At 43.8% G+C, this 121,896-nt stretch overlaps 4 protein-coding genes across 67 annotated transcripts; 3 read left to right on the plus strand and 1 right to left on the minus strand.

Moving 5' to 3' along the window:
- Positions 1-20,254: 20,254 nt before the first annotated feature.
- On the minus strand, positions 20,255-47,252 carry SKA1 (spindle and kinetochore associated complex subunit 1). 11 transcript variants are annotated; one of them, XM_057313077.1, is made up of 11 exons: positions 46,878-47,252; positions 44,889-45,037; positions 42,363-42,392; positions 35,534-35,627; positions 34,155-34,220; positions 33,977-34,075; positions 30,565-30,689; positions 28,918-29,015; positions 26,245-26,382; positions 22,670-22,839; positions 20,255-21,843 (listed from the first exon to the last, which is right to left on the minus strand). In XM_057313077.1, the coding sequence occupies exons 6-11, from the start codon at positions 34,062-34,064 to the stop codon at positions 21,695-21,697; spliced, it is 768 nt and encodes a 255-aa protein (XP_057169060.1). In that variant the 5' UTR covers positions 34,065-34,075; positions 34,155-34,220; positions 35,534-35,627; positions 42,363-42,392; positions 44,889-45,037; positions 46,878-47,252; the 3' UTR covers positions 20,255-21,694. The 11 variants fall into 11 exon arrangements, with proteins under 11 accessions (XP_057169060.1, XP_057169061.1, XP_044238951.1 ...); XM_057313078.1 differs by lacking the exon at positions 34,155-34,220 and adding an exon at positions 39,644-39,807 and having other exon boundaries at positions 46,878-47,251; XM_044383016.3 differs by lacking the exon at positions 34,155-34,220 and having other exon boundaries at positions 47,003-47,251.
- A 15,486-nt stretch (positions 47,253-62,738) lies between these two features.
- CXXC1 (CXXC finger protein 1) lies at positions 62,739-69,326 on the plus strand. Of its 2 annotated transcripts, XM_026496319.4 has the most exons (15): positions 62,739-63,823; positions 64,677-64,795; positions 64,896-64,996; positions 65,286-65,521; positions 65,613-65,816; positions 66,231-66,257; positions 66,335-66,580; positions 66,750-66,857; positions 67,040-67,224; positions 67,509-67,716; positions 67,796-67,906; positions 68,035-68,084; positions 68,231-68,327; positions 68,649-68,801; positions 68,885-69,326. In XM_026496319.4, the coding sequence occupies exons 1-15, from the start codon at positions 63,821-63,823 to the stop codon at positions 69,029-69,031; spliced, it is 1,995 nt and encodes a 664-aa protein (XP_026352104.2). In that variant the 5' UTR covers positions 62,739-63,820; the 3' UTR covers positions 69,032-69,326. The 2 variants fall into 2 exon arrangements, with proteins under 2 accessions (XP_026352104.2, XP_026352107.2); XM_026496322.4 differs by lacking the exon at positions 66,231-66,257 and having other exon boundaries at positions 63,481-63,823.
- A 1,032-nt stretch (positions 69,327-70,358) lies between these two features.
- On the plus strand, positions 70,359-83,684 carry MBD1 (methyl-CpG binding domain protein 1). 50 transcript variants are annotated; one of them, XM_057313085.1, is made up of 17 exons: positions 70,391-70,552; positions 71,957-72,091; positions 74,506-74,620; positions 74,711-74,877; positions 74,962-75,044; positions 75,202-75,242; positions 75,602-75,748; positions 75,853-75,981; positions 76,159-76,233; positions 76,366-76,485; positions 76,569-76,637; positions 77,216-77,383; positions 77,743-78,042; positions 78,136-78,273; positions 78,614-78,748; positions 78,835-78,896; positions 81,826-83,684. In XM_057313085.1, exons 2-17 carry the CDS (start codon positions 71,982-71,984, stop codon positions 82,013-82,015), a joined length of 2,049 nt encoding a protein of 682 aa, XP_057169068.1. In that variant the 5' UTR covers positions 70,391-70,552; positions 71,957-71,981; the 3' UTR covers positions 82,016-83,684. The 50 variants fall into 50 exon arrangements, with proteins under 50 accessions (XP_048074457.1, XP_048074454.1, XP_048074461.1 ...); XM_057313088.1 differs by having other exon boundaries at positions 81,833-83,684; XM_057313091.1 differs by having other exon boundaries at positions 83,581-83,684.
- Positions 83,685-83,953: 269 nt separating this feature from the next.
- On the plus strand, positions 83,954-121,483 carry CFAP53 (cilia and flagella associated protein 53). 4 transcript variants are annotated; one of them, XR_007189902.2, is made up of 9 exons: positions 83,954-85,027; positions 88,784-89,013; positions 89,693-89,866; positions 99,476-99,779; positions 110,587-110,805; positions 115,579-115,795; positions 118,070-118,172; positions 118,921-119,400; positions 121,091-121,183. XR_007189902.2 is itself a non-coding variant. In XM_026496314.3 (8 exons), exons 1-8 carry the CDS (start codon positions 84,677-84,679, stop codon positions 121,317-121,319), a joined length of 1,827 nt encoding a protein of 608 aa, XP_026352099.1. In that variant the 5' UTR covers positions 83,954-84,676; the 3' UTR covers positions 121,320-121,483. The 4 variants fall into 4 exon arrangements, 3 of the variants coding, with proteins under 3 accessions (XP_026352099.1, XP_048074474.1, XP_048074475.1); XM_026496314.3 differs by lacking the exon at positions 118,921-119,400 and having other exon boundaries at positions 121,091-121,483; XM_048218518.2 differs by lacking the exons at positions 83,954-85,027; positions 118,921-119,400 and adding an exon at positions 85,618-87,340 and having other exon boundaries at positions 121,091-121,483.
- Positions 121,484-121,896: the final 413 nt, after the last annotated feature.

The raw sequence follows: 121,896 nt of genomic DNA on the forward strand, positions 1-121,896 counted from the left end.
TGTTCCAAAAGCTGTTTCTATCAAAACAAATCACCACAGTCTCCACAACCCAGTATGTAGCTCTGGATCTGGTGGTTTGTAAAAATCTATCCTAAGAAAGAAAGAAAGGAATACAGAAAGAAAATGCTAGAAGGAAATTGTTTATCTTGTGAGGGGCTGCAGTATACTTTCACAGTTTTATAGAATGGCCCACATTTTGGATTGTTTGTTTTCTTGTGGCTGTGTTGCTCTGATCCATTTATATGCTGCTGCTTTGGGGGGGCCCACACTGAGCAAAGCCCCATCAGCCAGTCCAGGCTGCCACATAACAGCTCTGCCATTTGGTCCTCTGGCCAAGGAGATCTAAGTGACCACGGCAGATCAGCAAGCTTGAAGGAGCCTACGGCAAGCCCAAGGGGACATTTTCAGCCACAGTCCTGAAGGGTTTTGAAATAAAATCATGCCCTCTTTAGAGGTAACTATTCTCCTTTTGAGCTACAGTTCCTGGATTGCTAACAGACACTGGTAAATACTGAGTGCCTGGTTGCCATGTGACATAGAATGTGAGTTTCTGCTCACTAACTGGGTGTTTTCTGAGATACCAAGTGTTAAGGACAGATGTGCCCACCAGCACTCCATTGGCAAGAAAGAACAATAGATGGTAAGTCAGCCTCTGTGATGACCTTCAGTGATTCCACCTCTGGTATTCATGCCTGGTGTAGTCCTCTCCCACACTGCATCAAGGTTGGCCTGTGGGGCCAATGGAATACAGCAGAAGTGATGACATGTAACTTCTGAAGCTAGGTTATCAAAAACATTGTGGTGTGTGCCTCGTTTTCTCTCTCACATCGATTGCTTTAGAACAAGCTACCTGTCACGTAATGAAGACACTCAAGCAGCCTCTGGAGAGGCTCACATGACAAGCAACAGAGGCCTCCTGCCAAAAGCAAGGGAGGAACTGAGACCTCTTGCCCTCGGCCATGTGAGGAGCCATGATGGAAGTGGGTCCTCCAGCCCCAGTGAAGCCTTCAGATGACTGCAGCCCCAGTGGGCACCTTGATTACAGCTTTGCAAGTAACCCTGAGCCAGAACCACTCACCTGAGCTGCTCCCACATTTCCTGACCCTCAAAAACTATGTGAGATAAGGAATGTTTGTTGCTTTAAGCTACGTTTTGGCGTCGATTGTTACGCGACAGGAACTAACACACACCACGGTGTATTAGAACAGGTCTTCAATCACACGTCATTGTGGCGAGGAAGATCCCATTCCCGTGGGCCTACACCTGTCACAGCGACACCCCTCCCTCAACTGATGTTAGGTAGGGACCAGTGGAATGACATAATGGGCTTTAAGGTCAATGCAGGAGGGAATTCCTGGTAACAGGCAGCGCTTGAAGCTATGTATCTCATTGTCTACTTGGCCTTCCAAGCCTGCCGCGTAGCAAGGGCACAGATGTGTCCATGAGGCTCTGCCCTTTAGAGCAAGCACCAGGGCAGCTATTACTCAGCAACTCATGACAGAGAAGCAGAAATCCGTCCTCACGCAGGTGGCGGCAACAGGAGGAGCTGTGTCCAGTTTCCAGCAGGTACGACAATGGCCAGTGCCCGGGAGTGATGGTGCCAGTGAGACCAGCGTAAGGGGTTTCCTTATGGAACAAGCTCCACGGAATCATTTTGGACATTGTTACTGGACTTGCTTGTATAACACTCTGGGATGTGCTGTAAACTACTCGATCTTTTAATAAGCTCCTTTTCAGCAAAAATTGGCCAGAATTGGTCTCTTTCCTTTTCATTTAAGAACCGTGTGGAATAGATTGGCTATTATTTCCTCGCATCACTCCAATTGTTGTCACAGGACCTTTTGAACAGGCTTTCTTCCACCTGCCTAGAACGTGCCTTATTCTCACTTCATTCAGTGATTTCCTATTCCTTCTTAGGATCTCAGCTAAATCGTACTTCTTAAGGAAGCCTTCTCTGGTTCGCCATCAAAAATTCGCAGAGAGCCATTTACCTCTCCTTCCCGTTATTTATCCCCTTTACATGGCTATTTGACTAATGTGCATATTCCCTTTAGCATATAAACTCCCGGAGAGTAAAGCCCATATCTGTTGGGTCCACATGTTATTGCCCAGGACAAGTCTTGTACCTGGAGCATAATAAGTGCACAGTAAGCATATGTTGCATGACTAAATGAAAGAAAGAAATAGAAATCGTTTCTCCAACTGGTCAAGGGATTTCCACGAGGAATAAATGAGCATATCGGTAAAGCAGACATCAGAATTCGCGGCATAGAGAAGTAGATAGGCAGATGTGTTCGCTGCACTCTTCCTGACTTTTCTTTTCTTTTCTTTTCTTTTCTTTTCTTTCTTTCTTTCTTTCTTTTTTTTTTTTTTAAGATTTTTAAAATTTATTTGACAGAGAAAGACTGCCAGCGAGAGAGGGAACACAAGCAGGGGGAGCGGGAGAGGAAGAAGCAGGTTCCCCGTGGAGGAGCCTGATGCGGGGCTCGATCCTAGGACTCCAGGATCACGCCCTGAGCCGAAGGCAGGTGCTTAACGACTGAGACACCCAGGCGCCCCCTTCCTGGCTTTTCTGCGTCCATTCCTTCCACTCATCTCCAATCCCTTCTCGGTCTCCAGCTACATTCTCTAAATAGGTCAAGGATATTTGAGGGCCTGCCTCCGGACACAGGTGCGAGCCCATACCGAAGCAACGAAGTCGCGAACACTTCAGTTACTCCGAACCCTCTGTCGTTAGCACTAAAACACTCAATTGGAAAAGACTTTTCAATTTTGCTCTACCTGCAGAAAGAATCCGAATTGCTCTCAAAGTCCTGGCTTGTTACAGCTCTCACCCTCCTTGATACCTCCGCATACATTACATGCCGGTAGCGCTGTCTAAGCTCAGAAGTGCCTTTTTGTTCTTCGGTTCATTCATACGGCGTAGGCTTGGGCGCACACTTTTCCGTCCCCCTCACTGATAAATGGATTCCGTTTCACTGCTTGTTCTTAGCTTCAAGTACCAATTAGACGCTGCTTTGGGGTGGCTGATAGAAGCATGTGTGACTATATATATACCGTTACGTGAGGACTTACAAGGGCGGCGGCTCCGTGCAACACGCGCGAGCACACGTAGGGTGAACTCGCAGATTGGCACGGCCGCTCCGCCCACACACAGCTTCGCAGGGATGTTGCCATGGCATCTCTTCGACAACGACAGAGACTCCCTGTCTGCGTGCTATTGTTCTTCAAGAGATTCTCCTGCACCTGCAAGTGCCGCTTACGTGCCAGGCCCCCGAACAAAGCCCTTAACTACTTCATGATTCACTTTGGCCCTAACGGAACACAAAGCCACCAGTTAGAGAGTAGAGCTCCTCCAAGGCCTCTTCCCATTCGGAGGATTCTGATGGCTGAGTTTTGTTCATTCACTGAATGTGGTTCGTTCAAACATGGCGAAAAGCTTTTTTGATGATCTGCTCATTTCTAGTCCTCCGTTCAGTTTCATTTTGAAGGCGAGGACGAGGCAGAAAGTCTAAGTTACCTTTGCAAGAAGGCAGCTCAGTCCAAATTGCATTTTATGTAACTCACCCTAATTAGACTGCAAAAGCACTCGGCAAGGAATCCAGCTGTTTTGCCAAGCGAACCTTCTGAAGTCTTCTCTCCTTGGCCTGCTGAAATTAGAGCTATCACCCATTTTTCTGTCACAAAAACCAGACATGTCACATTCTGTAAATTATTCTTCCTACCCGCGTAGGAGGAAAATATAATAAAAGGAAGTCATTTATGAAGTAAAGAACAATCTAGCAGCCCTGAGAATAACAGTCAGACTAATCCTAATTCAGTTTCTTTATTCTGGAAAATCAGTGAACAACATCAGGACCCCACCCCACACTCTTACGGGTCCGGGGAGCTCTTGGCAATAGATTGAGGGCCTGCCCCAATGATGGCATCATAAAATTGTTGGCTATCAGCCTGTCTGAGATGATATACTGAAGTTTTATGAGGTGTGTGGGTTTTTTTCTTTTTATATGCAGTTCATCTGTGAGATTTATTTGCTGCTGTCGGCCAAACCAGGACCTTCCTGAACTGAGACCTGAAAACAGCAATTTAATCAGCCTTGCTTCGAGGAACACAACACACTTTTCTTTCTTGAGGGGACAAGAATTTATTTTCCTTAAAACAGGAGAGTGGATTTACTTTGAATTGGTAAACGTGAGTGCTAGTCACAGTTGCACCCACGGTCTAGTTGGGGGCTTGAGCCGAATGACTTTTCGCCTCAGAGTTGGCAAAGTCAGAGTTGGCTTAGATAGCCTTCAAGTACTGGAGAATGGAGGTCCGTTCATGTCAAACCTGATAAACCTAACTTTCCTAGTAAAATAGGCACGGATCAGATGCCTGAATGCCCTATGCCCGCAGCACGTCAACAAATAGTGAGTGAAGAGCTGTTTTGTGCTCAGCACCCACATGAGTGGCTTGGTTCAGCTTGATTTCTTGGTCACCCCCAGAAAAGGGCTCTGAAGACTCCAGTTTTGTCCGTGGCACTTACTACTGTTAATCCCTGAAGGCCTGGCCTCTCTAGGAAGTCTTAGGAAGGAGTGGCTCTCGGTCCAGTGTATACTTTACAGATGCGACTCTCTGGGTTCCAGTGCCTCTCCTTTGGCTCTTGCTTCTAGTTGAGCTCAAATGAACGAAAACCTAACTGCCTGAGGTTAGTGGGCCTTAGAGCACATTCAGTGGGGACATTAAAAAAATGTTTAACAACTGGTAAAGCCCACACTGTCATCAGTCAGAATGAATACTGAGCATCTTGATGGTCTGACCATGGTAAACAGCTGAGTGTCAGCCCCGAATTCATGCTAACCTTGCATGATGACACACAATGTCACAGGGCCTTTGCACATGCTGTTCACCCTGTCTGGAATGATTTTTCTCCCCTCTTCACCAAACTGTTGCCCACTGACTCACTCTTATGAGATGAATCCGGTCAACCCATGCAAGAAAGTGCCCCCAGAAACATTCATTTCCTATGCAGACCCGATTGTCCTTGGTCTGGCTTTTCCGGCAGCAGGACTGATTAAACACTAGCAGTAGGCATGGCATGGTAACATTAATATTTGTAGTTCTCTATGTGGGCTGGGAATGAGAGTAGTTTAGCAGAAATCCCCATAGTAATTCCTTGGTTCCCTCACCTCCTCCCTCACCAAAAGAAAGTTATTAGTTTGGCTAGGCATGATCTCTCATGTCCATGAATTATGTGCATAGATCAACAGATGCTACTGAGTTCAGGTATGCTTCATGTAATAACACTGATATGCTTTTCAAAGTGGTTTGTAAGATAAGTGTTTCTAACAGCAATTACAATTTCCCGTTGGTTTTCATTAGAATTTCAAAGTTAATGTTGCCACTGAGAAAACACTTGTCTCAAAAAGCAATTGGGAATACCATTCAGCAATTATAAGCCCACAGAATATATGATTCCATTTAGATGATGTCATGGAAAAGACAAAACCTCAGGGACAGAAATCGATCAAAGGCGTGTCGGGACTGGGGATTGCCTGCAAAGGGGCAGGAGGAAAATTTTTGGGGTGGTAGGAATGTTTTATAACTCCATTATGGTGGAGGTTACAGGGCTGTATGTGTTCATTAAAAGTCAAAGCAACAGACACCTTAATTTACTAAGGTATTAAATTTATACCTCAGTAAACCTGACTTACAAAAATAGTGCAATTAGAAGTGAAATAACTCCAAAACTTAGCACATAAGAATATTTCGTGATTTTCTAGAGAGAGCGATAGCTGGTAGTGATGTGATTGCCCTTTTTTAATGGCACAAGTGTCCCTAAGTTTAAGAAGCAAGACATCTTATGTGACAGCCCCTGCCGGGACAGTGGCTGGGAAAGGGTAGGGGTCTGGGAATGAGGGGCTTCCCCCCAAGACCAAGTCAAAGGCTGCACTGCCTTGTGGTCAGGCCAAATGAGCAGGACAGAGATGTGGGACTAAATTCGGAGCTGAAGGGTGGTAAGTAAAGTAGTGGGCCCACCTGGACGGAAGCACAGAGAAATCCAGATGCCAAGCTGGAAATAGGGCAGAGCAAAAAGCACTGGGGGATAAACTGAGTGGTCAGGATGGAAGTGTGGCTCTAAAGACACAGAAACCAGGGAATCCAGTTGCGCGAAACAAATCCGAGCCCCGGTTACTCTCTACTTCATTAGATTCGTGCGAACACAGCCGAGAACGAAGGCAGGATCTTCTTCATTCACTGCTGTATTTTTGTCACTTAGAATAGTCGCTGGCATATGTTAGCAGCTCAATATATATTTCTTAATGGAACGAATCATCCATGCCACACGGTGGGTAATAAGTACAGAGTTAAAACCAGGGGTTTTGGAGTTAGCAAGAGTGAGTTCAAATCCCAGCCTTATGACCTTGGGCACGTGGTGTAACTTCTCTGTGTCTCTGTTTTTGATGTATCCAATGGGGCTAAGCCATCGTGGGGTTGTCCTGGGGACTGAGCTGGCAACCTGTACGTAAAGCTCTTCGTACAAGTGCCCAGCGGGCAGCAAGCACCAATAAAGGTCATAAGTGATCAGTTAGTGCAGTCCCAGTCTAGCCCACAGACATGGGTATAGCCCACACAAAATTGTATTTTTAAATAGTTCATGACCTATGCTTCTAAATCAGTAAGTTTTATATAAATGTCTGGCTCTGGGGCTTCCCTTTAACAATTGAGCCTGCCTTCCCCCAGGACAACCATGAACTAGAACTCACTCCCTTTAGATGGGTCAAGTGTTGTCTGCCTTTCGTGCTGTCCCAGCCCACGTTCTTGTGACCCCATCTGCCTGGATGCCGTGGACATGTGTGTTTGCACACCAGCGATAAATGGGAGTGGTATGGCTCATGTTGTTACGATTGTGCTTAATATGCAGCCGCTATTCCATTTTCGGTGGCTCGTCTTTAATTTTTGTGGCCACTAGAGGGCAATACAGATACAATTTATTTGTTATTTTTTTAAAAAAGAGTTTATTTCTTTATTTATCAGAAAGAGAGAGAGAGCACACACAAGCAGGGGGAGCAGCAGGCAGAGGGAGAAGCAGGCTCCCCGCTGAGCAAGGAGCCTGATGCGGGGCTCGATCCCAGGACCCTGGGATCATAACCTGAGTCAAAGGCAGACGCTTAACCTACTGAGCCACCCAGGCATCTGGATATAATTTTTAAAAAATAACCATTAATATTTTTTAAAGCATTACATATAAAAAAATTACACATATTTTTAAATATATGAATCATTTATATAACTACCTGTTATATGTTCACATACACACATACACAGAGAGAAAGTTTTTTAGTGAGGACAATGATGCTACACGACAGGCCATTTTTATTGTGACCATCATCGGCTGTAAAGAAGAGACCAGACACCAACCGGACACGTGAGGAACTCAGGCTCCCCACCTACGTGGTTAATATGGAGGAAAACCACAAAGAGATGGCTTCTTTCCTGTGGTTCCAACCTCCGAGAGTGGTGAATTCCGGCCTTTACTCCCACCGCACAGCAGGGTGGGCCAGCATAAAGGTTGAGAGCGGAGACTATGGGAGTGTCCTGCCCAAGTTCAAATCCCGCTGTCCGATATTTGGCTGGTTACTTAGCCTTTCAGGTCAGTGCCTTCGCATCGGTGAAATGAGGACCACATGAACTAATATATCCAGGGCCAGCTTTGTGGATGGGTGTGTGATCTCACATACGCCCTTCCCTCTCTTCAGAAAGGCCTCATGCTTGGGATTGAATGTCCCTACCTCATCACCATCTTGAAATTCTTAATAATGTTGTCTTTGAGTTTGTGTTTTGTAAGCGAAGGCTGACGGGACAATGCATCATGTGCCCGGGACTTGGAGCCTCAGCCCACACATGGTCCTGCCTCCCACTGCGACCCAAGGACGGACCCCCTGCCACCTGCTCCCCGTCCCCTGGCTCCCCCTGCGGCAATGGCGACAGTGAGACAGCAGGGATGTGTCCCGTACGAACACAAATACAGCAGCCCAGTCTTCAGGGTGAGGGAGGCAGCCTTCATGCTGAGCTCTGGACTGCACACAGAGGAGACTCAATGTGACTGGAGGAGAGCGAGCAAGAAGTCCCGAAAATCAGGCCAGGGAGGAAAGCGGGGTGGTGGGGGGGATCGATCTGTTCTAGGCCAGCTATTACTGCCCCAAAAGTACCATTAACTCTGGCAAGAAAAACTGGACGTAGATGGAATGACGAAAGGTTTAGCACTTCCCTCAAGACTAAGCTCCTAGAGGATCAAACAAGCTGCGCAAGAAACTATCTTTGCTCAAACTACCAATGATCTCAAGGTAGCATGTACCGTATCGGTTCTTGGGAAAATGGAGATTTAAGAGAAATTCAAAATCAGATCAACATTAAGAAGGTAATAATATTTCAGCTGTTCTTCATTGTCAGTTCAAAGAATTCATAAACTCTTCGGTCTCTACCGAGAGTCCTCTAGCATCTATAAACGCACAATATCATTGGGAGTATTAGGATAAGGAAAGCAGTAATGAGCTTATATAGCTTAAAATGTTCTAAATAACTAACCTGAACTGGGAAGAAATCTACCTCCCCCTGAAATTACATGAGATATTAGTTTTCTACCAAATTCAATTACAAGTTATTAAAGCAATTCCCTGTAATTACCCTCTTCTGTTTTGTGATGGTAAACATTCTAAGAAAACATTAGGATTTTAATTCTATAGTTAAATCTAATATCCATGACTTTTCATCTTATTTCTCAAAGTTCTACAGCACCTTGGTAAATGAATATCAATAAACGATAAAGCTGTGAAAATATAAATTGAAAGCCTTACCTAGATTTATAAAAAAATAAATTATCATGCTTCTTCCCACTCAGGCTACCTTCACAACCCAGTTTTGCTCAAAATCTCTCTTTTAAGAAGTTAGAGCAGATTCATATTTACCCCTCCAATGACGTTACTGTTAACCTTGAGTTCTATATGTTCTCTTAAGCAGGAAAGAAAAGGGTGGGTATAGGATAAACTTGGAGGTTGGTCATAACCCTGGATTCTCCCTGGGCGTGTGTTATACGTGGGGATCTAGAAACTGTCACTTCTGCTTGAATTCCCTCTTCTCCTAATCACCCTCAGGCCTTGGTCTACATACCACTTCCTCCGGGAAGCCCTCCTTGATCCCTATGCATTTGGTCAGGTGCTTCTGGCTGTCCCCACAATATCCTGTACACATGATCAAAGCATTCATCATGCTACCACTGAGCCCTAGCCCCTAACATACCTGAGTCAAAGTAGATGCTCAATAAATATTTGTCAAGTGGATAAGCAGATCCGTCTTGTCTATCAGAGTGGAAAATAGAGGGGGGACCGCTGTTTCTGCCACAGGCTTCCCCAGAAGCATAATGGCTGCTAGGGGAACAAGGGAGCACGTCTTGGGAGACTAAGGGTTCAGATCACAGGCAGTCAGGAGAGGCCAAAAATAGGGTTGGGTTTAGGAACAGATACAGGATGTGCCAAAGGATAGAGAAAACAAGATGATTCCCAGACAGCCAAATGAGGAGGTCCAATCAAATTAGGAAAAGAAATTAGTAGCTAAAAAACTGGGCCAGTGTCTCTCCATCCTTATAAATGATCCACGTGATCCCTTACAGCAGGCGATAGACATTTCACCGTCTAAAATTATAGCCACCTAGAGGCAGTCCTATCAACATACCACGAGATTTAACCCTTTTTAAGATCAACCCTTATACCTCATCAGAGTTCTTGGGGCCCCGTCTCTTCGTGTTGCCTACAAATACTTTAAAAACAAGAAGATCGTTTTAACCATCGTGTCTCTGCCCCAGGGGCATACACAAGCAGAAGAATCACATCTGGCACATGAATTCCCAGCCGGCGGGGATAGAATACTGCCGTTTACTGATCTCACGAGGGGGCCCTGGGCTCCAGAACCAGGAAATATGGCGGCTAACGTGGCATGGAGCCTCTTCTGACTCAGAGCCAGTCCAGCAGGCGTAAAGAGCAAATGCCCTTCTCACTCCTCCTCCAAGACAGAAGTCAGTGCAAACTCACAAAGGGCAGAGGTGTTTGTGAATCCATATCTCCAAGTCCAACCCCATCCAGGAGAACCCCAGAATAGGAGAGAACCACCCACCTCCGTGGCCAGCCCACACGGAACAGCAGAGGCTTGGGTGTTTCAATTTAGGGAAACCAATGATGGTATGACTTCTCATGGTATCTAACTTGGAAAGGATTTCCAGAAGTGAATCATTATTTCTAGCTTATTAATACCAACAGCTGCTTCTGCTAACACAAAGGACCAGAGAAGAAGAGAGATCTAGCAGAGGGACTTTTCTCAATTATTAGCTTCCATATTGAACGTATTAACGGAAGCACAATTCCCTCACTAGTCTCTCAAGCTCTGGAAGCAGGCCAGAGTGAAGTCTGGGTCTAGAGGTGTCCTGCTTCAAGAAAATCCTAAACCCCAAAATACAGATGTATAACACAGAAAACTAGTTCTCATTACCCTCTACTCTCAGAGGGAAGCTATCAGTGGGCCTGCAGAACATACAGCAGACATGTGACCCTTTGGATTACTAGCAATCAGGGAGATAAGGGGTACTATCTACATTCTAAAAGTCTACTTTGGGGTGCCTGGCTGGCTCAGTCGTAGAGCATGGGACTCTTAATCTTGGGGTTGTGAGTCTGAGCCCCATGTTGGGCATAGAGATTACTTTAAAAAAATAAGTAAAAGCCTACCTTGCTCTTCTCCTCAGAAAGATCCAGAGAGAGCTTCCTAGGTTTGGGTTCCAGTAATGGAGTAGGAAAATGGACTGACTCTCCCACAGATAGCAACTGTAAACTCTATTCAAAATCTTTTAAAACCTGGCTATTTGAAAAGTCTGGAAAATGGCCCAAAGCAGGCAGGACTAGAGAGAACATTCCCCTCAAAAAAGAGGGAATTGCACTGGGTAAGATCTGCATTCAGACAGGTGTTTCCGTAGGGCATTCCCTAGCCGTGTGCAGGTAAACTAAAATCCAGGTAGAGAGCTGTGGTCTTACTGGGCTGCGGTATCAGACAGAGGACTTGGGGCGTGCTGGAGCGGAGCGGGAGAGATCCTGGAAATGAAGAAGAAAGCCCAGAGGGAGAAGCCGCACATCTATTTACTCTATTTATGCACTCGGCTTACAGACTTGCTGCACCCTGGGGGTGGGGGGGAAGCGGGCTCCAAGAAGCCCCGTGGAGAGCAACCTCTGGGCGGAGGACCCAGCCAAGGAAAGCCATCAGCGGCTACCCACAAAAGGGGAGATGAAGTGTGGACATCAACTCCTGCTAGGTCGGCGGGGGGGGGGGGGGGGGGGGGCGGGCAGGGGAGTTGGGGTTGTTCATCAAACATCGTTAGCTTTCCATCAAACAGCATACGTTGCCTCTGTCCCAAGCCTGATAAGCGGGAAACACACACAGAAGTGGGAATACCAGAAGGAAAAGAAAGAAAGGAGGGTGAAGTGGCAACATTCACAGATTTTTCCTTCCCAAGCGGGGAAAAACCCGTTTCTTCCCTACTGGGTGTTTCTCTTCCCTGTGCGTCTTCTTCACCTTTACCGAGAGTGCTTCCCTTCTGATGTTCCTGGTCGTCGAATGTGTGAAGGTTTTCCCCCACACCAAGCAATTCTCTCTGACACCAGGGTGTCCTGCAATTTCACTAAATTCTGGTACTGTCTACACAGAGATGGCATCAGATTCCACAGGTTAAGGGCTCAGTCCTACAAGACTGCCCTCCCTAGACCACACACACACACACACACACACACACACACACACACCTGCAAGCTCAGGTTGTCACCTCAAAATCATAATAGCAACTATGGATTGGGGGATCATAGCTTATGGACAAATGAATGAAACGAACGACAGCGATGTTAGGAGACAGGAGGCAAAAATTGGGAATATTCTTTTATAAGGTACCTGCACCGCCTGTGAACAGCTCTCGTGTTATTTGAAAGTGGACTTCCATTCATTGTAAATGTATATTACAAATTCTAGTGCAACCACGAAAACTGTTTTTAAAAGAATATAATTTGTACGCTAAGAGAGGAGAGAAAATAGAATCATATAAAATGCTCGGTTAAAACCAGAGAAAGAGAGGCTTAGAAACTCAGAAGTGAAAGCAGATGCAGCAAAGAGAAAATGGTAACAAATAGGATAGATGTTAATCCAAACACATCAACAACCACCTTAAATGTGGTTAATTAGCTAATTAGCTACAAATGCCAGGTCAAAGGCAGAGTCGGCAGGCTTAAAAAAAAATATCCAATTATCGTTTGTTTATAAAAAACCCGCTTCAATACAAAGACAGATGAAACGTAAAGGGATTAAGATCTACTATTGCTAACACGAATCAGAACAGACCTTAGAGGAGCTGTATTCATTTCAGACGAAGACAACTTCAGAACAAGAAAAACGATCAGGGAAACAGAGAGGCGTGAAGGATAAGGAGGTCAATTCTCCAAGAAGACATAAACAATCTTTATTGTGTATGTGCCTAACAGAGCATCAAAATACACGAGGCAGAAACTGATGGGCCCGTAAGGAGAAACAGATGACACCAGGGTGGTATTTGGAGACTTGACCACCTCTCCACCAGTAATCGGCATATGCAGCAGCAGAAGAGCAGGAAGGACGTAGCTGAGCTAAACAGTGCCCCGGATCAACAGGATTTCATTGACACTTTCAGAATACTTCGCCAACAACGGCAGATTACACATTCTTCTCAAACTCACTTGGGATATTCACCGAGAGAGACCACAACCGAGGCCATAAATCACACCTTAGTAAAATATAAAATAGAAGTCACACCACATATGCTCTCAAGCCAACGTGGAATTACATTCCAAAATCAATAACAGAAAGGTAGCTGGAAAATCCCAAAATATTTGGAGATTAAACAACACACTTCTATACAACACAGCGGTGAAAAAAAAATTGCGGAGTCTCAAGAGAAATGTTTAAACATTTTGAAGGGAGGAAAGTGAAAATATAACTTATCAAAATTTGTGGCATGCAATGAAAGCTGTGCTTTGAGGCTTATAAATGGTGCAGCTACTCTGGGATGCAATTTGACAGGTTAAAAAAAACAAGTAAATAGGGGCGCCTAGGTGGCTCAGTGGGTTAAGCGTCTGCCTTCGGCTCAGGTCATGATCCCAGGGTGCTGGGATCGAGCCCTGCATCGGGCTCCTTGCTCAGCAGGGAGCTTGCTTCCCCCTCTGCCTGGCGCTCCCCCAGCTTGTGCTCTCTCTGTCTCTGGAAAATAAATAAATAAAATCTTAAAAGAAACAAACAAATATGCAACTTCCATGGGATCCAGCAATTGCAGTCCTGGGAATGGCACTCCCAAATAAATGAAGATTTATGTTCACACACAAAACTGTTCTTGCATCGGGCAGCTTGATTCATGATAGCCTCCACCGAGAAACTCTGCAGATATGCTTAAGCAGGTGGAATGATTCAAGTAAGGATGGTTCAGCCACATCACCCAGACCGTGGAAAACTACTCAACAGTAAAAAGGAGCGAACTGTTGACATGAACAACCACCCGGATGAATTTCCAGAGAATTATACTACGTGGGGAAAAAAGCCAATCTCCAAAGGTTTAATACTGTATCATTCTTTCATATAACATTCTTGAGATGACAAAATTATAGAGATGTCAAACAGATGAGGGATTGTCAGGGCTAAAGAGGGGGTGGTGCTGGGAGGGAAGCAGGTGTGGCCCCAAAGGGCAGTGTGAGGGATCTTTGCGGTGCTGGAAATATTTGTATTTGGCTGTATCAAAGCCAATATCCTGGTTGTGATCTTGTGCCATAGCTGTGCAAGATGTTACCACTGAGGCCAAGAGTGAAGGGTAAAAGGTCTCTCTCTGTGATTTCTTACAGCTGTATGTGAACCTATAGTTATCTCAAAATGAAAAGTCTAACTAAGAAAAGAAATGATAGGGGTGTAGGTTACACAGGTATATGCACTGGTCAATACTCGTTGATCTGTATTCTTAAGATCTGTGCATTATACTGTTTGTACATTTAATTGCAATTTTTAAAATGATGTAACCTCCCAGCCGCCTCATTTATGGCTTTTCAATACACCAGGCAGAAGCATGTTCATAAAAAAGAATCTGAGATACGAAGTTCTAATCTTACCATAATTTCTCATAAATACTTTGTGTGTGTGTTCCTTAGAGACTAATCTTTTGTAAAAAATTTTAATTCCATTGTAGTTAACATACAGTGTTATAGTTTTAGGCATACGATATAGTGATTCAACACTTCCATACATCACCCCGTGCTCATCACAACAAGAGTGCTCCTTAATCCCCATCCCTATCTCACCCTTCCCTCCACCTGCCTCCCCTCCAGTAACCCTCTGTTTGTTCTCTTTACTTAAGAATCTATTTTTTTTTGGCCTTAGGGACTTAGCTTGAGTCAGTCTAATTTCAACAGGGTTCGACTGACATTATATTAAATTATTTCTACTCTCTGATTATATGTATAGTCTTGGCTCCAGTTTGAGTAATAGTGTTTGAAACTTATCTAGGATTCCTTAATATATTAAGTAGCCCTTTTTTTTTTTGGCCACCTGTATTAATAGATACATTTTGGAACAATGGCAATGGTTTCTTAGGAGACGGGTGGTTTCATAAAAGAAATATTTAATATTATGAAACAAAACTGCAGGCTATAACACATAGTTCTATTCAACGCTCCGCCATAATTTCATTTATGATTACGCATAACATTTCTAAAGTGTGAAATCTTAAAACTATTATCTGACAAACAGAATAAATTAGAAAACAAGATTTGGGCTGAAAAAAATGTATAAAGGTGTTTAGTCAGTGAAAACTTCTTATTACTCAACTAGTAACTTAGAACTTCATTATTTCTTAAAGCTTAATACTCACAGGTTCTTTGCTTAAAAGATGAGATTTCCATGTAAGTATCAGCAAATACTTTTTATAATTTTTTATAATCCAGTCAGACAGAATATCCCTTAACTTCAAATGAACGTATTTCCCAGAAGTAACTGAGGATATTAGATTCATGGCTGTTAAAACTAGAAGGTCCGGAGAGAAATTTTCGCTCAACCACGTCACTATATTCAGGAAGAAACGGAGGCCTGAGAAGGTGAAATCCCTTGCCCAGGACACAAGCCGTTGCGGTGAATGTGCCCTCACGAGTATTTCTTTAGCGCCCTCTACTGTCGAGCCCTGTTAGATCGGCGGGGGGTGGGGGCAGCAGGAAATAAAAGAGGAAAAAACTCCTGGCCTCAGGAGTTAATATTCTTTTTTTTTTTTTAAAAGATTTTATTTATTTATTCGACAGAGATAGAGACAGCCAGCGAGAGAGGGAACACAAGCAGGGGGAGTGGGAGAGGAAGAAGCAGGCTCCCAGCAGAGCAGGGAGCCCAATGCGGGGTTCAATCCCAGGACCCTGGTATCGTGCTCTGAGCCGAAGGCAGACGCTTAACAACTGAGCCACCCAGGCGCCCCAGGAGTTAATATTCTAGCAGGGGGAGAAAGACAAATAAATTGCTCACATACACAGACCGTCAGAGGCACATACGTGCTATGAAGGAGAATAGCGCAGGGCAGGGGAAGGCTGCAGAAGGAGCTGTAATTTTAGATACAGTGTGGTCTGAGAAGGCCGCGATGAGCAAATAACATCAGAGCAGATTAAAGGAGGGAAGGAGGGGGTTCCTAGGGGTGAAGGATGAGGAGCTTTCAGGGCAGAGGCAACAGTCAGTGCGGAGGCCTGAGGCAGACTCCTGCTTGGCCTGTTCCAGAATCAGCATGGAGGTAGGAGTTGGGAATAGAGGTGAGAAATAGAGGAGCAGGAGGAGGGATGCATGAAGAGCCTTCCAGGCCTTTGTAAGGACTCAGCTTTTACACTCTAAGAAATGGGGAGCTACTGAAGGTTTTTGAGCGGGAGAGTGACCTATTCTAACATCGGTTCATTGGACAATAGACAGGAGGGAAGCAAGAACAAACACAGAGACCACTTAGGAAGCTCTGAATTAATCCAGAGGAGAGACGATGCTGTTTGGGACCAGGATAGTTGATATGGAGCTTGGGAGAAGGGGGTCAAAGTTTTGAAGGTAGGACCAAAAGGTAGTAAATGGCAGAGGGAGGACTAGAACCCAGGTTTCTGATGCTCAACTTCTCGATGCACCATGTTGCGGAATTGCTTTTTAAACTTGAAGAAAGTATTTCCAAGAAATAATTGGATTTCTGAGTCATGATAAGGATCAGAATTGTAAGTTTTCATATGCAACTGAGGCACAGCCCACAATCATTCTAGCAAGAAAATGCTTATAATCAGAAATAGCTCACATTTGTCATGTTGACCCATTGAAAGAAGAAAATTTTAATTACTTGAACTTTTTGAGTTGCCGCATTGACCCTAGACTTAAGTATTTGTCTGAAATTGCACTACAGTTGTTTAAAAGAAAAGGCAGCGAGTGGGCTTATAATAATTAAGTTAAGCCTGCATTAGAAATGAAAATCTGGGGCACCTGGGTGGCTCAGTCAGTTAAGCGTCTGCCTTCAGCTCAGGCATGATCCCAGGGTCCTGGGATCGAGCCCCACGTCGGGCTCCTGGCCCAGTGAGGAATCGGCTTCTCCCTCTGCCTCTTTCCCCTGCTCATGCTCACTCTCTCTCCCTCTGTATCAAATGAATAAATAAAAAATCTTAAAAAAAGAAAAGAAATGAAAATCTGTCCCCATTAGTCCCCTGTAGAGGGTGTGTCCTGCTCAAGCTTATTTGAAAACAGGATTCATTAAAAGCGCACATTTTTCAGATACCAAGCTTATACACATATATCATTTCTCCACGCATTAAGTCAGATGCCAAAAAATTGCTTTGTGTGCAAACATAACAATATTTACATCTAGCATAATTCAAGAAACTCATGTCTTTTTTTAAAATTTTTTTTAATTTTATTTATTTGACAGAGAGAGACACAGCGAGAGAGAGAACACAAGCAGGGGGAGTGGGAGAGGAAGAAGCAAGCTTCCCGCTGAGCGGGGAGCCCGATGTGGGGCTTGATCCCAGGACCCTGGGATCATGACCTGAGCGGAAGGCAGACGCTTAATGACTGAGCCACCCAGGCGCCCCAAGAAACTCGTGTCTTTAAACACACGAAAAGATGCTCCTCCCTAGTTATCAGGGAGATGCAAATCAAAACCACAATGAGGTATCACCTGACACCTGTCAGAATGGCTAGAATAAAAAAGACAAGAAGTTAAGTGTTGGTGAGGATGTGGAGAAAAGGAACCCTCATGCACTGTGGGTGGGAGTGTAAATTGGTGCAGCCACTGTGGAAAACAGTATGGAGGGTCCTCAAATTAAGCATAGGAATACCTGTGACCCAGTAATCCCACTACTGGGTATTTACCCAAAGAAAATAAAAACACTAATTTGAAAAGATACGTGTACCCCAATGTTTATTGCAGCATTATTTACGACAGCCAAGATATGGAAGCAACGTAAATGTCCATTAATGGATGAATAAAGATGTGAGATACCAGTCAAGGTTCATGTTTTGGGTTTGTTTTTTTTTTAAAGATTTTATTTATTTATTTGACAGAGCTAGAGACAGCCAGCGAGAGAGGGAACACAGCAGGGGAGTGGGAGAGGAAGAAGCAGGCTCATAGCGGAGGAGCCTGATGTGGGGCTCGATCCCAGAACACCGGGATCACGCCCTGAGCTGAAGGCAGACGCTTAACGACTGCGCCACCTAGGCGCCCCATGTTTTGCGTTTTTTAAGATTTTATTTATTGGGACACCTGGGTGGCTCAGTCGGTTAAGCATCTGCCTTCGGCTCAAGTCATGATCCTGGCGTCCTGGGTTGGAGCCCCACATCGGGCTCCCTGCTCAGCGGGGAGTCTGCTTCTCCCTCTCCCTCTGCCCCTCCCCCAACTCCTGTTCTCTCTTGGTCTCTCTAGTAAATAAATAAATAAATAATCTTTAAAAATTGTATTAGAGAGAGAAAGCGAGTGCACTAGTGGGGGGAGGGGCAGAGGGAGAGAATTCTCAAGCCGACTTCCTGTTGAGCAGGGAGCCCAGTGTGGGACTCGGATCCCACGACCCTGAGATCATGACCTGAGCCGAAATCAGGAGTCTGACGCTCAACCAACTGAGCCAGCCAGGTGCCTCCAGGTTCGTGGTTTATATTTGGTGAGGCTCTTAAGCCTTTTTAAAGCTAGAACAGGATGAACAGGATCCCACCCCCCCTTCTTTTTTCTGTTATTGACTTGTTTTTAAGAGACCAGATTATTTATATCTGGATGTTTGATCATTCCATCCTGATGACATTTAGCTTGTTTCTCTATCCCGTTTCCTATAAACTAGATGATAGAGCTTGTCTTTATTAGATTCACGTTTAATGTTTTTGACAATCACACTTCACAGGCAGTCCTACTTCCCACTGTGCTGCACCAGGAGGAACAGCACATCAGGACGTTCCGCGGTTGGTGAGGCTAGTGTTGAGTAGTTTCCATTATCTCTTGTTGCACAATACGTTGTGCAGAAACAGTGTCATTGAACCACTATAATCATTTCTTTTTCATGATTTCTGTGGGTCCTGATGCCGGGGACCTCAGCAAGAACCCTTGAATGTTGAGGGCTGGACTCATTTGTTCCCATGGCTGCTGGTGCTGGCAGGGATGTGGCCTCTCCTTGTAGCCTGGGCGTTCTCCCAACATGGTGACAAGGTTCCAAAGACAAGCGTCCCAAGAAAGAAACAGATGGAATTCATATTGTCTTTAATAGCTAGCTTGGAAATCATGCAGTGGCATTTCCTCTCCGTTCCACTGGCTGAAGCTACAAAGATATGCCCAGATTCAAAGGGAGCAAACAAGGATCCTGCCTCTTGATGGAAGAGTGTTGATAACACATTGGAGGAGTATGTGAGATGGAATATGGAATCATCCCCTCCGTCCATCTTCGTATAATACAATCTGCTACAAGTCGTGACAGCTAGATTCTCTTCCTGTCAAATTACATTTCCCTCTTTGTCTTAGCATGTAAGACAAACACAAGATCCACATGTAGACATACAAACTGGATGAGGGCAAAGGAGCCAAGGGGCAGCTCTAGTTAGGAAATGTATAGGGGGACAGAATATCCTAAGGGGAGGTAAAAAGGACAGTGGCTGTGATGTACCATGAACACTTTTAACTAGACTATGTTACTTAGAAAAAAATGTTTTATCTATGAATAACCAACTTAAAAAAACAAAAAAACCCAGAACCTTGAAAGAACAGATGAAAGACTTAACACATAAAAATTAGTATCTCAGTCTAGAAGCCTGAGTGGGGTTCTGGGCGTCTGCCGCCTAGCCCTCTCCTTCCAGGGCCCGTAGGCTGGTAGAACGAGGTGTGAAGCCAGGCCTCAGGCTCAGTGGCACCCAGCTGGTGACAGCCAGCCAGAATCCATCCCTGCCAGGCCACAGGACCTGCCACAGACAGCTGTGGCAGAAGGGGCAGTTCTCCCAATGTTCTGGAGAGAGCCATGCTGTGGGGACCGTGGACTGCAGACGAAGGGGGCTTAAGGCTGCCAGCTACTGGAGAGCAGCTGGAGAGCAAAGGGTGAGAGGTGCGTCTGAGGCCAGAGCCCCAGGACCACAAGAAGCATCTAAACTTAGATCTTTATAGGTTTTTTTTTTTAAGATTTATTTATTATTTATTTGACAGAGAGAGAGAGAGACAATGAGAGAGGGAACACAAGCAGGGAGAGCTGCAGAGGGAGAGGGAGAAGCAGGCTTCCCGCTGAGCAGGGAGCCCGACTCAGGGCTCAATCCCAGGACCCTGGGACCACAACCTAAGCTGAAGGCAGACGCTTAACACGGAGCCACGCAGGCGTTCCTAAAGGTGTTATTTTCAAAAATAAGTAAGTGGAACAAGCCTGTCATTTTGCTTGAAAATGAAATTCAAGTAACAGAGATTAGTTCTTGTTTGAAAATTAATGTCTTTACTATTCTTTATGCATACAAGTCTACCGGTACATGCCCAATTAATGTAACAAACTGATCATGTGCTAAAGATTAAAAGAGACGAACTGCTCACCTCAGTATCCATTCTACAAGAGTTAGACACATTTATCGACACTGTTGTTCACTGTGAGTTTCAAGAAGAAATATTTCAAGCAGACAAAATAGTCTTTTATAGAAAAAAACAATTTTTAGCGAAAAATCAAGCAAGACTTTAAAATAAAGGATAATGCCATTATCTTTATTGAAAGCAAGACATGAAAAATTAAACACATCGGCGTTTAAATTAGGGAGGAAGAAAGGATAACAATATGTGTAGTGCCCATAATATATTCTGTGCTCCTCACGGTGACAGTATTAACAAGGCCACCAGGCCTAGGGGATGATTTTTCCCTCGCTACAGGGATCGATCTACCAAGCAGATGGCACAGTGACTGTGACGGTTAACTTTATGTGTCACCTGGACTGGCCACGGGGCGCCCACATTAAACCTCATCTCTGGATGCATGTGTGAGGGTGTTTCCAGAAGGGATTAGCACTTGAATCAGTGGACTCGGTAGACTGCCCTCCCCAATGTGTGTGGCATCATCCAGTCCGTGGACGACCTGAATACAACAGGCGAAGGAAGGAGGAATGCGCTGTTATTCCTGCCTCACTGCTTGAGCCACACCGCGTCTTCTCTGCTTCTCAGGCCTTCAGACTCAGGACTGAATTATACACGGCTTTCCTGGGTCTCCAGCTTGCAGATGGCAGATCAAGGGACTTCCCAACCAATTTGTCATAATCTCTCTCTATATATATATCTATCTCCTACTGGTTCTATATCTCTGGAGAACACTGAGGGAAACACACACAGCCAGTCTCCCTAAGTGCACAAGAGAAACATCCTACAGTCTTGCAATCCAACCACCCATTTTCCATGACAGCTATCAAACTGCTTACATGTTATCTTATCATCTGTTTCATCTCAGTATATTTTTATTACAATTTCATTACAGCCTGATGTTTATAGATTGGTTTATACCGAATGCATTTCAGGTAAGCTGTTCCCTAACAACATATGGGAAAGCAGAATCATCACATGGAGGGGCTGCCTACGAATTCCACTTTTGCCTGTAGACTGGAATGCCACCGATAGAATTTTGACATTAATGACCTTTAACTCTAAAGAGCCTGGGTATCATTGGGCACCTGGGAGGCTCAGTCGGTTAAGTGTCCGACTCTTGATCTCAGCTCAGGTCTTGATATCAGGGTCATGAGTTCAAGCCTCATGCTGAGCTCCATGCTGAGTTTGGAGACTACTTTAAAAAAAAAAGAGCCTGGGAACCCTAGACCTTATCTTCTGGACCTTTTTCTTCCATTATCACATGTATATCTGTCTTATGGGATCTACAGCACTGTCACTAAACACAAAAACTAACCGTCAGTACTTTTTAGTTCCATCATACGCCTAGCACAGAGGCTCATATGGTAGGGGGTTAAATATGTGTGGAAAGAAAGTCAATTTTCAAATATATATGCTTCACTTACTAAAAAGTTTTACCTTTCTAGGAAACTAGAAAAGAAAATGAAAAAGCCAAAGAAATTATATACACAGAAGGGAACTGGGGGAGTGGCCTCTACGCCCCATTGTGGGCCAGTTCAAAAGATCCCAGGGGCTTCAGGTTATAACGTAGCGGGTCAGGCCGCCCCCTCGGACCTCCGAGAGCCTCCTGCAGTGCCGTAAGATATTCACTATCACGTGAAACCGCTTGTCGGCTTTCAAAGCTGTGAACTCCTTGATGTCAGCTTCCACTATGAAATAATGACCTGAAAATAAAGATATTAGTGCTACTTTTCATAAGGACAACTTTCAGGATGAGACTTTAAGGCGTGACGCTGTGAACATGAATAACATTGATCGTTTTTACTACCATTAGGCAAACAAGGTTGAGAACAGGTATTCTTGCTAAAATGATCAGTAGTCTCTCAAGTGAAGTCGCATAATGTTTACTGTGGCATTTTAGAAACGGAGCCCTGCTAATTATGTGACTAGCTATCTGTTGGTATCTTCCGAACAACTGCCTTTTGAAGAGGGAATATGGGCTAGTGGTTAAGAGAATGGAACCCCCAGGAGCTCTGTCCCTTAACTGGCTGACCTTGGGCAAGGAATGGATGCTCTCCTCGCCTCATCTGCAAAATGGGGGTAACCGTAGTACCTCGTAAGATGGGAGGACTAGAGCTCTCAGTACACTGTCTGGCACATGGTGAGTGCTATACAAGCATGACCAGCTGTTGTCATCACTACTCTAATTCTGAAAACACTGGCTATGGTTTCATAATAGACTCTAAAGCAGTGTTTCTCTGCCTCGGAACTACAGACATCGGGAGCTCGTTCTTTCTTCCTGCGGGAGCGGCCTTGTACATTGTACTCGGGTGTACTTTTAGTCTCCACATGCCAGTAGCACCCCCAGCCCTAGTTGTAACAACCAAAAATATCTCCAGAGATGGAGAAAATGTGCCCTGGTAGGAAAACCGCTCCTGGTTGAGAACTACCTCTCCAGATTCAGAATTTTCGAGAATTCATTTTGTTTCTCATGATTTAGTTATACTCCAAAGAGCTGACACGCACACATATATATGCTATCATTTTTACCTTTGGTATCCTTTGTTTCTTCGTCAATAAATCTGTGATAGAGATTTCTGGCCACGGAACTCATTGACTTTTTTGGCTGATGTAGGATCTTATATTTACTGACCACTGCCTTGTTGATTTCTTTAATAACATCATTAATTTGACAATAGGTTAAGCGAGACTTCATGTACCTGCAAATAAGTATATGATTAATTTTTAAAAGAATCATTATGCAAAATTATTTTCTTTGAAAAATGTGTATGTATGATGACTTTACACAGAAGCAAAGCTACTAGAACTCTTCATTAAAACAAAAATGTCGGGGGGCCTGGGTGGTTGGTTGAGCATCTGACTCGGTTTCAGCTCAGGTCATGATCTCCGGGTCGTGACAGGGAGCTCCATGTCCAGCTCTACGCTCAACATGGAGTCTGCTTGAGATTTTCTCTCCCTCTCCCTCTGCCCCCACCCCCTGCCAAAATAAGTCTTTTTAAAAAATGTATATCAACTTCCAAATACACCAGACAGATCTCAACAGCTGAAAAATTAAACAGAACCACAATGTATCAGTTGCTTAACTTCCCTATTTATATCTGGATGTATTCATCTCCATTCTCTGTGCACAGAATTAATACCACAATTTAAATAGGGTCTCAAACACTAGAATTTAAAATAGGGTCTCCTGCTGGTGAACTGCAAGACAGAAGTTTATTAAAACATTTTTAAATGTTTGTGAGAAAGGGAAACAAAAATTTAAATATTAAATAAATTACATAACTTATACTACTCTGCAAACTTATCTGTTCTGAGAAAGCAAGAAAAGAGGAGGAGGAGGAGGGAAGATGGACAACAAAGACCACAACAGATGGCAACTCCAATCAGGACAGAGAGCCAATTGCACAGGATGGCAGAGGAAAGGGTCTGGGAGCGAGCTGCAGGGCGGAGGGGAGCCAGTGCGCAGCTCTGGGCTGTACCCTCTGGAGCAATGGTCTCTCTCTAAATCCACTCTTCCAATCCCATTTGCCTCTTGCTATCCTCCCAGTCACCATACAGTCTTAGAATATAAAAACAGAAGACTCGATTTCTCTGTACACACCAAAAACAAAACTCAATCGTCTGGCTCAATTTTTCCCTTCAACAAACTATGTTTTTTGGTTTTTTTTTTAAGATTTTATTTATTTATTTGACAGAGAGAGAGAGACAGTGAGAGAGGGAACACAAGCAGGGGGAGTGGGAGAGGAAGAAGCAGGCTCCCAGCAGAGGAGCCTGATGTGGGGTTTGATCCCAAAACGCCAGGATCACGCCCTGAGCGGAAGGCAGATGCTTAACGACTGAGCCACCCAGGCGCCCCACCCTTCAACAAACTATGGATTCGGTATGTGAAACTCTGCCCTTTACCTCTCTTCAAGGGGCAGTTTCCTTACCAAAACTTCCATAATATGAAATAATATATGAATATGTTTAAAGGAAAGTGTTCATATTAACCAAAAACATTCACTTTCATTATTCTCTTCTTTAAGGATTTTATTTAACTGAGAGAGGGAGAGAGAGAGAGCACATGCACAAGCAAGGGGAGTGGCAGACAGAGGGAGAGTGAGAAGCAGATTCTCCACTGAGCAGGGAGCCCGACGCACAACTTGCGAGACTCGATCCCAGGACCCTGATATCATGACCTGAGCCAAATGCAAAGGCTTAACCGACTGAGCCACCCAGGTGCCCCTATTTTCTTCTTTTCTAAATTCATTTTTGCTGCTGTTATTTCTAACTACAATTCCCACAAACTGTATATCCCACAGCTCCCCACAAAGCGATTCCTTTAAATCCTCTGAACTATCACCTTAATTTCCTCAATACCCACCCCCGCCCTCTGCCAATGTTCTCTACTTTAACTCCAGCCTCAGTAGTAATTTTTTAAAGATAAATAAATAAAAGCCCTATGCTTGGAATACATTCTTCCTTAACCCAATCATTTAAGTTCTCTCATTCACTAAATAACCCCTTAGTTTAAAAATGAACACTCTACCATGACTATGCTAATTTCCTTCCTTTATCTCTTCATGGAAGCATTTTATAAAAGCCCATCTACTCCACTGTTCCTCAGACATTTGCTTTTCTCTTTAGCTTAGCCAATGAGCAACAAAAATAACAGTTTAAAAAACTGAATATCGTCAGAATTTTCATGAAAATAAAGCTATCATAAAAGAAATGACTGACAAAAAATAAAGATTACAGAGAAAGGTTGGTCTCATTTTGATGAAATAGAACACAACTAATAAACCCAAGTTTACAATAATAATTAACAATGGCAAAATGCTCATAATAAAAAAAGTAAGTAAACTGTATTGGCAGTATAACTACATTGTTGTAATAACAATCAGAAACAGCCTATTATATATGTGAAATTAAATAAAATCTGAAAGGAAATACTCCATTTTATCTGGGTGGTAGAATTACAGATGAGTTATTTTCTGACAACACTGTCCAACAATTATTACTTGTATAATAAAAACATAACAAGAAATGTAACAATGTAAAGCCCAAGAAGTTCAGCAAAGCCCTGGAATGATGAGAGTTTAAAAGTAATGAGTTTCCTGGGACGCCTGCGTGGTTCAGTTGGTTAAGCGTCTGACTCTTGATTTCAGCTCAGGTCTGATCTCAGGGTCACGAGATGAAGCTCCACGTGCAGCCTTGTGCTCAGTGGGGAGTCTGGTTCTCTCCTACTCTCTCACCCTCTCTCTGTGCCCCTCTCCCTGATCATGCTCTCGCTCTCTCTCTAAAATAAATAAATAAATCTTTAAACAAACAAACAAACATGAGTTTCCATAATGGCCTCTCCAATACTGTCTTCTGTAAAGAGCAAAGCAGATCTCCTTCCGGGGAAGGAATCTTGTCTTACTCAGCCCTGTACTGTTCCCAATGACCCACAGCCTGGAACAGAACACAGACTCAAACAATGTGTGGCATAAGTCGAGGAACAGATGGAAACCAAACAGACGCAACGCTTACCGTTCTAATTCTCAAAACTATACAGCACACTTTACTTAAAATTATAGCAAAACCGAGGCTACTTTTATTTTATTTTTTTTAAATAAAGCAATTTATAAAATTGCTTATTTATTTGAGAGAGAGCACTCAAGAGACTGCAAGCAGGAGGAGGGAGAGGGACAAGCAGACTCCAAGCTGAGTGTAGGAGCCTGATGCAGGGCTCGACCTCGTGACCCTGAGATCATGACCTCAGCCAAAATTAAGAGTTGGACACTAAAATGACTGAGCCACCCAGACGCCCCAAAACAGCTACTTTTAAAATGTACCTGGATAAATCTGTATCACAAAATGGTCCTGGAGATGACTCAAGCAATAAACTGACCTATCTCTAGATCATGCTATGAAAAGACCTTTAGAACCAAATAAAAAACAGGATTTTAAGCATCTTCAACAAAAGATTTCCTAAGTTTTTACTGTATAATGTAAGACTATTTGAGAAAAGATCAATATTTGAACACAGCATGCTATGAATATAATCAAGCTTTAGGATTTCAACAATCATGTATGTTGACCATTAAAGAGCTGAACGTTAAAATTGTATCTTAAATACTTACGCCGGAATGCCATTGAATTCATCAGAAGTTATAAATGGCATTTCTTTAATACTTCTTTGTTCTTTGGGGGGCTTCTTTGTGGGTGCAGTTTCCTCCACTTTGACTGGCTCTTCAGGGTCAAGATCTGTCACATTAGCGCTGCAGACAGAAATGCACAGATGAACAAGTGATCGTTGGGATTCCGCAGCCTACTAGAAAGTTTTCCCAACTAAAAACAATCTGTTAACAAATACAAGATTCATCTTATTATAATAATTTTATAGCCAACGTTTTTTGCTGCCCCCACTCCTATTGTTCAAGATCTGAACAGTGAAGAGAACACTGAAAAATTAAGTCCCCAAATCTTCAGTAATAGAATTATAATTTACAAGCCCCAAACCTAGGTGTATGCAGGACACCTAGTACAGATCTTCAGCAGTTATCCCACTGGCTCCTCAAAGTCAATACATTTGAGGTTGAACTTATCTTAACCTCTAAACAGCTTCTCTTCCTGACTCCCGAATTCCGGACACAGCAACATGAATCCTCTTATACTTCTATCTTTCTCTTTGTCCCACTGGTTGCTAGTGTCAGTCCCTGCCTGTGGCAGACTCATTTTAGTTGCCAGCAATGAGCATGAACTCTTGGATTCAGTCCGACTGAATTTTTGGAGTCAGTGAAGAGCCTAATATAGCTCCCACCCCACACCTAACAGCCCTAGAAATAGGCTGCAGCTTCTGGGTTATTTAGCTGCCAGGGAGGGAACAGATCCTTGCTGGCAGCAGCAAGTGAAGCCATACTGGCTGGACTGCTCCAAAAAAGAAATGGGGTACAGGAGACGGAGTAGATCCGATCCAAGAGTGAGCGAAGGGAGTCCCAAGAAAGACAGGGAGGTGAGATCCCAGGATGACAGCTGAGCACCAGACACAGGGCCACCAGGCCTGACTGAGGCGCTGTGACTGCGGATGGCCACGTTGTAGGGTGCCAAGATGAAGATGCCCGATGCTATGGTACCATCAACCCTCCATGAGTGTGACATGAGACTTCACGGTGAGCCTGGCTGACTCTTAGCTGTACCTGTTTGTCTTCACCGGATGCTACAGCAGCTCCGGATTTTTTCCTTCATGCCCTGCTATGCGTATCAGCTGAAAAGAAAGGTTCAACCTATAGAAAGGTTCTGCTTTGACCTTGGCTGAAAACTGAAACTAAGCCATAGTGAGGTCAGGAGAAGAAAATTCCTCCTATTCCCCAGGCCATATTCCTGCTGGATGTCCCATGTCCAGCCCACACTACAATCCTAGCAGATCTCCTGTGATGACCTCTGTTCCTAGCATTCATTCATGACCTTGCCCACCATTTTCTCTTCTTGCAGGGAAACTGTAGGGGACCCTGACCATGCTGGGCATTCTGCTGAGCTTATCTTCTTCTGGAGAACTTCAACCACCAGCAGTAATGTGGCTCTTCTCCTACTCAGCAAGCCTCGTGCCTTCCTTTCAGTTTTTCAAATTTAAGCAGCATATTGTTTACAGAAACACATACGCCAAGAGTGTGATTATCATACACAGCAGGATGACTACCTCTCTGATAAAGAAAGGGTCTGCAAGAGAAGAAGGGTTGTGAGGTATGGGTAATATTCTATTTCTTAATCTGACTGGTAGATACACCCATGTTTGTTTTATTCTTCTTCTTTAATTTGCACAAATAATGGTTAGTCACTTTTCTGTATATATATGATACATTTCAAAAGTTAAAAAATTTTAAGTTATGCATTGACTGTTTTTACACACTTTGGAACCCCCTTTTAGAAATGTAACTTTGGTGGCAGAAGCCTGGAGAGGGGGAGTAGTGGAACCACGGAAGGACAAAACACAGGAGCTCTCAGATCACAAAGACAAACGATGATGGAAGATCACACTCAGAGCCAGCCAATAAGAAGGGAAGGGAGGGCTGGGCCAGACAAAACCCCAGAGAGACAGCGTGCATAGCTGAGGGCTACCGAGAGAAAGACAGGCGGAAGGTGCCGAGTCGCTGTCCAGGGGCTGGGAGGAAGGCAGCAGGCAGGACGGGTGGGTAACAAGAACTGGTCGGTTTGGCCTCAAACATGCAGAGTTGGAGAGAAGAGCTCATGATCAGGCTCCCAGCAGAGGTCACGTCAAGGCTGGAGTTGACATTTGAGAGCACTGACCATGGTGGAAGCGAAGCGTGAGCCAAACACAGCTTTAGGAAACGCCGTAATTTAAAGAAGGGCAGAGAAACAGGAGGCAGCCAAGTCAGAGACGCGGGATGACAACGAGGCACTGTGGCGGACACGGCATTTCAGAAACAAAGAGACAGCGAATTACAATCTGAAAAGAAGGATCAGGGCTGAAGGGGGATTTCTGGGTCAGCTGCCAACGTGTGTTAGTACTAGCAGCCCAGGGACAGGCTGAGGGGCTCTGGGGAGAAAAAGTGGGAAAAGAGAGCCTAGTGGACACTCGCCCGTGGGCAAGAGGGGCGACATTTTCCGCAGAGGCAGCAAGATAAGAAGACTAATGCAGACAGAGGGAAATACTATTTCTAGTGTAAGTGACAAAAAACCTAAAAACACTAACATAGTCACTAACAAAACCACAAGTCCATGAAAAAGCAGAAAGAGCAGAGGTATTTAATAGTTTTATAAACGCGGATAGCAAGAATAATTATAAGTACACTTACGAGTTCTGGCTTACTGTTACTTGAGGCAAATGGGGAGGAATGTTTTCTTTGAGATGCTCCACATCTTTATAATCCTCTTCAAGAGATTCACAGAGTTCCTAAAATTAAAAAAAAAAAAATGCTCCCAAGTTAAGTGTCTTTACTGCCTGTGTTTTAAGATGGTATAAAGAGTGTGAAAGACTCATCCACAATCACAATGACTGGGAGTGTTCAGAACACAGAAGAGGTGGAAAAGCACTGACTGCAGCAATATTTTTTAAAAAACTGTTTGGTTTCTAGAGCTGTTTCTGGATGGCAATACAGTGGCTTTCTCTACTGGTTTTCAGAGAACTGTTATAATCACACTACAACAGGGAGGGTTGACATTTAACTGCAACCTTGGAAAGCAACTAAAAAATGTATGAAGGATTTATATCGGCCATTCTGGTAAATTGCTTTTGTTGACTTAACAAACATTCCCCAGTGCTATCTGTACAGCAGCGCCAGGGGACAGCGCGTGCCTGGAGCACACGTACGAGACGCTACTCGGAACAACTTCTACTGCTGACGTGCACATACTCTAGCTTAATGGAAATTTCCACTGGATCATAACTGCTTTGTTTTTGTAATGTGTTGTCTTTACTTTACCTTTCACTAGATCTTGAGGCCATGAACTCATGCAAATTTAGTAAGAAAAATACTCTGCACCTTTGGATTCCTGTCATCTGATTCTCAATTGTAAGATAAACAAAAATTCTAAATAGTCTTCAATTCTGAATTTAACATTCTCTAGGCCCACACTTAACCCTGGGCACTCCTGGGTAGGTTAGAACTGAAACTAATATTGGTTTCTGTTTTGAATTTATACGACGTTTTTCTTTCAAAGAGCTGAATGATGTTCAGAGCCACTAATTTCATTTCCATAGTAGTAGGATAGGCATATTCATGCCCATTCCTATAGCTCAAAAATCTTTACAGACCTTAAGGATTATAAGGCTGAAAGGGACTGTAGAGGCCACCCTGTTCAATCCCAAGGAACACATCAATGGCTCTAACAGCACGAGGTATCTATGTACAGACTGCGTATTTTTTCAGAAGTACGCAAGCACTTTCATTAGCTTAGCCAGTTAGAAAGCTTATTTAGAACAAAATGGTGTGTGAATGAGACTCAAGTTTTTCTTTACTTGAGACCCTTACGTTATGTTTTATAGAACAGAGACCCTTATCTGAGACCCTTACGTTATGTTTTATAGAACAGAGAAATGCAGGACCACAAGACCCGAAGAAGTAAAAGGGCTTTCTCAGGGTGGTAGAGGGGGCTAAGGGCAACCAGGGTGAGAATCTGCGTCTCCTCACCCCAGGTGGGGAGCTCCTTCCACACCACTCTACCAAGATCATTTGTTTAAATTAAACCTACCAAGAGTTATTTAGGAAATCTTCCTTTTTAGTACAGTTCCATTTCATTGGCTACCAGCATAAACAAAGAAACACCTGTGGAGCTCTGCAGTCCTTTATACTAAGAAGATACAATGCGAGAGGTGCTCTATACCATTAATAACAATTTACAAAGCTAAGAACATTTCAAATTTAAAGAATCCTTCAGAATTCCCTGGCAATCAGGGAGTTTGTATTTACTGCCCTTTCGTTTCTTTACTGGAAAAACATTACCTTGAGTGAATGGTTGGTTTGTTCTTGATACTCAATCTCCAATTCCAATTTATTTAGAAGTTCATTTACTACAATGATCTCATTTCCTATTTTATCTAATGTGGTCTTCAAGGTAGGTTCCTGACCTATTAACAGACAAAGAAAGAATGAAAAATAAAGCATACAGAAAAGTATTAGCATACTGTATTCTTTTTTTTTTTTTTAAGATTTTATTTATTTATTTGACAGAGAGAGAGAGACAGCCAGCGAGAGAGGGAACACAAGCAGGGGGAGTGGGAGAGGAAGAAGCAGGCTCCCATCGGAGGAACTCGATGTGGGGCTCGATCCCAGAACGCCGGGATCACGCCCTGAGCCGAAGGCAGACACTTAACGACTGAGCCACCCAGGCACCCCAGCATACTGTATTCTTTAACTCAATTGTACCCAATTAAACTCTTGGACCAAAGCTGAGAGAGACACTTGGGGGAGGAGAAAGGACTATTGTTTCAGGCCCTAGGACCTGCCTCCATGGATAATCTTAAGACCTCATTTCTAAGTGATATGGTAGAGAAGAAAGGGAGAGGTAAGTACAAAGGGTCCCCTGAGTCTTTTGATTTTGGCAAAGTCCTCCACTATAAGAAGACACCTAGAAATGTTAGTTTAAAAAAAAACAACAACAAAAAACAAAACCCACCCTTCTACATGCATAGCTGAGCTTTCTCCAAGGGTTTCAGCATTTAGACAGACCCCCAGATTGGCAGTAGGTGGGAGCTGATGCTACAGCAGCCCTAACTGGGGGTGCAGAGGAAACCTGGAGAGAGGAGTTGGCGAGTCTCAGTAACCCAACACGTTTGGTTTTAATGGGGTCAAGAACCTAGGCTTTGGTACTTCAAAGTACAGGGTGTTGGAAGTGAGAATCCCAAATGAGGCTTCTTCATGGGATAAACCTTCAGTGAAAGTGCACACCTCAAAATTCTAATCACTGGCCAGGGAGAGAAGCTTGTGTTGCGGACCGGCTCTCAAGGGTGCGTGGAAGATGGGGGAGAGTTTCCCTTCAGAATTTGTAGTAGTGGCTTGGGACGCACCTGGGTTTGAGATTCATAGTTACACTATTCACTATTCCTAAGCAGAAAAAGTAACATAGGGGCGCCTGGGTGGCACAGCGGTTAAGCGTCTGCCTTCGGCTCAGGGCGTGATCCCGGCGTTCTGGGATCGAGCCCCACATCAGGCTCCTCCGCTATGAGCCTGCTTCTTCCTCTCCCGCTCCCCCTGCTTGTGTTCCCTCTCTCGCTGGCTGTCTCTATCTCTGACGAATAAATAAATAAAATCTTTAAAAAAAAAAAAAAGTTACAGGCTAGTAATAAGCCTGGAGTGCTTCACAGAAACAAACATCAGGCATTTATAAAGTAGCATGCTCTCATACTCTCAACCCCATCATCTGGCACCCCTCTCTAGTTCCAAAGATTTGAGGATGGGAAAACCAGAGTCTCCTCCTCCCTAGAAATAAAAGAAGTAATAAAAAAAAATTTTTTTAAGAGATCAAAAACACAAAAGAAAAACTACCCTCATAATCAAATCTTTCCATCTTTGCTTTTAATAACCAATGAAATACGCATAAGTAAAGGCACAATTAGGGAGACAGAAAAAAAATAAATAAACAAAAGCACAGTTTGGCCATATCTGTAGATTATGGAGGCTGTAGAGTGAAATGGCCAGAAGGTGCAAGACCTAAAGTCAGAGACACCAGCACCTACCTCAAGGTTACGGTGAAGAGAAGAGAGAAAGTACATACAAGATGGGTTGAATACTGAGCCTGGAATCTAGTAAAACACTCAGTAAATGCTAACCACTATTCATCATCGTCATGACAAGCAGCATATAATTCTTATCTAATAGGGCAATGTTAATTGCATTTGACAGCAGGATCATAACAACTAAAAAATTAATAAGTAAATAAGAGTATGGATGTCTCTATTGAGATTAATTTCAGGGGGTTATATAACTAGTTTGGATACACTGGTACCTCTAATAACTTTTAGTTACCTAAACTTTAGGGCCTTGTCTGGTGATTTATAAAAACATAATCAACTGAGCAAATACAATACTTTTGAAAGCTGTAGTCTAATAAATTACTGTAGCCAGAGGGACAAACTACTGGGCTCTGTTAAATGAGCTATGGAACCAAACAGACAAATCATTCTCCCCACATACAAATGATGGTTACTGAGTATGTAGTGATCTAATAGGTCACTTTGCTTCAGCCAGGCCTCATGCTTTGGTGGGGTCATTTGAATTCAAGGTTTAGTTGTGTTATAGGTCTCTAAATTTTATCTGTTTATCCCACAGAAATCATGCCCCTAGACAGAGAGGCTAAACAAGACTAGTTATTAAAAATCTAGATGTTCTTTTTGGGTTATTCAATCAAAGTGGCACAGAAGGAGAAAGAATACTAGACTGGGAATCAGGATGCAAAACTGTAGTCCCAACTGACTACCAGGAGCTAGGGGAGCTGGGCAAGTCGCTTGACTTCTGAGAGTCATGTGTGAAATGAGGGAGCGCGGGAAGATGAACCCACAGTCCCTTCAGCTTTAGCTTTCGGAGAATGTGAGCTATAAACTGTATAACGGGTCATATTCCTTTACTAGAGGTTCTCAACAAGAGATGAAGAATATCAAAGTCCCTAGATGGACATGTATAATTCAAAAGGGCATTTCAACATTATAATTTCATATTTTAAAAAATTTGTTAAATTATCAATTCAAGGTACAAACTATAGCAAAGTTCACCACAATTTTCCCAGCAGATAGAATTCTGCCTATAAATAAATCCTAAGCTCTCCTAGAATGGACCCTGGAGCTCACAATTTTGGTAAACAATATTTCCCCAGACTTGACAAGGATCACCCATCTTTGCACTGTCATTGCCTCATCCTCTTTCAGCACTTCAAAATGTTCTGGAAGACAGTTACAATCTCTAAGCTTCTCGACGTTAAAAAAACTGGACATTTTCAATCAGTTGTTTCCTAGTTATACATAATGATAAGCTTCCTCCAAATCAGGCTGTGAGATGGATAATGGGCTATTTTTACCTCTGTGGGTCTTTTCCACTTCTATTTTTATCTCTTACCTTTCATTATCTCCACTTAGCTTTATGGCCATAAATGCCAAATAACCTTCGAATCTTCCTATTATGCCTTGTGTATCTCAGAAAAATACAAGCAATTGAGTATAACTAATATCCAGTTCACTGTTCAATATAACTTACATTTCAGTACTCTGCAGTATTCAAAATATTAATGCTGGAGCGCTTCAAAAAACCACTATTTGAAAGTTAAAATTACCTTTCACTTAACCAGGCAATAAGATATTCAAAGTGGAACAACAATTAAAATGCATTTTATATCTACAACGTCAGTGGAATCTGTTCTACTTACCACAGTTTCTTAGTGACAGAGTTCTTTTAATATTGCCAATCTTTTCATTAATATGAGAGCATAATTGTTCCAGATCTGAGGAGGCCATCCTTTAAGCCTCTGAAGAAAAAAAATAAACATTTACAAAAACAGAAAGGCCAAGTTTTGGTTCACTTTCAAAATCCAATAGTGGTATTACCAGTATTGATCCAGTAATGTAATCCAGTAAATGGACCACAAATGTGATCCAGTAAATCACATCTCCCTGAAAAGAAAGTACAAAAACTCAACTTCTTTCAATTCTACAAAATTCAGTTTTTAACTAGAGTCCGATACTGACTTCTCTTTGAGCCTTCTTTAATCAACGCATCCCAAAGCAAGGTACAGGGGATTTAGAGGGACAAATGCGCTATTTATATATAAAGACAGCGCTTAAATTTTCTTTAAAAACGCAAAGTACACATGAATTAAAAGCACACAGTAAATGCAAAGAAACGAGTCCAAGTAAGCATTTCTCCCATGCTGCGGGGGGCTGGAGCTTTATGGTTTGGGGCTGATAAGGAGGCAGAAGGAGGGGAAGGAAGGGAGTCGGTTATCATTCACCTGAAGGTAGGACAGAAGATCTAAAGCACCCACTCCAGCCAACCGAGCGGTGGGGAAGACAAGCCCGTTTCCTCTGCTCCGCCTGGAGGCCCCGCGCCCCCAATCCGTCTAAACAATGCCTTCCGCCTGACTCCGAGGGCAGGACCCCCAACTTCAGATTCCAACCTGGAGCGGGTCCGGGAGCAAAGCGCCACTCGGTCTTAGAAGCCCAGGATCCCGAGACGCGACTCCGGGAGCGAAATTCAAAGTGCCCGCCCGGTCCCAGCGCCGCGCAGGCGCACCTCGGCGCTGCCGGAACGCGGGAGGCTCCAGTTCCGGCGCCATCGGAGGCCACGGAGGGGCGGGGGAAAAGGCGGGGCTGGACGGATTGACGCGCAAGGCTGATGCGGCCAGTGCCTCTCCCAGTCCAGGCTGTCCCGGGTGATCCCAGCCAGCCACCCAGTCTCGACGGCTGCCCAGCCAGGGGCCGCGCGCTCCGGGAATCAAATGGCGAGCTCTAACGTAGGTCTCCAGGTTGGCGGCACGTTAGAATCACCAGGGACAGCTTTTACAAATTCCAGCGCTTACGCTGGACCCAAGTCATTGATATCAGGCACCCTGGAAGTGGGGTCCACGCCTTCCTATTTTAAAAAGCACCCCAGATAATTCCAAAAAGCCCTCCAGTTTGTGAGCTTAAAGACAGGGACCTTGTCTTCGTAGCGTTTACAGCCGCTATAAGGGCAAATACAAATTTAAACTAAGAAAAAGGGTCAATTCTCCCTGTTGGGAAAAAAGGGAAAGTATCCCCGAGCTGGTGTGGCAGCTCCACGGTCATCAGCTATCCAGATGCCGTCTATCTTCTGGCGCCACCATCCATAGCATCATGCATTCTGGCCTTGGGGTTGCCTGTGATGCAAGATGACCCTGCCAGCTCCTTCCTCAGATCTTGGTTTAAGGCAGCAGAAAAGAAGAGGTAAGGGTCACACGCTCACTTACCAGCTGAGCCACCACCTTTAAAGAGTTTTTTTTGGAAGCCACGCCCAATGGCTTCTTTCCGCTTCCCACTGGTCATTCACATCTGCAAGGGGGACTGGAAGAAAAAAAAAATTTTTTTTTTTATTTAGACAGTTACATGGCATCCTCAACCATATAGGGGTTCTGTGCGTAAGGGAGAAGGAGAGCATAGATTCTGGGTAGGCAAATAGCAACCTTGGCCATTTCTATTTATTACTTTTAAAAATTTCCGGAAAATTTCAAACTTAAAAAGTTAAACTAGGATAATGAATCCCATGCTCAACCCATCACTTCAGCTTCAACCATTATTAACTTAAATCTTGTTTCATCTGTACCTCCTCTCCTCTCACCCTTTTCCTACCGGAATTTTTTTTCCTACTGTAATATTTTGGGTTTTTTTTTTTTTTAAGATTTTATTTATTTATTTGACAGAGAAAGACAGCCAGCGAGAGAGGGAACACAAGCAGGGGGAGTGGGAGAGGAAGAAGCAGGCTCCTAGCGGAGAAGCCTGATGTGGGGCTGGATCCCAGAATGCTGGGATCAGGCCCTGAGCCAATGGCAGACGCTTAACGACTGCGCCACCCAGGCGCCCCCTACTGTAATATTTTGAAGCAAATTTCATATATTGTATTTTTCCATCCAAAAACATTTACATATGTATCTCCAGAAGATAGAAACTCTTTAAAAATTACCATGCTAGCATTATCACACACAAATATTTTAACAATTATTTCTGTATAACAAATATCCAGCCAACATTCAGTTTCCCCTGATTGTATCGTTTAAGAACTATTGGTTTGTTTAGAATCCAAATAACAGTTACACATTGTTATTTGGTTGACACATTTTAAATGTTTCTTTTAATTTTGACACACCTGCTTATCTAAAGCTAAAGTCCTTTAATAGGAACAAACCTTTTCATTGTAGGACTAAAAGTAATTGTCATTATCTAAGAAGAATAACACAGCAACACAAATTCACCCTGTAGCATCAAGGACAAACATTTTCAGATTACTTCCCATGAAAAAATAAACAGGAAGACCAACAGCATAAAGGCACTGAATACAAGAGGAGGTGGGGAAAATGTGAAAAAAATATACAAATGAGCAATTAGATTGCACTGCCTGGTTCATATTTCTTCCTAGGACAGGATTATTTATCAAGATTTCAAGTGTAATGACAGAAACTCAATCCAAACTGACTTGAGCAAGAAAAAAAAAAAAAGACTTTACTTGGCTTATAAAACTGTAAAGTAAGCACGTGTCTGTGTCTACTGTTATAGCAGGACCCAGGAACTCAAACATCCTATTAAAGAACCATCTCTGTCTCTCAGTTCTGCATTCATCTGTGTTGATTTCATTCTCAGGCAGGCTTTCTCTTTGGTGATCACTGGTACCTCCAGACTTACACTCTAATAGGTTAGCAATTCTTGCTTTCCGAATAGATGTAGCAAAAAACCCCAGGATTTCACCTCATTGTCCTATTTAGGTCATCTGCCCAGTCTTAAACTAATCAGCCTGTTTAGAGGGGTGGAATGGTCTGGTTGGCTAGCCATTCAATAGCTGGGAGCTAGGAAAATCCTACCCAAAACACAGTCCAAGAAAAGGACAGAGGTGGTTTCTGAAACATTATTTTATGGAGAAGGAGGAGGAAGTGGGGAAGGGTTGTCTTGAACAAAAGTTTGCTGGGGAAAAAGCAAGAGTTCAGGGTGATGATGATTTCTCATTGGCTCGTTGCAGAGATAGTTGATTTCTCCTAGGGGATACAATGTACATCTTTCTCTGCTGAGGCCTATAACTGACAATGCTTCCTGTAATTGACATGGAATGGTAAGACTTCCCCTTCTAGCCTCCTGACCCCACCTTAGAGAGGTTTCCCTTTATTTTTAAAAGCGCAAGATATAAGAAATTGCTGGACTGGTCCTTCAAAGAAATATAAGCAAGAGTAAAAGCAATGTGAACTCTAGTCTTCAGGGAAAAATAATAACAATAACATCAGGAAACTTTTATTGGGTGCTTAGTCTAATTCAGGCATTTTACACATATTACCTTGTTTAATCTTTGTAATAAACTTATGAATACTTAAAATTATGATCTGCACTTTACAGATGAGGAACTGGGGCTTATAATTAAGTAACTTGCCCAAGTCAGTATCTCGGAGCCTGTCCTCTTTCCCATGATGCTCTGCTGCCTCTCAGGTGCAAAGGGTAAGTCACTTGCTCCCACGTTTTATGCTTCTGAACCTAAAGACTTCCATCATTGTTTAATTCCCTCATGTCATGTATATTACATGAACAATTCGAGATTCTTTATGAATTCTAAGTTTTTTTTTTGTTTTTTTTTTTTTTTTTTTAAAGATTTTATTTATTTATTTGACAGAGATAGAGACAGCCAGCGAGAGAGGGAACACAAGCAGGGGGAGTGGGAGAGGAAGAAGCAGGTTCCTAGCAGAGGAGCCTGATGTGGGGCTCGATCCCATAACGCCAGGATCACGCCCTGAGCCGAAGGCAGACGCTTAACCGCTGTGCCACCCAGGCGCCCCTGAATTCTAAGTTTTTGATACCCAACTGACTTTGACAAAATACTTTTATTTGTACTTTTGTTACTTTTTCTTGCAGCTAGGGGGTCAAGTTTAATTTCTGGATGTCCCCAAGTCAGAATCAATTAAGGTCCTCATTGTAGAACAAATATAAAAAATCTCTTTACGCAATAGGACTGTGCATTTCTGGGAAGCTCCGGAAATATTTAATCCTCTGGTTTTGACAGTGGAGAGTGGCCAATTTCATAGCTGTCCTTTCAGAAGAGGGAAGGCCCATTGTAATCGATGGGGTGCATTCCGAGATGTGCCACTGATCAGGATTAGGTCTGACCCTTTGGGAGTAATAACATTCAAGGCAGATTGTGTTTTTACATTTCATAATACAGTTCTCACAGGGACCGTTTCTCTTCACCTGTCGTGGCAGCTGAGGTGAATCATCCCGAAAAATCAAAGTCCTCACTTTTACAATGTTTCATACCTTAAAATGATTTATAGCTCTGGTGGCATTTTTTTGGTTTTGGTTGGTTGGTTGGTTGGCCGAGGTGTTATTTTGGGTTTTTTTGTTCGTTTGTTTTGTTTTGTTTTTTGGTTTTTTTGAAACTAGAGAGAAGAAGAAAAAGAAAAAAGCTTCTTATACTTTTCCCCTAGTGTTCTTTCCTCATTTTATGGAGTCTTTATCCACTGTGTACTTTTTTTTTACTGTTACAGTTAGAGCCCCAATTTCTGGGCTACCAGGGTGCCCTTACCAAAGTCTCAGAGGTATGTGATATGATTAGAGGCAGGGAAGGAAAGTCACCAGCGTGAAAACTACTCTGTCTCTCTCTCTCCCTCTCTGATGTCTAGAATTCTACCCATTAGTGAACAGTGGAAGATGGAAAAAAAATATCACAAGTCCTTTAGATAGTCCCAGCTCAGTCATTAACTGGCTCTGTGAACTTGAGAAGTAGGTGACTTCTGAGATCATGTCCAGCTCCAAGCATTCGGGTTTTTTCCTTCTGAAAAGTATTTCTCTCTTCCTATGACCTGCTTTTAAATATAAACATGACTGGGTGGAGAGTATGGACTTTTAAGTTAAGAGGGAGGGGAGTAAGACCATCCCACAGATTTTCCTTTCCCCACTTCTTAAATGTCCCCCAAATAAGTTTTTTTTTTAAATCCTCTCCTCCCAAAAAATCACTAATAATTGGCAACAACCAGAAATAATGTAAGGTAATAAACTTCAAACACTGATGTCAAGGAGGGAAGCAGAAGATTCTGGAGCACAGAGGAGAAGTAGAGGATGGCTTGGCTTCTAATCACATCATCACTCTGAAATCATATTGAAGAACCCACATTATCTCTGAATTGAAGGAAATCTGAAGGTTACTAAAATAAAATAAAAATGCTCAACTAAACCCAGGTAAAGTAGGAAAAGAAGCCTCCAGCAACAAATAGAAAATACTTACAAACATGGCTGATATTAATCCAAATACATCAATAACACTTTAAATGTGAATGGGTCTAATTACACTAATTAAAAGACAGATTGTCAGAGTGGATAAAAAAACATAAGACCATGGGGCGCCTGGGTGGCGCAGTCGTTAAGCGTCTGCCTTCGGCTCAGGGCGTGATCCCGGCATTCCATTCCGGATCGAGTCCCACATCAGGCTCCTCCGCTATGAGCCTGCTTCTTCCTCTCCCACTCCCCTGCTGTGTTTCCTCTCTCGCTGGCTGTCTCTCTGTCACATAAATAAATAAAATCTTTAAAAAAAAAAGCATAAGACCCAAACACATGTTATCATCAGGAAAACCACTTTTTTTTTTAAGATTTTATTTATTTATTTGACAGAGCGAGAGAGAGAGAGAGAGAGAGAGAGAGGGGGCGTAAGCACGCAGAGCAGCAGGCAGAGGGAGAGGGAAAAGCAGACTCCCCGCTGAGCAGGGAGCCAAACTCGGGGCTTGATCCCAGGACCCTGGGATCATGACCTGAGCCAAAGGCAGATGTTTAAGCGACTGAGCCACCCAGGCGCCCCAGGAAAACCACTTTAAATATACAGAATCGATAGATTAAAAGTAAAGGTATGGAGAAAGGTACACAATGATAACACCGATCAAAAAAAAAAAAAAACAAAAAAAAAAAAACCCCTTAAGTACTTATATTTCTTTTGGACAAAGTTGATTTCAGAACAAGGAAAATTATCAGGGATAAAAAGACACTACATAATAATAGAGGGTCATTCTCCAAGAAGACATACAATCTTAAACATGCACACACCTAACAACTGAGCATCAAAATATGTGAGGCAAAAACTGATAGAAATAAAAGAAAAATAGACAAATCCACTATTACACTTGGAGATTCCAACATCCCCCTGTCAATAACTAATAGATCAAGCAGGCAAAAAAATCACTGAGGATATAGTTTAATTGAACAACACTATCAATTTGATCTAATTGACATTTATGGAATATTCTGTCAAACAAAAGCAGGATACACATTCTTTTCAAGCTTGCATAGACCATTCACTGAGACAGACCACATTCTGGGCTATAAAGTACACCTTAACAAATTTGAAAGACTAGAAATAATACACAGTATGTTTTTTAGACTACAGTGGAATTAAACTTTTAAAAGTCCTATCTCCAAATATAGTCACATTGTTGGGTTAGGACTTCAACGTATGAATTTTAAAGGGACACAATTCACTCTATCATATACACACACATTTTCTACTATGAGAGGCTAATCTTTTATGTCTCTGGCTTCTAGAGTCTAGCATTTTAATGAGACAGAATGTGTGTATGTAATAAAGAATAAGGGGAGAAGTCCGGCTACCTATTGAAGGGAAGGGACAAGGACACAAATGAAAAAAACTTAGTATTTTTTCAATAATAATAATAAGAAGAAGAAAATCTTTCCAGCCCACATACTCTAGAGGATGGCTGCTGCATTTAGGGCTATAAAATGTCCAACCCACACAATAACAAGGTATGAATAACCCCTTGAATCCTGACAGGCTGTGGCTAAATTGACCTCAAGACAGACTCAGCTGACTGGAAATTGGAGCACTGGTTTCTACTGAAAGAAAAGGAAGACGATATGAATGGGTAGAACAGCTCTAGAGTACAAAATCTCTCCAGTTTTTCACAGAGACTGTTAGTCTTTTCTGCCATATGCTTAGTCCACACAAACAAAAGAGTGAACACACTATATTAGTCAACGTCTTGGCAAAAATAGGACGGGAAAAAAACTGGATAATTTGAGGAGAACTTAATAAAAGGGACTCCTTAAAATATGTGGCAGAGTTTTCAGAAGGTAACATTTGATGGCGCGGTTCCCTGGGGTTTATAACTTAGGGAACAGTGATTATCCCTAAGCATGAAGACCGACAGTCACATGAGTTTGGGGAGGCAGTGCTATGGAAGTGGCTACTTGGCAGGAGCCATGGTCTCTGATCAGGTTCGGAGCACCCCCGTCAGGAACTCAGCGGGAAGGAAGCTAGGAGAATAAGTATCTGCCTGTATTCTCCCACCTATTCGTCTTCTGCTGATAACCCCAACTCCCCTTGGCTGGACCCACCCTGAGGCCAGGAGGCAAGGAAAATCTTGAAGCCATCTATCTGGGTCAGGCCCCCTCAGTCCAGCGTGGATCTCAAGAGGAAGACAACCAACACATACACTTGGATTATGGCATTCACATACTGACATACTTTGTGAATTTGGTAAAATATACTTTAGGATTTTATTTATTTCTTTGACAGAGAGAGAGACAGCAAGAGAGGGAGCGCAAGCAGGGGGAGTGGGAGAGGGAGAAGCAGGCTTCCCGCTGAGCAGGGAGCAGGATGCGGGGCTCAATCCTAGGACCCTGGGATCTTGACCTGAGCCTAAGGCAGGTGCTTAATGACTGAGCCACCCAGGGGCCCCTTGGTGAAATATTTTTGAAAACAATTTATATTTTATATATAAATATTTGAGATCAAGTATTATACATTACAAAACTCTTTTATTTGACAGAGACTTTCCCCCAAAGCATTTCAAACACTTCAAGGATATTATTATATTGGTATTTATAAACTGGGCAGTTTTTCCAATTCTTAAGGTAGAGAGGAGCAATGCTTGCCAAATTTTCCAGAATCAATTAATTGCAGAAATACCTGCCAATCAGATCTCTATTAATGGCTCACAGGAAAGCTAGAAAAGACCATTCGTATACCATTTATATGGATGTGTTCATTTTGCTGAATATGTTCTAATCTTCTAGAACCAAGGTATTTTTCTTGCTTAGCTTGCTTACCTTCCTCAAGTTCTTCTCCTTAAGGAAAACCTAGCAATAAAATGAAAACTCAATTAGCATTTAATTTTATTACCTGTCATGATGGTGTCCAAATCTATATGATGAGGTGATTTCCATGTTTTGGAAAATCTCAATCTGCCTAGATAGGACCCAGCAAACAGGGTATGTTTATAAATCTTGTGTAAGCTTTATATAAAGCTAAATTAATAATAATTTATGTATTTCAAAGATGCTTACAAGATTTTAGATCTTTACATCGAAGATTTTTTTGGACCTCATTAGAACACTCCCAGGATTTACTCCCAGACCTCCAAATAAACTTCCAAGATCAAGGGGTTGGCAGCATTGGTACCTTGAATCAGAAATCTCTCACAGGATGTTAAATTACTCTTATAGCAGAGGGGACAAACCCAAGCCCAGTAGACTTACCTTCCCAGGTACTATTGATGTTTGAGACAAACTGAGGCCGCCCAGAAGCAGTCTGAACTGTAGATGAACTCCCCAGAGCCTAGCCGCACAATCACGCCAGCTCAGATGTGCCCCAGCCACAATGGCGCCTGAAGCAGCAAAGCTCAATCCTGCCGCTGTCCACGGCTTAGCGATTACACGCACATTCTGCAGTTCAGTGGTTCAGCTCTTCCCGTATTACATCCCAGTGAAGCTGCTCCCAGGACCTTCATTGGCTCAAGTTCCCCCTCTGCCTTTTCTCTTATACCTAGCATGGGTCCCTAAACCCCGCTGCTAGACCATATACTTCCCCTGAACGCCTGGGCCCTGCTGTTCGCCTCTCCTCCCCACTTCACTCGATGCGTTTCCACACTATCCACCCTATTGCCTCTCAGGTCAACAATCCCCACCCTCCATCATGCTCCAGGGGTCCTGCCCCTTCCATTCTAGCCTGACTCACTGCCACCCATGGCACCTATGAAATAGTAATGGCACCCTTCTTCATCTCGCTTGCTTCATACTTATTGTTTATCAAAATAGACTTGTGATTCGGCTGATAGGAAACCAAATCAGGGTTGAATTATACACTGCTCCTTTCATTCATAGGCTGAAATCTAAGCTCCATGACCTCAGAATGTAACCTTATTTGGAGATAGGGCCTTTAAAGGGTAATCAAGTTAAACTGAAGTCATTACATGGCACGAATCCAATATGACTGGTGTCTTTATGAAAAGGGGGTATTTGGACACAGAGACACATATGAAGGGAAGATAAAGCGAAGAGGCACGGGGAGAAAGAACACGGCCATCCAGAAGCCAAAGAGAGAGAAGCGTGGAACAGAGCCTTCCCTCACAGCCCTCGGAAGGTACCAAAGCTGCCAACACCTGATCGTGGACTTCCAGCCTCCAGAACTGTGAGACAACAAACTTCCGTTGTTCAAGCCATCCAGTGTAGCAGCCGTAGCAAACCAGTATATGATGTAACCGTAAGAAACCACGACACCATGCCCCAGATTTACTGATTATGACTAAACCAGGCTCTTCCTGGTGATGTTGCTTTTTTAAAACCATAAGCTCTAAAGAAAAGGTTGTTTTGTTCAATATATTCTTTTTTAAGAAACAGTGAGAGTGTTCATTTAATTTTTCTGTAGTTCCTTAAGAATTAAACCTTGAGTTGAGGAGTTTTGTTCCTTGATGATGCCAAAAGGATAAGATTTTACCATAAAATAGAATATTTGATCTCTGTTTGGTATCAATAAGTCTTCAACCTAAAGTTTTACCCAGAACAATGTACATTTGCTGTCTTCTTCTAAGTTGGTAAAACAAATTTTTGCTTTATTGGAATGCTGGTGGGAAGGCGCCTTTGCTATATGGCCACTAGATGGCAGGGCAGCACCATTCTTCTTGAGGGCACAAGCTAAACAAAAGGCAAATTCAGGACACCAGATCGAAAAGTTTCTGAAGATAAACTTCCCTATCTTCCTTGTTAGCATTAGCTTTTCTTTTATGAAAGTAGCGCGGGTTCTTAACAGCAAATCTAAACAACACAGAAAAGTACAGAGAATAAAATGAAAACTCTCATTATTCCACCTGTCAGAAGCAAACACACCGAAGATCCTACTCCTGATACAAAATGGCTAGTGTGGACCCTTCCCAGCATTCTCTGTAAATACTCCTGCTCACGGTTCCCTCCCCTCTCATTTACTACGAATGTCACTCAAACTTAACAGAATCCCAACTCCAATCTAACCTTAACCCCAACCCACAATCTCCTTTTGGTTATTTTTAGAAATTTGTTAGCACTCTGGGTGCACACTACCGTCTTCACAGTGCTCACCAGAAACACCAAATCTTACAACAGCTGCAGCATCAGGTACTAATGTTGGTAAGACTGATAAACTCTGCCATTTTTAATTGCAGGTAAAACACTGACATCTGAAGAGACATCACAGAGAAATCAGACGGGTTAAGAAACAAAACATACCTCACCTTAGGTAGTCAGAGGTAGTATGGTTCATTATTTTGGGGTTAAATTGTAAATTTATGTTTTTTAAATTAAAATACAGTAAAACTTGGGCACCTGGGTGGCACAGTCGTTAAGTGTCTGCCTTCGGCTCAGGGCGTGATCCCAGCGTTCTGGGATCGAGCCCCACATCAGGTCTTCCGCTGGGAGCCTGCTTCTTCCTCTCCCACTCCCCCTGCTCGTGTTCCCTCTCTCGCTGGCTGTCTCTGTCAAATAAATAAAAATAAAATCTTTTAAAAAAAATAAAATAAAAAAATAAAATACAGTAAAACTGACTTTTTATAGGTTTAGCACATGTATAGATTTGTGTAAATTCCACGAAGTTCAGGATCCAGAAAAGTTCCATCACCCCAAAACAACTCCTCTGTCCCTCTGTTATCACGGCCTAATGGCCTCTAAAATCTATAAATTCTCACGTGGCTTCGTCACTTACTAGTTCTAACTCCCACGGGACCGAGCCCTCTGGTGTATAACTTCTGCCCCCTCACCACCCCAGCACTGCCCTATCTAATTCAACCCAAATCTAGGCATGTTTAGTGCTCCTTGAACCCTGAATCTTTCACCAAGTTTTTACATTGATTTGCAAACTACAACAATGTAAGTAAATGTATTTAATCTTCAGTATGATAGAAAGATCCTCAGACTAAAAAAAAAAAAAAACCAACACAATCCAACTATACGCCCTTTGAGATACAACCAAACAAAACAGGCCCAAATCTATAAAAAGAAAAAGGACAGGCTGCATGCGGACAGCATTATCCTTTCAAACTCACCTCCACAGTAAATCTAACCCCCGCAAGCCCATAAACTGTTCTGAATTCACATTTCAATATACTGAAGATCCATGCAGAGACAGCCATCTTCAGACCTCCAGGGGCAAAGGTGGAAATGCCCAGCCTCCTTTCCTCCTCCCACCTACTCTCAGGGAAGTGGCAGGGATCCTCCCCTTAAAGACCAATCTCCCCACTTTGTACAGGACTTTGCCCATTAAATTCTACCCTATGTTTATGGTGTAATTAACATCCTCTCCCATAGGATTTATTTTTAAATAATCTTCCAGCTCTGATCAATTAATCAGCCAATTAATAAATCATTCAGTACAACTAAATGTCCCTGGCTTTAATCCTTTTGCCTTTAGCACTGTTTTTCATGAACCCTTTTGTGTGTGTGTGTGTGTGTGTGTATGTGTGTCTGCTTAAGTGTGTGTGTGTGTGTGTGTGTGTATGTGTGTCTGCTTAAGATTCTCAATAAAGCCTCTTGGTGAATTTCCTAGCAACGTTACCTGCAGCTGGTATGTCTCTCGGTGGCAACAGGGCAGGGCAATACAGCATCTGTTATACCTGTACATTCCATTGCTAAACTATCTCACCCCCAGAACGGAATGTCTGGATTGTCTGGCACATTAGCTATCCTGGTCCTGCCCTTTCACCTGGACTGTCCCACATATGTTCAGGACAGATTTGGAATCCACGACATCCTCTTATGAACCATCATAGTCAGATTTGTTTTTGCTTAGAAAAATAGGGTCAAGGGCGCCTGGGTGGCTCAGTCGCTAAGCGTCTGCCTTTGGCTCAGGGCGTGATCCTGGAGCCCTGGGATAGAGCCCCACATCAGGCTCATCCACTGGGAGCCTGCTTCTTCCTCTCCTGCTCCCCCTGCCTGTGTTCCCTCTCTCACTGGCTATCTCTCTCTCTCTCTGTGTCAAATAAATAAATAAAATTAAAAAGAAAAAAAAGAAAAATAGGGTCAGAATTAGAGTTCAGCTGTCAGGAGGGGAACCAGACCAGGAATGGGTTTGAGACTTCTGGTCAGGGGTGATTGCGACAGGACACAGTGCTTCCCTGACAAAAGTGCCTTCGTGGCTGTCATCTTCAAAGCAAAGTCCAGCTTCCTTGGCATGACATACAATTCTACTGTTGACCTGACTCCTGCCCACCTCATTAGCCTCAGCAACCACCCCTCTTGACCAGCAGTTGATACCACAGGAATAGCTGTTCGCGGTGGTTGCCACGTTGTGCCGCCCACCCCCACCTTGCCAGTACGTACGTGCTGTTTGATGCCTCTACGTCTTTGTTCATGAAGTTCTTGTCTGGAATGTCCTTCAGCCCACGAACCCTTTTTGTCCTCTGAATAATTCCGAATCATCTTTCAAAATTTAGCTCAAAAATTACCTCCGCGGGTCATCTTCCTTGATCTCCCTTGAGCGTGGGTCAAATTTTTTCTGAACTTTGCATTCCTCTATTATTGATGGTACTTTAAAAAAAATATTGAAATTGTTTGATTCCATATCGTCTTTCCAGCTACAGCGTGAGTTTCTCACGGGAAAGGATGCTGTAGTATTCGCCATAATCGATTTCCCAGAGTATCCACCTTTCCATCGCGACCCAAGAGCGAAGGAGCAAGGCAGACTGGGGGCGTGGCCAACGATGAGGCCAGGACTGCGCAGACTCAGTAATTCGACTCCTTGGGAAGTCTTTGACTCTTCGGTTCCCATGGTGACAGAGCGCACTTCCGGTCTCTTTACCTCGCTCATAGTTCTGAGCGCGAAGCGCAAATATATAAGGGCCAGCTGTTAAGACACCTTACAGCGTGAGAAGAAAAGCCACACGCCCATCATAGTGATCAAGGGAAAACACGGGAATTGGGGGAATGTGCCAGATCCTCAGATTTCTCCGGCTTTCCTCGCCCCCAGGCCCAACCCAGCCCAACTGGACCGCAGTCAGGTCTCTGGTTAAGAGGGGAGCATGCTCCGGTAATGTAAGGAGAAGAGCTTGGCAGTTTAAAAAGTTAAATATACACTTATTATCATATCAACCTGCAATCCCACATAGGTTTTTACTCAAGAAAAATGAAAATTCATGATCACAGAAAAAATTTTTAACCAAATATTTGTATCAGCTTTATTCATAACTACCAAAAACTAAATGCCTTTCAATAGATTGATGGAACATGGTACATCTATACAAATCTACACAATTAAAAAGAAGGAATAACTGAACCATGCAACAACTTGGAATTTCAAAAGCATTCATCCAAGTGAAAGAGGCTTATATAGAGGGTTCCTTTTTTAAATTTTTTTTAATTTTAATTTTTAAAGATTTTACTTATTATTTGAGAGAAAGAGAGGGTAAGAGAGCATGAGCAGGGTGAGGGGAAGGCAGAGGAAGAAGCAGACTCACGGCTGAGCAGGGAGCCTAAGGTGGGCCTCTATCCCAGGACCCTGGGATCATGACCTGAGCCAAAGGCAGATGCTTAACCAACTGAGCCACCCAGGTGCCCCAAAGTTTCCTTTTATAAGACGTTTTGGGAAAGGCAAAATTACAGGAGCAGAAAACAGATCAGTGGTTTCCAGGTAAGGAGGCTGGGGGAAGAGGTTGACTACAATGGGGTGACACAAGGGAACTTTCTGGGAGGTGATGAGAGAGCTCTGTATCTTGATTGTGGTGGTTGTGTACCCACAGCTATGCATTTCTTAAAATTCATGGAACTGTACAGTGAAAGGAATGAATTTTATTGCATGTAAACTAAAACAAATGAGCTAAAAAATACATTTAGGTTTGATGTTGGGGTAGTGCTCCCATCTTTGTAAACAAAGGGCAGCAGTTTAAGAGACACAACAAGGATTTTCAGTGTTACTTTCAATGTGAGTACAGCTCATATACTGAGTAGGGAGGGCAGGTCAAGAGCTGGGAAAATGAAATGTGAGTTAGGGTCAAGTTGAGAAGGGTTTGTCTGCTGTCTCAGCAAGTGGTCAGTAAAGGAGAACCTGGGATATACTTGGGACCAAGATGTGGTCCTGTAAGGCCTGGATGCAGCAACCAGAGAGGTGCGGCTATCACTTTGTAGAGGAGGATGCTGACGTTTTCAGCCATAATTAAGTGAGAGTGAATGAACCTAAAGGATATAATCACAAGACAGACAAATGGCATGTTTTAAAAATTCAATTTATTAAGTAGAGGAAAACAGATTACAGGGGCCCTTTTTTCCTCTTTAAGAGGAAAAGATCAAGTTCCAACTGTCTTCCTAGCAAGAACCACCTACGTTGTTCCCACTGCCAGAGAGGGGGACAGATCTAAAGCCAGCTAGCAAGGAGTCTGCAGGATCTCAGAATGTACTCAGTGACTAGATCAAGTTTTTGGTAATACATATGCTGGTGGCTGATTTGCTCAGCAGTTGGGTAAAGCTTTTCATGTCTGCAATTCTCATTTGTGTTGTTTTATACAATTCATGCGAGTTTAAACTTGGCACTTCTTGTGTTGCTCACTCTGACAAATTATATAATTCTTAACATGTTCCAAACACCCTAAAAGGACAGGTCTGGCCCAAAGATCCTTCCTGATGGGTTGAGGCAGCTGCTTTTACGGTGCTGAGAGTAAGATCAGTACCTTGTTGAGGAAGAGTTACAAGGTCAGTCGGCCCTATGTGAAGTCGACAACACACAGATCATTTTTGATTCCCCAGAAACTTAACGCCTAATAGCCTGCTATTGGCCAGAATCCTTATGGAGAACATAAACAGTTGGTTAACATATATTTTGTATGTTACATGTTTTATATATGGTATTCTTACAACAAAGGAAGCTAGAGAAAACAAAATGTTCTTAAGAAAATCATAAGGAAGAGAAAATACATTGACAGTTCTATACTGTATTTATTTTGAAAAAAAATCTGCTTTCAGCTCAGGTCATGATCTCAGGGTCCTGGGATTGAGTCCTGCATCGGGCTCCCTGCTCAGCGGGGAGCCTGATTCTCCCTCTCCCTCTGCTGCTCCTCCTGCTTGTTCTCTCTCTCTCTGTGAAATAAATAAATCTCTAAAAAAATAAAAAATCATGTTTAAGTGGACTGGTGCAGTTCAAATTCCTGTTGTTCAGGCTTGACTTGTAATCTTGAAATACAACAGCAGTAAGAGGCTTGGTGACAGCCACCCTGGAGGCAGGCAGGACAGGCGTAACCTGCATGAAGCCGAAGAACAGCGGGGAGCCTGCCAAAGCTCTTGTCCTCACTTGTTAAGACCTTGGAGACTCGCAATCCACTGGTGGCCCAAAAGACACCCCCAAGGATCTGGAGAGAGCAATAGAAAATAACGTCTTCCAGGTGGGGGCCCTCATGCACTCTCAGGAGGACCCAGCCAGTGCAGCCTCTCCCGTGGGTACCCAGCAGCATATCCCGCCCGACCTCTGTGCTTTGGCTCAGGAGATCCGGCTGGAAGGCCACTGCAGGGTGGTCTCTAGCCACTGATCCTGGGGATTCCCTCCAGTGGCCTGGAGTCTGATGTTGCACGGGGAACCCAGAAGCCACACTTCCAGCTGTTGACCTGGTCCACAAGTAGGGAGACCCAGAGGCCACCTTCAACGGCTCCTGCAAGACATCTGACCCAGAAGTAGTCCTCTGCAATTTCCCAGAGTTGACCCACGAGCAGCTGACTGTATCTGAGGATGGATCAAGTGTTGGGCACCAGAAGGAACAGAAGGACGACTATGTGTACGACATTTACTACGTGGAGATGGCCTCTCCAGGATGTCTGGAGGACTTCCTCTGTGCAGCCCTCAGCCAGGAGTGGAAGCTGGTGAGTGATGGCTAGCAAGCAGAGGACATTTATGAAGATGAAAATGATGAGAACAAGTGAGAATAACTGGCACAATGAGGGCCCAAAGGAGGCGAATAATGCCGGAAATGAAGAAGATTCCAGAGCTCGGATGACTAGGACAGCCTCAGGGAAAAGGAAGGAAGCAATGGCAGACCAGAGATGTGGAGCAAATCCCCTTTAGGGGTGCAGAAGGAGTTCGGCTATGACAACCCGTCTGACCTGGATTCAGACTGATGATCCTTGGATATCTCTGAGGTTCTGTCACTGGTCCTTGAGGGCTCTGTGACTGCAGCGTCAGCTGCCCTGGTAACATTTTCTGGGGCTTCCTAGCTTAACACATGGAAGGAAGATGTATGTCCACTATCACCATCTTACAGTGAAAACTTTGCTGAAGAAGTATGTCTTTTCCAGTAACAGTAGGGTTCCTCTGCCTCCATCAAAGTGATTCCATACTTTATTTTTTTTTAAAGATTTTATTTATTTATTTGACAGAGATAGAGACAGCCAGCGAGAGAGGGAACACAAGCAGGAGTAGTGGGAGAGGAAGAAGCAGGCTTATAGCAGAGGAGCCCGAAGTAGGGCTCGATCCCATGACGCCCGGACCACGCCCTGAGCTGAAGGCAGACGCTTAACCTCTGTGCCACCCAGGCGCCCCTATTCTTTTTTTTTTAAGCCGTGAAAATGAAGCTTGTTGGCCCAGGCATTTTCCCATTCTTCCCCTGTGCTGAAGCCAGTAAGTGGGGTAAGAAGCCAGGAGAGGCTCCTGTTTCCTCAACACTAAGATTTCCCATACCACCAGGGCACCTGCCTTCAGTAAAAGCCTGTTTCTTTTAAGAGAGGGAAACTAGAAGGGCTACACCAGGTCCCTTAGAGCAGCACAGGCTGGATAGTAATAGCCACTAGGGAAGGAAATAGAATCTGCCTGAGCTCTGAGAGGTTCCAGTCAACAGCTGTCCCTGCCTCCCTGCTTCCCGACTTTGATACTACTTGTAAATATTGCTGCCTCCTTCGCCCGTGGTGCCAGGAAACAGGGAATGTATGAATGTGATACTCTGTGTTTAGTAAAAGCTAACTTTAAATATGAAAAAGAAACACCAGAGCAGTAGGAAAAAAATCAGTGACTTCCGTCTTCTCGCATTTTTGTTTAAAGGAAAATGTTTATTGAACTGAAAACATAAGCTTCACGTGTGTCACACTTTTTTGTAGTATTACAAAGATTTCTCAAAATCTTTTCTATAATGAGCAAATATAAGCACATGTATTGTAAATTCATATAGGATTACACCAAATAGTAGGTTTAAGAAAAGACAATACATTTTATAGTTACATTTGTGTTTCGAAATGCACACAAAAGCACCGTCCATGTTAAGATAAAACACTGAAAACGATTTCAAAGAAATTACACAAGGATGGTCTTTTTTTCGTTCTTTGTTTTCTTTTCACAGAATTCCCCGCTATGCTTGAGAGCAAAAGAATATTAGGACAATTACAGTTGTTAAAACAACACAAAACAAAGACATAACATGGCGGCCTGCCATAAACATTCTGAAAACTGCAAATGTTTGTTTTATTTTCCTCTGTTCGTGTATGTCCTGCCAAAGTGAGCCCTTGTTTTATCTTCCGAAATCATCAGAAGAAAGAGTAAGTCAGGAGACACAGCAGGGAAACAGAGCTATACCACAGCTCTAGAAAAAAACAAATTGGCAAGTGGTGGTAATAATTTGATTTCAGTTGTGGTGTGGAAGGCGATGCCTGGGAAAGAACAGCAGCACACACGGCCTCCAGCTGGTCTCCCTCTGTGTGAAGGGATTCCCCTTCCTGTCCTAGTACTCAAGGCCCACAAGATGGTAGGGAGTCATATCCCAGAGGAAACAGCCTCAGATTCCCTGCCCCCAAGGAGCCAGGTGACACTGATCCCCGAAGGGCTGCAGATCACTGTGTCACGGTCCCCTGAGGCCCATGAGGCTTCCTGGCTTCCAAACGGTCCACCCTGTTCCCATCCAGAGATCTTGGGCCACCTGTCCCCAGACTTGGGCTGGCTGGGCCAGGTCTCTGTGATCTTCTCACCACATAGGGGCAGAGGGCTGAGTCCTTGAGGGGGTTAAAAGTGGCTTGGCCATGGGCTCCCATCTTATGCCACCGTCCTATGACATTGTTCAATGAACATTTGTTAAGCGGGATGCAGGGTGCTGGATGGTGAGCCCCATGCTCCCTTCCCCCGTTTCAACAATAGACCTCAAGGGAAATTGAAATAGAGAAATTTTATTACTCACAGGTTCCTGAGGGAAGTACCCTGCATTCCTCTGTGGGTGGGGAGATCAAGGCAGAGTGCAGATAGGGATTCAGGACCCGGGGCACATGCCTTTAATTAGGGTCCCTGGATGGAGTGCTTTGGGGTTCCCAAGTGGAACTGATCAATTCAAACCAAAGAGTGGGATTTGGGTGGTCCCACCAGGTCTTATCTAAGTAGTACATAAGGCGCATAGGCTTGGGGAGACAGATGAGATTGCCGATCACAAGGGCTGTTGGGGAGGTCGTATCAGGAGTCTGCATTTGCATGTGTCGGTGGCTGCTATCTAGGGCATGGGCTTGTATGAGGAGCTAGTGTCCATTTGAGGCCCCTGGGAGCCACTTAGCCAAACAAAATGGATGCGGGGATGGCAACACAGGAGTAGCTTAGCTAAACTCTCCATATGTTGACATGGATTTCCTAGTGAGGGTGAAAACCGGCCAATAGCCTGCTGCAGACCACGGCCCAGGAAGGTGGGCAGGCCCCACCGGGCCCCTGGCTCTGCTGAGAGCCACCCCGGCCGTGAGCAGCGTTGGCAGGAGTCTCTGTGTGATGGTGCCAGCCTCGGGGCCAGCCTGGGTTTCCTGTTGCTGAGCCGAGGCCCCTCCTGCTCTCATGTACCCAACCACCCGGGGATCCAGGATTTTTATTATGGAAACCTAACCTCGCAGAGGCAGGTTCAGAGGTTGGAAAAACCCACTCAGCGATTGGACAGGCCCCACGCAGGACTTGATTTCGGGTGGGCTCCTTTGCAGGATGGGAGCTCTTTGAGTGCCTAGGGATTCCATTTGGGGCCCCTCCCGCCGATGCCACAGTGGAAGCACCCACTGGTGGCGGAGGGGACCAGGCAAGGGGCAGGGCTGCGGCTGCTGTGGGACTGGTAGAGAGGGGTGTGCACCGTGGCCGCCCCCATCACCTCCACTTTCTCCCGCCTGCTCTGAGAGGGCACTCTTGCCCGCTCACCCCCCCCCCCCCGTTTTCAGCCGGTACCATAAATAGCAAAATAACAATACTCTTCCCAAACTGCAAAAAAAAAAGCCTGAACACTGTGCTGTTGGAACCAGATGAGAGCTAACCACACCTTTATACCTATTATAAGATACAATTTGCTGTATAAATTGGAGTTGTATTTAGACCTTCAGCCTTTTCAAAGGAAAGTTGTACTAGGAATTAGTTTGCCTTCAGGGAAGAAGGGTATAATATCCAGCAAGCCCAGCCTGGGTGCAGGAGAGAATCCTGCAGAGATTACAGCTTCTCAGAGCAAGAGGAAAGAGCTCATTTCGGGGTCCTTGGTTCCCTTGGTGACACTGCCCACTCTGGCAGGAGCAAACACACCCCCCTCAGGGAGTGGGTAGGTCAGGGCAACCCAAATGCCACACCTTAAAGCAGTCCTCACTGGTCGCTGTGATTTGTGGGTTCCTCCCTATACGGCGCAGCTGCCGTACCCATGGAAGGTCCTGGAAACCTAAAGACAACTGTCTGGTTTCATGGGGCAGGATGAGGTTGAAAGGCCTCACACCCCCTACATGACTGTGGTGGCAACGGTGGCAATCGAGGTGTTGGAGGGGAGGGGACCTGGAGGTGGTAGGAGGAAGGGAGGAAAAGGTGTTAATATCCTATACTGAGACCTTAGAAACTTGTCCAGCTGCCCCCAGTTCCTAAGCCCAGCCTAGCCCGACTGGACCTGCAGTCAGGGCCTGTGTTAACAGAAGGTGACAGCTCATGCTGGTGCATTGGAAGGCTTACTACTGCTCCCACGGCAGTACTACTCGCAATTGATCTACGGATTCAAACAACCCCTATCAAAATCCCAGTTGACGTCTTTGAAAAATTAGACAAACTGATCATAAAATTTTAGGAAAATTTAAGAAATCCAGAGGAGCTAAAATAATATTTTAAAAGAATAAAGAGACTCACACTTTCTTTTTTTTTAAAGATTTTTATTTTATTTATTTGACAGAGATAGAGACAGCCAGCGAGAGAGGGAACACAAACAGGAGGAGTGGGAGAGGAAGAAGCAGGCTCATAGCGGAGGAGCCTGATGTGGGGCTCGATCCCATAACGCCAGGATCACGCCCTGAGCCGAAGGCAGATGCTTAACCGCTGTGCCACCCAGGCGCCCCTTGAGAGACTCACACTTTCTGAATTTAAAACTTACTACAAAGCTACGATAATCAAGACATACAGATATATGGTACTGGCATAAGATAGATCTATAGAATATATCAATCTATTAGGATAGAATTGAGAGTTCAGAAATGAATCCTCATATTTATGGTCAATTGATTTTTGGCAAGGATACCATAACTATTCATTGAGGAAAGATTAGTCAACAAATAGTGCTGGGACATCTGTTTACCATATGCATAGGAATGAAGTTGGACCCCTACCTCATACCATACAGAAGACTCAAAATGGATCTTTTAACTCAGGATGGACCAAAAACCTAAATGTAAGAGCTTAAATTATGAAATATTTTGAAGACAACATAGGTGTGAATCTCTGTAACCTTGGGTCAGGCAATTGTTTCTTAAATTTGATACCAAAAGCACACAAAAAATAAAGTAGATAAACTGGACATCATCAATATTAAAAATGTTCTTTTCCTTTCCCATGCCACCAACAACCTTCCCTCTGGTGATCATCTGTTTGTTCTCTACAGTTAAGAGTCTGTTTTTTGGTTTGTCTCTTATTTCTTTTCCTTTGTTCATTTGTTTGTTTCTTAAATTCCACATATGAGTAAAATCATATGGTATTTGTCTTTCTCTGACTGGCTTATTTCACTTAGCGTTATACTCTCCAGCTCCGTCCATGTTGTTGCAAATAACAAAATTTCATTCTTTTTTATGGCTGAATAATAGTCCATTGTATATGTATAACCCCCATCCTCTTCATTCATTCATCTATCAATGGGCATTTGGGCTGCTTCCATAGTTTGGCTATTGTAAATAATGCTGCAGTAAACATAAGGATGCATACCTCCCTTCAAATTAGTGTTTTTGTATTCTTTGGGTAAATACCCAGTAGTGTGATTACTGGATCATAGGGCAGTTCTATTTTTAATTTTTTGAGGAATCTCCATACTATCTTCCAGGGTGGCCGCACCAGTTTGCATTCCCACCAGCTGTGCATGAGGGCTCCTTTTTCCCCAACATCCTCGGTAACACTTGTAGTCTCGTGAGTTTTTTATTTTAGCCATTCTGACAGGTGTGAGGTGATATCTCCTTGTTGTTTTGATTGCATTTTTCTGATGGTAAGTGATGTTGAGCATCTTTTCAGGTGTCTGTTGGCCATCTGTATATCTTCTTTGGAGAAATGTCTGTTCCTGTCTTCTGCCCATTTTTAAACTGGATTGTTTGTTATTTTGGTGTTGAGTTGTATGAGTTTTTTATATATTTTGGATACTAACCCTTTATAGGATATACCATTTGCAAATATCTTCTCCCATTCAGTGGGTTGTCTTTTAGTTTTGTCGGTTGAAAATTAAAAACTTTTGTGCTTCAAAAAACACCATCAAGAAAGTGAAGAGACAATTGACAGAATGGAAGAAAATGTTTGCAAATCCTGTGTCTGATAAGGAATGTATCCAGAATATTTATAGACACAGTAACAACCAATGAAAAAGATATTTCTCCAAAGAAAATATAAAAATGGCCAATAAGCACATGAAAATATGCTCAACATCATTAGCCATTAGGGAAATGCAAATCAAGCCCACAGTGTGACACCACTTCACACCCACTTACATGGTTATAATCCAAAAGACAGATAAATGTTACTGGGGAGCTGGAGACATTAGAACCTGCTGGTGGAAATAGAAAATGGTGAAGCTACTTTGGAAAACAGTCTGGCAGTTTCTTCAAATAGTCAAGCATGGAGTTACCATATGACCCAGCTATTCCTAGATATATACTCAGTAAACCTGTATGTTTATCCTTAGCAGGGGGATGGCCTACAAGCACCCATCTTGTGCAGCAGGTGGAGGACCCCATTCCTGGTGGGATATAGTAGTGGAGTTAGCCAGGTGCTCTATGACATGCTTAAGCAGAACAAAGGAATGCACATTGAATGGGAAATGAAGACTTCACACCCAATGCAATAAGAGCCCCACTGGCTCACTTTGTCCCTTCTCTGTGTGAGTTAAGCATTGTTTTAACCAATGCCGCTGTTAGTCACGTCCTTTTTGATGATCCCGACACCAACAGACCATGAAGTGTGTTGACATCCAGAGACCGCTGCTCTTCATTCCATGTTGCTTGTTTCCTGACTAAGATCCTGACCCCTGGAGTCTGACTACCTGGACTACTGATCCATCTCCTGACTTAGGTCCACTGTGACCCTCAGATTTCAGAACCTACTCCATTCTGTGGCTGCCTCATCAGCCTTTTCATTTAGCTGCTCCCATGCTGGGGTTCCCTCAGTCTATGCCCTGATTTCAACCCACTGAACAGCACTCAAAGCAGGAAAATTGTTACTAACAATATGAGATTTATTATTACTGACTATGTGGTCTGGCTAGAGACTATGTGGCGCCCTGAGTCTTAATTGCTTTCACTGTAAAGTGCGGATAACAATCCTAACTTTCAGGGACTTAAAAAACATTTTGAAATTAGTTTAAGAATTATTTTAAAAAGTATTTATGGATATGGAAACGTATGTCTCAAAAAACGTTAGATCAAAAGATTAAAACATAGGTCTGGAAATACTCACATAACCCCAAATCTGCTTTTTAATGTTTATGTACCTGTATGTACATATCTAAATGTTAGCAAGTTAACAATGTTTCTCTTCAATGGTAGAATTATTCATGGGTTTTGTTTTACATATTTCTAGATTTTTTAGTTTTTCTGCAGTGTGTTAGTATTATAATTAGAAGAAAGGTAAAGGGAAAATATCACAAATCATACTTTCTTTTCCTTCTAAGTTTTAGGGCTTTACTAAATTACAATGTTTTGCTACAATAAAAATCTAGATAGGAAAGACCTTGGAGGAGCGCCTGGGTGGCTCACTCGGTTAAGTGTCTGCCTTTCACTGAGGTCATGCTCTCCAGGTGCTGGAATTGAGCCCTGCATCGGGCTCTCTGCTCAGCAGTGAGTCTGCTTCTCCCCCTCCCTCTGTGCTCTCTTTCCCTCTCTTGCTCTCTCTCAAATAAATAAATAAATAAATAAATAAAATCTAAAAAAAAAAGAAAGAGAAAGAAAAAAGAAAGACTTGGAAAGTTACTCTGCCTCTTCTGAGAGGATTTCACTGGTGTATTTCTTTTATACACCCCCAACAACTGGTGTATTTCAAGTAGTTTCTCTTCGCATTTCAAAACTTCTTTTGTTGTTATTTCGCAACTTTGTGTGTTCTCTTCCCAAGTCATCTACAGAAAGACAGGTAACTGCTGATTATTTTTAAGATCTCAATGAGCATGATTAAGTACCAACTAACCGACATTTGTCTACACCAGGTAGATAGTGTACACCTACTAAAAAAAGTAAAAAGCTTGTGTCCCTGACTTCAGAGAGGTCCGGTTTAGTTAGTGCAATGAGCGTAATCCATGGCACTCAATCAACAATACTCGACAGTACGTGATAAATGCTAATCTTTATGGTATAGAAAATTGGTTCTGAAAGCGTTGTCTGTGGACCTCTGGGGACTCCTGAGATGATTTTAGGTGGTGGAAGATCAAACCTTTTCATAATATTAAGGCTTTTCCCCCCATTCCTCACTGCATTAATAGCTGCACTGATGAAGTAAAGGCAATAGTTGGTAAAACTGGAGACACTTTAGCACAAATCTAGGCAGTTTCTCTAAACTATACAGTTGACCCTTGAACAATACATGTTTAAGCTTACATGCAGATTTTTTTTGATAAAAATAGTACAGTACCGAAAATGTATTTTTTTCCCTTGGGATTTCCTTAATAACATTTTCTCTTCTCTAGCTTTATTGTAAGAATACAGGATATGATACATATAAACATACAAAACATGTGTTAATAGACTGTGTTATTGATAAGGCTTCTGGTCAACAGTAGGTATTAGTATTTACATTTTGGGAGAGTCAAAAGTTATATGTCAATTTTCAACTGCACAGGGCTTGGTGCCCCTAACCCCCACGTTGTTCAAAGGTCAACTGTAATTAGTATATTTCAAGATGGGAGTTTTTAACTTTTTGGTCTCAGGACACTGTTATACTCTGAAAGTGGCAGACCAAACAGCCCAAGAATCAGTAAAAACAAACAAAAAACAGGTTCATGAAGGGGGTATTGGCTGGGTCTATGAAATGACTTCTTCCCACATAGCACAGCAAACACACCTGCTTTTGATTTGTAGCTGACATTGAGTTTTTGTTTGTATGTTTAAGATTTTACTTATTTATTTGTCAGAAAGAGAGCGAGAGAGAGCACGAGAGCGCAGAAGCAGGGGGAGCGGCAGGCAGAGGGAGAAGCAGGCTTCCGCTGAGCAAGGAGCCTGATGCAGGACTCGATCCCATGATCCTGAGATTGATGTGAGCTGAAGGCAGACGCTTAACCGACTGAGCCACCAGATGCCTCACAGTGAAGTTTTAAGAGAGGTAGTAGAGTAGCTTATACCTTCTCGTGCAAAACCAGGATGGCCATGGGCTAAGTCAATTGCACTCAGCAAGAGCTGTCTAGTGAGGCACGTTGTATCTGGAGAAGAAGGAAGAGTTTTTCTCTTGACTGCCAGAATGATTATGCAGCATGAGCACATAAATCCAAAACACTTGGCGAATAGGCCCCTAAATTTGGGAGGTGGTTTGTCAGTCAGTCCTGTGGGCAGAGTGTGATAATGCTTTAGGTCATTGACACAGAGGCTTTGACTTGCCAACCAATGGGTGATCATCTATGAACAGGTTGGGCAATGTGGGACTCATATTCCCCCGTCACCCACCACTTAGGCAAGAGCATTTGCTACTGGAGCCTAGGGAGTTTTAATGTTCATTGCCTCAAACTGTCAAGTGGCCAAGCAGTCCCTAAGCAGTGGTGTGGTGGCTAACAAGGTGACAGGTATCACTACTACAGCTGTTCAGCATGGCTTGCCATGCTTCCACAGACTCAGATGGTTAGGAGACAACAAGCTCAAACACATTCAGACGTTTTATTAGATTTAGCAAGATCATCATGGTATCAATTTCCTACATTCCTAGTCCCCTAAAAATAACACCCAATCAGAGGAGCCATATGGACAGTACTGGTGATGGTCACTTTTCTGCTGAGTGATCAGCTCTAAACTTCAGTCAAGTGCTTCTATAGCCAGTGGCCATTTCCAAAGGAGAGCTGAAGTGGTAAGTCTTGTGCTCAACTGCAGCTGGGGAGATGGATGAGACATGGCCTTTTGGCTATTCCTCATAAGGCTGCTTCTCTCCCTTGGTTTGGGGGAAATCCAGGGCATTCCACCAAGACTCAGACAGCAATTAAGTTTTGCCTACTTGGCCTCTGAGGAGATGTATAATCTGAGGAGAGTGCCATGGTATAATAACTAATCCTCCACAATATTTCAAACATGAAGCCAATCTTGCATTTTGAAGATCATTCCTGGCATAAATACACTTCTTCATGGTATATTATCAGTTTTACAAATTGCTAGATGCAATTTGCTTATATTTTGTTAATGACTCTGCCCTTGTGTAGTAAAGAATTTAACCTTGCCTAAAGAGAGGTCTGGCTTTTGTTCTGCTTGGCTTCTGGGAGATAATCTCTGAGCCCTTTAACGTCATTCCTGACAGAAGTGTCTTTGCCTAAGGGTCTTTAGTCACTGGATAGTCTAACAATGTGACTTGGGGTGAGGACTTAAAGTCACATGGTATCAGCTCTGCTTCTTGAGGGGATAGAAACTGTGATTAGACACATGGGTAGTCAACAGTGCCTAGGTAATGGAACTCTAATAAAGACTCTGGACACCAAGGCTCAGGTGAGCTTCCCTGGTTGACAATTCTCCATGCCTGTTGTCACGTATTGTCCCTAAGAGCAACTAACTGTGTCCAAGATGCCTATGGGACAGGATAACTAGAAGCTCTGTGTTTGGAACCCTTCCAGACTCTGTCTTAGACAGATTTTAATCCTCTCCCTGTGATAACTGTGAGTACAACAACTTTCTGTGAGTTCTGTGAGTCCTTCTAGTGAATTAGACCCTTCCAGACTCTGTCTTAGACAGATTCTAATCCTCTCTCTGTGATAACTGTGAGTACAACAACTTTCAGTGAGTTCTGTGAGTCCTTCTAGTGAATTAGTTGGGGACTCGCAAACTTGCAATTAGTGTCAGAAGTAAGCATGGTCTTGTGGAACCTTAAAATCCATAGTGATGCCAAAAGTAAAAGCAGGGGGCACCTGGCTGGCTCAGTTGGCAGAGCAGGTGACTCTTGGTCTCCAGGTGGTGACTTTAAGGCCCACATTGAGGGAAGAGGTTACTTAAAAAAAAATAAATAAATAAATAAATAAATAAATAGGAAAAGCAGTCTTTTGGAGATTGTTCCTCAAAATTTGTGGCATTCATGCTCATGGGGTATGTTGGCCTGTCATTTTCTTTTCTTGTAATGTCTTTGTCTAGTTTGGTAACAGGGAAATGATTATGAAAATGAATTGGAAAGGTTCTTTCCTCCTCTATTATCTCAAACACTTTGTATAGGATTGATCTTTTTTCCTCCTTAAATATTTGATGGAATTTACTAGTGAAGCTATTTGGGCTTGGAGTTTTCTTTGTGGGAAAGTTTTTAATTAGAAATTCAAATAATTTTATAGCTGCTTGGCTATTCAAAATTTCTATTTCCTCATGTGTTAGTTTTAGTAGGTTGTTTTTTTCAATGAATTTGTCCATTTTATCTAAGTAGCCAAATATATTGCATTATGTTGGTATAAATGTGTGAATAATATTCTCTTTTTAATATCTGTAAGGATCTGTACTGATGGCTCTTTCTGCATTCACGAGGTGAGTAATTTGTGTTTTCCCACTGGTTTTTCTTAATTGAATAAATCATATTTAATAAATTACTATTTAAAATTACAGTAATTGAAAATACATTTAATTAATTCAACTTAGTTATATAACATTAAAAGGTAATGAGTTAGGTGAATTTGAATTAAAATTTAAATGTATTAAATTGAAATTGAATGAATTAAATCATATTAAATAAAATGAAATATAAAGGTAAACAATATTAAATTGAAATTAAATGATTCACAACATTGAATTGAATACATTGAATTAATATTAAATTATTTTAAGCCAAATTAAATTTAGTAAATCAAGTCAGTAATGTTAAATTAAATTTGAGTAATTAAATTTAAGTTAAACTTGAACTATATTCCCTTAAACTTATTTTCATACATCAAATTGTAATTATATCAAAATTGAATTATATGAAATTCATTAATTGATGTTAAAGTAAATTTATCTGAGTACCTTACCAACACATACATATTCATTTATACTAACTAAAGTTAATTTAATACAGTAAATGAACAACTAAATTTGATGAATTAAATTATGTTAATTAAAATAAATTACAATCAAATTAAGATTAATTGAGTATTAATTAATTAGAAAAAGGAGGCAAGTCTGGATCTGAAGGTCTGCTTTGTGGATTAAAAACGCCTTTTAAAAAGAGAAGGTCATTGAATCCATGTTGCAGCTCCTGTGTCTTCAGTTGTGTGATGGTGTGGAGGCGCCGTGAGTAAAAATGTTTAGGAAAGGTAAAAAATAAGTAAATAAATAAAATGAAAACCAGACCACTGAAACCATGGGCAGGAGAATCATCAGTAGCAAATAAGTTGCTATTACGTCCGGAGCCAAGAAATCCAGAAGAATTGTCAGCAAAGGGGGAAAAGTTTCGTTTTCCCCAAGCCGCTTTCCGCAACCCGAATCAAGTTGTTCTGACTCTGAATGTGGACATATGGACATTTACTATGACCGTGACTCGCGCATTGGGTGGGATTTGGGGTGGTGGGGGCACTGACCTGTTGTATCTCATTTGACCTCAGTGGTTGCCCAGTTAGATCATTACCCTAAAGAGACGTCTACCTACGATCTGTCCAAAAAAATTTTTTTATTGTACGTGATCTAATTTAAAAATGTTACAATTAACTTTACGGGAGAGAATTGAATATGTATGAAACAAGAGGACTGAAGTGGACGTCACCAGGAACCCGGCAAATTCACATTCTGGCGGTGGCGGGGTCGGGGGAAGACTTGGTGAAACCAGCTGTCTCGGATTTCAAAATCTGCCCTGGTTCAGCCACTTCTCACCAGTCGGTCAGTTCACCACCGTTTATGGCCTTCCATGGTTGCTTGGGACTAATTCTGAGGGGCGAGAGCGCTCCTGCAAAAGCCCAGAGGCTGAATCATGCCAGGCCTGGCTGAAGAACTGGAAGGAGAAATGCGAGCGGGAAAGAGTGGTGGACGGTGACATCGGAGACATAACAGGGGGAAAGGTTTCCTTCGCAGGGCTAAGGCACACAGTCTGCTGGCGCGCCATTAATACATGTAGAAGGAAAAGTGACTGAATGGGAGGGTGAGTGTAACTTGATACAGGTAGTGTTTAGGGAGCTGCCACTTTTTCTTTGAACTTCGTGGAAGCCGCCGGCGTACGGAATTGATGGCCAATGGCGGCGCCCTCCTGGAAGCCGCGATTAGGACGCTGCCATGTATTGCCTGTGAACGTACGGACTCGGCCATCTTACGGAATCATTTTCGTAGATGACGGCATCTGCGTGGAAGACGCACATAGGCGCGGCCATATTTCCTGTAACGGAGTCCGTACAAGCAGTCACCGTACGGACTCAGCTGACAAGGTGGCGGTGCCCTCGGAAAAGCAGCCATATAGGTGCGGCCATGTTTCCTGCAAACTTACGGACTCCGCCGCCGTACGGTCTCAGTAGTCAAGATGGTGGCGTCTGAGAGACCGTAGAGTCTCTGGGCGGCGGATCTACTTGTTTGCTGCGGAGCGGACGCATTAAGCCTGCGCAATAAGAGTACGGTGCCCGGGAGGCGCGACCAAAGCGGAAGTAGTTGTGGGCGCCTTTACAACGGCCGCGGACGACACCGAGAGGTCTGTGTGGATTCGCGGGTCGCTGGCGGGGTTCGCGGAGGGGTGCGCCGGCAGCGGAGAGATGGTGAGTACGGGTCCGGGGAGGGGGTCGGTGGTAGAGGTCAGTGGGATTGGTAGTGGTGGGGTCCTTGGGCAGACTCTTGGGGGTCTCTGGTGAGCCGTAAGGAGAGTCTGCGGGCAATATGGTGGGGGCCTGTGGTGAGCCTTAACAGGGGTCTGTGGGTAGAATGTTGGGGGTCTGATGTTCTGAATTTTTTCTGATGTGTGAACCATCTGGGAGTTTTGTGATGAGCCATTATGGGGGGTCCGTAATGGAAGTTTGGTGGCGATCCCTTTCGGTAGTTCCGCGGGGGTCCGGATGGGAGATTGTTTGGGCAGAGTGATAAGGGGTTTGCGATGAGCGGTAGTGACTAGTACGTAGTGAGCCGTGATGAGTCTGTGTCAGAGGACCGGTGGGGAAAGGTGATGGGGGCGGGTTGTCTGTGGGGTTGATAACGGGGGATCTGCGGGAACCGTGATGGAAATACATGTTCTGTCTGCGGAATATACCCCGTGGTGTCTGTGAGAAGTGTTGGGGGCCTGTGAGGAGTCACGATGGGGACAGTATGAGATGAACAGTAGATTGTTTGTAACTAACTGTTACGAGTGTGTGGATTGAGTGGTGGAATGTTAGTGGGGTAAGTGATGAAAGGTCCGAAACAGAGTGATGGGATTTATTAGTGTGGTACTGGGGTGTCAGGGGCGAGTGATGGGGGGCTTGTGGGGATTGTGATGGAAAGATTTATGAGGAGCTGTGATGGAAAGTCTATTGGCAAAATGTTGGGGTTTGTGGTGAGCCGTGATGGAGCTGTAACAAGGGATGAGGCACTATGATGGGGGTTCTCTAAGGAACCATGATGGTGGGGGGCATCCCACAGGAGGGTGATGGTTCAGACCCAGAGCCTCCAGATGCTGGGGAGGACAGCAAGTCGGAGAATGGGGAGAATGCGCCCATCTACTGCATCTGCCGTAAACCAGACATCAACTGCTTCATGATGTGAGCCGGGGAGAGGCGGGCGGGGCTGACACTTGCAAGGTTGGGTGAGGCTGATGGGTCCGGCCCCTCACATCTGCACCACTCACCCCATCCTCTGCAGCGGGTGTGACAACTGCAATGAGTGGTTCCATGGGGACTGCATCCGGATCACTGAGAAGATGGCCAAGGCCATCCGGGAGTGGTACTGTCGGGAGTGCCGAGGTGAGGGGGGTGGCCTGGACAGGGCAGACAGATCCACCTGCCTCGAGGGAGGAGAAGCCATAAGGGGAGGGTGGGTCATGGGGAGTAGTTATATATGTCTGTGGGTGATTATTGGTTTCTGGTGAGCTGGAGTGGAGATTCCACCTTGAGCCCAGATACAGGGTCCCACCAGACGGGGTAGCTCTGCCCTGGAGTAGGGGGACAGAGAAGGTGGGTGGGACAGAAAAGAGGAAGAAAGAGTTCTGGGACCATCCAAATACCTCAGTGTCAACCCACCTTGGCTCCACAGAGAAAGACCCCAAGCTGGAAATCCGTTATCGGCACAAGAAGTCACGGGAACGGGACAGCAATGAGCGAGACGGCAGTGAGCCCCGGGATGAGGGTGGAGGGCGCAAGAGGCCTGCCCCGGATCCAGACCTGCAGCGTCGGGCGGGGTCAGGGACAGGGGTTGGGGCAATGCTTGCTCGGGGCTCTGCTTCGCCCCACAAATCCTCTCCACAGCCCTTGGTGGCCACACCCAGCCAGGTGAGTGGCTGCCATGGCTGGGATAGGTAAGGGGATCCCATCTCAGGCCCTACTTGCGTTCCTGATTTCTGTTCTGGGCCCCTCTCCTCAGCATCACCAGCAGCAGCAGCAGCAGCAGCAGCAGCAGCAGCAGCAGCAGATCAAACGGTCAGCCCGCATGTGTGGCGAGTGCGAGGCGTGCCGGCGCACTGAGGACTGTGGCCACTGCGACTTCTGTCGGGACATGAAGAAGTTTGGGGGCCCCAACAAGATCCGGCAGAAGTGCCGGCTGCGTCAGTGCCAGCTGCGGGCCCGGGTGAGCATGGGTAGAGCTGGGCAGGGCCAGGTGGGGGTGTCAGTGTGTCCAGGAAGGGCTCATTCAGGCCAGGAGGGGTGGGCCAGGTGAGGTGGGGCCTGATTGCATACAGACAGGTGGGAAGGAGCCTGGTCCGCCCAGATGAATGGGGCACGATCAGGTGTGCGGGCCTAGCAGGGGCACCTCCAACCCCAGGCGGGCAGGGTAGAGCCAGATGTTTCAAGGTGGTCAGGCATGTCAGGGCAGGTGGGACAGGGTTGAGCATGTCCTGGTGCTGAGAAGTGGGGGTAGTGGGTGTGTCTGGGGAGGCAAAGCAGGGCTAGTTTGTGGGGCTAGGCTCTTGTGGGAGGGGCTAGGGCAGGGCCACCCTCCATCCACCTGGGGCTGACCTGGGCCTTCCTCCTGCCGGCACAGGAATCGTACAAGTACTTCCCTTCCTCGGTGAGTCCAGCCCCCCAGGGCAGGGCGGGGCATGCGGGCAGGGCGGTCAGGGCCAGTCCTGAGATTCTGCCCCGCAGCTCTCGCCAGTGACGCCCTCAGAGTCCCTGCCAAGGCCTCGCAGGCCACTGCCCACCCAGCAGCAGCCACAGCCATCACAGAAGCTGGGGCGCATCCGTGAGGACGAGGGGGCAGTGGCATCATCAGCAGTCAAGGAGCCACCTGAGGCTACGGCCACACCTGAGCCACTCTCAGATGAGGACCTGCCACTGGACCCTGATCTGTACCAGGACTTCTGTGCGGGGGCCTTTGATGACCATGGCCTGGTGAGCAGCCAGAGCATCCCATGGTGAAAGGGTAGAGGTTACAGAAGCTGAGTGCCCATGATGAGGAGAGATGGAAGATGAGGCAGAGTATAGAAGGCTGATTTGGAACTGATCGGTGGTGGGGTAGTCATGAGTGGGGCAGGTGGGTCAGTGTATGTCTCACTTGCAGCCCTGGATGAGCGACACAGAGGAGTCTCCATTCCTAGACCCTGCGCTGCGGAAGAGGGCAGTGAAAGTGAAGCATGTAAAACGTCGGGAGAAGAAATCTGAGAAGAAGGTGATGGAGAGGGTGAAATGGGTATGGGAAGGCAGAAGGCAGAAGGCAGGAAGGGGAGGGAGAGGCAAAGGTCAGGAGCTGGTTGGGGCAAGAGCCAGAAGGGGTGGGATACAGGGGGAGACAGGGATTTGGGGCTGACTTTAACTCTACCCTAACCTGACCCGACCTCCTTCATCCCATAGAAGGAAGAGAGATATAAGCGGCATCGGCAGAAACAGAAGCACAAGGACAAATGGAAACACCCAGAGCGTGCTGATGCCAAGGACCCTGCATCACTACCGCAGTGCCTGGGACCTGGCTGTGTGCGCCCTGCCCAGCCTGGCTCCAAGTATTGCTCAGATGACTGTGGCATGAAGCTGGCAGCCAAGTGAGTCATTCCGGAGAGGTTCAAGGGAGTCAGGGAATATGGGGTAGGGCATGGCCAGAGCGCTCTGTATGTCTTCCCATCAGTCACCTGCCCACTGTTCAGTCCACAAAGCACCCATCTGTCCGCCCACCATTCAGGTGCCCATCTGCTTATTTATCTGCTATGCAGTCACTTAATTATCTTTTCGCCATTTGGTCAGCCATCCATTCTGCCATTCTTGGATCACCCCACTTCTCTTGTTTGCCACCTTCCCTGCCTGTACCCAACCCACTGCTTCCCTGCAGCCGCATCTACGAGATCCTCCCCCAGCGCATCCAGCAGTGGCAGCAGAGTCCCTGCATTGCCGAGGAGCACGGGAAGAAGCTGCTCGAACGTATTCGCCGTGAGCAGCAGAGCGCCCGCACCCGCCTTCAGGAAATGGAGCGCCGATTCCATGAGCTTGAGGCCATCATTCTTCGTGCCAAGCAGCAGGCTGTCCGTGAGGATGAGGAGGTGAGCGAGCACAGGCCCAGTGGCACGGGGCCCAGTACCTGGTCCTGCCTGGCCTTATCATTGCTTCCACTCCACACAGAGCAATGAGGGTGACAGTGATGACACAGATCTGCAGATCTTCTGCGTCTCCTGCGGGCACCCTATCAACCCACGTGTTGCCTTGCGCCACATGGAGCGCTGCTACGCCAAGGTCAGGGTGTCACCCTGAGGGGGAGTATCAGTGGGTCCATGGGGGAACAGATGTGTTGTCTGGGGGTTGTCTCAGGAGGGCATGCAGCACACATCCTCAGTTCCCTCCATTTGTGCTCATCCCTCCAGTATGAGAGCCAGACGTCCTTTGGGTCCATGTACCCCACACGCATTGAGGGGTGAGTGTGGGCGCTCTGTGGAGTTAGAGCAGGGAGGTTAAGGCTGGGGTTGGAAGTGGCATGTTGGGGTAGGATATGGCCATGGATAAGAATAGATGGGTTCCCCTTCTCTCCCTCCACTACCTTCTCTCTACTGTAACCTCCAGAGCTACACGACTCTTCTGTGATGTCTACAATCCTCAGAGCAAGACATATTGTAAGCGGCTCCAGGTGCTATGCCCTGAGCACTCACGGGACCCCAAAGTAAGGTTTGACCTCAACTCCCCCCATTCTGTCCTTTCTTCCTCTTCACTGCCCCACATTCATCCCTCGCTTCCTCCTTTGCCCTCCTTCCTTCCCTTTTCCCTACTTGACCGCTTCTGTAACTCTCACTTTGCCTGCCTTCTCACTCTTCATTCTTTTCCTTTTCCCTGTCTTATTGTCTCCTGTTCCTCTGCGTTTCCATTCCTCTCTACTCCCTGAACTCTCTATTCCTCCCTTCCTGCCTCTCTGACCGCTCTCCATTCCTGTTCTCTTTTCTGCCTCACCACCCCCATTCATCCCTGACTCCTGATCTCCTTGCAGGTGCCAGCAGATGAGGTATGCGGGTGCCCTCTTGTACGTGATGTCTTTGAGCTCACAGGTGACTTCTGCCGCCTACCCAAACGCCAGTGTAACCGCCATTACTGCTGGGAGAAGTTGCGGCGTGCTGAAGTTGACCTGGAGCGTGTGCGCGTGGTAGGCTTTGATGCTGAATGTGGCTGGGGTCAGGTGGGGCTTCTGGAGCTCCTTCTCATGGCTCATTTCTGCTCCCCTGGCAGTGGTACAAGCTGGACGAGCTGTTTGAGCAGGAGCGCAATGTACGCACAGCCATGACTAACCGGGCAGGATTACTGGCCCTGATGCTGCACCAAACGATCCAACATGACCCACTCACTACCGACCTGCGCTCCAGTGCTGACCGCTGAGCCTCACACTGGCCCAGAAGTACTCACACCCTGCATTCCAGGCTGGGGAGCTGCCCTGAATCCCCCATTTGTCTGTTCTGCCATTCGTCTGTTTCTCCAGTGATCCCTGAGTTTCTCCCTGTGCCCATCCACCGTTTGACTACCCAGCTGCTGTTACCAGAGGGTCTCAGAATTTTCTCTGGTCCTTGTCTGTCCCTCTGTCTCTCCATTCTCTGTGCCTGGGTGGGACTGTGGAGTCTGCTCACTCTTGCCTCCTCCCTTCCTGGTTTTGTTAATAAAATTTTGAAGAATCAAAGATTACTACTGATGGTTTTCACACTTTATCCAGCTGCAACTGCATTCCCACACCCTTTGGGTAGATGAACTGTGGCACCCACCTGTATTCAGGAGGGATTGCATATATAGCTTTAAGTATACAGTTGGCACGTACTCTGTGCTCTGCAGGAGCACCCTTGGGCGGTGGGATATGCCTTGCTGAAAGTGAACCCAATGACCTACATTCTCAGCATTTCATCTTGAAACTGGGTATACAGTCGGCACTAATTAAGTTTGTGACTGACTTACCTCCCCTGTGTCAGCATCGGCATCTTCCAGACCAGAAATGTATTCGATGATGGATACAAGGTCTCATTCTCCCACAAACCCCTCTTTTGGGACACGTGTGTCACAGAAGTCCGGGAACCCCATCCCGCCCTGTCCTCGGGTCTAGTGATCCCTACAGCACAGCCTTTCCAGGATGGGCCCGCCCTTCTCGGTTGCACGGCCCTTCTGTTTACCTGCAGCGCGGCACCGCCCCCTTCTCCAGTTCCCGCGGAAGGAGCTGGGGTTAGCGTGCGGCCGCACGAGTACCCGCGCGCTCCTGCAACTGTTCGGCGGGGCGGAGAGAGCGGGACACAATAGTCCTGGGGGAGATGTTTGGCGGACGGCACAGAACGGGCGCGACGTAGGCGAGAGGTGGGAGAGGAGACCTCTGACACGACCTCAGCCTTCCGCGCTCCTCCCTCCTGCTTACTCCCCCACCCCCGTGGAGACCGCGAGAGGAACAGCGTAGGGCCAACCCCAACCCTCCACGCCCCCTTAGGTTGGGAGAGCGCAGGCGCAACCAGGTGGGCGGAGTGGGGAGAAAGCGCCGGTTGGCGAAGCGAGGAGCTCCGGTGCCGCAGGTCTCCGATAGGGGCGCGAGCCGTAGTTGGACGTCAGGGCGCAAGCGCCGTTGGTCCCGGACAAGAGGCGCGCGCCGCTGTGGGACTGAACACGCAGGCGCGGGGTCCTCCCCACTAAGGGCAAGCACTGGAGAGGCATTGGCGCGCAAGCGTCTTGCTGGGGGCGGGGCCCTAGAGGCGGGCAGTGGGTTTCCGGTTCCGGGAGCAACGAACGGCCGCGGCAGCGACAGCTACCGCTTCAGAGGAAGCGTCTGCGGAGGAGGAAGAAGAGCAGGGCAAGGCGGGAGTCACAGGCGGGACCCTCGCCATGGGTCCGCGGACCTAGAGCGGCGGAAGCTACCGGCCCGGTGCCGAGCTGGTGAGACAGTTGTGGGGGTGGAAATGGAGAGCGCTCAGGCGTAGGATGGGGAAGAATTGAGGCTCAGAACGCTGAGGGAGAGGAATGAAGGGCCCTCAGGCCGATGAGTGGGAGGAATGGCGGCGTCGGAATATCGAAGGGGAGGAATGGGAAGGTTTTGCGTGAGGACGGGGAGGAATGGGGCTCACGGCACTGACAGGTGAACGTGTCGGGAGTCTGGACGGGGACTCAGAGGGATGGGGAAGGATCCGAACGCCGAGGGGAGATCTCGGTGCCTCTCAGATTAAGGAGAGAAATGAGGGTTCAGAACGCTGAGTGGGAGACATGAGGGGGGTCTCAGGTTGATGACGGGAAGAAATGGGGACATTGGGATGCTGAAAAGGAGCAACGGGGACTCATATGGAGAACGAGAAGAAATAGTGGGGTTTTGAATGCTGAGTTAGGGAAGGCATGATCTTGGGACAAAAACGGGGAAGATTGAAGGGTTCAGAAAGCTGAGGGGGAGAAATCAGGGTATCTCGGGGTGATGAGAGGAATGGAGGATAAAGGACACGGAAGGGAAGGAATTAAGAAACTTTTTAGCTGAAAACGAGAGGAATAAGGAAGTTTGGGGACTGAGATTGGTGAGGGCTTGTGGCTCAGAACACTGACAAAGAAAATAAGGGAGGAGGAGGCGTTCAGGCTGAGAAACAGAAGGGCTGAGGGGCTGTTTAGGATAAAGAGATGGAGAAGCTGGGGGCTCTCTGGCAGAGGACACAGGGGAAATTAAGGCCATAGCACTGAGGTAGCATGATAAGAGGACATCAGAAAGGAAAGGAATGGGAGGGCTAAAAGACTGAAAGAGAAATTGGGGATTCCTGGGTCAATGAAGAGAATGAATGGGAGGTCAGAACATTGAGGTAGAGTACTGGGAGCTTGGTCTGAGGATGAGCAGAATGGGGGCCTCTCGGCTGATGATGAGAAAAATAGGACCTCTCAGGCTGAGGATGGGGAGTATGGAGGTTTCAGGGTGACAAAGGGGAGGAGTAGGGACCAGTAGGTTAAAGACAGAGTGTCTCCTGGGAGGAATGAAAGATTCCTAGATTGGCGGAGGGGAGAAGTGTTGGGGAAGAGTCAGGAATCAGAACATTGAGTAAGGAATGAAGGTCTTTGGGTTGAGGATGGGGACTCTTAAATTGAAGATGGGGCTGCCAAGTCAGGAAGAGGGAGGAATGACAAACTTCTGGGCCCAGGACAGGGAAGAATGAGGTGGGAAGGGGGATTTTCTCTTACATTGGCCAGTTGCCTGTGGTAGGTACCAGGTCTTGGACAAGCATTAATAAATATTAGCAGTTTGTGGAGCTAGGGCACAACCTGTCCTCTCCTAGAGCCTCAGTTTTCCTCATTGCCCCCTCCACGTTGCAGGCCGCTGCTCCTTCCCGTGGCTCCCATGGCTGAGGACTGGCTGGACTGCCCAGCCTTGGGCCCTGGCTGGAAGCGCCGTGAGGTCTTTCGAAAGTCAGGTGCCACCTGTGGACGCTCAGACACCTATTACCAGAGGTACTGGGTGGGTTTTGGACAGAGTCATGGGTAGGGCTGAGCCTGGTTAAGCAGGGTGAAATCAGGGGATGTGGTTGATTTTTGTGGGTGGGTTAAAATCACGCATATATAGTTGATTGTTATTATTTGTAGATTCCATATTTGCAAATTTGTCTGCTTTCTAGAATTTGTATTCTTAAACCTAAAGTCTATACTCCCTGTACTTTCGTGGTGTTTCATAGACCTGCACAAAACAGCAAAAAATTTAAGTTGCTGGATACATGCATTCCCAGCTGAGGTTGAATGAGGCCTTCTTATTTCAGTTCTTTTACTGTAATTAAGTGTCCTTTTCGTTGTTTACTTAGTGCCATGTTTTTCACATTTTTGTGCTTTTTATTGGTGATTTTGGTATTTAGAATGGCCCCCAGCATAGTGCTGAAGTGCTGTCTAGTGTTCTAAGTGCAAGTCTGTGATGGGCTGTAAGGAGAAAAAATGTGATATGCTACAAGGAGAAAATACACATTAAATATAAATTTGGGGTGTGAGTTGTAGTTCTGTTAGGTGTGAGTGCAGTGTTAATGAATCAAGAATGTGGTACATCTAGAAAAAGAAAAGGAAATTTTCCAATTTGTCCAACTTCCAATTTCTGGAAAATGCTAAAGTAACATCTGTAGTACATAATGAAGCTAAGGAAAAGGTAGGAAAAGGGTTAAATTTAAAGATCCCTAAGATAATGACCAGTACAATAAAGTGTAGCAGGCAGCATGAGAGCCTGAAAGCCAGGGACATTGACAGTTGTGTTACCCCTGGTTAGGGAAATGTTAAACCTATCTTAGCTAGTGCTGACTGGCTCACATGTTTCAAAAGGTGATACGTGGTGAAAAATGTTAAATTTGCTTAGAAGGTAGTTCTGCAGATCGAGAGTTTGCAGAGGAATTTTAAAAATACCTGTTAAGTGTTACGTGGGAAAAGTGTCACGTAGAATAGGTTTTCAAAACTGATGAGACTGGTTTATTTTACACAGACCTTGGTAAAAGTACCTATATAACAATACTCCAAAGCTCCTGGCTTTAAATCATTCAAAGGCCATACATAAAACAAGGTTATAGATTGGTTGACAGAAATGTCACCTGAGGCTCTCAGGAAGCTAACCTGTAGTTTCACTAGGAGCAGAGGTCTACTATATTCACTAATTTGGTGTTTAACGTGACTTTATATGACATACTACGAATGAGAATCGGCTATTAATACGTGAATATACGTGTTTATACGCCATTTACATTTAAGGATCCAAGGTATTTTCGGATATATTAGTGATAGAGTTACTGAATTTACTGCACTGTTCCTGAACTTTTTTTTGTCTCTAAGTTGCTATTTTCCTGGAGGAATATAGTAAAATCATAAATACAATTGTTCATATTTAGTTGTACGTTTATCCACATATTCACAATTCGCGTGAAACTGTCAAAATTTATACTTTTAAGTGCCGTCATCCAGAACCATAAAAGATTGGAGGTTTTATCCTAATTAGGGCAAGATAACAAGTATGTCACAATTTTGTGGATTCTGGTAGGATATACAAGACTCCTGGGTCAGAGATGAAAGATAGTTTATTACTCACAGCAGCAGCAGTATCCAGAATGTCATTATTTTCGTGTCAGTTCCCCGAACTCCAGTTCCCATATGGTGACCTGAAGAGGGCTAACTAGCATCTGCCCATGTATTGGGTTGTAGGAAAGGAACCCTGAACTTAAGGAATCCAATCTTTTTATAATGTTAGAATAATAAGGATGCCTTCCTTTTGCTCTGGAAGGAGAACTTATCTCTTATCTTCCAAGGCTGTTTGTTGTACAAACATCCTTGAAAAGATAGTTCACAACAAAGGACTATCAGTGCCTTCTTGCAAGACATGCAGAAGTGCTAGAGACCTGTGGAGTATTCTCTTTCAGTATCAGTTATTCCTACTTTGTTTTGTATGTAGTTGCATTTGTTTGTTTACGCACGTATTTATATATATGTTTGTGTGCTCATTTATTTGTATATTTTTAAACAGTTTTTCTTTTTCGCTTTTTTATATATTTAGTACATAACAGTATTTCTGATATTTCTGGAATTTCTACCTGGTTTTTTCCATGTATGTTTATTTTTATTTACATAGACTACAACTAGTAGTGTATGTCAAGTACATATATGTGTATTTATGTTTATTTTACTTATTTATATTTGCATATGTGCTGCTATTTATACACCTTTTATATTTCTGCTATGCAGGCTTAGTTGGGGTAAGACCTGGTCAGGGCTTACATGCCAATCCCAATTGCCTCCTGTATCCCTTGCCAGCCCTGCAGGCCTATTCACCAGCCCAGTGGGAGGGTTGTGTGGGTGGAGTGACCATGGCTTCACCCAGGTACCAACCCATCCTGGCCCATCCCTAGCCCCACAGGAGACAGGATCCGAAGCAAAGTTGAGCTGACCCGATACCTGGGCCCTGCGTGCGACCTCACCCTCTTCGACTTCAAACAAGGCATTCTGTGCTATCCAGCCCCTAAGGTACTACACAGTGTGGGGTACCCAGGGAGGGGTGACTGAGCCATCTAACACCTACCTACTGATCTCTTCCTTCTTCCCTCTCATCTGCAGCCCCAGCCCATAGCTGTCCCTAGCAGGAAGCGGAAGAAGCCTTCACGGCCAGCCAAGACTCGGAAACGTCAGGTTGGACCCCAGAAGGGTGAGGTCAGAAGGGAGGCCCCAGGAGATGAGACCAAGGCTGATGCCAACACAGCCCCAACTTCACTCCCTGCACCTGGGTGAGTGTTGGCCTAAAGTGAGCCAAGAGGGTGAGGATTGTTGGGGGTGCACTCAGAGCCCCACACCCATGTTTCCCATCGCAGGTGCTGTGAGAACTGTGGAATCAGCTTCTCAGGAGATGGTACCCGAAGACAGCGGCTCAAGACATTATGCAAGGACTGCCGAGGTGAGTGGCTCCCGGGGCCCGGGGAGACGAGTGGAGCAGGTTTGATGTCAGGACACCACTATCGGGCTGGAGGTTGAATGGTGGATGTCAGGGCAGTGGCAGTGGGTGAGGTTAGATATCTGATGCTTCTTGTCCACTTCTCTTTTTCCCTCTCCAGCGCAGAGAATTGCTTTCAACCGGGAGCAAAGGATGTTTAAGGTAAGCACGACCTGCCTCCTCCTCACAAGTATGTGGTGGGAGCAGGATGTGATGGGGGCTTGTGGAGGGTCTGAAGGAATGGTGATGGATCCACAGGGTGTCAGTCATTTTGTAGGGGGCTAGCAGACAGTAATGGGTTAATGGGGTGTCAATAGATTCAGCGATGAGGTTAACAGGGTACTGGTAGACATTGGAGATGGCCTCTGATGGCACCTACTCAGCAGTTGTCAGATACAGTAATGAGGCAAGTGGTGGACTACTAGACATGGCAGTGGGGGCTGATAATAGACATGTAAGGGGCAGTGCACCTGGAGCTACTGTGTCTGGGCCTGTGACCTCGCCCCACCCATTCCTGGCAGCGTGTGGGCTGCGGGGAGTGCGCGGCCTGCCGGGTAACCGAGGACTGCGGGGCCTGCTCCACCTGCCTTCTGCAGTTGCCCCATGATGTGGCCTCGGGGCTGTTCTGCAAGTGTGAGCAGAGACGGTGCCTGCGGATTGTGGAAAGGGTGAGTTGGGCGGGTGGGGTGGGCCCAAGGCTCACCCTAGCCCCTGGCTCTCATAGCCCTGGCCCCATGCATCCTGCCTCTGCCCCCTCCCATCCCCCCAACAGAGCCGAGGGTGTGGAGTATGCCGGGGCTGTCAGACCCGAGAGGACTGTGGCCGTTGTCGAGTCTGCCTTCGCCCTCCCCGCCCTGGTCTCAGGCGCCAGTGGAGGTGTGTCCAGAGGCGCTGCTTACGGGTGAGTTTGGCCGGAGGGGCAGAGCTGTTGGGGCCAGGGCTGGGGCAGAACTCATTCTGGGGTTAAAGTTGCTACTGCTGCTGCTGCTTCCTCCCAGCCTTGCCCACCTCATGTCTTCTTTTCTCCTTCACCCCGTACTCAACTCCCTGGTCCCACCTGCCTGCCCCTATCTGCCAGCACCTTGCCCACCGTCTCCGTCGCCACCATCAGCGATGTCAACGACGCCCTCCCCTAGCTGTGGCTCCCCCTGCTGTGAGTGCTGCACCCCACACTCTGCCTGCTTGTCCCATGCATGCTTTCCGCACTCCTCTTGGGGGTGGGGGTCGGGGTCCTTTGTCTGCCTGGTGCCACCAAGCCTAAGCTACTCTTCTGGCTTTCTCCCAGGGTAAACGTAGCCGCCGCAGGGGAGGCTGCGACTCCAAGATGGCTGCCCGGCGGCGCCCCCCGCGAACCCAGCCACTGCCTCCAGTTCCCCCATCACAGCCTCCAGAGTCCCCAGAGCTGGTGAGGCCCTGGTGGGCAGGGGGAAGGCACAATCTTAACCTTACCCAGTACCTGCCCTGACCCCACCCCATTTGCTTCTGCAGCACCCCAGAGCCCTGGCCCCCTCGCCACCTGCCGAGTTCATCTATTACTGTGTAGACGAGGACGAGCTAGTGAGTGGCCCCACCCTACTTGGACAAGCCTAGACCCTCCCAGGGCACTGGGTTAAGCCCAAAGAAGCAGCTGCTGCAATGGGCCTAATAGGGGAATAGCAAGACACAGTAATGGGTACTCGTGTGGGGTGAGCAGATAATGGGGGAGGGACTAACATGGATCAACAGGTGCAGCAACAGTACTTAATGTCAGATGAATCAGTGCTCTGGTGGGGCTAAGAGAGGAAAAGTCAGTATAGCGAAGGGAGTTCACATAGGTTGAGCAGATACAGCAGGCACGATAGAGGCAGCTATAGAGGGTCAGCAAAATTCTGCTAGAGTTGGAGGTCAAAGACTTTGTTTTGGTAGCCACTGGTCTGGCAGGCGACGTGATGGATACTGTGTTGGAGCAGTCATAATCCCAGTGGTTTCGGGCACTGTCTGGTACAGTGATAGTGCCTGGTGTTGGACTAACACATGCTGAGGTGTGACTGAGACCAGTGCACAGCTGGTTCCCTCTCATGAGGCTAGTGAAGGAGCAACAGGAGTAGCATCGGATCAGTGCCAGTAATAGCACCCTCTTTTTGCCCATCCCCCAGCAGCCTTACACGAACCGTCGGCAGAACCGCAAGTGTGGGGCCTGTGCAGCCTGCCTACGCCGGATGGACTGTGGTCACTGCGACTTCTGCTGTGACAAGCCCAAATTTGGGGGCAGCAACCAGAAGCGCCAGAAGTGTCGTTGGCGCCAATGCCTGCAGTTTGCCATGGTGGGTGGGGCAGGAAGGGTTAGGCGGGTGGGATGAGTTGATCCAGGGCCCTCCAGTGCCTGGGAGTGGTGGGTAGGACTGGTAGGGCTGTGGGGCAGGCCCGATGGGTTGTACATCTTCAGAAGAGTGGGCAGGGCAGTAGGTTCAGCCAAAGATTAGCGAACATTGTGCTGGGACAAATGAAGAATCTGGGTGGCACTGGCATTGCTAACAGGAGACCAGCAGGCTCAGTGATATGGGCCTCCTATGTAAGCGGGTCCTGTGCTGGAACTAAGAGGGATTAGCAGGCAGATTGTTCAGGACAGGATGGTAGAGTTGGTTACTGCACCAGGTGGCCATAACACCCTGTCTTTCTTCAGAAGCGGCTGCTGCCTAGTGTCTGGGCAGGATCTGAGGATGGGGCAGGGCCGCCCCCACCTTACTCTCGTCGAAAGAGACCTGGCTCTGCTCGACGGCCCCGTCTGGGCCAGATACTGAAGGCCTCCTTGACCACACCCACAGCCCGATCAGGCCGTGCCCAGACTCCAGTGAAACAGGAAACAGGCAGTGGCTTTGTGCTACCCCCACCTGGCACCGACCTTGTGTTCTTACGGGAAGGTGCAAGCAGTCCTGTGCAGGTGCCTGGCCCTGCTGCAGCTTCCACAGAAGCCCTGTTGCAGGTGAGGGTCCCATCTTATCCTGCCCTTCCCAGCCCTACCCAGCCTTGTGCCAGGAAGCTGGGACCAAGTCTGCCGCAATCCTCCTTCACACAGGAGGCCCAGTGCCCTGGCCTGAGTTGGGTTGTGGCCTTACCCCAGGTGAAGCAAGAGAAGGCGGATGCCCAGGAAGACTGGACACCGGGCACAGCCATCCTGACTTCTCCTGTATTGCTGTCTGGCTGCCCCAGCAAGGTGGGGGTCAGTGATGGGTGGTCTGTGAGCAGAGTGATGGTGGTTCTTTGAGCAGAGCAATAATGTACTGATTGCAGCCTCACCATAAAATTACCCCACCTGTCTGACACATGCCCCACCTTCCCCAGGCAACTAACTTTGCCTGCTTTGCTGTCCAGCTAACACAAAAATGGAATTCTCTGAGGAATGGGAAAGGTTTGTAGGCTGAGAGAGAGATTTTCTGGGCTGAAGTGTGATGGAAGTGGGATTTGTCAGCACATTGACAGGTTGGCTGATAAGAGACTCTTTCCTCAGGCCAACCCTGCCCTTCTGACTGCTGCCTGTTTCCCACCTCTCCCAGGCAGTAGACCCAGCCCTGCCACCTGTGAAGCAAGAGCCACTGGACCCTGAGGAGGACAAGGAAGAAGAGAGCAAGGATGACTCCGCCTCCGACTCGGCCCCAGAGGAGGAGGCAGGAGGGGCTGGCACACCCGTGGTCAGTGCTGGGGGATACTTCACCCTGCCCTGACCCCACTTTAGTCCCATTGGCCATGATGACCCATGATATTAATTCTTCCCCAGATCACGGAGATTTTCAGCCTGGGTGGAACCCGCCTCCGGGACACAGCAGTCTGGTTGCCAAGGTGTGCCCCGCACAGTGAGGGGTGGTATGGGGTTGGTGCTGGTCAGATGTGGGCCCTGAGTTTTAAAAGTAGAGTCAGCAGTTTGGTATCATGCAGTGGGAGGTAAAAGCTCATATCACTGCGTGGATCATGATCAGTGAGGGGTTATGTGCAGGACCCTAGAGACTTCTCCTGGGGTTCAGGTCAGGGCTTTCCTTGGGTGTGTGTGTGGGTGGGGGCGGTGGAGGGACAGGGGTCAGTGGAGGGTGAGGACTTGATGCCCTGCAATGAGATTTGAAAGGAAAAGGTAAAAGCGTGGTCCACATCTTCCTAAGAAAATCCAGAAGGGGTCAAGTTTAATAAATTCTTATTCAGAGAATCATCATTTGGGGTCTTGAAGGCCTCTCGAGTCTCCAAGAGAGGACAGGTGGGCTGGACAGTGATGGGTGGGCAGGAGATCTGGGCCCTGAGATGGCTCTGATCTGGGTCCACGTGCAATTGTGCAATCTCAGGTTAGTCCTCTACCTCCTAGAACATCCTTTGTGGATGGGGTTGGGCTGTGTTTCTTGAGCCTTTCCTGAGCCTATTGAGGTTATTAACAGTTTTCGCTGCTCCATAGAACTGTCCCTGCAGGCCTGGCAATAGGATGAAGGATAGCTGCCCCTAAGGACAGGGCTGGTGGTAGGAGGACAGGGGAATGCTACTTCTGCAGAATGTTCACAGGCTGTGCACACAGCCCCAGACACAGGCAATATAAACTGTTGGCCTAGGCACCTGGATTCCTTTGTTCCTACAAACTAGTTTGTGCAGGCCAGAAACTCCTTCATCTGCCTTAGGCAATTACAGAGGTACTGATGGAGTACCTGCTGGGTACTCTGCAGTGTGAAAGGTACAGTGGTGAAGTGGAAGGCTTATCCTTCAGGAGAGGGGGATTCCTGCCTTCAGGGAACTTACCATCTAAGTGAGGAAACAGTTTCCTTATGTGTGAAGTCATTACATATTAACAGAGAAGGTAATGATGTGTTATCTTGTTTATAATGGAATATTGTAAAAGTGAGAAGAGAGATAAGGGATAATTATGGGGAAATGGGTGGTGGGCACAGAATACTAGGAAATGGTTTTGTGATGCTCCATTTTTGCAAAGAGCGAACTTCATTCAACATACAGACCTGCTCCCTCTTCTCTAGGTCCAAGGACCTTAAAAAACCTGGAGCTAGAAAGCAGTAGACTGGAGGCTTCTGCAGACTGTAGGATTCAAGGTGATATTTACAGACTGGCTTTATGAGAGAACACTGATCTACTCAGAGGCTGGACCGTAGACTGAGGGGCTTATGTAGGATTCAATAGGAACTGGAAAAACCTACCACCAAACCAGAGAAGCAGGCCTGTTCAGTACTTTGAGCTTATAGAGGAAGTAAGCAGGAAAGGAAGAGAAAGAATAGAAAGTTGTTGCATCTGCTCCAACTGGTGCAAATCCCAGGAGCTTGACTGTTGATAAGAAGTGTGGATATTACAGGTGGGGGATCTGGGGTGCAGAGGGGATGTAAAAGCCACTAAAAACAGCCTATACAAGCCATCTGCATAAATAATTTTTCAGTGGCTTCTGGATGAGACCTGGCAGCGTTTCTGAACATTTCCATTTCGTCAGAGAGACAGCATTGGAAAATGTAATATGAATAAATGAGGAAAGAAACTGCTTTTTGGTTAGTTCCTCCTACTGATACAATTTGTTTAGTCCTCCAATCTTCAGGAAGACAATGATTTTTGCCCATTTTTGCATATGGGAAAACAGATTCAAAGAAATTAAATAACTTGTCCAGTGTCAGCTAGTATCAGTAAGCCTAGAAAAAAAAAACCCAGGTTGTAAAAACCATCTTCTTTAAGCCACCGAACTGTAAGCTGTAATCCTATATCCGATAATGTGTAATATTTTAGTAACAGAAGTTTCCAGTGACCTTGAAAACAAAGTGGATTACCTTAAACAGAACAAGTCGCTTACACTGTTGCCTCTAGCGTGGTTTAGGGAGTACCAAGGCTGTGTGGATTTGGTCACCTTGTCACAGCACCCATGCATTCAAGAGACTGTATTCTTCTGAGGCCTTGGGTGTTGCATAATATTCCTCAAACACTAAAGGACGTCCTTCCCCAGGGGTCACTGTCCATTTTGCTTATTGCCCTCATTCTCCTCAGCCAAAGCAGTCTTCAGAAGTAGAGCTGTCGGCCTGGCTCATCTTTGCTGACAACTTGCCTCCCCTGCCCCTTGATGACTTTTGTTATTGGTTTTTGCCCTTGGCCCCTCTCTACTAGGAACCTGAGTTCCTGCTTCAAGACCTGTATAAGGGCCAGTCTTGACTCAGTCCTGCCTCACTTTCCACTTCTTCATAAAGTGCCAAAAAGTTTAGACCTGTGGTTCATTACATAGCCGGCTTTTCAGGGCTGTGACTGAGTGCATGCCTCCTTAAATTTTGTAGCCTTTGTATCTTCCCTGCCTCATTCTAGTCCCAGCTCTGGAGCTTTAGATAATTCAGATGTAGATTAGACATTTCCCTACTGTTAACGCTTTCTGCTACCCTCCTCTGCCCCTTCCTTTGCTTTATCTTCTTGAGCCAGAGACAAGACTGGGTAATTTTCTGGTATTGTTTTGTTCTCCCTGGGACCCAGCCACCCAACCCTAGTATTCTGTGATGTCCTAAATGAGATTTATTTGATTGGCATTCAGATTCCTAAGAGTCTGGTTACAGTGTGTATCACAGTACAATCAGAAAAGCAGCACCACTAATGTAAAGATTATATATATATGTATATATATGTGTGTGTATGTATATATATATATATATATATATATGTTTATTTTAAGGGACTTAATAGGGATTTGAGCTTATGCAGTAGTGGGAGCTGATTAAACAGTCTGTAAGGCTGTTGTCTTTGCATCTAATGCTGGAGCTTGAAGTCTGCAGGGCAGGCAATCGGGAAGGGAAGATGGATGTAAAGTGTGGGAGACGGAGGACACTTTGGCGCGCACGAGCAAGAGCTGGAACCGGCGAGGATGGCCTAGAACCCATGTCAGTGTCTCACCACCTCCAACTTCGATGATGTGGGTGTCCTGCAGAAGAAGCTGGTGCCCTTCATCACAGAGTTAAATACTCATCTGGCCCAGGAATTAGAGAAGCTGAAGGAAGATCCCAGGGAAAGTGGAGCAGCTGCAGGCCTGGCTGCAGGCCTGACTGCTGCCCCACACCAACGAGGTGAGCCAGCAGATAAGTGGCAACATGTGTGAACTGCAACAGTGCCTGGTGCGCCTGCACCAACCTTCCGAGTGTAAAAACAGTATGCTGCTGCTTCACTTCTGTCCTCCAATTACCATGCAAAATGTCTCTTGTGGCCCATCCTAACCGGAAGCATACGGGGAAGGGAGTTCTGGGAAACGTAGCCTAGTCAAGGTGACACATTACAAAGCCACCCTGCCATGAATCAGCTCCCAAGGGTCTCACTGCTCACCTGAGGATAACTTGATAAAGCTACGTTGCTGGAAATGCAAAGCTGAAGACCATGGATTTCATGGTGACCCCAGCAAGTACAGAAATACTGTCAAGCCCACCCAGAAAAAAGCTGGCTGGTCTCGGCTATTTTTGTGTCATTCAAGTAATGAGAACCTGGCCCATGGTAGGCACTGTACTTGATAACTGGGATACAGGAATGAAAAAGATATAGTCCATGCAATTTTATTAAATACGTCAGTATGTATTACAAATGGTGAATGGATATCCAACTTTATCATGGAATTTAATGGTGAAAATATAGAATTCAGGAAACTGTCGGGAGGACAGCCCTTGCGTGAACCTTGTTGGGGCACAATAGGAATTGGAAATAATATAAATAGTTTCTATCTCTGAGCTGTTCTATTTTAAAATTATTTTAAAATGATTTTTATTGTCCCGTTTACTGTTTCATATATTTAGTGTTTCTTTGGGAAGTGTCTTGACGGTGGTAACAGTGTTGACTCTGAGAAAGTGGGATGGTGGGTGGCAAGATCAAGGTCAGGTTCTGTCTAAGAACCTTGGGCCAATCACTTCTCTAGGCCTTGGGTCTTGGCTGAAGGCGGAGGCTCACCGTCCGGGGCGCTGGTCCCGGCCCCTCCCCCCTCCGAATAGGCCCGCCAGGGGGCGCCGGGGCCACGGTTATCCCACCACCGCTCTCGGGAGACGCAGCCCCTCACCCCTGGCCGGGGCGGCCCCGGGGGCGTGGCCTCCGCCCGGCCGAGACACCAGTCCTTGGCCGGGCTGGGAGGAAAGCCGACTTTTCTTCTTCACGTAGTGGTAAAACAGGCAAAACCGAACCGGAGTTAAGTTACGGGGCGCGCCCAGGTTGAGGGTGCAGCACGACGAGCTCTGGACCGACGCTGGGACATTCGAGGGCAGCAAAATGTCGCCGAACTCGTTTCGACAGTATCCTACGGGCTGTACGACCTCTGGGGCGCCCGATGGGCTCTCCTGTATTTCTGCTGCTTTTCCCAAACCCCGCGCCTGACTGAGGGCCTTTTCATTGCCTCCCTTCTTTCCCAAGGGTGTGGTGTGAGGGGTGGTTCCACCCATACCAACCGGCGGGCCACTCGCCCGTGGGACTCGAAGATCAAGGAACTGACCCTCAGGAGTCTGTCCAGGGAACCGAGACGACCTCTAATTTCTTTCTTTTTTATTTGTTTCAGGCTACGTAAACTCTTAGCAGTAAATGAAAATGAGTATTTTACCGAACTGCAATTGAAAGAAGAAGCCTTATAGGAGAAAAAAGACAAAATGAGAATTATTAAAAGAGATTATTAAAAAGAGAAAAAAGAGACATTATTTTGTGGCTGAAAAGATGAACCAGCAATTCAGGAAATGGAATCCAAATCTAGAAACGTACCGCATACAAAATCCGAAGTGGGTGGATTACAAATGATTAAGGAATGCTAATTTACAGTAAATTGCGACCTTGCGACGGTATACACAGTGGTTGTATTTTGGTTATTGTTAGATGTCAGTGATGACTAGGTTCCGAGTTTTTTCTATGCTCTAGTGTTCTGTGCTCGCCCCCACTTTAGGAGAGTACCAAAGTGTCATTCTTAATTGGCTTTTAGTTACTACTACCTTGCACTTGACCAGAAGTACAGCCGTGGGCTCCGCCTGTGCGTAGGGCTCTTTCTAGGTTCCCTGAGCTGTGTTGCCTGTTCCGCTTCCTCCGATAGGGATTCTCAGGGCCTCATTACCTGTGCTTCCCATTCATGTCCTGACCCTGGTTTACTTTGAATCGTACCTCAGATTTGCCTAGCCAGGTCATGTCATTGCCCTCTTAGCCCATCTGATCTGTCCCCCATCCTAGGGTACCCTAGAGTCAGCTCGTTTTCTGTTTTCTGCCCAGTGCAGTAGGAAGATTTTATTAGTAACAGATTTATCATTACTGGTTTGGGTGGGCTAACAAGACAGGCTCTCTAAGCCTTGTCTTAGCTGGAAAGTGAGGATAATAATACCTGCCGTTCCATCAACCCTCTAAGATATTTGTGGGACCCACAGGTTTTATGTGTGAAAATACCTTGCAAATTACTGTAAAGAAGTACACAAAACGAGGTGGTTGTCCTGTGACGATTATTACCATCATCAAGATTCACCTAGAAATGCCCGCAAAATTTAGCCTTCCCACACAATATCCACTAACTTTTCTCATGCTTTTAGGCTGATTACAGGATATAAATAGCAAAGTCAATTGGAATGTAATTAGATCTTCGCCTTCACTTCGGGTTAAGGAGGCTTATTTCTGCTATTCTGATGAACCCTAGAGGAAGGGAGCGAGGTCGAGGTCGCCGGAGGCCTGGCCAAGGGCCGGGTGAGGACAGCGCAGACTCAGCTCCTCGGCTCCGGGAGGAAGTTGCGAGCACCGGCGTCTATGGTCACCATGGTGACGGGCCCGACTTCGGCCCCTCCCACTTGCCCCTCGCCGTGCAGGGCGCACCATGGCAACCAGACCTCTGCATTGCGGAAGCTGGTCCCGCAGGTCTTCACTATTGGGAAACCGCGGCGGGCGCCGCCCCCATCCCGAGGGATTCGAAAATGTACAGCCAGCGATTTGGCATCGTACAGCGGGAGGTTAAGGGCCCCACTCCCAAAGTGGTGATCGTGGTAAGCACGGGATGTGTGCGGGACCCTACTGCTTTCTGCATCTCCCTGCACTCCAGGCCTAGCCGAGCCCAACCTGGCCCCAGCCGCGGATCTCTCAAGGGGAGCAGGTGCTTTGTGCAGTGGGTTGAATTTTGAAAGAGGGAAAAATAAGGCCTTTCACCTAATTCCTGTACTCTGTTCCTCAACCCGTCACCCTCCACCCTTCCACCCCTTCACCCCCACCCCCACCTCGCACCAGTTATATTTAGATTACGTATTTGTAGAATCACCACTTGGGATACTGAGAGTTTTCAGTCTCCAAGACACCCAAAGGAGGTCTGACCCCTTGTGATGTGGCGTGGCTGTCACAGAAGTGCTGGGCTGGGGCAGGGCAGGATCTCGGGTCTGGGCTAGTGGTGATTCAGCTGTATGATCTTGGGCTGGTCCTGCATTCCAGGGAAATCGTATGAGGAAGGAGGATTGGGCTGTGAGGGGTTGTGAGCAGTTATAGTGCCCTTCCTGTGCCAACTCAACTGTAACAGAAGTGTCCCTGCAGGCCTGGCAATAGGACTGTTGGTTGTCTCTAAGGCTGGGGTGGTGGTCGGAGGCCAGGAGAATGCTGTGTACTGCAGAATTTGATGGGTGTTTCTCAGAACCCCAGACACTTGGTCTATGCACCTAGATTCCTTTGTTCTTACCAACTAGTTTCTACAGGCTAGAAAACCTTCATGTGTGATTAGGCAATTATAGAGGTATTACTTGAGCCCCTGCTGTGTCCACAGCACTGTGGCAGATTTGGGGGTAAATACAATGACCCTGGGAAGTTTATTCTTCATTAAAAGTCTGATCCCTGCCTTCCTGTTGCTTATTATCTAATTGCAGAAACAATTTGTTCATGTGTAAAACCATTAAAGGCTAACACGGTAGATAATCATGTGCTATACTGTCTATGATGGTACTTTATGGAAGAAATATCAGGAATAACGAAGGATGCAGTTTTATTATGCACCACAGTGCACATAGCAATTCTCAGTCCACTTACAGACCTGCCCTCTCTTCTCTGGGTCCAAGGACTGTAGGTTCTGGGTCTGGAAATGAGTAGATTGGAGGCTTCCACAGACTGTAGGGTTCAAGGTGGTAATTATAGACAGATTTCATAAGGAACAGAAACTGATCTTTGGGTTCTGTATCCCAACACAGAGCTCAGGGGCTGGGCTATTGTTCAAGTGCCATTAGTTGTGTTGGGAACCAATAAGGAACATGAAAAAAAAATTACCACCAAACCAGAGAAGCAGGCCGATTGAATACTTTGAGCTTATAGAAGAATAAAGAGGAAAAGGGAAAAGTCAGCATTGTGCATCTCAGATGTCAGAGTGTGGTAAGAAGTATGGATGTTAGAGATTGCAGCGTTGCGGTGGGGGAAGAATTAAAGCCACCAGAGATGAGACTTGATGCTAAACAATTCCTCCAGGAGAAAGCAATAAATGATGTAATGTCTGAAGTAACAGAGAAATAAAGGAGCAGTTATGTGGTGAGTGCTGCTTAGGGACCCAGTTATTTAATTCTCAAAATAGTTTTTTAGGAGCACATTTATTTTGCTCATTTTGAAAGGTAAGAAAACAGATTCAAAGAGATTAAGTACCTTGTTTAAAATCACACAGTTGTAATGGGTAGAGGCCAGAATCAAACCTAGACTGTAAAACATTGTTCTTTAAGACATATAAACTGTAAACTCTATCATTAGAAACTGTAATTTAACATGTTACAGTGACAGAGTCTTCAGTGACCTTGGAAACACAAGGTAGTGATTAAATCCTATGTTCTCCTGCCTTTAGCATGGTTTAGAGTTGCAGTGTCCAATATGATAGCCACTAGCCATACATGGCTTTTGAGCACTTGAAATGTGCCTAGAGTCACATGTTGAAATGACAATATTTTGAATATATTGGTTAAATAAAACATATTATTAAAATTAACTTTCTGTTTCTTTTTACTTTCTAAAATGCAGCTACTAGAAAATGTTAAACTATGGATCTGTTTTACGTTATATTTCTGCTAAACAGTATGGATTTTGAGTAATGCTGAGACCGTGCATGGATTGGTATCACCGTGTTGTAAGAGAACTCCAGTTCAAATCTTACTCCTCCAACACTGGGCCCTCTAATACCCTAAGCCTTGAAGGGCTTCCTGACCCCTGGCTACTGCTCAGGGTGTTTCTCACCACCCTTCACCCTCATTCACCTTTTCAGTCAAAATGTACCTCAGAACCAGGTTCCTGCTCTGACAACTCAAGACAATTGGTTCTTGATGACCTTGGTGCTTGGTCCTCAGCCTGTAAGTCTACTGGGAGCCTGAATTCCTGTGTGTATCCTGAACAAGGTGTAGTCTTGACCCTTTTCCACTTCATTATCACTGAGTCTTCATTCACAAAATACCATACATACTAGAGAACAGTAGTTTGTTAGTTAAGTGGCTCTAAGCTCTAAATAATTCTGATATGGATTAGCTACCTACCATGATATAACCCTCAATATCATCTGTCTCCAACCCACCTCAGACCTGTCTTATCTTGTTCAACTAAATCTAGGTACCTGTATGTGTACCTTGAACCCTGAATCTTCATCAAGCTATCTACAAATGATTTTCTTTTCCCAGGAGACTCATTTACCAAGACTTAACAGTAGTATTTTGGTAATCCTGACAGTGATTGTTCTAAGTGTAAATTATCAGATTGACTTTCTGCCATATGAGTTAAGAATTTTGTTACTTGTAAATCAGCATCCTGGAGTCTCACTATTCACCTAAGGTTGACTTGATAAAACTGGCTGAAAATACAAAGCTCAAGACAGTGGATTTCATGGTGGCCCCCGGAGGAGCAGAAATTGCATCAAGCTTACCCAGAAATTTTTCCTTCCTCCCTCCTTTCCTCCCTACCTCCCTCCCTTCTTTCCTTCCTTCCGTCACACTGAGAACCAACAGTGGTAAGGCATTATTCTCAATGCTAGGAATACAGTAATAAGAAAGATTGTCCACGTGATTTTATTAAATTTATCAATATGTATTCAAAATGGTGTGTTTCCAACTTTTTAATGGAAATTTGTATAAAAATATGTAGAAATTCAAATTATCCCCAAATCTCAGGAGTACTGCCCTTGCATTAAACTGGGCACAAGAGAAATAAGAAAGCTTTACTATCAGTTTTTTCCCCTTTTCTCTTTTCCTTTTTTCCCTTCCCTCCCTCCCTTCCTTCCTTCTCAGTAGATGGTTTTTTTATTGTCACAACTCATTGTATATATCCTATATACTTAGAGATAGTAGTCTCTTCTAGTTGAAAGTATTTTGATGGTAACTATGTTGTCTACCCCTGAGAAACAGTGTGAGATAGTGGGGGGCAAGATGAAGGTCAGGAATTACAAGACCTCTAATTCTTGTTCTGTCCAGGTTTGCCCTATTAGAAGCACCTTGGACAAATCACTTAATGTTTCTGAGTTTGACTAAATAATCTCTAGAGTCCTGCTTAAATTTTTAACTTTGTAATTCCATGAACTTGTACTCAAACGGCACTTAAGAAATATTTGAGACTGATTTGATGACGTCTTAAGTATAGGCTCAAAGGATCAAACACGTTAAACCTTAGGCGCTTAAGCTCTTTGCAGTTGTAGCAGGATGTATGACTTTGATACATCCAATTTTATTTAGTATTGGTGGAGATCATGATTAATTGAAAATATGCAATCGATTTTGGATCGATTGTAAGTGATAATTATTTGTTTTCAGAGAGCCAAGCCTCCCAAAGTTCAAGGGGCTGAGCAACATCTGGAAAGAATCCAACGCAGCCATCAGAAACATCATGCTATTTTGGCTTCCATTAAGTCAAAGGAGCGAGATCGCTTGAAAGTTGAGTGGGACCAGCACAATGATCGCAGATTTGTGGACAGTCTCGTGAAAGCACGAATCAAGGATGCCATGCAAGGTTTTATCATCAACACTGAAGAAAGACGAAATAAGTAAGGTTCACAAACTGGTGCTTCAGACTATAAAACATTCCCAAAACCCTAATGTGAGATTGACCAAAAATCAAGTGAATTTTTATAGTAACGATCATAGCTGAGATATTCATATCCTTACCAAATCAATAGCTACTGCTTGTATTTTCACTTGTGATAACCCACATTTGATAGAAAGAAAAAGAATATATTGTTTAATATTTTGTTACTTTAGTTAAAATCTGTTACTATTCTTTTGTCGATGATGTACATTATTTAATTTGTATGAGATCAAATAAAATATGGCATGTCAGTTTCTGTTGCTTTAAATGAAGACTAGTCTTATTTTATAGAAGACTGCAATGATTTTTTTCCTTACAAAATTTATGATTAAACATGTGCTTTGGGGGCACCTGGGTGGCTCAGTCAGTTAAATGTCTGCCTTTGGCTCAGGTCATGATCTAAGGGTCCTGGGATCAAGCCCCCCTGTCTGGCTTCCTGCTCAGCAGAAAGTCTGTTTCTCCCTCCGCCTCCACACCCCCCCTCCCACGCTCCTGTACATGCTCTCTCTCTCAAATAAATAAATAAAATCTTTTTTAAAAATAAAAATAAACATGCTAATTAAATAAAGTAAATAAAAACCAATTAGTAAAATGGTCCATGTGGCATGACCATTTTAATTTTTTTGTAATTTTTTCAGGCTACGTGAACTTTTAGCATCAGAAGAAAGTGGGTATTTTACTGAAATGCAGTTGAAAGAAGAAACAATTGAGGAGAAAAAAGATAGAATGAGAGATAAAACCAGATTATTGAAAGAGAAGAAAGAAAAAGAGAGACAAGATCTCGTGGCTGAAAAACTAAACCAGCAATTCAGGTAATGATATTAGAAAAACATACAGAATCTGAAGTTGGTGTATGAAAAAATGATTTAGGAATACTAATTTATAGTAAAATATGGTCTTAAAATGGTATACACGGTTCTTGTGCCTCTAAGCCTTGGTAATTATACACATCATTGAATAATGCAGGCACTGAGGGTTTGTTCTTGTTTTGTAGTGAGAATGCTTCGGACCTACTGTGTTAGCAAATTTTAAATATGCAATATAGTGTTATTGTCTATAGTCACCATATTCTGCATTAGATCCCCAGAACTTATTTATTCATCTTATAACTGAAAGTTTGTGTCCTTTGACCAATATCTCTTTATTTTTCCCACCCCCAGTCCCTGGGAACCACCATTCTACTCTCTGTTTCTGTACATTCAGCTTTTTTCTTTTATTTAAGTGAGAATACAGTATTTGTCTTTTTCTGTCTTAACCCACTTAGTATAGTGTCCTCTGGGTTCATCCATGTTCTCTCAAGTGGCAAGATTTCCTTCTTTTTTATATTGACTAATATTCCATTTCACACACACACACATGAACATATGTACATAGATATGTATATATATATCACACATTTTCTTTATCCTTTCACATAACACTAGGCACTTAGAGTGTTTCCGTTTCTTGACTATTGTGAATAATGCTACAGTGAACATGAGATTGCAGATATCGAGATAACTGATTCCATTTCCTTTGGATATATGACCAGAAGTGGGATTGCAGGATCATATGGTAGTTCTGTTTTTAGTTTTTTAGGAATCTCCATACTGTTTTTCATAATAGCTGTACCAACTTATATTCCCACCAACAGCATACAAAGGTTTCCTGTTCTCTACATCCTTGCCAACAATGATCATCTCTTGTCTTTTTGATAATAGTCATCCTAGCAGGTGTGAGGTACTATCTCACTGTGGTGTTGATTTGCATTTCCCTGGTGATCACTGATGTCGAGTACTTTTTCATGTACTTTTTGGCCATTTGTATGTCTTTGCTGGAAAAGTATCTATTCAGGTCCTTTGTTCATTTTTTAATCAGGTTTTTGGGGGCTACTGAGTTGTATGAGTTCTTTATGTATTTTAGATATTAACCCCTTAATAGATACATAGTTTAAAAATATTCCCTGATTGCCTTTTCCATTTTGTTGATTGTTTCCTTTGCTGTGCAGAACTTTTTAATTTGATGTGGTCCTACTTGTTTATTTTTGCTTTTGCTGCGTTTCCTTTTGGTGTCATATCCAAAAAATAATGCCAAGACCAATGTCAAAGGGATTTTTCCCTATATTTTTGCCTATATGTTTTACAGTTTCTGGTTTTGTGTTTAAGTCTTTAATCCATTTTGAGTAAACTTGTATGAATGGTATATATAGTAGTCCAGTTTCATTCGTTTTCATGTGGGTATTCAATTTTCCCAAGACTACTTATTGAAGAGACTATTCTTTCCCATTGTGTGTTCTTTGCCTCCTTGTAAAAGAGTAGTTGACTACATATGTCTGAATTTATTTCTGGGCCCACTGTTCTGTTTCATTGATCTATATATCTATTTTTATGTCAGTACTATACTGTTTTAATTGCTATAACTTTGTAATATAGTTTGAAATCAAGTGTGTGATGCTTCGAGCTTTGTTCTTCTTTTTTTTTTTTAATCAAGATTGCTTTGGCTCTTTTGTGGTTCCATCTGAATTTTAGGATTGTTTTTTTCTATTTCTGTGAAAAATTCCATTGGAATTTTGGTGGGGATTGCACTGACTGTGTAGATTACTGTGTTGTATGGACATTTTAACAATATTGATTCTTTCAATATTTCAATTTCAAGTGGAGTATTGAAAGGACAAATGATTCCTTTCCATTTATTTGTGTCTTCAGTTTCTTTCATCAATGTCTTATAGTTTTCAGTGTATTGATCTTTAACCTCCTTGGTTAAATATTTTCCTAAATATATTATTGTTTCTGATGCTTTTGCAAATGGGATTGTTTTCTTAATTTCTTTCAGATAGTTCACTTTTAATGCATAGAAATGCAATTGATTTCTGTATGTTGTTTTCATATCCTGCAACTTTATTGAATGTATTGATTAGTTCTAACAGCCCATATTTGCATGGAAGTACCTGAGGGTGATCTTCTGAGATGATTTATATCATGAAGAGCTTGGCAAAGGCTTTTGATTTCATAAACTTTGAGAGATTCCTCACCTCTAAAGCAAAGGTATACTAAAAAAGTCTCAGTGTGTTATATTCCTTCTTAGATTTACAACTCTTAGAGCAAGGACATACTTACATATTTATAATTTAATTATATATGTAATTCCTCAGTTATATTTTCAGTGCCTCTAATAATGCCTTATAAGAGTGTGAACATCAAGAATTACTATCATATATCTCAGGGTGGTATGTTCATTTTGCCTCCTCTTCTCATTCGTGTTTCTTAATGTAGTGATGATCACATGATGTAACCCACGCAATGCTCCAGATTATCCACTTTATCGGTCTCTTAATTTTGGAGTAACTGATTAAGATTTTTATCTTCAAAGGAATCTTTAAAGTTCAGATATTACCTGGAAATGCTTAAAACATAGCCATTATCATTCAATAATTAAATATTTCTGAGGCCCTACTTTGTGCCAGATTCTGTGACTAAATAATAGATTGATTGGCTTAACAAAAAAAAAAAAAAAAAAAATGAGTGTCACTTAGGCTGTCAGGTCACCAGATGTGAGCAGGGCAGGTTGTGTATCATGTTACTCTGGATTCTAGAACAGAATAATGTAACAAAGTAACATAACAAAGTACATGTAAACCCTGAGTTAAAGTCTAGCACAATTCAGAAGGAATACAAGAGTTCATTTTTTACACCATGCAAAATTTGAGCAGATGAGAAATCCAAAGGTCAACAGGTGTAAGAAAGCAGCAAAACCAGGCATGTAGAGGATTAAGACATGGTTTCAGAGGCAGAGATTTTGCCACCTCCTCTCTCTCTCTGCCATGAAGTTGCCATTGATCATATGGACTGCCCTAAATCCTCCTAGTAGAGGCCCAGAGGACAAGTAAACTATTTCAGTGAGTAGTGCATACAAATCGCAGATACAGCTGAGCTAACCATAAATTAGATTGCTCAAACTGGAGGGAGTGGCAAGTTCCAGGGCTTGGGGAACTGCTGAAGGAGGGCAGCGAAGAAAACCAGAGTAGTAATGCATAGGGCCGGAAGGGATTCGTCACTTTCTTCATCTAGCAAATGGGTAACTTGAGTTCTACAGATATTAATTTTCCTGAGTCCTAAAGCTTGTAGTAACCAAGAAAGAATTAGACTTGGATTTACTAGCCTATGTAAAGTATAACCTCACCCCTGTCCTTAGTAGGACTCAGAGACTCCCTACTGGTTGCTGGAGGAGAAGACGCAGGGAGGGACAAAGGGGATACTAGCAAGTGAATTTCAGTGACCATTCATATATTTTCCACACCCTGGTAAATGTTGCTCAACACAGTAAGGAAAACAAGGTTCAAAAGTGGTTCACGCTCTTAAAATACTTATTAATTTGATAAAATTTTACAGATTTTATAGACAAATCTTGTATAACTAAGTGTACAGCTTCGTAGAGAAGTTGTATAACTTGCTAGTTAGATAAATTGTTAGCTTTTTGAAGAAACAGTTATATCCTACAATAAATTGTTTTTGGTGTTTTTAGTGTAATACTGCCAATTCTTCAATACAGAGCATCACACATAGTTTTAATTCTTTACGAGAATGAAGGGTGAGGGTTAAATTTTGACCAAGGATGCTAAATCAGGCCCCATTGGGGCATGGGATGACTCAGTTGGTCAAGTGTTCGACTCTTGATTTCAGTTCAGGTCATGATCTCAGGGTCCTGGAATTGAGACCTGTGTTGGGCTCAGCCTGGAGTCTGCTTGAGGATTCTTTCTCTCCCTCTCCCTTTCCCCCCGCTTGCATGCTCTCTGTCTCTGTCTTTCTCTCTCATAAATAAATAAATAAATAAATAAATAAATAAATAAATAAACAAACTTTTAAAAAATCATGCTAATTTAGCATTACATAAATAAATAAACAAGGCCCCATTATCGAAACTATAACTGGAGCTTTAATACATATGTAGAGCAAGATGAAATTACTGCTCCTTCTTCTCCTCTACCACCTCCTCCTCCTTTTTGTATTCCCTTACATGAATATGCCACAATTTATTCATTTCTCAGATGATAGGCATTTCAGTTATTTCTGGTTTGGGACTTTTTTTTTTTTTTAAAGATTGTATTTGTTTATTTATTTGACAGAGATAGAGACAGCCAGCGAGAGAGGCAACACAAGCAGAGGGAGTGGGAGAGGAAGAAGCAGGCTCCCAGCAGAAGAGCCTGATGTGGGGCTCGATCCCAGAACGCTGGGATCATGCCCTGAGCCGAAGGCAGACGCTTAATGACTGAGCCACCCAGGCGCCCCTGGTTTGGGACTTTTATAAATACAGCTGCTGTGAACATGCTTGTATGTGTCTTTTGGTGGACATGTGCTTTCATTTCTGTTAGGTACCTAGAATATTGGATGCCTAGAATGGGTCATTTTTAGTGTTCCACTCCTCTAAACGGAAACATTACTTTCAGTAATAATGAAATGAAATGAATAATAATGACAAGATAGCCCATGATTTCTCTTATTTAAATTTTAAAGTAATTACATATTCACAGAAATTGTCAAGATAGTACAGAGGTGCCATGTACCCTTATCCCACTTTCTCACCATGGTTATATCTTAATGTAACTATAGCACAATATGAAGAAAACTGACAGTGGTACAACATGTGTGCACAGTTCTGTGTCATTTTATCACATGTGTAGATCCACGTAACTCACCACCACAATCAAGACACAGAACTCTTCCATCGCCATAGAGATCTCCCTCATGCCACCCCTTTATAATCACACCCACCCCTCTCACTCCCATCTTTCCCTGCCTCTGGCAACCGCTAATCTCTTCTCCATCTCCATCTCCATCATTTCACCATTTCAAGAATGTTACATACATGGAATCACACAATATGTAAGCTTTTGAGATTGGCTTTTTTCAATTGACATAGTCCTTCGAGGTCATCCAAGTTGCTGCATGTATCAGTAGTTTGCCCTTTATAGTCCCTTGTATGGTTATACTTAGGTTTGTGTAAACTGTTTACTACTGAAGAACATTTTGGTTGTTTCTAGTTTTTAGCTATTATAAATGAATCTAATATGAACATTTGTATACAAATTTTTGTGTGGTCATAAATTTTCATTTCTCTAGGATAATTGTCCTACACTATTGCTGGGTCTTTCTATGTATGTTTAATTTTAAAGAAACTGCCAAAGCGTTTTCCAGAGTGGCTGTCCCATTTTACATTTGCACCAGTAATGTATAGTAGACCAAGTTTTTCCATATTCTTGCCTGATTTTTATATTGTCACTATTAGAACAGAGGTGTCTAACGATATCTCATCATGGTCTTCATCGGCGTTTCCCTAATGGCTGGTGGTGTTGAACAACTTTTTATGTGCTTATTTGCTCTCTGTATATCCTCTTTGGTGAAATGTCTCTTCATGTCTTTTGCCCATTTTCTAATTGGATTAGCTATTAAGTTTTTAGAGTTCTTTATATAATTTATTTTTTTAAGATTTTATTTATTTATTTGACAGAGAGAGAGAGAGAGCACAAGCAGGGGGAGTGTCAGGCAGAGGCAGAGGGAGAAGCAGGGAGCCTGATGCAGGACTCAATCCCAGGACCCTGGGATCATGACCTGAGCCGAAGGCAGACGCTTAACCGACTGAGTCACCGAGGCACCCCAATTCTTTATATATTCTAGATGTGAGTCCTTTGTGTAGGATATGTGGTTTATAGTTTTTTTTTTTAATCCTCTTAACAGGCTCTTTCACAGAGAGAAAGTTTTTAAGTTTGATGAAATCCATTTTATCAATATTTCTTTTATGGATCATCCTTTTGATACATCATGAAATTTGTTTTTAGGTGTCCTGTATTTATATACAATGAGTGATTGGATCCCAGATTAAGGTCGGCATTTTTTGGCTTTGTTTTGTTTTAGGGTGTTTTTATTAAATGAATACCCTAGGATGTGTTGTCAGAACACTTGAGGGTTGTCTCGCCTCTGTTAATTACTGATAGAGGTGATAGAACGAAGTACCAAAGAACCCCAATTCCAGGGCCAGACTGCCAGGTCCTCAGTCTCAGCTCTAGCACATATGAAATGTATGAACTTACCCATGATGCTTCACTGCTCTATGCTTCCATTTTATCTAAACTGGGGATAATAATAATAATGAACTTGGAGGGATGTTGCAACATTGGTTGTTATGAAGATTACAAGAGTTCATACATGTCAAATGCTTAAAACAGTGACTGGCAAATAATAAGCATTCAGTAACTGTTGCTAATAATATTACAACCACTGGCTATATGGTTTGGGAATACACTAAGGTTCTCTGAGTTTCAATTGCTGTAACTTTAAAATGGGGATAATACTTGCTGCTCCATTTAAGTATAAGACACGTATGAGGATAAAATAAGATTTTACGGTGAAAGTACTATGTAAAACACTCACAAACAAAAAGTTTTCCTCTTATCAATCATTATTATAATTAAAATAGATACACTTTTATCTGTAGATAAAAAGTGTAGATACACTTTTATCTGCAGAACTTCCCTGAATCAAGTGTTTTCAAGGTTAAGCGAATATGTGAATCATTAGGATGTAGGGAGGACATATTTGATGTTTTTTATTTAAATCTCGTCTTTGGTTTTTATTTTTGCTATATTTCATAATTTATGTGATATAGTAATATAGTAATAATTGCATCCAATTTATAAATAATAATTCTACCTGTTTGTAGGTGCTTAGAATTTTTTTTTACTGGAAAGGATACCTAATCAAAGTTTGAAGATCTACTGATCTAAAGAAATACTTGATATGGGCATCTTCATACAGTGTTAATTCAGGCTTTCTCTGCAACATGCGTCATCAAGTGCCTGACAACATCCCTTACAAGTGCCTTACAACTGTATTTATATACAATTATATACAATACATACAATTATACAATATACAATTATACATTGTATATACATTATATACAATATATATACAATTACATACAATACAATACAATTTATATACAATTTATATACAATACATCAAGTGCCTTACAACTCTGATTTTATATTAGGTAAAGGAATTACCTTAAGGAAATCATCAGAGATAAGCAGAAAGAGCTACATTTATAAATATTCATTGCAACATTATAGTAAAAGAAGTAATCTATACATTCATCAAACAAGGAAATATTTAAATAAATTGATATATTTATAGGTCCAGCCTCTATTCCATAGCTTAGCAAACTATAATAAAATTTTGAGGTTAGGTATTTTAAGAAGATTCCATAAAGAAACATTCCCAAAATATGTTAGGTGGAAAAATTAAGATATAAGGAGATACCAATATAGGTATATAGATATACAGAATGAAACCAATTCTAGTGAAAATGCACGTACACAAGACTGGAAAGAAATACACTACCATGCTGAAAGCAGTTATCTCTGGGGAGAGGGATTAAGAGGGATTAATTAAGGGATTAATTTTTAGTGTCTTCATACTTTTCTATATTTTCCAGTTTATCTGCATGTATTAGTTTTACAATAAGAAAGGTTTTTTTAAAAAAAAATATTGTAAGCCATACTTGTTATTCTTAGGCTTCAGATTCTCATTAATTGAATAACTTTTCTGGAGTATAAATCATAGGACCGGGAAGGACTTTAATTAGTTGTCACGGCCAATTCTGATAGATTTTCACTGATGAATTCATTTTTCAATGTTAAAGTGTTTTTTTATTTGTTTGGTAACCTAGCAATTTCAGTTTCTGTAATCTTTTTGAGCTTTCCGCAGAATATAGATAATGGCCAATTATCATTATTTTGCTAATAAGCATGACTGTATATCAATTTAACCAACAATTATTTAATGGACATTGGGTAGGTAGTATGGGGAATATATTCCTGAAATATGTTCCTGAGTCCCAGCCCTCACAGAGATTCCCCTTTAGTTAGGGAAATGAGACTAGTCATCATCAAATGTTGAACAATACTCAACCATATTTGATACATGTCAATTTCTGTGGTATTGACCATGCTTGTAACTTTAGACATCAACCTTTCTCTCAGCCTTAGCAACTAAAATTCTTCAAATTTCTTTATTGAGCCCATTCTCAAATTTCAGCTTCTTGGTGCTGAACTTGATGAAACCAGGAAGACTTGATGTTTATAAATATTACCTTGAATCAGAGGTTCTCAAACTTGACTATATGCCGGAAGTTTCTGAGGTACTCTGAAAAAATACAGATACCTGGGTCCTGCCCCCAAATATTCTGATTTAACTAGCCTGGTCTGAGAATAGCAGAGGGGAGAAGTGGAGGGTAGGAGTTTAAAGATAACCCTAAGCAATTCTAAAGTGTAGACAGTATTGAATATCATAGCCCTTAAATTAAAAACGGGCCCAAGGAAGAATTTTTGAGGAAATTTGAATTACTAAGACTGAAAGAAAGGATGAGGTCTAAACACTTACTGAAAGAGCATTTCTTCTGGAATGGTGACATAAGCCTAGGTATGAAAAGGCAGAGTTTGGGCTGTTTTCCCAGCTCTTGCAGAAACCCCTTCAGTGACATGTGTCCCGCTAGGAATCCAGGGGCACTGGGGCAGCTTCACCATGATATGCAGACTCTTAGCTCTTTCCTTGACATATGGGGCCTCTTCCTACCAAAGCTTTAATCTATGTGTAATGTTGCAGGGACTCATGCCTCTTTTATTTCCTCTACAGTAATAATAAGAGTTGCCATTTATTTAGCTTGCGTTAGTTACCAGATATTTTCATCCGTTTTCTCTGATCCTTACCAGAACCTTGAAGGAGAGTTGTTTTACAGATAAAGAAACAGGCTCAGTTAGGCAAGTTTTTGATCCAGGGTCACACAGAAATGTCAGATATTGGTTTCAAAGTTGGCTTCTCTCCCTGCTGCCCCTCATGTGACTTCTCGGCTCTGGTGGCCTACATCCAGGTCTTTTACTTTTCATACTTCAGTGTCTGACTGTGCAGATGTGTGCCTAAATAGAGCAGTGTCTCCTTAAAGGCTTGGTTTTGCCTTTTAAAAATTCTCTTTTCAGGGGCGTCTGGGTGGGTCAGTCGTTAAGTGTTTGCCTTCGGCCCAGGGCATGGTCCCAGCGTTCTGGGATCAAGGCCCACATCAGGCTCCTCCACCGGAAGCCTGCCTCTTCCTCTCCCACTCCCCCTGCTTGTGTTCCCTCTCTTGCTGTCTGTCTTTATCTCTGTCAAATAAATAAAAACTTAAAAAAAAAAAATTCTCTTTTCAGGGGCACCTGGGTGGCTCTGTCAGTTAAGCGTCTGCCTTCGGCTTAGGTCATGATCCCAGGGTCCTGGGATTGAGCCCCACATCGGGCTCCCTGCTCAGTGGGGAGCCTGCTTCTCCCTCTCCCTCTGCCTGCTGCTTCCCTTGCTTGTGCTCTCTCTTTCTCTGTCAAATAAATAAAATCTTAAAAAAAAAATTTCTCCTTTCAGAGAACGCTGTGAGGAGCTCCGTGCTGAATTATTTTGTATCCATCAGAAGAAGGTGTGCGAGGAGCGGAAAGCACAGATAGCTTTCAATGAGGAGCTGAAAAGGCAGAAACTGGTGGAAGAGCAGATGTTCTCAAGGCTCTGGGAGGAAGATCGATTAGCCAAGGAAAAGCGAGAAGCTGAAGAGGCAAGGAGGCAGAAAGAGCTGGTGGAGAACACACACCTGGGGCTGAATGCCCAGATCACCGGCATCAAAGCGCAAAGGCAGGCTGAGCAGCAGCTGAAGGAAGAGGAGGCACGCTTTGTGGTGGGCCATTTACGATGCTTGTCGCGGGATGATCCACTCAATGGGTATAGTACACAGTTGGCAGGCCTGCTACCATGCACTCTGCCTCATGGCCTGGCTAGTTCACAGGGCAGCAGACCATGGTCAGAGCCTTGGATTCCAAGGCACAGTCTGCAGTGCCATCCCCATCCCATTGCATAGGGCAAGTTACTTCACTACTGTGACTTGGTCTTTTTATCTAAAAAATGAGGCAAAAGGCACTTGTCTTTGTTGTGAGGATGAAATGTGATAATCATGGGCAGTACCTTGGAGGGCTAGTGGCAATTTGGCAACATCCCCCCATTCTTTAATATGGATAACTGACAGTTTCCAAATCCTATGTAAAGGGCTATACAGCAGCTACAGTGGCTCCTCCACCCCAGCCACCAAAATCAGTCATTTCGTTCCAACAAGGCCGTTGCCCCTACGATAGAGAAATTAGAACCGTCACTGGAAATGTATGAAAGCACTAAGAAAAAGTAGCAATTTTATATGTACGTAAAGGTTCCAGCAACTGATACTTTAATACCACCAAATTTAGGAAAAATGTATTTTTTCCTGGGAAATCCCAAGTATTGAAATTTAACACCATAAGAAATGCTAAAGGTAAGATATTTCAGAGCCCCAAAAATTTCCTGGGTTTGAGACTTTTCTTTTGGAGAATTTAGTGATCTCTAAATATTTTAGCTGCTCTAGAAACATTGAAATGGTGGTCCCCAAATTGCTTCTGTTGTAAGATACCCAGTGAGTCGTTTTTACTCACTATACTTCTGATAACAAATGTGTGGGTTTTTTCTCACACCAAACGATTCTCCAATTCTCCATGGACACTACCAGCTAGGTGACCTACAATTTGATTGAATTCTGACACTAGCTACCAGCAATAGTGGTAGGGTTTAAGGGCTCAGTCCCAGAAGACTGCTTGTACTCCAGAGGCCAGTCACAAATGGTGGGTCCTCAGGATACCCACACTTCTGTCCAACTTGGCTACAAAGTCAGAGATTCTCATAACTCCCCCTAAGTTTGATAATTCACTAAAATAACTCATACAACTCAAGAAAGCGCTTTACTTGCTATTACTGGTTGATTGTAAAAGGTACAAGTCAGAAACAGGCAAATGGAAGAGATGCATAGGGCAAGGTATGGGGGACAGTACAGGGAGCTTGCACACCCTCTCTAGGCATACCATGTTCCCAGTACCTCCTGTGTTCACCAGCCCTATCATTTGGCGTTTTAATGGAGGTTTTATTATGTAGGCATGATTAAATAAATCATTGACCATTGGTGATTGAACTCAATTTCTGGCCCCTCTCTCTTCTCTGGAGGCAGAGGGATATCCGGAACTGAAAGTTTCAACCCTCAAATCATATGGTTTGGTCTTTCTGGTTACCAGCCCCACCCTGAAGTTATGTAGGGGCTCCAGCCACCAGTCATCACGCGAAGGTACAAAAGATAGTCTTACCACTTCAGAGATCACAAGGGTTTTAGAAGCTATGTACCAGGACACAGGGATACAGACCAAATATTTATTTTTCTTTATACCATGCCTAGCTCTATTTCTACCTTCCTTTCAAAAAAACTTTTTAGGGGCGCCTGGGTGGCTCAGTCGTTGGGCATCTGCCTTCGGCTCAGGGTGTGATCCTGGCGTTATGGGATCGAGCCCTGCATTAGGCTCTTCCGCTGGGAGCCTGTTTCTTCCTCTCCTACCCCCCCTGTTTGTGTTCCCTCTCTCTCTGGCTGTCTCTCTCTGTCAAATAAATAAATAAATAAAATCTTTAAAAAAATTTTTTTTAAGAAAAATTTTTGGAAACAATTTTAGCCTCACAAGAAGTTGAAAAAATAGTGGAGTTCCTGCATACCCTTATGTAACCAAGCATTATATATGTATGTATTTATATTTGAATTTATATATTTACATATAACTATAAATACGAGGAAATTAACAAAAATTGTATGATTACCTTAATAGTTGCAGAAAAAACATTTGAAAGAATTCAGTATCCAATCATGTTAAAAATTATCAACAAATTAGGTATGGAAGGAAGTATCTAAACATAATTACAACAATATATGACAAGCCCATAGCTAACATCATGCTCAGTGGTGAAAGGTTTTAAGCTTTTTCTCTAAAATCAGGAAAAAAACAAGGGTACCTGCTGTTGCCACTTTGGGCAACAGAGGACTGGAAGTCCTAAACAGAGCACTTCAGTAAGAAAGAGAATAAAAGTTATCAGAATTGGAAAAGAAGAAATAAAATTGCCTCTATTGCAGATGATAAGATTTATACAGAAAAAGTTCTAAAGACTGTATCAAAAACTGTTCAATCTAATTAACAAATTCAGTAAAGTTGCAGGATACAAAATAAACATGCAAAAATAAGTTGCATTTTTTTTTTTTAGTAAGTTGCATTTGAAAACAAAACAAACCAGGAAATTGACATTGGTGTAATACCTTCAATTAAAGTTACTCTTTACTTAAATATAATAAAATCTTCTTTGGATTTCACCAGCTTTTACACGTAGCCCTTTGGGGGAAGGGGTATTGTTGTGTGAAATTTTATCACATATATAGATTTTTGTAACCACTACTAAAGTCAGGATGCAGAACTGTTCCATCATCCAAAGAAACTCCTATAAAGCTACTCCTTTATAATCTCCCTCCACCCTAACTCCCGGCAGCATTGATATATTCTTTATCATTATTATTTTGTGACTTTAAGAATGTTATATAAATCCTACCTTTTTTAATGTTTTATTATGAATATTTTCAAATGCACAGAGTTGAGAGTACAATGAACCCCTGTCTACTACTCTCCCTGTTTCAGCAGCTGTATAATTTTGCCATATTGGTTTCCTCTACCTCCCCCCAACCCCACTTCATTTTTATGTTTTAAAACATCAACCCCAGGGGTTCCTGGGTGGCTCACTTGGTTAGACTGCCTTCAGCTCAGGTCATGATCCCGGAGTCCCGTGTTGGGCTCAGTGGGGAGTCTGCTTCTCCCTCTGACACCCCCCACCCCATACTCTCCCTCTCTCTCATTCTCTCTCTCAAATAAATAAATAAAATCTTTAAAAAAAAATAAAACAAATAAAACATCAATCCCAGATATGTCATTTCCCCCTTAAATACATGTCAAGTATGCATCTCAACAACACGATTGAGGACGTTTTCTTACCCGTGCCAATATCAGACCTAAAAAAATTAACTGTGATTCCTTTTTTTAAAAAAATATTTTTTATTATATTATGTTAGTCACCATACAGTACACCCCTAGTTTTTGATGTAAAGTTCCATGATTCATTATTTGCGTGTAACACCCAGTGCAGCATGCGATACGTGCCCTCCTTAATACCCATCACCAGCCTATCCCATTCCCCCACCCCCTCCCCTCTGACGCCCTCAGTTTGTTTCCCAGAGTCCACAGTCTCTCATGGTTCATTCCCCCTTCTGTTTACCACCCCCCTTTCTTCTTCTCTTTCTCCTCCTACCGATCTTCCTACTTCTTATGTTCCATAAATGAGTTCCCTATGATAATTGTCTTTCTCTGCTTGACTTATTTCGCTTAGCATTATCTCCTCCAGTCCTGTCCATGTTGCAGCAAATGTTGAGAAATCGTTCTTTTTGTTTGTTTTTTTTTTTTTTTACAGATTTTATTTATTTATTTGACAGAGGGAGAGACAGCCAGCCAGAGAGGGAACACAAGCAGGGGGAGTGGGAGAGGAAGAAGGCAGGCTCCCAGCGGAGGAGCCTGATGTGGGGCTCGATCCCATAACGCCGGGATCACGCCCTGAGCCGAAGGCAGACGCTTAACGACTGCGCCACCCAGGCGCCCCGAGAAATCGTTCTTTCTGATGGCTGAGTAATATTCCATTGTATATATGGACCACATCTTCTTAATCTGATCATCTGTTGAAGGTCATCTCCGCTCCTCCCATGATTTAGCTATTGTGGACAATGCTGCTATGAACATTGGGGTGCATATGGCCCTTCTCTTTACTACGTCTGTATCTTTGGGGTAAATACCCAGTAGTACAATTGCTGGATCATAGGGTAGCTCAATTTTTAACTTTTTAAGGGACCTCCACACTGTTGTCCAGAGTGGCTGTACCAACTTGCATTCCCAACAACAGTGTAGGAGGGATCCCCTTTCTCCACATCCTCTCCAACAATTGTTGTTTCCTGCCTTGTCAATTTTTGCCATTCTAACTGGCATAAGGTGGTATCTCAAGGTGGTTTTGATTTGAATTTCCCTGATGGCTAATGATTTTGAACATTTTTTCATGTGTCTGTTAGCCATTTGTATGTCTTCATTGGAAAAGTGTCTGTTCATCTCTTCTGCCCATTTTATGATTTGTTTATTTGTTTTTTGCATATTGAGCTTGAGAAGTTCTTTGTAGATCTTGGATACCAGTCTTTTATCTGTAGTGTCATTGCAAATATCTTCTCCCATTCCGTGGGCTGCTCTTAGTTTTTTTGACTGTTTCCTTGGCTGTGCAGAAGCTTTTTATCTTGATGAAGTCCCACAAGTTCATTTTTTCTTTTGTTTCTCTTGCCTTTGGAGGTGTGTCATGAAAAAAGTTGCCGTGGCCAATGTCAAAGAGGTTGCTGCCTATGTTCTCCTCTAGGATTTTGATGGATTCCTGTCTCACATCGAGGTCTTTCATCCATTTGGAGTTTATCTTTGTGTATGGTGTGAGATAGTGGTCAAGTTTCATTCTTTTGCATGTAGCTGTCCAATTTTCCCAGCACCATTTATTGAAGAGACTGTCTTTTTTCCACTGGATGTTTTTTCCTGCTTTGTCAAAGATTAGTTGCCCAAAGATCCGAGGGTCCATTTCTGGGTTCTCTATTCTGTTCCATTGGTCTATGTGTCTGTTTTTGTGCCGGTATCATGCTGTCTTTGTGATCACAGCTTTGTAGTACAACTTGAAATCCGGCATTGTGATGCCCCCAGCTTTGTTTTTCCTTTTCAACAATTCCTTGGTGATTCGGGGCCTTTTCTGGTTTCACACAAAGTTAAGGGCTGTTAGTTCCATTTCTTTGAAAAATGTCATTGGTATTTTGATTGGGATAGCATTGAAAGTGTAGATTGCTCTGGGTAGCATAGACATTTTAACTATGTTAATTCTTCCGATCCGTGAGCATGGAATATTTTTCCATCTTTTTGTGTCTTCTTCAATGTCTTTCAAGAGTGATTTGTAGTTTCTAGAACATAGATCCTTTACATCTCTGGTTAAGATAATTCTGAGATAACATATAATTTTTGGTGCTGTTGTAAATGGGATGGATTCCCTAATTTCTCTTTCTTCAGTCTCATTGTTCGTGTATAGAAATGCAACTGATTTCTGAGCATTGATTTTTTATCCCGCCACATTACTGAATTGCTCTATAACTTCTAGTAGTTTGGGGGTGGAGTCTTTTGGGTTTTCCATATAGAGTATCATGTCATCTGCGAAGAGAGACAGTTTGACTTCTTCTTTGCCGATTTGGATACCTTTTATCCCTTTTTGTTGTCTGATCGCTGTTGCAAGGACTTCTAGTACTATGTTGAATAATAATGGCGAAAGTGGGCATCCTTGTCGTGTTCCTGATCTTAAAGGAAAGGCTTCCAGCTTTTCCCCATTGAGAATGATATTTGCTGTAGGCTTTTCATAGATGGTTTTTATGTAATTGAGGAATGTACCCTCTATCCCTACACTCTGAAGGGTTTAATCAGGAAAGGATGCAGTATTTTGTCAAATGCTTTTTCTGCATCTGTTGAAAGGTTCATATGGTTCTTGACTCCTTTCTTGTTGATATGATCTATCACACTGATTGATTTGCGATTTTTGAACCACCCTTGCATCCCAGGGATGAATCCCACTTGGTCATGGTGGATAATCCTTTTAATGTAGTGTTGGATCCTATTAGCTAGGGTCTTGTTGAGAATTTTGGTGTCCATATTCATCAGGGATATTGGTCTGTAATTCTCCTTTTAGATGGGGTCTTTGCCTGGTTTGGGGATCAAGGTAATATGGGCCTCATAGAATGAGTTTGGTAGTTTTCCTTCTGTTTTTATTTTTTGAAACAGCTTCAGGAGAATAAGTATTATTTCTTCTTTGAATGTTTGATAGAATTCCCCGGGGAATCTGTCAGGCCCTGGACTCTTGTTTTTCGGGAGGTTTTTGACCACTGCTTCAATCTCTTCATAATTAATCGGTCTGTTTAAAAAATCAATTTCTTCCTTTTTCAGTCTTGGTAGTTTATAGGTTTCCAGGAAGGCATGCATTTCTTCCAGGTGTTTAATTTATTGGCATAAAGCTGTTGATAAAAGTTTCTAATGATCCTTCCTATTTCATTGGTGTTGGTTGTTACCTCTCCCTTTTCATTCATAATTTTATTAATTTGGATCCTTTATTCTTTTGCATAAGTCTTGCCATTGGCTTATCGATCTTATTTATTCTTTCAAAGAACCAGCTTCTAGTTCTGTTGATCTGCTCTACTGTGCTCCTGGTTTCTACTTCATTGATCTCTGCTCTAATCTTGATCAACTGGTTACTCGTGCGTGGATTAGGTGTTTTTCTGTTCCTGTTCCAGCTTCTTGAGGTGAGAATATAAAAACTGCATTTTAGATTTTTCTATTCTTTTGAGTGAGGCTTGGATGGCTATGTATTTTCCCCTTAGGACTGCCTTTGCAGTGTCCTATAGGTTCTGGACCATTGTGTTTTCATTCTCGTTAGTCTCCATAAATTGTTTAAAATGATTTTTGATTTCCTGGTTTATCGAATCATTCTTGAGCAGGATGGTTCTTAGTTTACAAGTGTTTGAGTTTCTTCCAAATTTTTCCTTGTGATTGAGTTCCAATTTCAAAGCATTGTGGTCTGAGAATATGCAGGGAATAATTTCTGTCTTTTGGTATCTGTTGAGACCTGTTTTGTGACCCAGCACATGATCTGTTCTGGAGAACGTTCCATGTGCATTCGAAAAGAATGAGTATTCTTTTGTTCTGGGGTGTAGTGTTCTATATATATCTGTGAGGTCCATCTGGTCTAGTATGGCATTCAACGCTCTTGTTTCTTTGTCGATTTTCTGCTTAGGTGATCTGTCTATTGCTGATAGTGGAGTGTTGAGGTCCCCTACTATTAACGTATTTTTATCTATATGTCTCTTTATTCTGGTTAAGAGTTGGCTTGTGTATCTTGCTGCTCCCCTGTTCGGGGCATAGATATTTATAATTGTCATATCCACTTGTTGGATACATCCTTTAAGAATAATATAGTGTCCTTCTGTATCTCTAACTACAGTCTTTAGTTTAAAATCCAATCTGTCTGATATGAGAATTGCTACCCCAGTTTTCTTTTGAGGTCCATTGGCATGAAAAATGGTTTTCCATCCCTTTAGTTTCAGTCTGGATGTATCTTTAGGTTCAAAATGAGTCTCTTGTAAACAGCAAATGGATGGGTCATGTCTTTTTATCCAATCTGCAACCCTGTGGCTTTATGGGAGCATTTAGGCCATTCACATTGAGAGTGATTATTGAGAGATATGATTTTAATGATGTCATGTTGCCTGTAAAGTCTTTGTTTCTATAGATTGTAACTTTCTATTCTGTATCACTCTTGGGGCCTTTTTACTTTTATAGAACCCCCCTTAATATCTCCTGTAGGGCTGGTTTCATGGTTACGAAATTGGTCAGTGTCTGTCGATTCTGGAAGGTCCTTATCTCTCCATCAATTCTGAATGACAGCCTTGCTGGATAAAGGATCCTTGGCTGCATGTTTTTCTCTGAAAGAGCTTTAAAAATGCCCCCCAAACCCATTCTCTCATTCCAGGTCTGTGTAGACAGGTCTGATGTAATCCTGATATTTTTGCCTTTGTACGTGAGAAATTTCTTTGCCCTAGCCTCTTTCAATACTGTATCCTTGGATCTAATATTTGTGAATTGCACTATGACGTGATGTGGCATAGGTTTGTCGTGGTTGAGCTTGGGAGGGGTCCTCTCTGCCTCTTGGACACGAATTCCTGTTTCCTTTGCTAGATTAGGGAAGTTTTCAACTACAATTTGTTCAAATATCTCTTCTAGACCTCTGTTTTTCTCTACCCCCTCGGGGATGCCGATGATTCTGACATTGGAACGTTTCATTGAGTCAGTAATCTCCCGTAACCTACATTCTCGAGATTGGATTTTTTTTGAGCCAAGTTTCTGTTTTAGCTTTCTCTTCTACCATCCCATCCTCCAATTCACTAATTCGTCCTTCTGCCTCATTTACCCTGGCCGTCAGAGCATCTAGTTTTGATTGCATTTGATTCAGAGCATTTTTAATTTCTGCCAGACTCGCTCTCATTTCCGCCCTTAGAGATTCTATATTCTCATTAATATTTTCGTTAATTTTTTTTTCAAGTCTACACATCATCTTGACCATTGTTTCTCTGAACCCCATTTCTGACAATTTGGTTATATCCATTACCATCAGTTCTGTGGCAAAGGCCACAGACTCATTATCTTTTCTTTGCTGGGGAGGATTTCTCCTTCTCGTCATTCTGATGAGGAGAGGTTGCGGGGTTGCCCAGAGCCCAAATTATTGACCAGGACCCAGGCAGTGTGCACTTGTTTTATAGGGACCTTAGGGATGTGGGCTTCTTGATTTTTCAGCCTGCCTTCTGGGGGAGGGGTCTGCTGCGCTGATACTCAGGCAACCCTGTTTGGGTAGAGTCACCCTGTCCCCTGCGAGGGGGGATGGGGATGGGCACAATGTGAGCTGGTATTTCCGGCCTTTTGTTCTCTGGCGGCTTTCCCTGGCGGTTTTCTGTGGCTCTTCTGAGAGTCAGAGCAGCAGTGGCCGAATTCCAGCCTCTGTCTCAGAACAGAGAGATCACAGTCCGCTCTCCACTGAGCTCTCCTGGCCTCTTTAACTCTGTTTCTGTTGGTGCTACTAAAAACCCTGCAGCATCCCGGGTTGTGCACCCCACAGCCGGTGTCCCAGCCCTTACTTCCAGGGCCGGCACGTCTCTGTCCTTTGTGCTTTTAACACTGCCAGCCACCTCCGGTTCCGTGTACGCTCCCAAGCTCTCTGTTTCAGTGTGGTTCGCACGCATTCTGGAGTGCCGGTTTTCAGTCTGGTCGGGCACACGCTTCCAAGCTCCCGGTTTCAGTCCGGTTCTGGAGCGCCGGTTTTCAATCTGGACTCACGCAGGTTCCCAGGCTCACGGTCTCAGTCTGCTCTCTCGCAGGTGCCGGTTCTCGAGTCCGGCCCACTCCCCAGTGCAGGTGGCTACTGCTTCCCGGCTCCCGAGCTCGGCAGCTCCCTCCCCCTTCCGTTTATCTTCCGATAACTGTGATTCCTTTTTATCATCTAAAATCAGCATCAAATTTCCATCATTGTCTGAATTACATGATATTTAAATCCGAATCCAAACATGGTTTTTATAGTCTCTTTAGAAAGAGGGACTGTTTCTTACTCAAACCAGGGGACACTTGAGGTCGAAGGGGGTGCAAGAAATTCATTACGTCAGCACAACAGGTGCACAATCAGAACTACCCTGGAGAAACCAAGACATGATGAGCTGCTTTTAGGTCTCTAAATCTTGAACACTTCTCTCCTGTCCTATCCCATCTCCCCCATGTCTCATAGTGGGGGTTTTGTTGATTGCTTCCTCCTGGTGTAGTCAGCCTTACTTTAAAAAAAAATGTGGCCTGCTGTTCTACTGGCTTTCATTTTTTATAGCCATTGCTTTTCCTTAGATGTAGCAGAGGATTTTCCCATTTTCTTTTGACCCTCACAATTCAGGATTTACTATTTATGACATAAATAAGAAAGTCTAGCATATAACTGTCTTCTCACAAACCAGTGATTATGGTGACTGCGGCTGTTGCGAGTCTCTGTTAAAGCACATTGGGAATTGTTTACCATCCTCACTATTGCCACGTCATCTCTTGTCCCAGGTGGGCAAGTATTTATCCCTCCAGGACTGCTCAGCTGCCTCCGGCAGGAGGACAAATGCTGCAGTTTATACCATACCCAGATTTTCTAGCAAACCCACAATGCCCGACAACATTGGTGTCCCAGTTAAAACTGCTTGATTGGCCAGGCAATTAAGCCAGCCTGGAGGGTCAGAAAGATAAGAAAATGAGAGGAATGGGGGGAGTACTCTTTTTTTTTTTTTTAAGATTTTATTTATTTATTCGACAGAAATAGAGACAGCCAGCGAGAGAGGGAACACAAGCAGGGGGAATGGGAGAGGAAGAAGGAGGCTCACAGCGGAGGAGCCTGATGTGGGGCTCGATCCCATAATGCCGGGATCACGCCCTGAGCCGAAGGCAGACGCCCAACCGCTGTGCCACCCAGGCGCCCCTGGGGGGAGTACTCTTAAAGAACACAATGCATACAATTTAATTTTGTATATGTAGCTGATGGCACATTTCCAGTTTGGGGCTCCTGGTGCTGCTTAGTAATGTGTCCATATCTAGATTTGCGGGTGTACACAGAAGAGGAAAGTCTGGAAGGCCAATACACTGAAATGTTGAGTGTGGTAGTGGGTGTTGGGTATTAGGATTAAAAGTGATTTCTCTCTATACTTTTCTGCATTTTGAACTCCACAACCATTTATTATTTCATAATCATACACAGCACAAAGTGCTATTGCTGACTCAGCAATGAAAAGGCAAGTTTTCTATCTTACAGTTCCTCTAAATTCAGGTGTGTGTATCTCCAAGAAACCCTTGATTCTCAGTCTCTTACGTGAAATGCATTACCTTGTATGTTTCGTTCAAATATCCTGATACATAATCTTCATTATTGTTTTACCTTAGGAAAATGACAAAGCACAGGTGAAACTTGAGAACGAACAGGATAAGCTGAAGAAACAGAAGACCAAACAGGAAATTAGGGCTGCTTTGCAAAAAGCCCTTGAGGAGAAAATAGAACATATTCAGCAGGAATACAGAGAAGAACAGGACTTGAACATGAAGCTTGTGCAAAGGGCCCTTCTAGACTTACAGGAAGAGGCTGATAAAAAGAAGCAGAAAAGAGTAAGATGTTTATTCAGTGCCTACTGTGTGCTGGCTGAGGTAGCTTGCTCAGCTTTCAGTCTTACCGGAGCCAGCCGCATGCAAAATGAACCATATTGTGCTACTCTGCAGCGTGGTCCACGAACCGGCAGCATCAGCAGCATCTGGGAGGATGTTAGAAATTCGTAGCCTCCAGAGTCAGTCTCCAAATCGAAATCTTGGGAGGGGCAAGAAATCTGTTTTAGCAAGCTCCCCCAAGGGATTCTGATGCCCACTGAATTTGAAGCACTCCTATAACGTGGAGTTGGCACTGTGATAGCAGGATGGGAGTGAAGGAAGTGAGTGACTGAGTATGCGGGGAGGCTGGGGAAGACATCACTGAGAAAGTGGTATTCGAGTTGGACTTCGAAAGATATGTAAAGTTTTGTCAGGCAGAGAATAGAGAAAAGCATTCCAGTATGTATTCAGTGGTCTGTTCTTTTGAAATTTGTATTGAACTCTTGAGGGCATTGTGCTTTTCCTATAGGTACTATTCTTTTTGTTCCTTTTTAAAAATAAACCTTATTTTTTAGAGCAGTTCTAGGTTCAGAGCAAAATTGAACGGAAGATACAGAGATTTCCTATGTACTCCCTGCCCACACATGTGGCATAGCGTCCCTCACTACCAACATCCCCCAACCAGAGTGGGACATTTGTTACCATTGATGAACCTACATCAGTACATCATTATCACCCAAAGTCCGTAGTTTACATAAAGGTTTAACCTTGGTGTTGTATCTTCTGTGGGTTTGAACAAATATAAGATGACATGTAGCCACCATGAAAGTATCATACAGAGTAATTTCACTAGGCTAAAATCCTCTGTGCTTCCCTGTTCATTCTTCTCCCCTGACTCCAAACCCTTAGAAACCACTCATCTTTTTACTGTCTGCACAGTTTCACCTCTTCTAGGATGTCATGAAGTTGGAATCACACAGTATGATGCCTTTTTAGATTCACTTATTTCACCAAGGACTGTGCATTTAAGTTGCCTCCAGGCCTTTCCTGGCTCTACAGCTCATTTCCTTTTCACTCTGAGTAACATTCCATTGTGCGGATGGACCACAGGCTATCCAGTCACCTACTGAAGGATATCCTGGGTTGCTTCCAGTTTTAGTGATAATGACTAAAGCTGCTGTACACATTTGTGTGCAGGCTTCTCTGTGGCGTTTTCGGATCATTTGGGTAAATACCAAGGAGTGTAGTTGCTGGGTCATATGGTAAGAGCATGTTTAGTTTTCTAAGAAACTGCTAAATTGTCTTCCAAAGTGACTACTATTTTGCATTTCCATGTGTTCAGGGTCAACTGTACATTCTAGAGGCTTTGGCTCAGGGTGGAACTACAAGCACGGACTCCACTGCTCGTTGAGCAGATCTCAGTGAGCTCTGCTGGGTTGGCCGGGGTGCACCCTGCAAAGGAATGTGTGGTGTCCACGACTGAGTTTAGAATCACTGTGACTTGGGCTTCTGTGTCTAATAGAGCCAGGAATGTTTGGTGATTGCCTTTCTCCCAGTGGGCCACCAGAGTTGTAAATGGACAATTGTGCAGGTGGGACAAGCTCTGAGGAACTGCCAAATCCCTAGGGTAATTCTCTGGGAGACTGGCAAGCCTGCAGGTTAGGGAAGTTGTTTGGGAGAGAGAGAGCCTTGGGACTCTCTGAAGGCCTCTGAGACATTAGGATTGGACTCTGGAGTGAGGTAATCGCTTGTTTTAAAGAGAGGAGCTCACTTCGGGGTTGTCCCAATATAAGATCATTGGGCATCCCCAATTGGTGGAGCTGCCAATACAAGGCCCCCTGTTATTTGAAGTGTCTCAGACATTGCTTCCTGCCAGATTTGGCATGGGAGCTCCACGACCAGGAGGTGGGAAGGTTGCTCTGCAAGGTGGGTTAGGGTTTGGATACTTCTCCATTGTATGGATGTACCACGTTTCATTGTCAGTCTGTGGATATTTAATTTGTTTGAATTTTTTGGCTATTATAAATAATGCTACTGTGAATATTCTTGTGTAAACTTTTGTTTGGACATAGGTTTTTGTTTCTCTTGGCATATACCTAGGAGTAGAATTAATGAGGCCTAAGGTAACTTTAAGTTTTTGAGTACTTGCCTAATTGTTTTCCAAAGTGGCTTCACCATTTTATATTCTCACTAGCAGTGTACACAGTTTTTGATTTCTGCACATGCTTGTTAGCACTTGTTATTTTTTGTCTTTTTTATTTTAACCATCTTAGTGTGTCTGAAGTGATCTGTTATTGAGGTTTTGATTTGCATTCCTTAATGACTAATGATGTTGAGCTTCTTTTTCTGTGCTTATTGACCATCTGTATATCTTCCTTGGAGAAATTTATTTGAACCTATTTGAAATTTCAAGAAATCTATTCCAATAATTTTTCCAATTTTTAATTGGGCTATTTGTCTTTATTTATTTATTTATTTATTTTTTAAGATTTTATTTATTTATTTGACAGAGATAGAGACAGCCAGTGAGAGAGGGAACGCAAGCAGGGGTAGTGGGAGAGGAAGAAGCAGGCTCATAGCGGAAGAGCCTGATGGGGGGCTCGATCCCATAACGCCGGGATCACGCCCTGAGCCGAAGGCAGACGCTTAACGACTGCGCCACCCAGGCGCCCCTATTTGTCTTTATTATTGAGTTGTAATAGTTCTTTATATGTTCTAAGTACAAGTCCCTTACGCATAAATTGTGTGTAAATTTTTTTTTCATCCTTGGGTTGTCTTTTCACTTTCTTAATGGCTTAAAGTGCAAAAGTTCACTTTCTTTTTTTTTTTTTTTTTTAAAGATTTTATTTGACAGAGATAGAGACAGCCAGCGAGAGAGGGAACACAAGCAGGGGGAGTGGGAGAGGAAGAAGCAGGCTCACAGCGGAGGAGCCTGATGTGGGGCTCGATCCCATAACGCCGGGATCACGCCCTGAGCCGAAGACAGACGCTTAACCGCTGTGCCACCCAGGCGCCCCAAAAGTTCACTTTCTTAATCCCTTAAATTGCAAAAGTTTTAATTTTGACGAAGTCCTATTTATCTCTATTTTGTTTTGTTGCTTGTGCTTTTAGTGTTATATCTAAAAATCTATTCCTACCCCAAGGTTACGAAGATGGGGTCCTATGTTTTCTTCTTAAAGTTTTACAGGTTTAGTTCTCACATTTAGGCCTTTGATCCATTTTGAGTTAAATTTTGTGTATGGTGTGAGATAGAGGTCCGACTTTATTCTTTTGCATGTAGCTCTCCAGTCGTCCCAGCACCATTTGTTGAAGAGACTGTTCTTCCCCTATAGAATTGTCTTGGTACACTTGTCAAAATCAATTGATGGTGAATGTGAGGGTTTATCTCTGGACTCTCGTTTCTATTCCATTAATCTATGTGTCCATCCTTATGCCAGTAGCACATATCCATATGTCTTGATCACTGTATCTCTGCAGTAAATTTGAAATCAGGAAATGTGAATCCTCCAACTTTGTTCTTTTTAAAATTGTTTTGGGTTTTCTGGCTCTCTTGCATTTCCATATGAATTTAGAATCAGCTTGTCGATTTCTGCATAGAAACCCTTTGGGATTTTGATAGGGATTGTTTTGAATCTGTAGACCAAATATAGACAGTTGCCATTTTAATGGTATTGCCTTCTGATCCATGAATGTAAGATGTCTTTCCACTTATTTTTTCAGTTTCTTAGTTTTCAGAGTACAAGTTTTACCCTTCTTTTGTTAAATTTGTTCCCAAGTATGAGACTATGAATGCAAGTCATACTGAGGGTACAGTTCAGACCTTGCCAGTCCTCCCCCAGATCTATGGTATTCTCAAAAGAAGTCAGAACAGAGATTGGATGGAACGGCACAAGTATAATGCTATGAACAATAGAGAAGCGAACTAAAAATGCCAGCATTGCAAAACCCAGTTCACAGTCTTAGCTGCACATTAAAATAACTTGGGGGGGCGCCTGGGTAGCGCAGTCGTTAAGCATCTGCCTTCGGCTCAGGGCGTGATCCCGGCGTTCCGGGATCGAGTCCCACATCGGGCTCCTCCACTGGGAGCCTGCTTCTTCCTCTCCCACTCCCCTGCTGTGTTCCCTCTCTCGCTGGCTGTCTCTCTATCACATAAATAAATAAAAAATCTTAAAAAAAATAAAATAAAATAACTTGGGGAACTTAAACGCTGTTCATTAGATCGGAGTCTCAGGGTGAGATTCAGCCCTTGGTACTTTAAAAAGCTCCCAGGTGATTCCAAAGTATAGCTAAGGCTGAGAATGTCTGTTATCAAAGTATCAAGTGACCATCTTCTAGTCAGGAACAGTGCTATCATAGTAGTAATGCCTTATTTTGTTTATCAGGTTACAATTTCATAACCTACCTAACTGAAAATAAATGAAGATAAAGCTGTATAATTGAAAATTATCCGGGAACTGCTTTGAAAAATACTTTGGGAAAGTGTTTGAAGTAACTTATTCAAAAATGTATTATAAAGCACAAGTACAAAGAATAGCACAATAAAACCCATACGTCCGTCACTCAGCTTCAGCAACCATGGACTAATGGTCATTTCGTATTGCATGGGTGCCCCACCTGTCCCCTTCCACCACTCGTGAATATTTTGAACTAAATCCTAGAGGGTGTGTTTCATCTATGTGTCGGTATGTAGTTCTAAAAAAATGGGATTGTAGCTGTAAATGGTTGTTTTAAAACTTATCCTCTGTACCATTATCACCTACAAGCTTAACAACATGAGGTAATTCTTCTGTTGTGTAGGAAGACATGGCAAGAGAACAGGAGATATATCGTCAGTATGTGGCGCAGCGGCGTGAGGAGGAGAGAGCCCAGGAGAAAGAACTAGACAGAATATTAGAGGCAGAGAAGGAAAAGAAGTTTGCTGAGACGGACAAGGAGCTGAGACTTGAAAAGGAGGCAAGGAGACAACTTGTGAATGAGGTCATGTGTACAAGAAAACTTCAAGTTCAAGAAAAATGTAAGGACGTGAGTTATGATAATATTATAGTTGGGCCTTAATTCAACTTAAGTAGCAACCAAAACATTTATTAAGTAGGTATTATGTGTAAAATGATATGAGGGGTGTAAAAAGGATTAAGGCAAGACCCCTGCCTTGTAGAACTTACCTAATTTAATACATGAGTATAGACATATGAAGAGTTTTATATCCTAGCAGATTGTGAGCAGTCATGTGAGAGATGTTCTGAAGGTTAAAGGAACAGTATGTCCATTGAATGGTTTGTGCACCTCAGTGACTGTAAAGGAAAGTAAGAAGGTAGGACACAGTGCATACACCCCTCCTGCCTTTTATCTGTCCCTCTTTTCTTTCTGTAGGTGTCTCCATACCTCCATACCTTTACTTGGGTAGTTTTCTCTGCTTGTGATGCTTTTTTTTTTTTAAGATTTTATTTATTGGGGTACCTGGGTGGCTCAGCCATTAAGCGTCTGCCTTCGGCTCAGGTCATGATCCCAGAGTCCTGGGATCGAGCCCCACATCGGGCTCCCTGCTCGGCAGGAAGCCTGCTTCTCCCTCTCCCACTCCCTTTGCTTGTGTTCCCTCTCTCACTGTCTCTCTCTGTCAAATAAATAAAAATAAAATCTTTACCAAAAAAACCAAAGCTTGCTATTTAAAAAAAAAAAAGATTTTATTTATTTATTTGAGAGAGAGTGCACGAGAGAGAACAGGAACGAAGGGAGGGGCAGAGGGAGAAGGAGAAGCAGACTGCCGGCCCAGCAGGAAGCCCAACGGCATGGGGCTCAACCCCGGGACCTAGAGATTAGGACCAGAGCCAAAGACAGACGCTTAACCAATTGAGCCACCCAAGGCACCCTTGCTTATGATGCTTTTGATCTTGAGAAATCTTGGCGAATCCTTCAAGGCCAGCTCAGATGTCTCATTCCTCAAATATGTCCCCTTATTCATAATAAGTCCTCTTTCTGGGGCTCTCACTGTGGCTTGCTCACATCCCTGTCTTAGCACACCTTTGTATTCCCTCAGCTCCAAACAGTACTTGGTCAGAAAAGGAAATATTTGTTGAGAAGGTGAACTGCCACCTTCAGATTTCCACTGTTCCAAGTTCAGCCCAGTGAATAGGGGAGGCAGTAGATGGACCCATTTACCATTCGGGTACCATTAGACTTCACACTAGTTGTCTTTGCAAGAGAAAGCTCATTGATTCTCTACTCCAGGAATTTATAACAGCCGTTGAAAATTGTTAAGCCCGTATTGGGTGGAGTTATAAGAAAATGAGAAAAAAGCTGATAAGCTAAAATATTTCTGTATTTATCCATGATAAATGTTTTAAAATATATTGAGACAACATGGAAAATTTAAGTACTTGGGGCCATTTTTAAACAAAGAAACAAAATCGACTATAATTCTACCACCCAGGAATAGCTACTATTCACAACTTCGTGTATTTCCTTCCAGTTTTTTTACTGTGTATATAGTAAATTGGAATTTACGTTGAATATATTGTTTGACAGCCTGCCTTTGCCACTTACCATAAACATTTTTCTAACACATTTTTTTTCAATTATAGAATTCGTAATGCTGCCTAGAAATCCATCATAAAAATGGACCATCATTTATTTTACCTAAACACAACTAATGGATTTTCAGATTATCATGAATCTTTTTACTACTATTTTAGAATTGCGGGTTACTATCTCTGTACGTAGTTCTTCTTGGCTCATATATGATTATTTAAGAAAAGTTCCTATAAATGTATTTGGGGGCCAAAGATATGTACATTTCAGATGTATATTTCCCAGTTGTATTTATTCTTTGTGGACTCTGTTTTCTTTGCCATATTTTCACCCTTACTGGATGCTTATGTTTTTAAAACTTGATTTATAAATGCCTTTATAATATTATAAACTCAGGCCTTTTCCAACATGAACTTTGTCATAAACTGTTTTATTAACATAAATGACAACAGAACTGTTTGTCCTCAAGAAGAGAAAGTTAAGAAGTGTTCTAATAGTGGTAACCTGGTTTGAAAAAGGCTGGCCATAGATTTTCAATGAAAAATGGTTAAGAAAAAAAATCTGTATAGATCACACACATCAAACCTAACCCTCTTCCTCCCTTGATGGAGAGGACTACTTCTACCCTCTTGACCTAAGATTCAGTCCAGTGATTGTAGGCTCTGCCTCTCTAAAGACAGGATGGCGTCGATGCCCAGAGGGATGCCAGCAAGTTTTGTCTGAAGAAAGTCATTTATCAAAAATTACTTTTGTCTTTCTTAAGTGCAACGAAAGGCAAAAGAACAGGAAGAGCGTACTATGGAACAGGAACGCATAAATGAAGGTCTTAAGGAGCTTAACCGTGAAGAGAAGGAGAATTTTGCAAGGTATGATTTTGTTTTCTTTATTATTGTTTACTGCCTTCAAAAGGGGAAGATTTTTCATGTAGAGAGAGGACAATGTGCCATCACTCGTGCAGTATTGACATTTTTTTTATGTATTACATTTGTCCTAAAAGCTCCAGTCAGTCAATACAAAATTCCATATGAAAATAAGCACCAAACATCTCGGTAAAATTAAATTTTATTGCTATTGTGTACATTATGATTATAGACATTAGGTATTAAACTGAACGAATACCTTAAAAAATAAAATAAGTTAGAAACAGTTTTTAAAAAATAGGCTCCAGGGGCGCCTGGGTGGCTCAGTTGTTAAGCGTCTGCTTTCAGCTCAGGGCGGGATCCCTGCGTTATGGGATGAAGCCCCGCATCAGGCTCCTCTGCTGGGAGCCTGCTTCTTCCTCTCCCACTCCCCCTGCTTGTGTTCTCTCTTTCACTGCCTGTCTCTCTCTGTCAAATAAATAAATAAAATCTTTAAAAAAATTTTTTAAAATAGGCTCCAACATGAAATCCTAGTGAAATAACAAGACTGTTCTTTCCCATGAAATAAACCCTGAAACACAGTGTGGCTTGATAAGTTGGAGTAGCAGAAATGGCTTCTGAGGATAGAGTCCATGCAAAATGTCCTCAGAAGAATTTTTGTAGCCTCACTGGGCTGGAAAACTGGAATGTTCTAGGTGCTTTGGGAAATACCACTGCCTTCCTCTGATAATGCCTCTCTGATCGCCGCCACCAGGCTCCAGTGGACGGAACAGGCAGATGCCTGCCTCCCTGCAGCATTTCTTGGACCATAGCGCTCCTTTTGCACCGATGACCAAGATACCCAATTCAGATGATCATTGTGGTGGAGGAAAACGACTTGGCTCCTCTAATTGCTGGTCCCCTTTCATGTGCGTTTGTCCTGTCCCATGACGTACACATACTTGGTACATAGAAATTAGCTCTTTTCATTCTAAAGAGTAGGGTTTAGTTTAGGAGCACTCGTAATAGTTTCTGGCCTACCCTGCTGACTTCTGCTACTGCCTCTGCTCTGGAGGTCTTTCCTTCTCACTTCTGAAAAGTTCGTTGTTGGAGATGTGAGGGGGACTTGAAAATAGCAACATGCTTCCCTGCCCAGCTTCTGAATCAACTGAGAGAGAAGAAAAGCAAGTCTGTGTGGAAGGTATCATAGCAACCTGTTGGTGCATAACAGAATACCCTACGATTGTGCCTTCAAGTGAGTTCTGATTCTCTCATGATTCTCTGGTTGACAAGGCTCACTTGGGTGGTTCTTCCTTGGGGTCCCTCATGTGGTTCTTGTCAGATGTTAGCCAGGGCTACATTTATCTGAGGGCTCAACTGCCCCGGACACCTATGATACCTACTCAGGTAGCTGGCAGTGTGTGCTGACCGCAGCTGGGGGACTTGCCTGGTGTTACCACCCACAACCCCTTCATGTGGCCTCTGCATGTGCTGGGGCTTCTCGCAGTGCGCTGGCTGGTTCTGACAGGGAGAGCTCCAACGACAGGAAGGGGAAGCTGCCAGGCCATGAAGGGCTGCCCGTAGGACTGGCATAGCATCACTTTTGTCATATTCTGTTGGTCATACGGGCCTATCCAGAATCAGGGGAATGGAGACGGAAGCTCCATCTCTTGATAAGGGGAACAGAGGTTCACACTGCAGAAGAGCATATGGGAGAGGAGATGCTACTGTGACCATCTCTGGAAAATGAATCTGCCGCAGACGCATGGGCATGCTTTCTTTTCTGATAAAAGCTGATATTTAAAAATGTGGTGTAGAAAATGGCATGACCACTGTGGAGAACGGTATGAAGTTTCCTCAAAAGTTAAAAATAGAACTACCATGTGATCCAACCATCCCACTTCTGGGTATATATCCAAAATAATTGGAAGTGGGACGTTGAAGGGATATTTACACAGCCATGTTCATAGCAGCACTATTCACAGTAGCCAGGAGGTGGAAATAACCCACATGTCCATTAACACATGAATGGATAAACCAAATGTGATATATACACACAACGGAATATTATTTAGCCTTAAAAAGGAAGGAGATCCTGTCAGATGCCACCTCATGCATGAACCCTGAGGACATTTTGCTAAGTGAAATAAGCCAGTCACAAAAAGACAAGTGCCATATGATTTCTCTTATACGAGATCCCTAGAGTAGTCAAATTCATAGACACAGCAAATAAAATGGTGGTTGCCAGAGGCTGGGGGGAGGGCGAAAAGGAAATCGTTGTTCAGTGGGTGTAGCATGTCAAGTTTGCAAAATGAAAACGTCCCCGAGAACTGATTCATAACAATGTGAATGTACTGAACACTACTGAACTATACACTTAAAAATTGTTAAGTGGTCAATTTTATATTATGTGTTTTTTACCACAGTTAAAAAAAAACACTATAAAATTTAAAATGTGGTTTATATGTTTAAAATGTGGCTTATGTATGGAGGAGACAGAGTGAGGCACACTCAGCCAGCCAGGCCCCAGCGGTGCCAGCCCATTCCTGCTCTCTCCAGCAGGAGTGTGGCCCTGGGATAGAAAGCAGAGTGGAAAACCAGCAGACTAGCCTGTTCCTGGCTGGACTAGTAGAAAAGTCACTTCTTCCTTGGAAAAGAGTGGGAGAGGGGATGGAGAGAGGCCAAGGACTCACTCCTGGTAGCAGGAAATATTCTGAGTGGGCCAGAAGCATTCCCTCCCTAAAATCAATATTTATTCTGTTTATCTTAATTATTATTGTATAATAAACACGTTATTGAGTTTTCCATCTATTTTTTCCCATCTCACCCCGATTTTAATGGGAATTTTAATTTGACTTCAAAAGTTACATTTTAATTATAATACCCTAAATGAATCCAACTGCTTGCTTTTACAATTTCGTGCTTTGACATTTCTAATATCTTAGGCGTTCCAGTGTGGCCCAGGAATACAGGAAGCAACTTCAGATGCAAATGTCCTACCAGCAGCAGGCCCGGGAAGCGCTGAAGGAAGAGGAACGCCGAGAGTTTGAAGCAGGAGTAGCAGCAAACAAGATTTGCCAGGACAAGATCAGGGAGATTCTGTCCTTCCATCAGGTGCTGCCCCGAAACATTCATCCCATGCGGAGGGCATGCCCTGATAAGCTTCCACCATAGTTTCATCAACGTGAATATATTTTTTCTCAGTCTTTTAATGTTTTTAACTATAATATGCTTGTCTGTTCCTTTCAACTCATGGATAAACTTGCTTTATTTCTCTGAGTTTGCATAATTTTATGTAATGTTATTCCTTCAAATTAAACTTAGTGCCTTTTTTTAGACTTTATAGTCTTACAAATCTGAATGATTTATTTCATCACACAGTTATTTTCCTGACTTACCCCCATACCCCACACCTTCCTTTCTTGTTCATTTGTTAATAACTACACTTTCTTCCCACCTCATCCACTCAAATGCCCATTTCCTCTTTCCTTTCTCTCATGTACATAATTGCCTATGTCATATACATAATTCACCATATCAATAAGGCAGAGCTGGGCCTAACAGCCACTTTCATTAGCCCACTTACTTAATTAATATTACACAAATATTTACCTCGCATGTGACTTTAGCAAGAACAGAGTAAACCCCTTGCTTTTGTGGAGCTTATGTCCTGGTAGAGGAAACCAATGTATTAAATGCTTTAAAGCAGGAAATGGCGAGAGTGCTCGAAGATCAGTTTGAGCAGCTGATA

This window comes from Ursus arctos, unplaced genomic scaffold (genome assembly GCF_023065955.2).
Source record: "Ursus arctos isolate Adak ecotype North America unplaced genomic scaffold, UrsArc2.0 scaffold_17, whole genome shotgun sequence".
Taxonomy (NCBI): Eukaryota; Metazoa; Chordata; class Mammalia; order Carnivora; family Ursidae; genus Ursus; species Ursus arctos.

What these genes read in the sequence shown, in the direction of transcription:
- SKA1 (XM_057313077.1), bottom strand. Translation starts at nt 34,064, where the DNA reads ATGGCCTCCTCAGATCTGGAACAATTATGCTCTCATATTAATGAAAAG. An exon ending in AAACCAACCATTCACTCAAG is followed by an intron (nt 29,016 to 30,564) that starts GTAATGTTTTTC and finishes TTTTAATTTTAG; the next exon opens with GAACTCTGTGAATCTCTTGA. An exon ending in GAATTCAATGGCATTCCGGC is followed by an intron (nt 22,840 to 26,244) that starts GTAAGTATTTAA and finishes ACTTATTTGCAG; the next exon opens with GTACATGAAGTCTCGCTTAA.
- MBD1 (XM_057313085.1), top strand. Translation starts at nt 71,982, where the DNA reads ATGGCTGAGGACTGGCTGGACTGCCCAGCCTTGGGCCCTGGCTGGAAG. An exon ending in GGGAGCAAAGGATGTTTAAG is followed by an intron (nt 75,243 to 75,601) that starts GTAAGCACGACC and finishes CATTCCTGGCAG; the next exon opens with CGTGTGGGCTGCGGGGAGTG. An exon ending in CCACAGAAGCCCTGTTGCAG is followed by an intron (nt 78,043 to 78,135) that starts GTGAGGGTCCCA and finishes TCCTTCACACAG; the next exon opens with GAGGCCCAGTGCCCTGGCCT.
- CXXC1 (XM_026496319.4), top strand. An exon ending in ACAAGTACTTCCCTTCCTCG is followed by an intron (nt 66,258 to 66,334) that starts GTGAGTCCAGCC and finishes TCTGCCCCGCAG; the next exon opens with CTCTCGCCAGTGACGCCCTC. An exon ending in TGGAGCGCTGCTACGCCAAG is followed by an intron (nt 67,907 to 68,034) that starts GTCAGGGTGTCA and finishes TCATCCCTCCAG; the next exon opens with TATGAGAGCCAGACGTCCTT.
- CFAP53 (XM_026496314.3), top strand. Translation starts at nt 84,677, where the DNA reads ATGAACCCTAGAGGAAGGGAGCGAGGTCGAGGTCGCCGGAGGCCTGGC. An exon ending in CTCCCAAAGTGGTGATCGTG is followed by an intron (nt 85,028 to 88,783) that starts GTAAGCACGGGA and finishes ATTTGTTTTCAG; the next exon opens with AGAGCCAAGCCTCCCAAAGT. An exon ending in ACTTCAAGTTCAAGAAAAAT is followed by an intron (nt 115,796 to 118,069) that starts GTAAGGACGTGA and finishes GTCTTTCTTAAG; the next exon opens with TGCAACGAAAGGCAAAAGAA.